General features: G+C 48.3%; 33 protein-coding genes across 33 annotated transcripts; 14 read left to right on the top strand and 19 right to left on the bottom strand.

Annotated features, from left to right (window-relative positions):
* On the bottom strand, positions 1–1084 carry EDB91DRAFT_1229683 (uncharacterized protein). Its single transcript, XM_041321043.1, has 6 exons — positions 1033–1084; positions 943–982; positions 835–894; positions 774–778; positions 697–716; positions 1–644 (listed from the first exon to the last, which is right to left on the bottom strand). Exons 1-6 carry the CDS (start codon positions 1068–1070, stop codon positions 448–450), a joined length of 360 nt encoding a protein of 119 aa, XP_041170844.1. The 5' UTR covers positions 1071–1084; the 3' UTR covers positions 1–447.
* Positions 1085–16332: 15248 nt separating this feature from the next.
* Positions 16333–18276, top strand: EDB91DRAFT_97344 (uncharacterized protein). The gene is made up of 9 exons (XM_041328811.1): positions 16333–16694; positions 16745–16850; positions 16906–16915; positions 16974–17023; positions 17081–17158; positions 17215–17305; positions 17355–17547; positions 17599–17717; positions 17767–18276. The coding sequence occupies exons 1-9, from the start codon at positions 16489–16491 to the stop codon at positions 18069–18071; spliced, it is 1158 nt and encodes a 385-aa protein (XP_041170843.1). The 5' UTR covers positions 16333–16488; the 3' UTR covers positions 18072–18276.
* On the bottom strand, positions 18158–18739 carry EDB91DRAFT_1239885 (uncharacterized protein; the record flags this gene model as incomplete). The annotated part of the gene is made up of 3 exons (XM_041321919.1): positions 18158–18293; positions 18345–18445; positions 18494–18739. The coding sequence occupies 3 exons, from the start codon at positions 18737–18739 to the stop codon at positions 18158–18160; spliced, it is 483 nt and encodes a 160-aa protein (XP_041170842.1).
* Positions 18740–18960: 221 nt separating this feature from the next.
* Positions 18961–19980, top strand: EDB91DRAFT_1169109 (vacuolar protein sorting-associated). Its single transcript, XM_041320132.1, has 5 exons — positions 18961–19198; positions 19258–19471; positions 19517–19659; positions 19720–19780; positions 19838–19980. Exons 1-5 carry the CDS (start codon positions 19047–19049, stop codon positions 19907–19909), a joined length of 642 nt encoding a protein of 213 aa, XP_041170841.1. The 5' UTR covers positions 18961–19046; the 3' UTR covers positions 19910–19980.
* Positions 19981–20783: 803 nt separating this feature from the next.
* EDB91DRAFT_1169107 (uncharacterized protein) lies at positions 20784–22318 on the bottom strand. The gene is made up of 6 exons (XM_041320131.1): positions 21949–22318; positions 21783–21887; positions 21643–21733; positions 21377–21607; positions 21052–21318; positions 20784–20970 (listed from the first exon to the last, which is right to left on the bottom strand). The coding sequence occupies exons 1-6, from the start codon at positions 22246–22248 to the stop codon at positions 20864–20866; spliced, it is 1101 nt and encodes a 366-aa protein (XP_041170840.1). The 5' UTR covers positions 22249–22318; the 3' UTR covers positions 20784–20863.
* Positions 22319–26658: 4340 nt separating this feature from the next.
* On the bottom strand, positions 26659–28186 carry EDB91DRAFT_97234 (uncharacterized protein). The gene is made up of 6 exons (XM_041328810.1): positions 27947–28186; positions 27635–27890; positions 27547–27583; positions 27417–27495; positions 27047–27366; positions 26659–26983 (listed from the first exon to the last, which is right to left on the bottom strand). Exons 1-6 carry the CDS (start codon positions 28026–28028, stop codon positions 26756–26758), a joined length of 1002 nt encoding a protein of 333 aa, XP_041170839.1. The 5' UTR covers positions 28029–28186; the 3' UTR covers positions 26659–26755.
* Positions 28187–29961: 1775 nt separating this feature from the next.
* EDB91DRAFT_97126 (uncharacterized protein) lies at positions 29962–31295 on the bottom strand. Its single transcript, XM_041328809.1, has 3 exons — positions 31067–31295; positions 30399–31007; positions 29962–30351 (listed from the first exon to the last, which is right to left on the bottom strand). The coding sequence occupies exons 1-3, from the start codon at positions 31110–31112 to the stop codon at positions 30134–30136; spliced, it is 873 nt and encodes a 290-aa protein (XP_041170838.1). The 5' UTR covers positions 31113–31295; the 3' UTR covers positions 29962–30133.
* A 2327-nt stretch (positions 31296–33622) lies between these two features.
* Positions 33623–37646, bottom strand: EDB91DRAFT_1062364 (Fusaric acid resistance protein-like-domain-containing protein; the record flags this gene model as incomplete). Its single annotated transcript, XM_041314519.1, has 15 exons — positions 33623–33850; positions 33911–34066; positions 34118–34301; positions 34352–34534; positions 34584–34733; positions 34790–34966; positions 35018–35055; positions 35105–35137; positions 35191–35465; positions 35554–35732; positions 35784–36055; positions 36108–36756; positions 36808–36841; positions 36890–37131; positions 37183–37646. 15 exons carry the CDS (start codon positions 37644–37646, stop codon positions 33623–33625), a joined length of 3264 nt encoding a protein of 1087 aa, XP_041170837.1.
* Positions 37647–38256: 610 nt separating this feature from the next.
* Positions 38257–39316, top strand: EDB91DRAFT_1087199 (uncharacterized protein; the record flags this gene model as incomplete). The annotated part of the gene is made up of 2 exons (XM_041316175.1): positions 38257–39045; positions 39080–39316. 2 exons carry the CDS (start codon positions 38257–38259, stop codon positions 39314–39316), a joined length of 1026 nt encoding a protein of 341 aa, XP_041170836.1.
* A 4774-nt stretch (positions 39317–44090) lies between these two features.
* Positions 44091–46606, bottom strand: EDB91DRAFT_96957 (uncharacterized protein). The gene is made up of 9 exons (XM_041328808.1): positions 46528–46606; positions 46402–46453; positions 46234–46341; positions 46155–46167; positions 45814–46099; positions 45051–45760; positions 44843–44999; positions 44499–44794; positions 44091–44434 (listed from the first exon to the last, which is right to left on the bottom strand). Exons 3-9 carry the CDS (start codon positions 46299–46301, stop codon positions 44240–44242), a joined length of 1725 nt encoding a protein of 574 aa, XP_041170835.1. The 5' UTR covers positions 46302–46341; positions 46402–46453; positions 46528–46606; the 3' UTR covers positions 44091–44239.
* Positions 46607–50031: 3425 nt separating this feature from the next.
* EDB91DRAFT_1169043 (aspartic peptidase domain-containing protein) lies at positions 50032–52256 on the bottom strand. The gene is made up of 6 exons (XM_041320130.1): positions 51822–52256; positions 51725–51768; positions 51439–51665; positions 51076–51378; positions 50850–51020; positions 50032–50797 (listed from the first exon to the last, which is right to left on the bottom strand). The coding sequence occupies exons 1-6, from the start codon at positions 52050–52052 to the stop codon at positions 50328–50330; spliced, it is 1446 nt and encodes a 481-aa protein (XP_041170834.1). The 5' UTR covers positions 52053–52256; the 3' UTR covers positions 50032–50327.
* A 1141-nt stretch (positions 52257–53397) lies between these two features.
* Positions 53398–55404, top strand: EDB91DRAFT_1062400 (uncharacterized protein; the record flags this gene model as incomplete). The annotated part of the gene is made up of 7 exons (XM_041314520.1): positions 53398–53448; positions 53504–53569; positions 53622–53919; positions 53967–54175; positions 54227–54345; positions 54401–55002; positions 55055–55404. 7 exons carry the CDS (start codon positions 53398–53400, stop codon positions 55402–55404), a joined length of 1695 nt encoding a protein of 564 aa, XP_041170833.1.
* EDB91DRAFT_96630 (uncharacterized protein) lies at positions 55265–56619 on the bottom strand. Its single transcript, XM_041328807.1, has 5 exons — positions 56244–56619; positions 56156–56187; positions 56053–56094; positions 55830–56003; positions 55265–55773 (listed from the first exon to the last, which is right to left on the bottom strand). Exons 1-5 carry the CDS (start codon positions 56327–56329, stop codon positions 55508–55510), a joined length of 600 nt encoding a protein of 199 aa, XP_041170832.1. The 5' UTR covers positions 56330–56619; the 3' UTR covers positions 55265–55507.
* On the bottom strand, positions 56386–60728 carry EDB91DRAFT_1169030 (uncharacterized protein). The gene is made up of 21 exons (XM_041320129.1): positions 60537–60728; positions 60372–60474; positions 60209–60313; positions 60114–60124; positions 59869–59916; positions 59639–59777; positions 59379–59575; positions 59245–59327; positions 59130–59188; positions 58863–59078; positions 58474–58842; positions 58130–58423; positions 58022–58095; positions 57841–57975; positions 57643–57780; positions 57440–57591; positions 57146–57384; positions 57100–57121; positions 56821–57028; positions 56694–56767; positions 56386–56645 (listed from the first exon to the last, which is right to left on the bottom strand). Exons 1-21 carry the CDS (start codon positions 60597–60599, stop codon positions 56597–56599), a joined length of 2778 nt encoding a protein of 925 aa, XP_041170831.1. The 5' UTR covers positions 60600–60728; the 3' UTR covers positions 56386–56596.
* A 2136-nt stretch (positions 60729–62864) lies between these two features.
* EDB91DRAFT_1254859 (uncharacterized protein) lies at positions 62865–63388 on the top strand (the record flags this gene model as incomplete). Its single annotated transcript, XM_041323874.1, has 2 exons — positions 62865–62893; positions 62956–63388. 2 exons carry the CDS (start codon positions 62865–62867, stop codon positions 63386–63388), a joined length of 462 nt encoding a protein of 153 aa, XP_041170830.1.
* A 2076-nt stretch (positions 63389–65464) lies between these two features.
* Positions 65465–67506, bottom strand: EDB91DRAFT_1266244 (uncharacterized protein; the record flags this gene model as incomplete). Its single annotated transcript, XM_041324503.1, has 12 exons — positions 65465–65509; positions 65586–65650; positions 65821–65955; positions 66007–66025; positions 66084–66105; positions 66163–66191; positions 66222–66293; positions 66329–66469; positions 66851–66919; positions 66990–67190; positions 67246–67272; positions 67435–67506. 12 exons carry the CDS (start codon positions 67504–67506, stop codon positions 65465–65467), a joined length of 897 nt encoding a protein of 298 aa, XP_041170829.1.
* A 430-nt stretch (positions 67507–67936) lies between these two features.
* On the top strand, positions 67937–70940 carry EDB91DRAFT_1168993 (uncharacterized protein). Its single transcript, XM_041320128.1, has 15 exons — positions 67937–68251; positions 68301–68419; positions 68513–68697; positions 68749–68795; positions 68846–68858; positions 68932–69002; positions 69042–69332; positions 69370–69658; positions 69706–69823; positions 69885–69985; positions 70042–70120; positions 70174–70263; positions 70319–70524; positions 70547–70602; positions 70652–70940. Exons 2-15 carry the CDS (start codon positions 68371–68373, stop codon positions 70815–70817), a joined length of 1761 nt encoding a protein of 586 aa, XP_041170828.1. The 5' UTR covers positions 67937–68251; positions 68301–68370; the 3' UTR covers positions 70818–70940.
* A 1396-nt stretch (positions 70941–72336) lies between these two features.
* EDB91DRAFT_96360 (uncharacterized protein) lies at positions 72337–73094 on the top strand. Its single transcript, XM_041328806.1, has one exon. It carries the CDS (start codon positions 72492–72494, stop codon positions 72963–72965), a length of 474 nt encoding a protein of 157 aa, XP_041170827.1. The 5' UTR covers positions 72337–72491; the 3' UTR covers positions 72966–73094.
* A 2939-nt stretch (positions 73095–76033) lies between these two features.
* On the bottom strand, positions 76034–78209 carry EDB91DRAFT_1239875 (PALP-domain-containing protein; the record flags this gene model as incomplete). Its single annotated transcript, XM_041321918.1, has 17 exons — positions 76034–76124; positions 76171–76175; positions 76238–76268; positions 76320–76472; positions 76523–76585; positions 76635–76664; positions 76700–76716; positions 76767–76870; positions 76937–77012; positions 77062–77274; positions 77337–77342; positions 77404–77510; positions 77696–77795; positions 77820–77822; positions 77880–77916; positions 78018–78082; positions 78111–78209. The coding sequence occupies 17 exons, from the start codon at positions 78207–78209 to the stop codon at positions 76034–76036; spliced, it is 1200 nt and encodes a 399-aa protein (XP_041170826.1).
* Positions 78210–80298: 2089 nt separating this feature from the next.
* Positions 80299–81140, top strand: EDB91DRAFT_1168958 (CoA binding domain-containing protein). Its single transcript, XM_041320127.1, has 3 exons — positions 80299–80642; positions 80692–80838; positions 80894–81140. Exons 1-3 carry the CDS (start codon positions 80523–80525, stop codon positions 81074–81076), a joined length of 450 nt encoding a protein of 149 aa, XP_041170825.1. The 5' UTR covers positions 80299–80522; the 3' UTR covers positions 81077–81140.
* Positions 81141–81351: 211 nt separating this feature from the next.
* On the top strand, positions 81352–82829 carry EDB91DRAFT_1229653 (glycoside hydrolase family 18 protein; the record flags this gene model as incomplete). The annotated part of the gene is made up of 5 exons (XM_041321042.1): positions 81352–81530; positions 81586–81673; positions 81727–81872; positions 81936–82581; positions 82635–82829. The coding sequence occupies 5 exons, from the start codon at positions 81352–81354 to the stop codon at positions 82809–82811; spliced, it is 1236 nt and encodes a 411-aa protein (XP_041170824.1). The 3' UTR covers positions 82812–82829.
* EDB91DRAFT_1266219 (NUDIX hydrolase domain-like protein) lies at positions 82648–84622 on the bottom strand (the record flags this gene model as incomplete). The annotated part of the gene is made up of 7 exons (XM_041324502.1): positions 82648–83255; positions 83314–83401; positions 83453–83596; positions 83655–83751; positions 83799–83911; positions 83990–84560; positions 84612–84622. The coding sequence occupies 7 exons, from the start codon at positions 84620–84622 to the stop codon at positions 82966–82968; spliced, it is 1314 nt and encodes a 437-aa protein (XP_041170823.1). The 3' UTR covers positions 82648–82965.
* Positions 84623–85757: 1135 nt separating this feature from the next.
* Positions 85758–86325, top strand: EDB91DRAFT_95984 (uncharacterized protein). Its single transcript, XM_041328804.1, has 2 exons — positions 85758–86196; positions 86243–86325. Exon 1 carries the CDS (start codon positions 85974–85976, stop codon positions 86169–86171), a length of 198 nt encoding a protein of 65 aa, XP_041170822.1. The 5' UTR covers positions 85758–85973; the 3' UTR covers positions 86172–86196; positions 86243–86325.
* A 9-nt stretch (positions 86326–86334) lies between these two features.
* EDB91DRAFT_96006 (uncharacterized protein) lies at positions 86335–88676 on the bottom strand. The gene has a single exon (XM_041328805.1). The coding sequence runs from the start codon at positions 88464–88466 to the stop codon at positions 86433–86435; it is 2034 nt and encodes a 677-aa protein (XP_041170821.1). The 5' UTR covers positions 88467–88676; the 3' UTR covers positions 86335–86432.
* Positions 88677–88697: 21 nt separating this feature from the next.
* Positions 88698–90349, top strand: EDB91DRAFT_1168936 (mitochondrial carrier domain-containing protein). The gene is made up of 8 exons (XM_041320126.1): positions 88698–88863; positions 88918–88953; positions 89015–89107; positions 89154–89370; positions 89420–89676; positions 89732–89901; positions 89952–90208; positions 90327–90349. The coding sequence occupies exons 1-7, from the start codon at positions 88810–88812 to the stop codon at positions 90016–90018; spliced, it is 894 nt and encodes a 297-aa protein (XP_041170820.1). The 5' UTR covers positions 88698–88809; the 3' UTR covers positions 90019–90208; positions 90327–90349.
* Positions 90350–92092: 1743 nt separating this feature from the next.
* On the bottom strand, positions 92093–92908 carry EDB91DRAFT_1087182 (uncharacterized protein; the record flags this gene model as incomplete). The annotated part of the gene is made up of 5 exons (XM_041316174.1): positions 92093–92158; positions 92193–92326; positions 92372–92438; positions 92494–92620; positions 92673–92908. 5 exons carry the CDS (start codon positions 92906–92908, stop codon positions 92093–92095), a joined length of 630 nt encoding a protein of 209 aa, XP_041170819.1.
* A 260-nt stretch (positions 92909–93168) lies between these two features.
* Positions 93169–94838, top strand: EDB91DRAFT_1168927 (uncharacterized protein). The gene is made up of 5 exons (XM_041320125.1): positions 93169–93537; positions 93589–93873; positions 93925–93962; positions 94012–94333; positions 94385–94838. Exons 1-5 carry the CDS (start codon positions 93238–93240, stop codon positions 94643–94645), a joined length of 1206 nt encoding a protein of 401 aa, XP_041170818.1. The 5' UTR covers positions 93169–93237; the 3' UTR covers positions 94646–94838.
* A 1166-nt stretch (positions 94839–96004) lies between these two features.
* EDB91DRAFT_1168925 (uncharacterized protein) lies at positions 96005–97570 on the bottom strand. Its single transcript, XM_041320124.1, has 4 exons — positions 97270–97570; positions 97110–97215; positions 96763–97054; positions 96005–96716 (listed from the first exon to the last, which is right to left on the bottom strand). The coding sequence occupies exons 1-4, from the start codon at positions 97416–97418 to the stop codon at positions 96193–96195; spliced, it is 1071 nt and encodes a 356-aa protein (XP_041170817.1). The 5' UTR covers positions 97419–97570; the 3' UTR covers positions 96005–96192.
* On the bottom strand, positions 97384–98545 carry EDB91DRAFT_95844 (uncharacterized protein). Its single transcript, XM_041328803.1, has 3 exons — positions 98148–98545; positions 97895–98091; positions 97384–97838 (listed from the first exon to the last, which is right to left on the bottom strand). The coding sequence occupies exons 1-3, from the start codon at positions 98387–98389 to the stop codon at positions 97627–97629; spliced, it is 651 nt and encodes a 216-aa protein (XP_041170816.1). The 5' UTR covers positions 98390–98545; the 3' UTR covers positions 97384–97626.
* A 1222-nt stretch (positions 98546–99767) lies between these two features.
* On the bottom strand, positions 99768–100512 carry EDB91DRAFT_1087179 (uncharacterized protein; the record flags this gene model as incomplete). The annotated part of the gene is made up of 4 exons (XM_041316173.1): positions 99768–99820; positions 99881–100088; positions 100131–100267; positions 100320–100512. The coding sequence occupies 4 exons, from the start codon at positions 100510–100512 to the stop codon at positions 99768–99770; spliced, it is 591 nt and encodes a 196-aa protein (XP_041170815.1).
* Positions 100513–103551: 3039 nt separating this feature from the next.
* On the top strand, positions 103552–105880 carry EDB91DRAFT_1168896 (uncharacterized protein). The gene is made up of 10 exons (XM_041320123.1): positions 103552–103766; positions 103815–103934; positions 103997–104013; positions 104077–104221; positions 104278–104420; positions 104466–104636; positions 104688–105127; positions 105183–105199; positions 105255–105417; positions 105466–105880. The coding sequence occupies exons 2-10, from the start codon at positions 103900–103902 to the stop codon at positions 105778–105780; spliced, it is 1446 nt and encodes a 481-aa protein (XP_041170814.1). The 5' UTR covers positions 103552–103766; positions 103815–103899; the 3' UTR covers positions 105781–105880.
* Positions 105881–107008: 1128 nt separating this feature from the next.
* Positions 107009–109826, bottom strand: EDB91DRAFT_1239868 (uncharacterized protein; the record flags this gene model as incomplete). The annotated part of the gene is made up of 13 exons (XM_041321917.1): positions 107009–107253; positions 107305–107443; positions 107496–107903; positions 107958–108005; positions 108054–108260; positions 108310–108690; positions 108748–108912; positions 108941–109240; positions 109372–109402; positions 109453–109583; positions 109634–109660; positions 109719–109749; positions 109804–109826. The coding sequence occupies 13 exons, from the start codon at positions 109824–109826 to the stop codon at positions 107009–107011; spliced, it is 2136 nt and encodes a 711-aa protein (XP_041170813.1).
* Positions 109827–110729: 903 nt separating this feature from the next.
* On the top strand, positions 110730–111373 carry EDB91DRAFT_1254845 (uncharacterized protein; the record flags this gene model as incomplete). The annotated part of the gene is made up of 2 exons (XM_041323873.1): positions 110730–110929; positions 110983–111373. The coding sequence occupies 2 exons, from the start codon at positions 110730–110732 to the stop codon at positions 111371–111373; spliced, it is 591 nt and encodes a 196-aa protein (XP_041170812.1).
* Between the last annotated feature and the right edge of the window lie 4288 nt (positions 111374–115661).

The following is a 115661-nucleotide window of genomic DNA, read 5'->3' as shown; positions in this document are numbered from 1 at the left end:
GGTTCTGGCTGTTCATGCCTCCTCGAACATATGTCATTGTCATTCTCGACTGCATGCCATGCCAAACGCTGCCGGTCGAAGCCAATGTCCCAGCACATTACTTTCCTGCCTATCAATCTAACTTTTCTGCTTTCCTGTTTACGCTCGCATGGTTTTGTTACTTTTATTCGTTGGCTGTCCCGCCACTTAGTAGATACTCCGTACGGCTACGCGGATACTTTCGTCGTCCTACATGAACGCTGGTCCTCACTGTGCGTGAAGGATCAGTTGCAGATTACCGCGCTATAGGGTCACTGTTGCGATATATGTCTATCGCGTCAAGTATGAAATCACGTCACATAATGTCGCCATGCCTATGTTGTACAGATGATGCGAAAGCATGAAGCCGAAGCCAAAACAAATCATACACGATTACCTGCCTAAATAAACTGATCAAGCAACACGGACTCATCGTGCAGTTGCTCTGTCTCTTGCTAGGATCTCTTCTACACGTCTCACCTTGTGGTCGTTGCCATCACCTGCGAGAGTGTCACGATCTACGCGTGTACCAATGCGGATGTCGGTGGCAACTCGAGGGGCACCTTTGGCGTGTACTGCAGCATGGCAATCATGTATGGCTTTAGACACTTCGCTCCAAGGCCCCTCTGATGAGCGTTGTCAGCAAAAAGCAAAGGTCGACCACCAGTTGCTACTGACCAAGATTAGTACCATATCCGCTGAGACATGTATCGTCATCAGAAGTTCAACATATAAATAAATGACTCGGATCTTACTGCATCTAAAAGCAAGATTGGTGAGACCTAGACGAAACAGCTCGCACATACTCATTCTCACCTTAAATGTTAGGCCTGGTTTTTCCAGGACTCTGTGGCACTCTGCAATATATTCTGCGACCTAGAACGTGTTATTTTGGAAGACATCCCCTATTTCTTGTGAACGTACAGAAGATTGTCCTGTTCCGATCGGGATGAGGCAGAAATCTAGACTAATGGTGAGCTCTTGAATGATGATAATTTTACTAGAACTCAACTTGCGACAGCATAAAGATCGTTTGGCATGTTGGTCGTCATTATCGAAGTGAAATACCCCCTTTTTTGAGCTTTTATAGCTACTCCGACGGAGAGTGCCAGAAGGGGGCCGAGGGAACGGAATAAATAACGTTTATGGGTTGCGCTGCTGCTGCATAGTGTAGGAGGCAGAAATATTTTGGGGCGAGTTCTGCCAAAAAAAACGGCAGAACGGCAATTGGCAAAACGGCAAAAACTGGCAAAACTAAGTCCCCACCATTATCTCCATCATCAGTAAAGAAGAGCAGGCAAGCTGCTGGGTGGAGAGGACTTTCAGTTGACCTCATCACCAACCCGGAGAATCATCCTACACTGTCCTTGAAAGAGGCAGATAGCGATGACGACGACGACGATGCAGATTAAGTCCCAGTTGGACTGAAAGAAAGATTAGGTGCTCGAATAGTGAGGCTCGTCGGACGCAAACTACTCATACTCACGCAGTATTTCCCATTACCGCAGTGGTTGCAGTCTCTCTTATGCAAAAAAAAGATAGGGCAATGCTCAATGTCAGCATCACTGGCAGATACTGATGCTGTCAAAGCAGCAGCAGCAACGCTAAGGTTGCGGCTGAGTCAACAAGCCTATCTACTTTTACCATGAATTCGTGTCAATAGAAGCGATTGAGGGATTACTTACGAGAGGTCCTGATGCACGGACGACTTCGAGACAATGTATGCAAGAGTTCCTCACTGCAGCGTTCTTCAAATTTCGCAGGGAGGATCCCCGGCACTGTTCAGTGAGTGGTCCTGGCTGTTCATTGCTTTAGCTTGTTCTGCCAGACGTGTCCAGAGTATCACTCACGGCAAGCCCGACTTAGAAGAAATATACACAGATGCGCTCCACCAATCAAACAAACACTCTGAGCCGAGACAGTAGACGTTTGATTTGGAGTGGATGGATACGAAGATGGACGATCGTTCGTATATCAAGGCGCTTATACCGTGGGTTATTCTGGGACATGTCCTCTTCACAGATTCATGATGCTGCGCATACTAAGCTCTCTGTGATTGGCATCATGTGCGTCTTCCAACATCATTGATGGTCGCGATCTGGAGCGATACGGTTAGTTGACTTCAATGAATGCCGGTAGTCTTCTGGTGCCATGAGTCATTACCGCTCGCTGCTGTGCAAAAAAAGAAACCCGACTGACTTAGCTTGCGCTATATCCAATCGCTGGGTCTTCGTCACTACTTACTTTGAGATAGCGAGCGCTCGCGTTGCAATGGTGTACATCATAATATTATCGGCTCCGAACCCATCATCAGTACCGCGTCCAATGGCATATATGATGCTTATCATCCAACTGGTCTCTTTGAGTGAGGTACAAAGCACCTAGTCGCAGTATTTCACATGTGCACACCATGGTACCACTTGAAGTCTCAGCACTGCTGGAATTGGATTTCCAGATAAGCGATCATGCTATTAGGTTGATCGCGTATGGACGACTGTGTCGAGTGTTATAAAACCGAGGGAAATAAGAAGTAAAGCAGAGATTTATGTACAGAAACTGGATGACATACGGTCATTGCGGTAGAACCATCGTTATCTCTTGTCGGCAGTCGGTGTATGTCATAACAGGTGTGCAAAGCATGGGTATCCATTGGCAATCGAATTGGTATAGGATGCAAAAATAAACATTATCAGACACAGCGGATATCTACAACAAGATCAACAAGATTAATAGATGCCGAGATGAAAACGGCTACCTATGTGCTAGTATGACCATCGTCGGTACCAGGAGATACACAGCAGAGAAAAAACACCACGAGCCCATGGTTTGAGGTTCTTGGTGTGTCCGGCCCTCTCACTGGCTGTTTCCGGCCGCTGAGCAACGTACAATGCCTGCAAGAATCATCAGAACGCCAGCAATTGACACAGTCAAGAAAGACATACCTGTGTGTCCCGCATTACAGCAACCTCGACAACATGAGGACTGCAATGAGAGGATGTAGTTCGCTTTGTGCATTGCTAGTGATCGATTTCGGCGTTGGGCAGAGAACGAAAGAGTGAGGACAGGTGACCCACGAGTGCATGTGGACGTGACCCCGAAGGTGTATGGAGTTGTTCAGGTTCAGTTGCTTCTTCAGTGTTCGGTGGAGAGCGAAGGAGTGAGGCCAGGCGACCGATGAGCGCATTCGGACGTAACCCCGAAGGCCTTGGGGATTGCTGAAGTTCAGTTGCTTCATCAGTGTTGGGGCGAGAGCGAAGGAGTGGCGTCAGGCAACCGAGGAATGCATGTGAACGTGACTCCAACGGCACTTGGGGCTGCTGAGGGTCATCCCATTCATCGTTGTTGTGTCGAGAGCGACGGAGCAGCGAGGAAAGGCGAGAAGTGCAGAGGGATCAGGATGAGCACCCGGAGGACTGAGAGCAGAAGTTTGGACATTGGATGAGACCAATATATAAAAATGTTGATGATGCACATAAACATCGTTTTCTGGGTCGTCAAAAAACCCTTCATCGACATCCTCCAACTGGTCTGAACATCGCGTAGCATCAGCCTGGAGTGACGATGTTATAATCATTGATGAAGTGTAGAAACACGTAACATACATCCAAAAACAACTCGTAATCTATGTCCTGCGACGAGCGGGAGACGTACTCGATTCATGAAATGATGCATATACCTTCTGTTTGAGTTTGCCATTTGACGCCTAACAATGGACACTGTCAGTGATATAGAATGGGCAATTATTGACACTTACATCAGTTATGGACAGGAGGACTTCGATGCCAGCTTCTTGGAGGATGACGCCAATGTCCCATAGGTACATATTTTTGTCCCTACAACCTGTAGCTAGCAGCTTTCCGTCAGTGGAAAAGGCTACACAATCCATCTGATGTCTGTCGTGCTGAAGGGGCAGACCGACTGGGAGATTCGTGTCGAGGTTCCAAAGACGCACTGTTCTATCCCATGATGAGCTTGCAAGGAGGCGGTCATTCCGAGGTAAAGTGATGGCTTTGACAACGTCCGTGTGGCCCTCCAGAATGGTGATCCGCTGCCATGTGGCGGTGTCGACTATCCCGATTTGGCCATTTCCCATCCCGAAGATTAGCTTCTTTTCATCCGACGTCCATGCCAAGCTCCAAGCTGCCCAGCCGTCTTCGATTGTGGTCCTGGAGAGCAGCTTGCCCGTCTTCGCATCCCAGATTTTTATTGCACTCTCGTTGTATCCGCCTGTCGCAATTTTTGTTGAGCCGGGTGAGTAGCTGACCGCGTTCACGTGCTGGTGCCCCGTCTTGATTGGATTCAGACCTGGGACGAGTTCACCGCTCTCGATATCCCAAACTCTTGCCGTGCCGTCCCAGGATCCGCTCACAACTCGCTCACCATCTGGACTCCAGCATACTGATCCCACGCTATCAGTGTGCCGCATCCATTTGGCAATGACCTTCCCCGTCTCAATGTCCCACAACCTCACTGTTCCATCAATGCTTCCGCTCGCAATCGTGTTGCCTTTTGTAGACAATTCTATTGTCTTCACTCCCACTTTTTCCCCCTCATCCCGCCAGTCGTCGCCTATCTGCGTGCCGCTCTCCAGGTCCCATGTTTTGAGTGAACCGTCATACGAACATGTGATGATGCGCTGCCCACCAAGCAAGTGCACAACACTACTTATGGAGCTGGTATGACCTCGCATGATCTTGCAGGGTGTTATCACTGACGTCTCCGGCATGACAATGGTGGGGGGAGATATCAACATGGTCGGTGTTTTGGGATCTCTGCTAAGGAATATTTTGGAGCAGCTCCCTGGATCTTCTTTGAATGTTCCGGTCAGTTAACAGGTCTATCTGCTTTTGCATCAACTTTTATCAATAGACGCGCACGAGGCATTGCTCACGAGAGAGTTTGTTTAGAGTTATTCGATCCTGACGGCTTTTGGATGATGTATGAAGGGAGAGCTTGTTACTGCGTTCTTCCAAATTTCGCAGGAGGTCTCTGAAGATACAGGATGCTGTTCAGCCGGCGTTCCTATCTTTTTCCCACCTCCGCCGTAGAAGCGCCCATAATATTACTCACGGCAGGTAAGTACCAGTTGATGAACTCAGCTGGTGAATGAGACGAGCGGGCGGACGTTTGGTTTGGAGTCGAGGGAGTTGAGCAAATATTTGTTGAGATCGTCTACTGAGGTGTGTATTTCATGCATTAACCCGGCGTTTGCTGTGCAGAGAAGCGCCCAGGCTGGCGCCATGTGCATCTTCCTACATCGTTGTCTGCCTTGATCGTCATACCAACATTTTATAGAGTGCCACACATCATTTCCGTTTCTCGAACCCGATTTGTAGGACAGTGCCATACATTCATCACGCTGACTTCATGATGTTCCTGATTCGTGATTAGCAGTCCCATCTTTCGCATTGCCACATACTTGAAATTACCGTGCCACAGAATGGATGGGTTGAGTTTTTTGGCCCTGCCGTGGTGGTCTCGTCGGCAGCAGAAGCTTCGTCTTCGTGGTACACATCTGCCCATTGCTCCGCTAGCGATGTTATGCTTTTCGATTGCACTACCAAGGTGGTGCTCCTCTTGGAGAAGACAATAGACGATGCTTATCGTCCGATATGTTGAGCTACGCCCACGATCAAGGTTTGCCTTTCCTGATTTCCCCAAGTACATTTACCCTTGACGTCTCTGCTGACAGGAACTACCCATCCCGTCCATTGCGCATGAAGATGTGGTCAATCATAAAAGCATCTCAATCAGTCGAGCAAGATTGGCGGTGATCGGGACCGACGCTCCTGTGACAGCCATCATCAAGAATACGAAGCAGGGTCCAGGCGCGAATATTCTGACCGCAAGTCTCCAACATACGAGGTCCGTATATTTAATAGTGTAGGTCTTCAGCGTTACAGAGTTAATCTTATCCCCTCCCAGGACATGATGAGTGGGAGACATTTCGTTGTCTTAAGTGACCAAGCCTACCAGATCGAAACATCGTCCCGCTAGGTGAAGTAGTGTTGACGTTATCTCTCTTTTCAGCATTCAGTGTGTCATGATCAGTAGGAGCACAAAGCACGGGTTTCATTGACGGACGAGTTAGTGTGTGATACAGAGATGAACATTGATGTAGTAGCGAAAGATGTCCACGACGAGATAAACTACGATTAAATGAAAGAACTAGACTAGATAAAATGGTTGTCTATGTGCCGCGATGACCCTCGTCGGTACCAGGAGACACGCAGCAGAGAAACAACACCACACGAACCCACGGTTTGGGGTTCTTGATGCGTCTGGCCTTTTCGCTAGTTGTTTCCGGCCGCCAAGCAACATACAACGCCTGTTCAAAAGTGATCAGACCTCAGCAATTGACGCACACTACACGGACATACCTGTTTGTCTCAGATTGCAGCAACTTCGACAACACGACGACTGCAATGGGTGGTTCGCTGGGGTTCGATTGGTTCATTGGTTTCGAGTGGAGAACGGAAGCGTGAGAACAGGGAACCGACGACTGCATCTGGTGACCCCGACGGCCTCGGGTGTTGCTGAATTTTGGTCGCTTCATTGGTGTTCGGTGGGGAGCGAAGGAGTGAGGTTAGGCGACCGATGAGTGCGTCTCGAGGTGAACCCGAAGGTGTTGGAGGTTCCTCAGGTTTGGTTAATTTGTCAGTGTTGAGTGGAGAGCGAGGGAGGAAGGGCAGACGACCGAGGAGTGCACGTGCACGCGACTCCAAAGGCACCGGGGGTTGCTGACGTTCTGTTGCTTCATCATTGTTGGGTCGAGTGCGGTGGAGGAGCAAGAAAAGGCGACTAAGTGCAGAGGAAGATGGCCGGTGGGCTGAGGAATGAGGATGGGCACCATGTGTTGCGGGGGACTGAGAGCACACGTCTGGACAAGATTTTAATAGAAATATTGATGACGCACATGGATGTGGTCTTGTGTGTTGTCAAAAAACCCTGGCGGAAGTTCATCGGCATCCCCGAGCTGGTTGGGATATCGCGTAGCATCAGCCTGAAATGGTTGATGTTATAATCATTTAATCCAAAAGCTCACAAAAATGACACGTACTTCCAAAAATGATAAGTCACTTGTGTCCTGCGACGAATGTGAGATGTGCTCTATGCTTGAAGAGCCATGAGATGATGCATGTATGCTATTTTGTTTGAGTTCGTCATTTGGTGCCTAACAGTGGACATTGTCAGTGAGATGGAATGGGCAATATGTTGACACTCACACCAGGTATGCACAGGAGGTCTTCGAGGCCAGCTTCCTTTAGGATGGCGTGAATGTTCCACGAGTACTCTTTGTTGTTATTACAAGATGTGGCTAGCAGCTTTCCATCAGCGGAAAAGGCCGCACAGCTCACAAAATTGTTGTGCTTGAGGGGTGGTCCGATTGGGAGCTCCGTGTTGAGATTCCACAGACGCACTGTTTGATCCCATCCTGTACTTGCAAGGAGGCGGTTGTTCGGAGACAAAGTAATGGCAATGGCAGCAAGACGATGACCCTTTAGAACGGCAATCTGTTGCCATGATGCGGTGCCGAATATTCTAATCGAGCCATTCCCTGTCGCAGAGATAAGCTTTGTTTCATCCGACGTCCACACCAAGCTGCAAGACGCATTGGATTCGTCTTTGATTGTGAAGAGCAGGCCGCCCATCTTGGCATCCCAGATTTTGATTCCATTCTGATTCCATCCGCCTGTAGCAATCATCGTTGCATTGGGCGAGTAGCTCGCCGCGTGCACCGACTTGTGCCCTGTCTCGATACCTAGGACGGGTTCGCTGTTATTGACATCCCACACCCTTGCTGTCCCATCTCGAGATCCGCTCGCCACTCGCTCACCATCCGGACTCCAGCACACTGATTGCACCCAACTAGCGTGTCCTTTCCATCTGTTGATGACCTTCCCCGTTTCGACATCCCACAACCTCACTGTCCCATCACTGCTTCCGCTTGCAACAGTGTTACCCTTTGGAGACAATTCTATGGTGGCCGCTACTGCATAATCCCCCTCATCTCGCCAGTCTCCGCCTATCTGTGCATCGCTGTCCAGATTCCATAATCTGAGCGAACCGTCGTTCGAACATGTGATAATGCGCCGCGGCTGTCTGTCAGGCAGGTGCACAATACCATGTACCTGCGCTGTATGGCCTCGCATAATTTGGCGGGGTTTTATCGCCAATGTCTTCTTAATCTTCACAGCAGGATAAGACATGGTCGGTACTCGGGAATTTTCACCAAGGACAGCTGTGGGCTATCACCGCAAAAGCACTCGGCAGCTTCAAGTTGCTGTGGTCTTTAAGTTGAAGCGGGTTGTCGTTATCTTGCAGGGGCAAGATTTCAGGTGGCCAACAAGCCTGATCGTTTTCATCTGAGTTTGTGTCAAAAGATGCGCATGAGGGATTGCTCACAAGAGGTCCTGTTTAGGGGAATTCAATCCTGACGCATAGGACGGCTTTGAGAAGGAGTTTCTCTCTGATGTGTTCCTTAAAATTCGCAGGAGACATACTTATACGAGGATCCCTGACACGGCCCAGCATCTAAAAAGCCGACTTAGTCGAAGTCCCCCCCCCCCCCCAAAGTGCTTTTGAGCAGTTCGCTTTTGGTTTAGTTCAGGTTTGCATTCGTAAGCACACATTTTTGGTTATATGTTAGCATCTCCACCAATCGCATGGGTGCGCTACTGAAGTCGTAAGCGTTCATTGAATTCAGTGGTTTTGCAGATCTGGCAGGGAGTTAGAAAGGGGTCTTATCTTTTCGGAAGCACCCGCCACCCCCACCACATCCATTTTGGATTGTCTTCTCCCTTGAGTGGCACTCTAATTGGTCTCACTTAGCCTCGCGGAAGCACAGGCTGCGAGGATTAGCCAGCAAGAGGGTCCCTCGTGCGAGGGCAGCGAAGGACCCTATGAAAAATTGAACGAAGTAAATAAGTACAAAGCAGCAACCGACGGGAGACTCGGAATATGAGAAAATCGGGAAGACCCTTTTATACGAAATTTACATACTAATGTCACAAAATTTGTGTAATTCTACTTAGTACTCTTTGAGAAGCGCCAACTACCGTCTGCAGAAACCTTGCTTGCCACACAACTTGAAGTTATCTTCGACACATTTGTCTTTTTTCTCTGTCACTTTTGTGTTACACCTTCACCTGCACATTGCACAAGAAGTCGCACCGTCTGACTGAGACTGCTCAGTCACATGAACCCAAAATAGGGCTTCAATTAAACATAGGGTCGGAGAACCCTTGGTAATTTACCCTGAGGAGAACGTCTCAGATCTCAGATCTCAGGCTCGGCTTTTTCGTCATACTGTAAGTAGTACTAGTACTAGTTTGCCTCCCAACATAATCCGTGCGCTCATCGGAAAACAAGACTTAGAAGCCGTTCTCGATGATCGTCGACGCATGATTCATTTCTAACATCAGCTCCATCTTGCTTCAAACCGCCACCATCTGCTTTTTTCCACGGTTCAACAGAACATGGGCGACGAGCCAGGAGGCAGTATAAGCATAGCTAGAAACCTTGACAAACGTATATCAGCAAGAACATATTCACAAGCAGCATCCCTTAGTAACACCAGACAACATATGAAGGAGTTCCAGCAACGTCGGGTGTGGGATGAATCAGAGCCCAACGATCCCCTCCCACCCCCAGAATTCCCATACAGACCAACCAATGCCAGCTACACGCCAATCACACCCACACGTAGAGGGTTAGGATACAAACGTAGACTGGAAACAACCACTTCTCCATCGGCCTCACCAAACACCGCGAGACAGACCAAACACCGTCCTACAGAACACGTGGCTATGGTAAACGATGTAGCCCAACGCGAATACGACTCGGAAATGGAGACGGACATCTACAGTGAAACCCGTTCAGAGCAAGGATGGATCGCTGACTTAAACCATCATCTTATCAAAGCCGCAGAGGCATTAGACAACATATCAATCCATGCTAAGTTCCCAGATAACATACTTACCGCTGCTCAAAGAATTACACAGGCCATCCTACCCCCTAAACCGGTTGAAACACCAAGAAACAATCCTGACGACATAATGCCGATCCTCAACCAACTCGTCAAAGACGTCCAGGAACTACGACAAGGCAATAAACCGGAAACCAGTCAAAACCCCCATACTCAAATCGCAAATGGCCCCACCATAACTCCTACTCCGAAGACCAAGACAAACTCAACTAAGATAACAGAACAAGAGAACTGACGCCGAAACAACCCGTTAACCCGACACCACCCCTCTAGACTCATTCTCCACATCGAAACTCCTCCGGACCCTACACAACGCCAAAAGGACCGAGGATTAGTAGAAGCGATCAATGAAAGACTCAAGGAGGTCACGAAAGTTACGGTCAACGGCATAAAATGGAACACCAAAGGTAACTGTATCGTTATTACACATCCGGATTACACAGCAGATGACTTGCTTCCATTCAAAGACTGCCTTCGCAGACTTAATTGTCGGAAACTCCAACTACGCAGCCACACCAGACAAGGAATGGTTCCGTGTTCTTCTCAACAGTGTAGACACAGGGAAGTCCGATGCCGAAGACATGATGGAATTCAAACCACGATCCGGAGCAGAAGTAATCTATGAGATGAAAACTAACAACCCCAGTGTACGCAACATCAACTTCACGGCAGAACCCTCGTGGATGGCGAAGCCGGAAACCCTTGAACACAAATACCACTCAACCATGCTGTTAACGGTCTCATCACAGGAAGAAATCGACTACCTTCTCAAACACGTCGGTGGAGTCTTCTTATATGGACGGTACACCTCTTTCTCGCGCTTCCAAGATTTGAAACCTGTTCGTCAGTGCAACCGATGCTGGTCCTTCGACCATCATACGTCCAAATGTATTAACCCCCCCAAGTGTCGAGTATGTGCAGGCGACCACACTGAATCATTCCATACCTGCGATTTGTGCCCTAACACGGCCAAAGCACAAAAAGGATGTGATCACTCACCGATTAAATGCGCAAACTGTGGAGAAGCGCACACGGCAGACTCAACCAAATGCCCCATTCATATACTAACCAAAGGATCTGCAAGAGACCCACGACCAAGTATCCAAGGGGGACGGCGCGCACGTCGACCTCAAACTGCTAACGATCCAATAGCACCTCCAGAGACCCGGACTCCAACCCCACCATCAACATCCCAGAACCATATCGTAATGCCACAACCAATGAACGACAACAATATGGATGGATGGCAATGATAGTCCATACTAAACCCATAAAAATGATTCAACTCAACACTAACCGTTCAAATATAGTCTGCCACGCATTACTCAACAACGCCAGTCCGTGATTATGACATCCTGCTCATAACGGAACCATGGTATGGTGACATCGGAAATAACACAAAGGGCCCAGCGTCGTTAACCGGATGGCAACCAATCCTACCATTACCGTCTGTTCCCCCGAATGTCATTCCTCGAGTCATGGCATACATCAAAAACAGACCTGACTTCACGGTTACCCTTCGTTCTGATCTCGCAATGGATGCTGACATACAAATTTTACAGATCAACCAAGGAACACATCCGCCTACAATACTTGTAAATATGTACAACCAGAAAGCAGGCGAGGATCCATTGAACTGGTCAGCAGACCGTCTTTTCAACATCGAACTACCAAACGGAATACCGGTCATCATCTTGGGAGATATGAACCTACACCACCCAATGTGGTCAAACACAGCTGAGAACCCCAATCCTCGTGCAGAAGCTTTCGTTGACTGGCTAACTGACCAGGGATTTCATCATGCTAAACGAACGTGGGGCAACAACATACTTCGCACACGACGGTGAATCCTCGTCGGTCTTGGACCTAACATTCATCAACGACAGAGCATACGAACTCGACACGATCAAGGACTGGTCAATCGACTACGGTAAAGCCTACGGATCAGACCACAGCAGTGCTCACATGGACACTAGACCATGAACGTGTCCCCATCGAGAATATCACGGCTCAACGATTCAATTGGAAAGATATCGATGAAGACACGATCAAAGCATGGAAAGGAGCGTTCATGAGAGAATTGACGGATAGAGAAGACGCATGGATACCGCTACGTGTTTCAACTCTTCCTAATATTGATGATATTGAAAGAGCTACCACAGCGCTACAAGATGCACTGGTGCAAGCAACAGAAAGCTCGGTCCCCATCCGCAAATCTAGTGCACATGCGAAACCATGGTGGACTCCCGACCTCACGCAATCACTCAACCGCATTGCAGAAACTCGTGAAAGGGCTAGACAACATCTCATCGATACAGGTTTTGCTGACCACGACCTTATCCAACAGATCCGCCAACTACGCAATCAGTTCAAACGGAAGACACGCCTTGCTAAACGACAGTGGGCAAACGAGACTCTGGGAAAAGCCACTCCCGATGACGTCTGGAATTTCACTCGATGGCCCAAAGGGATAAGAAACTACCCCACGCCACCACTCAGACGAAACAACGGTCAAAACATGGCAATAACACATGAGGAAAAGTGTGCTACACTACGAGGTGAACTGTTCCAACCGCCCCCGAATCTAGACTTAGCTGCACCAGATTTAGAACAGGACCTCCCGGATGACATCCCATGGGAACCCATAACATATGCCGAAGTGAAGAATGGTATATACCGACCAAATCGCAAAAAAGCTCCTGGACCCAGCCAAATCAACTACATGGCTCTCCGATGGGCCTGGGAGGTTGCATCGGAATATATCTACTTACTAATCTCACGCTGCGCAAATGTAGGCTACCATCCCATCGCCTGGCGACGCACAATCGCAGTAGCCCTGCGCAAGCCCCGAAAACCAGACTATTCGAACCCGAGAGCCTATAGACTAATCCAGCTAGAGGAATGTCTTGGAAAAGTCCTCGAAAGCGTACAGGCAAGTAGATTAGCATATCTCACAGCAAAATATCTGCTGGTACCTTCTTCACAGTTCGGAGGTCGCCCAGGAAGCTCCACAGTCGACGCAGCCCTATCATTCGTTCATGATATCGAAGCAGCCCGTAATCACGGACTTGTCACGTCGTGCATCACATTCGACATCAAAGGATACTTCGACTTCGTCAATCATACACGGCTACTCCGAATACTTCGGGACAAAGCACCTACCGCTCCCTATGGTAAAGTGGGTGAAATCCTTCCTCAGCGAACGACAAGCAGCAATCTGCCTGGACGGAGTACTGTCACCATCGGAACCAGTCGAAAACGGTATACCTCAAGGATCCCCAATATCACCGGCCCTTTCGATTATCTGCACAAGCCCACTAAACGAAGCCTACAATGCGAAAACTCGAGCTCGTGAATTACGCCCGGACAAAGCCACACCGACCACATTAGCATGCTACATCGACGACGGAAACTTATATGTCTCCTCTCCATCCTTGGAGAACAATGTCGCAATACTCCGGGAGGAGTTCATTTTTGTGAACAATTGGCTTCGCGAAGCTGGACTGATGGCGGAAATTGACAAATCTGAGCTCATCCATTTCACATGGCGTCGCGCACCGGATCGACCACCTATCCTGCTGCCTAGTGACGAAGGACAGGTGACAATTAACCCCCGTGACTGTATCAAATGGCTTGGTATATATTTCGACTCTAAACTCTCTTTTCGCAGGAATGTATGTGAACTGGCAGGCAAAGCGGAAAATATCGCCCAAGGACTACAAATGCTTGCAAATACGGTAAGAGGTCTCTCGCAATCACTATTGAGAACTGTATACTCGGCTTGTGTCCGCAGTGTAATGACATACGCAAGCCCCGTTTGGTGGACGGGCGTGAAAACCCATGCAAACATGCTTACCCGCGTCCAAAACAAATCCCTTAGACATATCTGTGCCACTTTCCGAACCACCCCAATAAAGGCCCTAGAAATAGAGACATCAATCCCCCCCATCAACCTCTTCCTCGAACACGCAAACGATAACGCCGCCACTCGACTACTCAAACTCCCCTCGTTCAACCCAATCCTACAGAGACTTGATCAACCCTGGCGACAATTTAACCTCGCTGACCCCCCACCCGCTCTTCCCACCGACAAATACCGTCCTCGCAGCCGCAAACCACCAAAATCGACCAGACTCACCCGTCTGTCAAAACGAGCATCCCCGAACGCGGAACGCATCAACATATTTGTGCTGCCACCTTGGGCAAACACGAAGGAAACGTACCGCGGCCGCCTAACGATCTCGGACAAGCAAAGAGGAGGCAAGAAAGAAGCCGCCAAAGCGCACATACAAACCGCTCGTAATCTACGAACGGAGGACACGCACCTTCTCGTTTACTCAGACGGATCGAAACAATCAGTCAGAGAGGAGGAAAGAGCTGGAGCAGGATGGGCCGGCTATCACAGAGGAAGAGAAGTCTTCTGGGGTCAGGAAGGAATGGGTCCCAAAGCAGAGGTGTATGATGCAGAGATGGTAGCGCTCCTTCGAGCAATATCGCAAGCTATCAGCTTCGCGCAAAATTCCCAGGTGACCCATTTACATTTCTACGTCGATAACAACTCTGTGGTGCAGGCTGCATATGCAGCTGCACCCGGACCCTCACAATACATTGCATTACAGATCAGACGCTCGATCGAAGACTACCTAACCACATCCCCCCTCCATCATGTCCAAATTGCATGGATCCCAGGACATCACAACATCATCGGCAACGAATGTGCCGACGAGCTTGCAAAAGAAGCCACCGGACGTAACGACTCGTACCACTCGACCTATGCAAATGCGCGCCGAAGAAACAAGGAAGGGATCTTGCAGAAATGGACAGAGAGTTGGAATAGAGACGTGGCAGCACAGACTGGACGCTTCGCTCTCGCAAATCGACTCCCACCAACGCTCAAACCCCGCCAACATTTCACTCACACTCCTCGAGAAGTATACGGCCGTCTTATACAATGCCGCACAGGACACGGATTCATGGGAGAATACTACGCTGCATTCGTTCCAACCGAACCCACCCTCTGCCCATGTGGAGAACCACGTCAAACACGAGAACATATCATACGTGACTGCCCACTATTTGCGCGACAACGCATCCATCTGCGTGAGGTATCACACAACATCATACTCAACGAAATTTTGGGTACGGAGAAGGGCATAAAGGCACTAGCGAAGTTTATTCAAGAATCCAGCGCATTCAAGAAGGTCGCACTGGAACGAGAAGGAGACTGGGAAGAAAGGAGAGGGACAGAAGCCTGAGTAAGGGCAAAGAAGGAAGTGACGAGGGAAGGAGGAGACGAGGAGAGATCAGAAGGAGGAGGAAGGAGAGAAAGTGTATCATATTATACTAAGCCTGGACACCAAACGAGCCCACACGCACACCAAAACTCATCAAACGCGGACCGCTTGGCTATTCGTACTATACCTACATCCCTCACCCTGTTACAACACTCCCCAGCACAGCCCTAACAGGGCACCGCGTCTTAACAGCTCACTTTGTTTGTTGCGGTATATAAATATAGAATTTCTCTCTCTCTCTCTCTCTCATTTCTAACATCATGCACAGATAAAGGCCCTCACAACGCACAACGTAATTCATCTGGGTCACAGAGATCACGCGCACGGCCCACATCAACATTGTTCCAGTGCTTTTGGTTACAAACACCTCGAAAGGCATCTGGCTAAAATTCACAACACGAGGAGCGATCAATCTGTCGCAGAAACGTCTGAGTCAGAAGGCGACATGACCACTGATACTGACGGCCCCGACAACGATTCGTCAGACTCAGCAGCGCACTTCCCAGCATTGACCACATGACCGAACATGCTTACTCCCTCCACAGTCGCATGTCAACGTCAAAAACCATACAGTATCCATACCCCAACGTCGAGCATTTGCTGCTATCACCTATGGATACTCTGCTCTCCAGCTCTTCAGTGCGCTGCGAGCACATTTTGACTCGCGTATGATCTTCGTCGGCACATCATTAGACCCTCGCGATTGGACACATTCACAAGAAAGACATACCTGCTTGTCCCGTATTGCAGCAACGTTGACGACATGAGGACTGGAATGAGAGGTGGTGGTTCGCCCTTAGTATTGCTGGAGTTCGATTTCTTCATTGGTGTTGGGTTTAAAGCGGAAGGGTGAGGACAGGCGACTACGAAGTGCATCCGGACGTGAACCCGAAGGTATTGGGGATTATTGAAGTTCAGTTACTTCGTCAGTACCAGTGTCGAGGCGAGAGCGGTGCAATAGTGAGGGTAACCCCGAAGGCTTTCCAGACTCCGGGCCGCATTATATATACCTTGGTTGTTCCACCCAGTGACTTATGGCGCTTAGCAGATACGTTCTAAACGGATCTGCAGCTGAACGCCATGGTAACTGGTCTCTAGCCATAAAAGAAGGAAGACAGTTGCTCCTTACTCAGGTTCAACTACTTGAGATCTACTTTCTAACGCACTACATCGACAGATACTGCTCTGATGGCTTCCAAATTCACCAAGCTCCTGGAACCCCTCACCATAGGACCGCTCACATTGCGCAATAGAGTCGCAATGGCAGCGCTAACGCGCTCTCGCTCTGTACCTACCAACGTTCCAAACGACATCAACCTCGAATACTACGTCCAACGTGCTCGCGGCGGTGCAGGGCTGATTACAACAGAGGGAACATTGATCTGCCAACAAGGGCACGTTGTTCAATTTGTAACGAGCGCCCAAATCTGATTCAATTATGCAGGACTGAGTGGCAGAATGCACCTGGAATATGGAATCAGGACCAGGTTTCTGCCTGGAAAAGGATAACCGATGCCGTGCACGCAGAAGGAGGCGTGATATTTAATCAGGTACGATCTCTTCCCTAGCCTTCTTCACGAGCTAATACAAGACCATACACTATAGATATGGCATCGTGAGTTTACACTTTCGTTGCGTAGAGTAACTCATCACACTCTTCTTCCGCCGTACAGTGGGCCGCGCCAGTCATCCAGATGCCCCTGAACAAAAGGCTTCGGGAATGGTAGGCTGTCGGCGCTTGTTGGTGCCTGCCGCGAGTCGTACTGATCTGTAACCGAAGCCGGTTTACGCGCCCTCTGACATCGCAGCCCGCGGGGGAAAGTTCAGGTTTTTGCCTGGTCATCCTGGATATGTGACGGTAAGTAGCATGCTGCACTGCAGCTCTGTTCTTATATTTACCAAAATCACTTTTAGCCCGTCGCGATCGAAGATCCTCGTATTCTCATCGACTTGTACAAACAAGCTGCTATAAATGCTAAGGAGGCAGGCTTTGATGGCGTCGAACGTGAGCAGCTCACGTCCTCCCAGAAACTATCTTCATTGTACTTCTGCAGTCCATGGCGCAAATGGGTACCTCGTCCATCAGTTCTTGGACTCTACGTCGAACAAGCGGACTGACGCATACGGCGGTTCCATCGAGAATCGTGCCCGCTTTGGCCTCGAAATTTTAAAGGAGCTCGTGTCCATCTGGGGCAGTAAGAGAGTCGCAGTTCGCTTGAGCCCAGCCGGTGGATATAACGACATGGGGTAGGTTTAACGACAGTATTTTCCATTATACTAGGCGCTTATTTCGAGCAGGATGCCCTTGCAGGAGAATATTGACACTTTCCGATACTTCATCAGCCAAGCCGATCTTCTCGACCTTGGGTATATTTCCCTAATACGCCATATTCCAGCAATGGACCCAGAATTCGATGGTATGATGGTGCACGTCGTACATCTTTCTCCAATTATTTTGTTCCGCAGGAAATCACCGTGCTACGAAGCATGACGTGCTGAAGACATATCGCCCATGCATCAAGAAATCAGCTCTATTACTCAATGGCGATCTCACCCCTGAAGAAGCCAATCAACTCATTGTTGCAAAGGAGATAGACGCTGCAGTATTCGGAACCCTCTGGATTGGCCACCCCGATCTTGCAAAGAGAATCGAGCAAGATATCCCATTAGATACAAAGCTAGATCTGAAAACCCTTTACGGAGGCGGCGCACAAATCCCTTATGAACAGCAGAAGAAAGGATACACCGACTATCCTGCGGCTCGGCTTTAAATTTGCTATATGACAAGTTTCGCAAGTCATTGTACTACTATTACACGATATGATAGGGCTCGTTACAATGCGTGTTGTCATGAAATTCACTCCCGCTCTTGGTTAACTGGATGAGGCCTTGCAAAGTGAATCGGCGGCGTCTTGTCTACTGAAGTATGATAGAGAGAGGTTATGCGGCGATTGTCATCTTCATTCGCTTGAACACTAGAATCTTGTTCCACCCTGGGATTGAAATTTGAGGGAGAACGGCATTACAAGAGATCCATATCATACCTTGCACTGAAGTGGATCTGAGTCAGACGTTGAGCGGGAGCAGCGCGAATGCGGAACATCATACTACGAGTAATGATCAACGTTCCGGCAACCACTGAGGGCTGTCAATAGGTGAATGGCTATGCATATGGTTGGGCATGGGGCCTCACTTCGTCTGGACTGTCACCTGTGGTGATCACATTCTCCCAAGAGAGTGTGACTCCTCTACTGGCAGCTCTACGCGACGAGACGCTGTCTTTGAAAGCATCAAGAGTGGAAGGTATATGGTTCACGCGAACCTCGCAAGAGGATGCGAAAACAGCATCGAAGGCACTGGCAAATGCATCGTCCTCATGCGCTTCGTAGAGGGCGCCAAGGCGAGATTGCGTCCAAGATATCAGGTCAGGCTTAGACATGGATAGTGATGTTTTGGAACTCAAGCTCAATACTACGTTTTTATGGTGGAAAGCGCGACTGCGGAAGAGATTGGTTGCGGCTGCGGCAGCCTGAGGAGTCGAGCGTGTGGAACTGCGAAGAACTTGCCCCAAGAGGATGATGCCGCACCAGGTGCAACGTCCAAATGTGACCATGGCGAAGGCTTAAATTTATAAAGTAAGTACTGCCTAGCTAACCTGCACGGTCCGGCCCCCTGAAGGTTTCTGTTTTTCAAAATAGTGCCAAACAACCCAATCTCAAGCTTAGCTTCGACCAGCAACTGGCAGGATGGCCACTCTTTCGCTTGACGAAGAGGTTCGACTATACACAAACAATGCCGAGCGAGAGAAATATAATCTTCTTGGTACCTTGTATGGGATCATCGTCGCACTCGACTATCTTGAGCGCGCTTACGTTCGTGATGCCATTACCGCAGCACAGTACGTTGAATCCACTTTGAATTCACCGCATAGACTTAGGAATCTTTATACTGGAAGAGATACTCTCCCGCATGCACGCGTCTTCTCTCGCAATATATGACCATGCTCAAGCTCGTCAAGGACTCCGTTCCTTCCATCGACCAATTCATGGCGCGATATCGGATGGATAATCCTGCAGCGTTACATCGCATACGAGTTGGCGTACCCGCGACTGTTGAACACTCTAGTGAGGCGGGACCTGAGACTGGGAAGTGGATCGCGGAGACGACACAGGTATGTATTTTATTGGAGTTTTTCAACGTCTAACCAGCAACACAGAATTTCATTACCTTTATGGATGCGCTGAAGCTCCGGCTACGTGCAAAGGACCAGCTGCACCCGATCTTGCAGGAGCTTGTGACAGGATACGCTAGATTTAAGGGGAGCAAGGACTGGGAGGGACGGGGGAAGATGGTCAGCTGGTGCGTCCATTCTTGCTAACTGCTTCATTTAGTGTCTCGTGCTCACATTGGATGCCTCAGGCTCATTACTTTGAACAGCATGAAGGCATCTGAAGAAATTACTGAAGAACAATCCCGGCAGGTAAGCTCGTTTACGATACTTGCCGAATACATGCGCTTCATGCTGGTATTGTTGTAGCTCTTATTTGATGTAGACCATGCCTATGCCGAGTTCTTCAGAAGTCTAAGCAGCGGTAAGGAGGGATCGTAGTGAAGTTGTTTATACACCAGAATCCTTGTATTTACTACATGCTCCCTATTATTTCATTTTAGGTGGATACTTGCGCGTCTTGATGACCTCAGTGGCGAACGTTGGGTGCATGACGTCTTGCAAGTTGTAGTCCAGAACGTCGAGTTATGCAGAAAGTGCCATCCGCTAATCCGCTAGCAAACCGGCTGTGTCATATCAGCATGCCAATAGTGTCCTGATGCACAAACTTAAGCAGTGGGAAACCCCAGCATCAAACCCCAATCCATCCCATGGTAAGTATGACGCGACTATGACGCGCCACTATGCTGCGTGCACAGCTGTAAAGTTGAACCCATCGTGGCCCAGCCTATTCTCTTTTTCCCGTTGTAGTAAATAACCCTCTACCCTAAGAACGCGTCCAGACGATCCCCTTACACAGTTTACCTATTGCGCGTTATTCTTGAGTCACCTCTCCTTCGCTAGATTTGATGTCTAAAACGCGCAGCGGGAACGGCGGACTGGTGGAGGAAAGCCTCACATCTTACCAGCAGCCCTCGTCATAGGTTGTACTACATTATATGCATGGTGATATAGCTGGCGGCAACGACCACCTCGACGACTGCGAGGAATTAAACGGTTTCTTGAGCGATGCATGTGTCATTTCGTGTCGTGCAATTATCTGAATCGATTTTCAGAGCGCAGGAAAGGGAATGCCTGCCGTACTTCAAGCTACATGGGAGAGAGGTCGACGCCAGAAGCTGAACGTAAACGAGCTCACAAACAGGTTGACATTCTCAAGAAAGGCGGTAAAAGAGGCGCAAGGCGATGCGAGCAGCTGAACAACTGGATCCGAGCATGCTCGCCCAGATTCCGAATGTCATTGTGGATATTTTTTGGAGGCAGATCCTAATCTTATTCATAGGGTAGCGAAAGATACCTACAACGTGATAAAGATACCGAGCTGAAAATAATAGTCTATGAGCTGGGACGAGCGTCGTCTGTACCAGGAGATGCACAGCACAAAAACAACACCACACGAACCCGTGGTTTAGGGTTCTTGATGCGTCTAGCCTTTTCACTAGCTGTTTCCGGTCGCCGAGCAACATAGCAATGCCTGTACAAAAGTGATCAGACCTCAGCAATTAATGCACACTAGGCAGGACATACCTGCTTGTCTCGTATTGCAGCAACTTCAACAACATGACGACTGCAACGGGCGGTCTGCTTCGAACATTGCTGGAATTCGACTACTTCATTGGTGTCGGGTGGAGAACGAAAGGGTGAGAACAAGCGACCGACAACTGCATCTGGTGACCTCGACGGCCTCGAGTGTTGCTGAATTTCGGTTGTTTCATCAGTGGTCGGTTGAGAGCGAGGGAGTACAAACAGGTGACCGAAGAGGAGTGTGTCTGGAACATGACTCCGGCGGCCTCGGTGGTTGCGCTTCATTGGTATTCGGAGACGAGCGAAGGAGTGAAGACAGGTGACCGATGATTGCATCTCGACGTGAACCCGAAGGCGTTGGGATTTGTTGAGGTGAGGTTGCTTCGTCAGTGTCGAGTCGAGAGCAAAGGAGGGAGGACAAGCGACCGAGGAGGGTATGTGAACGTGTCTCTGAAGGCACTGGGGGTTGCTGAAGTTCAGTTGCTTCATTGTTGATGGGTAGAGAGCGGTTGAGGACGGGCACCATGTGTGGCAGAGTACTGAGAGCACAGAGGTCTTGACAAGAGTTGATTAATAGAAAAATTGATGACGCACATGAACGTGGTCTTGCGTGCTGTCAAAAAAGCCTGGTGGGAGTTCATCGGCATCCCCGAGCTCGTTGAGATCTCTTGTAGCATCAGCCTGAAATGTTAACGTGGTATGTAATCATTCAATGAAAAGGTTCACGTACGTCCAAAAATGACTGGTCAGCTACATCCTGCGATAATTGTGATATGTGGTCTATGCTTGAAGAGCCATGAGGTGAGGTGCATACATTCTGTTGGTCTTTTGGTGCCTAATAGTAACAGAGGTCATTGTTAGCGAGATGGAACGGGTATTAATATGTTGACACTGACATGCACATCAGGTGTGGGCAGGAGGTCTTCGAGACCAGCCCCTTTGAGGAGGGCGTGAATGTACCACACGTATGCGTTGTTGTTATCGCAAGCTGTGGCTAGCAGCTTTCCATGAGCGGAAAAGGCTGCACTGGACAAGTAATCTTTGTGCTTGAGGGGTGGTCCGACTGGGAGTTCCGTGTCCAAATTCCACAGACGTGCTGTTTGATCCCATCCTATACTCGCAAGGAGGCATTCCGAGACAAAGTGATGGCAATAGCAGCAAGACGATGACCCTGCAGAACAGTGATCTGCTGCCATGTGGCAGTGTCGAATATCCCAATCAAGCCATCCCCTGACGCCGAGATAAGCTTCTTTTCATCAGACGTCCAGATCAAGCTGCAAAACGCATTGAATTCGTCTTTGATCAATGATCATAGAGAGTAGGTCGCCCGTATTTGCATCCCAGATTTTGATTCCATTATCGTTGTATCCACCTGTAGCAATAATTGTTGCGTTGGGCGAGTAGCTCACCGCGTGCACCGACTTGTGCCCTGTCTTGATACCCAAGACGAGTTTGCCGCTCATCGACATCCCACACTCTTACCGTCCCGTCTCGGGATCCACTCGCCACTCGCTCACCATCCGGACTCCAGCACACTTAATTGCACCCAACCAGTGTGTCCTATCTATTTGGAGATGACCTTCCCGGTTTCGACGTCCCACAACCTCACTGTCCCGTCACTGCTTCCGCTTGCAACAGTGTTGCCCTTCAGATTCACTCCACGCAATAGGCAAGAGCGTGAGGGGCAGGTGATATCTGAGACAGCGGATGTTTGATTTGGAGTCGACGGGGGGTTTGTATAAGTCATCTGTTAAGGCGGTTATTCCATGCGATATCTATGTGTCCTGTTCACAGTACTTGCTGTGCAGATGATGAATGCCGAGGACGGCGATTGGCGTCACGTGCGTCTTTTTATATCATGTTCTATCTTGAGAGTTGTGACTTGTTGGACGAGCCATCTCCGTTGCAAGTCTTCACGTTTTCCCTCCAGCCTGTCTATTTCGAACCCGACTCACAGGAAGTGTTGCACGTTGCTGTGTTACACCGACTACACGAGATTCTGGTGAGCAGCTGCATCTTCTGCAGTGTTTGCTAAGGTGAAACGTGCCACAATGCGTCTCGTGTGCATCCGCAGTGCGCAAACGTGTATCAAAGGCACTTACATCTTGGACTGGGCATGGGGTGATGTCAAATTACAATTACTTACGTTATCAAACTTGCTAGTACGGAAGACACAGGTAGTATACGTGTCCTTCCGCACCGACATTGGTGGCACTGACCGAGTCGAGGTTTTCCAGCCCATCGAGACATGACTGTGTCTGGTTCGAGGTGAATCAGCCAAATATCATGTACTTAAGAGACGAACAGATTCTGGTCCTGAAGCGAACAAATAAATAAGTCAGATGGCGTGGGCTTGTTGGTTGAATGTGTATGGAATACCGTGCATGAAGCTGGGGGAATACAAGTACATGAAGCATGACATATCATAAATTGACGGAAATTTATCAATTGAATATGATCATGGCGGTAAGAACGTGGGATTGAACAATAGCAAAAGACACTACAACGGGAGGGAAAAACACGGAGAAGCTAGATACCGGGATGGAAATGGTTATTCACGTGCTGCGTCATCGTAAATGACTGCCGTCATTGGGGAGAAGCACAGCAGGTAAACGACACAACACGAGCCCACCATATGAGGTTATTGATTCTTTTCGCCTTGTCGCGAGGTACCTGCTGGTAGTGATGTAGCAGGAACGTCGACAACACGAGAACTGCGATGAGAGGTTTTTTCGCCTTGGACGTTGCTAGAGTTCAGTCGCTTCATCGACGTTGGGTTGGGGGCGGCGGAAGAGTAGGGGAAGGCGACTGAGGAGTGTGCGTGCACCTGACGCCAAGGAGGATGTAAGAGCACCGCGTCGGCGGCGATGTGCAGAAGGATCAGGATGGGGACAATTCGTAGCGGATGACTGTGAACATAGATATCAGAACAAGAACCGGCCCATTGAAGTGGCGGGGACATACATGAACACCATTTTGCGCGTCATCGACAAAGCCTGATGGCAGTTGATGGGGGGCTGGAGACTGCATAGCATCAGCCTAGAATGACAATGTTACAACCGTTGCAAAGGTGAAGAAAGGCATGACGTACATCTAACAAGGACTTGCGCGAATTGGGATATTAGCACGTTCTATTTATGAAGAGCCACAAGATGATGCATACCTTATTGCATTCATCTTTTGGTGCCTGAGATCGAACACTGTCAGTGAGATAGAGTGGGTGATATGTTGAGACTTACATCAGGTATAAACAGGAGGTCTTCGAGGCCAGCTGTCTTGAGGACGGTGTGTATGTCCCACGCGCACACATTTTTGTCGTCACAGCCTGTTGCTAGCAGCTTTCCATCAGCGGAAAAGGCTGCACCAAATACGGTAGCGTCGTGGTGTACACCAACCGGGAGATTGGTGTCCAGATTCCACAGATGTACTGTTCTATGCGATGCACTCGCAAGAAGGCGATCATTCTGAGATAAAGTGACGGCGGAGACAGTTTCTGTGTGACCCTTCAGAACGGCGATCTGCTGCCATGTGGCAGTATCGAATATCCTAATCAAGGCATCCCCGGTCCCGCAGATGAGCTTCTTTTCGTCTGATGTCCATGCCAAGCTCCAAACTGAACTGGGGACTTCAATTGTGGAGAGCAACTGGCCCGTCTTGACATCCCAGATTTCGATCGTGCTCTCAGTGAATCCGCCTGTAGCAATTTTCGTTGCGTTGGGTGAGTAGCTCACCGCGTGCACCAACCGGTGCCCCGTTTTAATCGGATTCAGACCCGGGACTGGTTCGCCACTCTTGACATCCCATACTCTTGCCGTCCCATCGTCGGATCCGCTCACGAATCGCGCACCATCTGGACTCCAGCACACTGAACCCACAGGTGCAGTGTGTCCTTTCCATTTGGCAGTGACCTTCCCCGACTCAATATCCCATAACATCACTGTCCCATGTAAGGTTCCGGTTGCAACAGTCTTGCCGTTCGGAGATAACGCTATGCTGTGCACATCCGGTTTATCTCGCCAGCCATTCCCTATCTGCTTGCCGCTCTCCAGGTTCCATAGTCTGAGTGACCCGTCATCCGAGCATGTTATGATGCGCTGTCCGCTGGCTAGGTGCACAGCCCTTCGTGCCGCCCGCTTTCTGTGGTTTCGCTGGGGGTATACCGTGACTACTACCTTCTTAGCAGTGGAGAAAAACATATAGGGTCTCAACTATGTATGCGAGAGCCGCTCGTTTCTTATCTGCTTTCACTTGAATTTGTGTCAATTAAAGTGCGTGAGGGATTGCTCACACCGGGGCCTAGTCACAGGAATTCGTTCTTGATCCACAAGACGGTGTATGCAGGAATTGCTCGCTGCTACGTTTTTTGCAGAGGGTTCTAGATGAAGAGTTGTCTTATCTTTCCCTCGCTTCAGCTTTTCCTACGAGAAGCACCCAGAGTATCACTGACCGCAAGTCCCGTTTGCAAGAACTGAACACGAATGCGCTCCACCAACAATGAGAGCTAGAGTCTGAGTTGAGAGTGTTTCACAAGTAGTCGTTTAAGGCGTCTGCTAACGTGCGCATTCCATGAGGCACTTATCAGGTATCCTTTTCACAGGATCACGGTGCTGTGCATACGAAGCGCCCAGGGCCGCAACTGCTGTCATGTGCCATTTTATAAGTCCTTGACGGTCGCAAACCGTCCCCTACTTACCTGTGCACCATTTTCCATGACAGATGGTCAAGTATACCGTCAAAAGAACATGCGATAACGCGGCAAGTGTTCGTTCAAGTTGACTGCTGAGCGCTAAGGTACGTTTTCGTGTATCATCCTGTGCGTGCTTCGCAGGTTTGCAGTTCATCCCCGGTTCATCCCCGGTTTCTACAGCTTGTATATTTCGGGCTCTGTGCGGGACAGTGTCGCACGCCGTTGTCTTTTTTGTTGACCTTATGGTGTCCCCAATTGGTGGTTAGCAATTGCCTTCTCTGCGTTCATTTGTCTCGCAGATGACTTGGCAGTGGCCGCAATGGTGGGAGCGGATGAGATGACTTCGGTGCGAGGAGACGTTTCACCAAGTACGATTGGAGTCCGGTAAGGCATAATCAACACATCCAATTTCCGAGTGCAGAATTCAAGGAACGTGGGTGAACTCCGGTGAGTTATGTATATGAACGTGTGCGCCTGCCGGACAATGGATATTTCTCATCAACCGCCTTGCCTATTCTTAGCCGTTCACAGGCAGGGTCAATAGGGCTGGCCTCCAAGTCGGAGGACTCTCGTCTTGTATCACGTGCATGAAGCTAAATCTCGAACTGGACACAATATATGTGCGTCTGATATTCATGATGGAATTGTTGGTTTGTCTGCATAACCGAGTTTGAAAGATAGGGGTTGTCCGGCGCGATGATGAAATCAATGCGATGGCTCGTAATTAACAATCGCATGTGCAAAGATTCTCTTTCGAGGACAGATGCGCCCGTGGACAGTACTTTATGTACCGCATATTATGGCTGTTCAACACTGACCGCACATGATTAGGAAAAGCTACCTAGTTGACTCTCAACTTTGAAGGCAGTGGAGGCGTAGTTCGCGGCTTGATAGTGCTCATCATGACACGTAAGTTCCCCTGCATTTTCTCCTGAAGTAGCGGTGAGCTGAAACTGAAACGATTTCCGTGACATTATACATAGAAGACAATTTGATAAAGGGATAAACCAAGCATGTCATGCCATACACACTTCTACCTCCGCAACCTTTGCCGAAACAGAATACAACTTAACACTGCCCTGCTCTAGCCTAGCTACTCGTGCAACGTTGGTTCCTTCCGGTGCGTCCGGTACAGTCCTTGCTAATGCTAAAGCCGTAGGTGCCGTAGTCACTCGGTTCGACCACTGCTGTGTGACCGCCCTCCCCTGTGCTACACGTATTATAATGAACAACTGGGAAATTCCCTGTATATATATTGAAAAAAGCCAACATCAGAGACGCAGATAAATCAAGTTGTTGCTGCTTACCTGGAATTCGTTGAGAGACAGGAAGCATAGAGTGGAAATAGAGTCTGAATGCAGAGCGAATCCAACTATAAAGATAATGACGACGACAGTGTATGACATGGCAGACTCGACGACCATGAGGATGATGGTATCGTAGGTGCTAGAATCATATCCAGCTATGGCTTGCTTCATCTTGCCTCGGATGGCGAGTAAACGACTCGCCACGAGAATGGTATAACCCACAGTAAAAACGACTTGGAGGGAGAGGTATGCAAGTGAGGGGTTGATGTTGTAAAATATGACACCGGTACCCGCCTGGATCAATAGGAGAATAGCTGCTACTGCTCGAGATGTCAGTGACTATTGTCACTTGGTAAATGATGGACTGTACCGATCATGGCAATATATATGATGACCATGAGGATCATCACACGTCTATCCCGATCCCATATTATAAGACATCGATAAAGCTGGGTATTGCAAATATAAGGCTTGCACATAAGTATGGTAAATGAGCTCACAAGCAGAGCTTCCATGATCAACTTCATGAGGTAACAACTAGATGAGTCCGTCAACACTGTCTGGAGATGGATAGGCAATGATGCTTACCAGGATATCGCCAAAACGTTGATACGGTAATTCATTACGTTTCTGATCAGCGCGACGGGACCACCAGGCGCACCACGAAGGTCTATCCAGATCATCTCCGTATATTTCGCATTGCAAGCAAAGTTTATGCTCCCCAATACGAACGTGATGAATATGTAACAAAGAAGCGCGCGACGATGATCGGCAATTTTCTTCCCATTTCGAGGGCGTTGCATGAGAATAGTCATGGCTTGTACCGTAAGGAGAAGGAATACCCCTATTGTGGTACATAAGTCAAACCACCGAATCGTCGTAATTTGACCGAAAACACACCGTAGGATACACCCCCCAACACCATTCCAATGAGACGAGACCGTTCAAGCGATAAATCCTCCTGTGGGGTATATGATGACATGGCCCAAAATTTGAGGAGATGAGGGGGCGTCGAGGAGAGTATCTCACAGTGGTAAGTGATGAAGATAACCAACAGGATAGTTCAGAGACGACTGGAGAAGAAGCAGCGGTCATATAAGTATAAACTCGGAATAGAGTCTTCACCTGAGAGAATGTGTCTGTGATAACGTTAAGTCGAGACCCTTTTACGTGAGTGATAAAGATGAGGGCGACAGAGGGTTGACATACCGATGCAATCATCCAGTGTAACATGCGATGGAATATTTTGACGTGGGATCGAGGGAGATAATAAGCTGACTTCAACCTTACCTTCAAGCGCTGAAGCATGAAAACTTCTTGATTTGTGGAGAATCGAAATGTTGAAGGTCGACCTTTGCTGAATTCGCCGTTGGTTATTCTGCAGCCCAACGACATCCGCATGCATACCATTCATCAGATTCTTTCAGACTTACCCCATGTATATCATATCCTGCAGGGCATTCAAGCAAATGATTAGATATTCACTCACCCTGGTAGGTACACATTCATTTACCATTGGTCGTAACAGGAACGAATGAATTCATATTTCGTCTATTTTGTCTGCTTATCAGATAGAAAAATGAAGGTCGTTCGGTAATGTAGGTGTAAGTGAAATGTTCTTGGCCTGTCTTTATAGGATGTGTGATGACAGGTGACGAGAATGCAATGTGACTCACCGGTCCCCATATCCCCGAGAGATAACAAGTCGGGTTCTGTAAGAAGGTTAAAATCATACAGAGTACGAATCCCCGTCATGCCCGGCAGGTACTAATATATGGTCTGCTTGCTGATGTCATTGTCGAGACTAGGACACCATTCGCGCCACTCAGATCAACACATGTGGAACATGCCAGACAATTAATTCGTTCCGAATTCGAGATATGCAGAAGGTCTGGACGGAAAACTGGAGCGAGAGCGCCAGGGAGAGTGAAGACGGTGCTGTTGACGTAATAGTGGTCTGACAGTGACATGGTCATTCGGGATGGTCCCTAGTAGCTTCCGTTACAGGTGCGCATATATGGGGCGTTCTGTAAGGTCCATCATAATCAAACATTGGCATGCGTGGGGGAAAAGTCTACAACCTTCTGATTCGAGCTCAGGAAACGGTCTGAATTCAGGACGACAAGAGCAGGGTTGGAAAATTCTTTTCTGACAAGCTGTAAGTCTGACATGAAACACTTGAATTCCCTGAGTCCTGACAGCATACAAAGCTCCAGCGACTCAGCGAGGATTGCAAACAACGCCGCTGAGTGGCCGCCCTGACCCTTTATTAGAAGGAACGACGATCTTCCTTCTTCTATAAGTCTGGTCTGGCTATATAGCTCTGACCCTTCTCAACGTCATGGTGGCCGAGACATTAATTCATACCAACTTAGAGAAAAACGCCTTGGCTGTGAAAAGGTTGCATACCCCCGGTGCCAGGAAACGGCACCCGTTACGACCCGTATAAGTTGTCATCATATAATAACAGAAACCTTCAACACTTAACTTCGAAATGAGTAATTTATCCCGGAAGCTGCCGAGGCGCGCACGCTGTTAAGAGACGCGTAGTGATGGATGAAGCAGTCCTCGGGATTGTGGGTGGCAATGGGCATCAACTGACTTGGCCAAGTCACCTAATATTCGACACCCTATCAACTGCTTTACCTCAGTTGGCGGAAGCTGCCAGGTTGTTCCGCAAGAGGACAAACAACGCTTCAAAGAACAGGCCCACCCAAGGGGATGAAGAAGTTGTAGATATGTGATATGGACATCTAAATATTAGTAATATCGCAAACTTATGACAACTCCAAACCCGAGCCTGCTGACCGTTTCAAAAAATGGGTTTGCAGGATATTCGGTGCAATAGTATATATGTTTGTTTGATACGAGCACCAGGCAACAGAAATACAACATCTGCACAAAAGAGTGTGAGAATCCGTCCAACCAATATGCACGGACACGAGGCATTTCCAAACCAAACAACCAGCTATGTATCAAGCGAAGAGAGAAACAGAAGTGAATCTGGGTGTAAATATATAGGGATCACAGTACGCGAGCCATACCAAGATATTCATATGTATGCGGGGAAAATTGGTGTCAGTCACTTTATGCACGAGTCTCGATCTCTTGAGCCTCAACCTCGGCTAACTTCACCTTCTCATCGGTGTATTCAGGAGGAGGCACAAAGTTGTTCTCTGCATCATGTTCGAACATGATGTAGCCGTGGTCGAGGGTGACCTCCTCCGCCCTCTCACCTCTGACGGTGCGATAAGTGAGGACAGACATCACCCAGAACATGCGAAGCAAAACGCCGATGCCACAACCTTCCAAGGAAATCAGAGGAATTTTGAAATATACAAGCTTCACTCACCAAGGACGAACGCAACGGCACGACCCTCCCATAGGCTGAGGGCCATGATGGCGCGGTGAACACGCCTGAAGAAGGATTTTGCTTTTTTGTCCTTGTGCTTCATGTCATGATGGTGATGGTGGTGTGATTCAGCTTCATGGTGGCGATAGATCCGCACGACAGATCCGTCGGCAAGTACCTCCTTGACATCACCTGAGTTTTCCTTCTCAGAGGAACTGGCAGGAATGTCGAGAGTGATGGGAGCCCCGATGAAGGGCATGGGAAGGATATGAACTTCTCCAGTAACCGGACCGGGGTTGCTGGCGACCTCACCCTTGAATGCGTCGTGATCACCCATCTCGATGAGAGGAAGGCCAAGAGCATGACGGAACGCATTTGACATGCGGAGTGCCTTCGCTTTCAGAGACGCACCGCAGAAGTGATGCTTGCCCTTGACTTCGGTGGAGGTCGTCATTACGACGCTCGGGCGGACCAAGCGGACGACATTGTCTGAGTCATCGTTGCCGTTCACGTTGGCGTTGGCGAGGGCATGGCCAAAGCGGATGTTTGCATTGGCATTCGATGGGCTCTCGGCTATGACACGGATGGGCTCCGCACTGACTTGACTGACTGTAATGACGTCTCAACGTCAGTAAGACGTCACATGCTATCCCTCAAGCGAAACGTACCAATACCAGCCCCTGCAACAAGGACGGGAAGGATTGAGAGGCGCATCCTGTATGGATCAGAAGGGTGTTTAAGGATCTAAACTGGGGACTCTCAGGTTAAAAACGATTGCTACAAATTGAGATTTCTTTGAAAGTATAAGGGAGATGATGATTCAGGCGTGGTGGTGGTTGTGTGCTGTCATGTGGAGGTCGGTGGCTCTTGCCGTTGGTCATAATTGAAACTCCGCCCTGAGCCAAGCTGTGCTACTTCTTTCGTTTCCTAAACATCTAAACATCACAGCCAGACTGCGCCGCAGTAAGTAGTATCATTAATGTTCCTTAGCATAAAAGATCGACTTGCCCAAATTCACTAACATTTCAACTTATTGTGATAGCCATTTCCAGGCAGTATTGCCCTCCGTGCTTTTTTTGGTTTGTGCAGGTACAATTGATGTGATATCGTCTCAACACTAGCAGGAACGGTTCTTGATAACTGTCTTTGCCCTGGGCGTTCTATCTCGGAACCGTCTCAGTGCAAAAATAGTTTGACTGCGGATAAGAAAAGATACTAGCTGCCTACATGCTATTTATTCTTGATCTCCAGCGTACTATGTAATGATGGGAACTTTTCATAGCCATCTACCTCAAGCTCGGTTGTAGGATATCGTCCGTGAGTGTACTATCTACGATATCTGGCCGCTGATCCACGCGTTAACAGCTGCAGAAGTATCTCTTCAATCGTGCATATGTGCTACTTATTTATACTGTATGTAAAAGTCCTGACCTCACAACAATATTGATCATAGCTAACTATGTACATCCACCGCATAACTGCATATGTGAGGTATGTCTCCTACGCATCCCCTTTGGACGTGGCGCCACTGCTCTTGGAAATGTGGAACGTCACTCTACCCGCAGGTTCGCCATTCCCAAGCAACTCAAGTTCGACCGCTGTTAATGTTTGTCAGTCGAATATTTCTCATCTGGGTGGCGAGGCGCTCTGACTGACCTGAATTAGCGTTCTCGAGGAGGTCACCAAGACTTTGGTTGCTCTCTGTCTTCTTGACGACCTTGTAGCTGAAGAAGCAGCGGCGAGCGAAGACCTCGATTTCAAACGTGGAGGACTCCATGGCATTACTAACGCCCCGTCAGCCTCAGCCTACAAGACATTTGCGGGGCATACAAGGTTATACTATCCTTCCAAGCGGCAACATACTCGCCGTCTTTGACGTACTTCGTAGTCTTCGACTGCTTCGTAAATTTGTCTCCCTTTATGCGGATGTAAAATTGTCCACTGAATAGCCCGATTTTCTCTGGCAGCCCGCTTGCTTTGATGTCTACGATCACGCTCATCGACAGCAGCCCAAAAATTCCTGAGGCCAAAACTAAGCGCACCAGTGATTTCAACCGACAATTGGGACGGATGAACGGAGTCATCATCCACTGACGATGACATTTCAGGTGCTTCAATGGTTGGAGAAACGTCCGGGGGTGAAGCTTTGTTCGACATGGCGTGGCAGTATCACAACTAGCTTGGATTGCAGTGGCAGGCTGTGGGGGTTAGCGGGCACGACCTTTTCTCGCTGATCTTTATATACTCGCGGCCCAGTCTGCTTTGGCGCAACATGCCTATTCATTATCCATTCGGCGACCTCCAGTATGGTATAGCGGCGTATCATAACCGACAAATTGGAAGAGAAGGGCGTTTTGATTGTGAACGATCACCTCCTGAGGAGTCTATTGTTCGTTCGAACGACGATGGCCGCGAAGGGAATAGGACCCTTTGAGGATGTGCCATGTCCTCAGTTGCGCAATCACTGGTAGGATTTCTACTTAAGGTATAAACAGCGCTGATCGCAGAAGACGGATGCGGAGGTAGTTCGCCCAACTTGTGAGGCGATACTGCTTGAAGCACGGGCCTTGAGGCTTCGTCGCTTCTTGCGCCTGCTTGCCATATACATACATGCATGGTGACTGGATACAATGTCACTGATCGCCGAGAGGATAAGCAAGTTACGACATGACGAACGCTCATGTTTGCTGGTGCGGTTGTGCAATTGGTATGATCGTGTCTGAATTCCGCCTGCACATGCATAACGCCCCCAAGTAATTCGAAGATTCTTGGCGGCTTGGTGTAGACTTGGAATTCTCTGGGATGCTTCTAGTCTCGGGATGCATAATGAACGTGCATGGCTCTGAGTCGAACGGCGGAGTCTTCGTAGTGCTCCCTTTGAACAGGTGGATATGTCATCGAGGTTCAACGGCCAGGTCGATTTCACAAGGGTACCTCGTGTCGTGACGGCAGAGACCTCAGTGCGACCGACCCACCTATGCGCCACCGGAAGCACCGTATCCCGCATCAAAGATGCATGGTGTATAACAGTCGATGGAAAGCAGTCTGCACAGCACCTGCAAGTCAGGGTATATTTTCCATTATTATTAAGAAGGGACGACTGTCTTCCTTCTAATGGTCAGACTAGGGGAGACCAATAGTTATTTATCGTGGAGACTCATAAAAACTCGGATCATCATTATTCGGATGTCCTTGAAGTAAACCTAGTACAGTGACAACAGGCGTCAAACAACATGCGCAGCATCCATTCTCTCACCCGGCTCCAGAAACAACGCCTCAAACTCCTCTGGACTCTGTCCAATCACACCAAAAACGGTCTGTAGGGTACGCCCAAGATACTCCAGCTCCTGAGTGACGCCCTTCATAGTGAGAGCATACGCGAAGAAGAGAAGCTGTCGGGACGCTTTCACATCTCTGTTCCTGACTACATCAAGTTTCCGGATTGCGTTGACCTGTTAAAGGATATAGGTTATCTATCAGAGTGATTGTGAGGGATAAATTTGGAGACGTACCAGGTGTTCCCTCGATGCCTCAGCTGGCGGAAGGTAAGGCGGTAATGGCGCTTTCAGACGAAAAGCGGATGCAAGAATCGAGAAATAAAGAACGATGTTGCCGACCATCTCTCTTCGCTCCTTGTTCACGGGTAGAATAAAATCCTTCCTTACGGACTTGACAATCATACGTGAAAACATGTAACATCATCAAGGAGTATAACCTACCGCGACCCACTCCTCTCGGGTAGTGACGCAACGTATGCTGTGCATCCTATCCAGGATAGTCTGAAGGCTCGTTAATATAGCCCGGTAGAGGAGTATAGGGAAGGGTCCCTTCAGCCGGGGCTCATGCTGCGTCTCAGCCAAGAGGCCTTGCAACTCAATGAGTTTTCTCTGGAGATGCAATTCCCTGCAGGGTCCCAATAAGCGACGATCGATAAATAGGAAACCAACACCAACATAGCCATGAATTCCTGAATGGATTTGCTAAGTCTGGCTTTGGCAGACTTTGGCAAAAGCGACGTGTCCTCGTCTGGAGTCTGCGTTTCAGGCTCGTCTTCGTCCGTGTCGTCTGTTACGTGGTGCGCGCCTGAGTTGGCTGCTACTAAGTGGGTGTATAGCCATCCGATGTTCAAGCAAAAGCTAGGTGCAACAGGTCAATACCTGTCATGCCCAAGAATGACGTACGTACTCTCCCAGCTCTCTACTCAGTTCCCTTCGCGCTTCTGAAGGCCACCAGAAACGAGACACTATTGCAGCCCAGATGACACCAGCAATAACTGCAGTCGAGCGGTGAAACGCAATGTCGAGCACAGATACGTCGCCTTTTCGAAGATTGTACCTGCAAGTGATAAATAAACAAAATCTGCGTGGGAAGCAAAACTTTTGCCAACATACGAGTACAGGCACGTCAGATTATATGTCAGAAGAGCAAATCTCCCCGTCGTCGCATACACTGGAGTTGCGATGATGTAGTAGAAACAAGGTATCGAGAAAAAGAAGCCGAAGATCGACAGTACGATTGCATTCTCGGGGAAAAGACTGTAAATTCCAGCTGCTGCCCCAGCTCCAAAACTTCGATTAGTCAGAAACGAAGCGGCAAAATTACAAAACAGGACAACGCACAGAGTACCGAGTACACGGTGGATGCTGAGGAAATTAGTCTAGCAAATAAATCAGCAAGGACACAAAACCGATGACAAATTATCATACTGCTCCAATCGTGGGCGACATGACAGAGAAAAACTGGAGGGAAAATATATCAGTTAAGCGTAAATATAGAATCCGTGTGCACGCACAGAAATCAATGCCCATTCGCCCCTGTACTCCGTGTAGATCGGTCTCGTAGCTTCAAGAAACGCAGGTGCAGCCAACATAGCGGTAGACATTCCCACTTTGAAGGCATACTTCAACTTGCGCTCTTTCAAAATAGCACTAAAGTCCCAAAGTGCACGCTTCATGCGACCAATAAAAGGGAGGTTCGCAGGAAGGGGCGTTTGTATTGTGTTCGGGGCATGAGGTTGGACTTTCGGGAAAAAAACTTTGTCGCGATGAGGAGAAGTGAAATATGTCGCTTGATGCAAAAATGTCAGCAGACTGTTGGATTCTCAAATGTGATCACTGACAGATTCGGCGAATTCCAGGCCGATTAGATTTTTCACGAGTGAACGCACGTCGACGCGATCGCACCGCAGAGAACACTCGTGATGGGCCGTGAATAATATATTGTTTAAACCAACTCGGGGTATCCGCCCTAACTTGTTCGACGGCATATATCCTGCGCATAGCGTCCGTGAGAGAAATGAGCTCCCCAGCAAACTCCTGCAGCGTGAAAATGAAACTGAAACACGGTGAGTTGAGCATGCAACCTTTTGAGTAAAATGAAGCTCACAAATAGACAACAAATATGTGTTCATGCTCGCTGTTCATAAGGAGCGTATTGTCCTGCGGGACCGAAGAGTCTGTAGACGGGGAATAATATTCGCTCTTTCTGTATAAACGCAGAACAGCGTGATTCGAGGTGGACTCGAACGCAAACAGCGCGCGCTGGATCTCGTCAACTAAAATGTGAAAATCTTGAGGTTGAAAAGGGGTTTCGCGTTGAACACGTTTGCTTTGCGCAAATGCCTCGCGTAGCCGTTCGAGACTTGCAGTACAAGTTCTCTTGCAGCAATTTATGAGTATCTTCCGCAGTAAAATATGAAGTTCGACTCACCGTCAACACCTTCAGCGGTGGACCCAGCTCGTCGATTAGGTCGCCGAACATATCCGCTGCAGCCTGTAGTAGGACTTCATCTGCGTCATCCTTTATGTCTACACCCCCATTGGACATCCTCCTCTTCCCGGTTGGATAACCGCTTGGAGCACGCTCTTTTCCATTCGTTTGGATGTGTCGCTTCAATGTCAAGCGTCCCTCACTGTGAGCCTTGGTGAGTTCGTATTGCAACCGAGTACCGCTCCTTAGGCCATTCAGATGTTGAGCAAGGCGCGTAAGGCTGTCGACTGCGTCCTCGTAGGCTTGTCTGGACGCCTTGCCCCCTTGTCCGCGCAGACCACTGAACCATTCCGACTTGGCTTCCCCCATGTTCCTTTTGAGGCTCGTAAAACTTGCCTGATGGTTCTCGACCGCTTGGTGTATTTTATCCTGGCTAGGCTGGCGAATGGGCTCCTCAAGGAGGAAGGTGTTTGTGAGCATGCCGAGCAGGGTGGAAAACGAATCCAAAGTCTTTGTCATGTTCGACTGGAGGTTTTCTGTGGCGCTTTGGGGCCATAGCGTAAAACACACGAGGTTTGATAGTATCATGCCGAGAAGCACGATCGAGGTAACTTCCAGGAGGGTTTCCCAGCCTCCCTCCTTGACAATTCTAGGGAAATATTTGAGTCGGATACTTCAAATGCGATACACGATAGCCTACACAATGGATAGTATTATCACAGTCATGCTACACGCTGATAAAGGGTTAGTATGCTACGAATTGAAATCTTTGATTGACATACCTGAATTGAAGGTGGGTTTGGCCATCCAAACTTTCATCCAAGTGAGACCCCACATGCCAACTCCGACCCATAAAATGACGAGAGCATCAGCAAGCCACTCCCATCCTGGTATGGCCTCGAGGGACCAGAACGTCGACATGCTTCCCAAACAAACGAAGGCTGCATATAGAAACGCACACGCGCAGTATGAGTCAGCCTCCATCATTCCTCCCATGGTTTTGGCCGGGTTATAGTAGACAGCACTGCGAATGATTAACATCAAATCTAGAAAAGTGGTGAAGGAAGACGCATACATCGAGGCCACCATGTGACCAGTGGGATTCTTTGTTCCCGGAGCGGAAGTGTCATTGAAAAATCCAGAAAGATGTGGCGAAAAGGTAAAAAGAGAGGCAAGAAAATACGCCACTGCGCATTTGAGAACGTTCTTCAACAAAACTGATATCGTGGGTACTTGCAAGCGACGACGTGATGACGATGGAGTGGCTGTGGTGGCTGAAGAGTAGGCTTGGGACTCGTCTTCTGATTCAGTGGTATGTCCATTGGTTTGCTCGAACTCAACTGGTGACTCTCGGGTGTTGTGTTCCCATTGCGCATGCGATTGCACAACGTTATCGAATGGATCGTGGTTAGTGGAGGCAGCTTCTGAAGTCGAAAGCCTTGCTGAAGAGAATTCGGAATGGTAAGAGGCGTTCAGGGAAATACGTCTGTCATGTATTCTGGGGCTCCTAGGGCTCCTAAGCTGGCCCTCATTCTCCATCATTTGTTCGAAAAGCGACCATTGTGTGTCTGGGGGTGGGGGCCTGACGCGAGATAAACGGCTAAGGGACTGCCTAAGGCTTTGAGCGCTGGTCGTATTAACTTCCTGCGGAGACGTATGGGCGACAATAAGGGAGACACTTCGATGGTCAAGCTTGTCAAGATTTGGGCGCAAACTGGACGGTGTGGGAGAACTAAGAGAAGGCATCGGGCGACCACGTGGAGTACTGGGCTCTCCTAAGGGGATTTGGCCAGGAGATCCAACGAAATGGGCGTCAGGATAGACTGGCGCGTCACTGTGGAAAGACTGGTACATAAGTTCTTCCTGTGAGTTGTTCTCGTGCCACGACATCCTGTCACATATGGGTCTTGAACCCCAGCGCTCGAATCAGAAACCTGCTAGGTCTTCAAACAGTCTGGAGCGGTTCGACTCTGGACAAGGTGTGGTAGTGGTCGAGTGGAACGTCAGCGTCCCGCGCTGGCATGCTGCAGGCTTGCTTATAAGTTGTTCGGCTTACGTTTTGCCGCACACCCGATTCATACAGCTCGGATCCTTTGCAGTGTTATATATACTCACAACATCAACCTAGCATCATAGATCGGTAAGAACAATGATTCATGGCTCAGCGCTCAGCGTTAAAGATTGTTTTCGCAAGCATGAGGCAAGGCGGGATTATATCTCCGGCGCACCCCCTTGGCAGCCTGAAGAGCTTCCAAATTGGCCAAATCGAACCTCCTATCCCACGGCGAGACTCCATCTCAAGTTCGTTCATCGCATCACCTCTATGGCTCACAAAAGAAACTACTCAAACTCATCGACATCCGCCGCTCAGCCCTGCACGGTTACAACTATCTTCGGGAATGCGCATGACGGTTCCCTTCAGTCAGTCGACCAGGTCCCCTTGAGCTTCGCGGGCGAGTGGAATAGCATCGTCGAGCGGTTCAAACAAGGGAAACTTGAAAAGTATGCAACACACTTTCGCCTTGCACGAGCGGCGATCTGCGACTCTCCGGGGGGCACAGAAGAAACAAGTGCCAAACTAGGCCCTTTTCAGCGGATGGTCGATCACATTGATAACGAGTGGCTCAGCGTTCGCACTCCGCCTAGATTTTTTATTCAAAGAGTTGTTCGAGGACCTGAGAAATCCAATAGGAGTCGGACAACTGGTCTGCAGATTCATAACAAAGCACCCCCGGTCATTAGACGAGGGGTTCACCAGCTTGAAGAAGACACCCCTGAACAGCCAGCAAAGAAACGACGGGCTGAACCCGATCTTTCCAATCTTGACCATAAAAATGGTCTATCCCGCAACATTTCCCCTAATTTGCGATGCACCTTCAATGTTCTCGCTTCTTGGGCCTCTAACGTCCAGGAGGTCAAGCAGCGGTTCATTAATCCCGTACAATGAGTGGGACAACATCATCACTGGTCAGCCCGTCAACCTTGATGTTGTCCTCTCCAACCGCTCCTCTCGTTCACGACCAGCTGTAACCGTCACTACTATATCGGAATGGACCGTCACATGGATCAGCCTTGCGCGAGCGTATCGCTTCGCGTTCCCTCATCGAGAAGATGAGCATGATGCTTACGGAGATTACATCAACAATAAGTTCTGCTCAACTGTCGCCGCCGCTCACTTCAAAGTTATCGACTTCGACAAGGCAGTCTGAAAACGGGTGGGCTCACGCCGCGACTTGGAATTAACCGACTTCAAAGAATTCACGGATATTTACAATTCCTACTTCCTCTTCTGTGGTTCGGGCTACGAGGAAATAAACTCTAGCTCGACGGCTGCATCCACGTCCTCTAAAGACAAGACTTCCGACAGGAAGGAGTTATATTGACGCTAGAACGCCGGCATTTGCACGTCATCCTCACCATCATGCGGTTACATTCACGCCTGCAATTTCCGAGGATGCAGTTCTAGCAGTCACGCTACTTGCGAGCACATGACACTCGGAAAAGGCGAAATCGGGGTTCCTGCGAAGGCGAGACTCGGGGTAGGAGGGAGTTCTGCACACGTTGGAACAACGGCGCTTGCATCACATCCTCACCATGCCACCGCATTCATGCCTGCAGTATCCGAGGATGCAACTTTAACGAACACCCGGCGTGCAAGCACGAGTAGAGTGGTTGTGACTGTCGCCCCACGTCCATCGTCAGCTTGTCCGGACTAACCGACAAGATTGTCACACTGCGGGCTTCATTCTTCGCCAAGTCACGCCCATCCCTTTTGTCATCTGATCATCGACATCCCGAATCGACCTCTTCAAAATATAGGCATACCAAATCGAATCAAATCTAATGTTTCAGCCTCCTTTCACCCCATGCGTCATTTCCCACTTATAGCAAACCAAGCACATGTTCTCCATCCGTCGTCAACGACACGTTGAATCCGTCCGTCGACTTTGGTAACTTTGGGTCTCCCAACATTTGGGTTCCTTTCATGTGCCTGGTCGTTTTCAAGCACATACTGCATTTCCAAATTGACAATGTCTGTATTCCATTTCCTTGAAGAACCCACTCATGTAACGGTCGTTGTGACTCGTTTTGGCTGGGCAGTTGCGCAGCCGACGCTTATTATACTTCATGTGTGATCGCATGAAGACTCAAAAGTAGAATACTGAAACTTGTTGTTATACTAAATAACAGAGATACGGTACGACGATAACCTACTTCGAAAAAAGGCGAAACAGAAACCGACTATTCAACTAGACTCGTAACCAGTCTGGGCTACGTCTTTCAAGTTGAAATGTTAAGAGGTTGACGTAGTCAGACTGGTCGATGATTTGGCAGGCGAAGCGCGGAGTTTCGGTCGAACCTTTGTATTCGTGATTCTTTGCAGGCTCCTTCACAGCTGGAGAGAGGTGGCCTGCGATAACTTAGTGTAGTGATAATCTTAGTGTTCCTGCCGTTTTCCTGCTGTTGTGGCTGAGTAGGTCTCCAGCAGCGGCTGGAACAAAACTGTCATAATTGCTCATCCAACTCTCACGAAATAATAAGAATACAGGCATGTCATCTTGTGGTTTGTACATATATTCTAATGCTCCGGCTTGCGCAGAATGATGATCCTGGGTAGATATAGTATCTCTGCCCACAGCGCTCGTGCGCTCAATAAACTCCTTGGCTTCGACGACAGCCATAAGCGTGCGCTCTCATTGGTGGAGAGGTACTTGGGCGACGCTACAGGCTTCTGTTAAAAAACTTGTTTTGACTGGTTTGACTTTTTTAGATGCAGTTCCGCGCTTCTCCTGTTCACCCAATCACATGAGCCGAACAAATATTTAGAACTGCCGCAGCAGTAGAAAGGGGAGGATCTGTAGGTGAAGAGGTGGCTAGAGGGCAATACTTTTAGCATCGTGGAATGGGTGAGTTTGGAGGATTCACTGCCATGGGCCCGCACTGGCAACCCCAGAAAGTGTACCAGAAAAGGGCACTTACATTCGATGAATTCCTCGCCATCCCGACCACGCACGAAAGTGGTGCAAAAGGCTATCTACAAGAAATGCGTCTCAAGCAGAAGGAGAGCAAACGTCAGTACTCAGAGGGGCGAAGGTTCAGATGCTGGTTCAGAATCAGAAGGCAACTACGTCAGTGCATGCTGTATGTACCTTACGGCATACAAACCATATACCGTTCCTTGCCTGTGAATTTTGAATAAACGTCATACTGAACGTTTTTGAGGATGTCGGGATGGCACGAACTAACCATCAATAGTATTAGTAATGGTTAATGAGTTTCTGCAGTACTTACTTACTAGTGGAACTACGTAGCCGGCCAGATCTCCGCAGGCTATCCACTACAAAACTGAAAAAAGGTTGGAATCACCGGCCGCGCAGGTGAATTGCCCGACTCACCTAGTAAACCGGTGATTCTGCATCACCGCCTAACAAGCTAGGTGAAAACCACCTGTTCTGACAGTTCCATTCACCTGGAACAAACTGCCAAATCTATCAACGGGCGGTATTTTCTTTCATGGTGTACCATATTTCAAACTGCAGCACTGCAGCTGTAAGTTGCTAGCGAGCGCTATTGCATCCTTCTTTGAACCTGATTTCCTTCCGCTCTCACAATATCATACATTATGACCGCCGACTCTAATAGCCCTGCCTACCCCCCACGCCAGCCTCTGCCAATAAACGGTAAGCCAGTGTTTCTCCTATCTCTCACCGCTGACGCTGTCTCTTATGGTGTATAGTGAGTCGCGGGCCTTCGGGGACGCTATGAAAACAGAGTATAATTTGAAAGAACCTCTACTAACGAGCCATGAACCTATCAAAACAGAGTATACTACGGACTCGTCATTTTCTTCTAGCGGATACGACGACACTATTAACTCACATCTCAGTCTCTTGAAAGAACCTGAGATGCGTTCGTGCTACTGCTGGCGACTTTATAGTGAGTTGTATGGAAACGAAAATATATCAATCGAAAAGGTAACATATTGCAGGACACGAGCCGACGTCACAACGTCGCTCGTCAATGTCCATTTTGGCTTGAGCTCGGACCTATCATTCTCCCCTCACAGCTATCTCGGATTGTTCGGAGTCTAACATCTCTGACTCTCGAGCTCGATCACAAGCGCGCATTTTGAGTCACCTCCACCTGATAGTCCAGACACAAAAACATCTTCTCTCACCGGCAGGGAGACTGTGAACCTCAAACTGATCAAAAACCGTGAGTCATTATTATCATTTCCCTTCGACTTAACCACCGACATCGTAACCTGACTTCAGCATTCATAACTAAGGCGAAGTTCACCGCCATCGCGCAAACCCTCTTCTGCACCCTCCCGCGCTGTCGGCCGCCCCCGTCGCGCCATCCACCCCTGTCATTAATGTCCCAGTACTTGCTGAACACTTGCTGAATACCTACGCTGTCACCCTTGAAAATGGCCAGGCGGGCGCCCCCTGGTCGTATATAATCAAGAAGGAACGACTGTCTTCCTTTTTTATGGTCTGGTCAGGGGAGACTAGTGGTCGCAGGCCATTCTGTACTTCAGCCCAAAGCCCTGCACTATTTACAGTCTCAAATACCTGCACTACTGGATGGTCTGGCCTGGGGTCGGGGTATCTTACTTCCTCCCTTTTGGCCGGAACTACAAGGAAATAAAAGTCTATCTCAAAGGCGGCATCTACATTTACTAAGCGACAGGAAGAAGGAGCTGTGCCAACGTTGGAATGCCGACATTTGCACGTCGTCCTCATCATCATGCAGTTACATTCACGCCTGCAGTTTCCGAGGATGCAGCTCAAGCAGCCACGCTGCTTGCGAGCACATGACATTCGGACAAGGCGACACTCGGGGTGCCGGTAAAGGCAACACTCGGAAGAAGGAAGAAGGAGTTCTACATACGTTAGAACTTCACGTTATCCTCTTCATCATTCACGCCTACAGCATCCAAGGATATAACTCCAGCGAACACTCATCGTGCGAGCACGAGTGGAGTGGTTGTAAACCACGACTCTTGTTATGACGGTCGTCCCACGTCACCATGACCAGCTCGTCCAGTAACCGACAAGATGGCCACACCATGCAGGCTTCATTCTTCGCCAAGCCATTCCCATTCCCATTCCCATCTGATCATCGACATCCCGAATCGACTTCAAAATACAAGCACATCAAATCCAATGGTTTCGCCGCATCTCCTACTTTTAGCAAACCAAGCACATGTTCTCCATCCGTCGTCAGCGACATGTTGATCCGTCCGTCGACTTTGGTAATTGTGGGTCTCCCGACATTTGGGTTTCCTTCATGTGCCTGGTCGTATTCAAGCATGTACTGCATTTCCAAATTGTTAAATGTCCGTATTTCCATTTCCTTGTCTTAACGAATCTATGTAGCCGTCATGACGAGTCATGCGGACTCTCGGCTGGGAGTAGTTGCGCAGCCTAACCATAACATATTTGTCTCAATAAATCTATGTAGTCGTCCGACGTAGATGCGGGCTCTCCTGAATTTTGGCTGGGAGCGGTCGCGCAGCCGACGATCATCATGCATCATGTCCGATCATCCGCACTTATAAGCATTGAACTTCAAATCAAAAACTTCGAAAATCAGTAAGACGACGTCCACTATTTTTCTTCCTTGATCATACTAAGTAATGGTACAACAAACAAGAGCTAGATACGGCGCGACGATAGCCTAAACAGAAAAACGACATTCAACAAGGGTCTATCAAAACAAAGCAAAAGGGATATGGCACGACATAAAAATATAACAACTAGAGTAACAATTACGAGGCGTGACGAGTGAGGAATGTCCAACTTTGTGGGGTAATGTGCAAGTCCATACATATTCTAGTCCTGCGCTGCTGTCCGTGGCGATATAAATGTCCAACTAGATCACAACGTCCGAGGTACAAAGAGTTCGTGAATGTCGTAACGAACGTGAACGTAAGAGGCTGTCCGTAAGAGATTGAAGTCCAGGAAAAGAACATCAGAAGAAAAGTCCAGGCGGCGAAAACATTCGATATACTAGTGCGTCCAAGTCATAAGGGGCCAAGAGTCCGTAGGTCGATTAGGATCTTTTTTTCGGAAAAAAGTCTGCACGCAGATGACGGTCATCAGGCAGAGTCGCTGTCGCTAAGTGGGTTATAGACCAGATAGTCGCTTTTGTACCTTGGCCACGGAATATCCGAGCAGCGGGAAGCGCGCGCTAAGGTTGTTCATGGCGTACAGCATGGTCCCGATTTCATTGCGGATATCCGAGCTGCTCACGAGCGGCCACGAAGACTCGATGATGTTGAGTTCTCGAATCAACGTGTCCACAGCGCACGTCCAGCAGGGCTGTGTCGAGAAGAAGAAGGATTATCATTAACTAATCTGTCGAGTGCACTAAAAAGTTACTCACGCCGATAATGGGATCGAGGAACTCGTAATCTGAGTCAGCGATATGTTTGACGATGGATACGACACATCGTGCAGCTCGAAGACACTTTTCGTACGAGACAGGGTCTTCAGCGCCGAATGGGTAATACAGATGTATCATCGCAGCATGAGCTAGCGTGTGTGTCGCAACGTAGGCGTGTTTCTCGTCAGGCACAGTAGCATCCAGTTGGTGGACTGGAATGAGGGTAGGGATAAAGCGTGCGATCGTGTGTTCTAAAGTCTGAAAGTCGTCGGTAAACGCGCTTGACATGGCTAAAGCTACATGTTGATCAAAAAGTGGTTGACGTTTGAAGGGAATATGCCTACGCTGGTCCCATGTTGAAGCGAGGTGGTGCGCACGTTCGAAGAGAGCGGATGCTTTGACACGAAGGGCTACTGAGGAGAACCCTCCGCGGACGTTTGTGACTTGACGTTCAAAGAAACTCCGAACAGTGTGGAAGCTGTGCAAGTCATCGATCTGACCCTGAGAAGGTTTAATCAGTCACCATTCCATGCACGTGAAAATAGAACGTACTGCTGCATACTCTTCCATATCTTGCGGCCACGGGATCATGATGGAGGCGTATCCATCTGAACCATGTGGAATGGTTACTGGCTTCTGAAGTACCACCGACCAGCACCGATCCAGGATGAATACTTGCCAAAACGTCAATATCCGTTCGCCCTGTTCGATGGCATCTTTGGGGGGGTCAAGCTTAAACGGTGAAATGGAGGCTGTGGTTTCAAATGATGAATGGTTCATCATCGCCCCATGAAGGCCGCATTGGATAGCCAGTGATGCGGCAGCGTTGGCATGGTAACTGCCTTCTAGTGCCCTTCCATTTGAGAGGAAGTACACAGACAGAAGACATGATGCCTGAATCACATCGAGCAATCTGTTTTGGTATTGGAGGGCATCGCTGAGGGAGTCGAGGGTTCGATTCAAGTAATGAGACTCGTGCTGGCTAAGAGGACCAGGCCTGGAGATATAACATGCCCATAAAAAGATGGCATTCGTGAGGACAGGGTGATGCTGCTCCATGAGAGGGCGGGTGAAAGATTCTCGTAGTCGACCCATATGGAGACCCAGGAGGGACTGACGACAGTGTGTAGAAAAGATGTCTACGAGCGTCTGAGCGAGCTCTATTGTTGGTTGTGGTTCCTCATGGTAGATGATATCCGTAAATGGTGTGGGCGAGGGGGAAGGGATGCCCTGTATCCAAGAGGTCTGAGGGGAATTACTTGCTGTAAAATAATTGAATTACAGTGGGAGAATGGTGACGGACGAATGAACGAACCAGAAGGGAAAGAAGACTGAGAAATCGAAAACCCTGTGCTTGCAGGTGAACCAGTGAGGGAAGAAGAAGAACTTTCAGAACGGCGATGATGATGGGGATCATGTAGAGTTACGGATGGGGAGGTGTACTCAGGATCCTCGAGCTCTCGTATACGCTGTTCTAAGCGCTCGATGTGTTCACGGAGAAGTTGAGTTCTGGTCTTTCCCTTTCCATCATCGTACTGACAGCCATCAGGCTGCTTTGCACGAACACATTGTTGACAGGCTGGCTTGCTCCCGTCACATCTCTGATGAGTTGTGAGCGACTGACTTTGGCTCAGAATGATAAGAGATGGAACTTACCATTTTACGTTTTCTGGACAAGGCGCGTTTGAGCATGATTAGCAAGTTTTTTTGAACGACGAGGGAGTAGAGAAAATACCTGCAACGCAAGCATGCTTTCCCCCTCTGGAGAGTGGGCGGAGGCGTGTTGGACTGATTACTGGCCATTATGGGAATGGATACTAAATATACACGAATGAGAGTGAAACTAATGGGTGGAACGATGTCATCGACTGCGGAGTAGAAGTAGAGTAGTAAGGAGACATACCTTGAAGCCGACGGGGGTGACCTAGGATACGGTAAAAGTGAGATGGAGAAGACTGACTATAAGTTTTCGATAGGCATGGAGTGAACAAGGGTGGCCTTCTGTGACAGAACTTTAGAAATAATTTACTGGGAACATGGATGAGCGTGCTCAAATAGTTTCCTTCAGCCGTGTCAGCTTGCCGCACTTGAAGGATATTGTCTTGATGTCAGATAGCAGAGCCGCGTTGTCGGACTCCCCTTTCAGGTATAAGTTCCGCCGGAGATCTCTGGAAAATTCCGAGGTTTACAATCCCGACAAAGGTCATCACATGAGCGGTCCTTTGGTGGCTGTTTCATTAGGATCGTCTGCTGGCCTCTCACAACGGTCTTCCTATCCCGTGTCCGTCCTTCTTTCTTTCCCCAGATACATTCATGACGAGCCTCGGATTGATCTCTTAATCATCGAACATCAAGATACTCTAAAATTCGACGACTCGAGGTCATACATTCTTTGAAGAAGTTACGTCCGATCCCCATAATGCTGTGTTGACCCACAAGGTCAAATGCACAGCCATTTTTAGTTTTATGCGGTATCCATATACAACTCGGTCTTGAATAAAAACCGATAATATTTGTCAGCAGGTACGTACAGAAATTGGCTATGTAGTTTAACACTAAACTTCCACTCTGCGTGTCAAGTAAATTGAGTTGTCTCTCCTCAGATGATGATTGCTTTTCATCATCCGACGGAAAGCCAAATGTCTTCGCCACGTGTCCAATCTTTTGGTCATGTCCGCGGAATCGGTAACGAACTACGGTTTTTGGACGCTTCAGAGAACTTGACCCTGCAGCAATGATCCCAAACCAATCCTGAAAAACATTCGAACTCCTTCTGAGGAGACGCTAAAACCTCTGTGCAGACAACATCTCTTCTCTAGTACAGATCTCTCGTCATCCTCGTTAATATCCCGTTCATCGTATCGCGGTCCAGTGCGGCCCGCCACGGGGCGTTAGTATTGTAATTTGCTATTGAAAGTTTAGATGGCAAACTGCGCCTTGGTCGTTTTGGTTCGCCCTTTAATTCAACCTACCTGCTAAGGCTAGTACTACTTGATGTCATTTGATCGGTGACTGCGCCAATGTATCTGCGTGCCGCCACAATAATCGATCGTTCAACGTTTTACTGAAGATTCTCAGCTGTGCTTCTCTGCACACTCCCAAAGAAAGCAGAACCCATACCATCAATATTAGTCGAACATGAAACCCGCCCTATCAGTATGTTCAACTTCTACATAACTTATCTTGCGCCTTTCACATCAAACGCCTACTGATTGGTAACGCGTGGCTCACATCTGCATTTGCTCTACCTCGATCACGTTAAACTGATCACTGAGTGCATGGTTCACACAGCTCTTGATCAATTAACCATCAGTATTGAATTGCACCGGCTTGCAGATAATGAACGGTCAGGACCTACTGCTAGAGCTGCTGATGAGATACGCGCCACATTCCAGTGCCAGATGTTATTCAATCGGCTTGTACACACGTTGGCGTTCAAACTCGCGCTCAAGCTAAGGTTTGATGGTGTGTAAACTCCTCCGAGCTCGCCCCTACACGACCTGCATTCTAGAGGCTGCGCTACTCCGGCGTCGGTTCTCACATTTATCCTGGCCTTCATAATCAACTCGGTTGACCGATATCTTATATCCCGGGCCCTTGATCACATCAACAGATATTAAAGTCCCGTTGTCCCCCACATGGTGTCACACAGCTCCTGATCACAATTGACATGTACTGACTTGAGTATAAATTACGGCCGGGACCTGAAACCAGATTGTACTACAACGACATCTGCTAACGAGGTGAGCATCATCTTCCAGTGCAAGGTCTTAGGTTCCACGACATCAGCTCAGCCCGGGCCAAGGGGGAGCTGAGCACTCAGGGTTTGATGACGTTTAGACTCCATCCCCATACTACATGGCTTGTGCCCTTTGATGCAAGGTTATATTTCTGTCCCCCATCACCCACAGAGCGTATCGGGGTTTACACTGCCTCAAAGTTTTCCATCTCGAAATTCCCGATACTCACCCTGGCCGTTACCTTCTTTGCCAATGATTGTTTCGAGTGCACAGGTGCAATACTTTTGCCACCCCGAGGACGTCCCATATCTCGTACGTCAGTGCTTTCATATACAATATCCCACTCCAATACAACCTGAATGGCTTCATTTCTTGAGCGTTTAGTCCACTTACTACGTTATCCTCGGTTTCTCATATCTCGGACCCGATAATCTCGGCGTAAGTATTGCTTCCTTGCCTTCGCGTTCTACCTGCGCTACATTTTGACACACAAGTACTTTCAAACCAAGGTCAACTGATTCACGCCGCAATCATAACCATCACCTTGCTGTCTAGCTCGCACGACGGGCAGTGCCTTTATCATCAGCAGCCATGCTGCACCTACCGCGTACTCAGTAGTACTTCCCATCGTTCTCGCTACGCACGGCTCCGATAACACTGATCGGCGACTGCCTCACCGTCACAAATACCCAAAAGCCGTCACAGCAATCGTTCTCTCCCATAGAACCAGCAATAGATATGTGAGATTGAACCTCGGGTTTTGCCTCGTAGAAATCCCTGCTCAGCATTTACCCTGACATAACCTCTGACAGCAACTCTCACAGTGGCAATTATATTCCGAGGCCTCGAAAGGTTCGGTGCCGCCCATCATTAATCTTGTGCGTTAGGCTGTTTTGATCTCGCTCGGAAATACTTACAATGACTCGGAGAGGAGCTTCGAATTCTTCGGTGACTGGACATTCTGCCAGCATGCCATTACTTTGTTGGGGCTTTTGTTTGTATGTTCGCGATTGGGACAGTAGTATTTTATCGTGGGCATACTACTTAAAAGGCGTCTGGACGATCCCCGCTTCCTTCTCAGGGGAATTTTACTTCCTATAACATCGGAAATCTCGTCATGTAATCCTCGAACTTCTTGCGTTGAACGGTGCAGATTACTGAATTACGTGAAAAAATACACAGGAATTACATAAATCCTACCAGATCCATCATCCCAAACCCAAGTCCTATCTCAACACTCACGTCCGTTCCTGGCAGACTATAGCTATCACCGTAGCCGACGGCGTAAAGTTTCAAGAAAATTCAAGATACGAACGCCGCTTCGAAGCGAAGGTCGTTTTGTCTTACTGGATTCGAAATTCAAACTGGAAGGGGACTCGGACGGGGGCGAAAATGATGGGGCTTCTTTTACACCCCTGAGCTCGATTAGAACACTTTAAAGGATCATACCGCCGGAACTTGTGACATTGTAATACGCACGATCACGCACGGACGCGGTTGGACTTTCGAATCTGATGCCAGTTGACTTGAGCCAACTGTAAAAGTGCGAGATAGGCCATCTAGCTGCAAAGATAGGTGCCTTCCAGGGCCAACAGCTTGAAGAGATAGTGTCACCAATAGACAGCGTTAATAGACAGTCAGTGCAAAACATGCCAGATCAATCAGGAATCAAGATCAACCCCGTTGTCGTCACTTCGGGGTATGTATAGAGCTTCGTACGCTTTCATACTCCAGCACTATTTATAGAGGAACGAACTGCCTTCTGAGCTTCTGGAGACCAATTTCAACAAACACCTCAATATCCATTGATCCTAAGGGATGATCAGCGACTGCAAATCAACTGCAAATGCATTGCAATATACATGCAAGGAAGTTACCTACGTACTGCACACCTCCCTATGAACCATAATACAACTGTCCAAACCAAACATATAAAACGTAAATGAAAGAATGGACGGGGAGTCTTAAATATAAGGTCAGTAACTAGTCAACGAGTGATGTTAGACAGAATATCCGAGTTGGATGCGAACCAAGACTCCGAATCCGTGTATGGTATCACAATAATAGTAATATGGTATATATAGTCTCTTTAGAGCAACAAGGTGAAGCAGGCCGCCACAGATGCGAGAAGAGTAAGAGATACAGCGATGTTTTTGTTAGTAGAGGCAGCTCCAACAAGGGGGTTTGCACCACTGCCGCTTGAGCTTGTACTCGAGCTAGTAGGCGACACGGAAGTCGCCTTCGCCGGGGAGTTCGCAGAAGCAGTTCCGGTTGAAGTGCTCAAGCCACTAGCAAGCTGCGCAAAGCCAACAGCAGGGGGGTTGGCACGGAAAACGGAGTACACGTTCTTCAAGAAGGTATCACCGATAATCCAAGTAGGTGAGCTAGAACCACCGCCAATGCTGGTGCCGATATCGAAGATACCACCAGCGCACATCTGAGTCTGAGTCGTGGAAGTCAAGGCGGAAGCGGGGACGGAGCCGATGTTCATGTCCAGAGAGTTAATCGCCCAGTTGGTACCGCCAAAAGACATAGTAACGACGACGTTAGTGGTACAGGCTAGAAATAGATGAGTCTCCTGCTTATCCTGCAATGTACAAATGATACTGACGGAATGCATACAAGCCTTGGTATTGTCCTGTAAGCACCACGGAGCCTGGAATTTGGGCATAAATACTTGCGGTAATGGAGGTGGGTGCGGCGATAAGGGTAGTGCCTGTGTCGATGGCAGCAAGAGCACTGGACGATGGGACGCTGATTGTCTTTCCTTGCACAGAGACCGCTGCACATTGTGATCAATCAATAGACTGACGACATAAAAGAGTGATGAGGCTAACAGGTAACATCGAGCAGCCAATACGATTCCGGACCAGTTAGGCTCAAGTACTCGATAGAGCCCTGGTACAAAGTTGAGTCTGTTCCACCGAGAGTGAGCGTGCCGCCCGGAGCAGTGTCCACAGCAGATTGGTCGATATAGCGCTCAAGGTAGAAAGAGAACAAGGGTTCTGAGAGCTGGCTGGAATTATACAAGGCTTGCCAAAATGGGGTAGTCCCGAGGGCAGAAATTGAGGCAAACCCAAGACCCATGATACCTGAGAGTGAACCGTCGATCAAGCCGGACGTAGTTTGAGTAACAGCCACTATGATAATAAAAAATAAGGCTGGATCTAAAGTGACTCAAATCAGGGGGATAGACGTACAGAGTTCTTGCTTAGTGATTGTGAAGCCACCGAAAGTGACGGTATCTTGGGAGGTGGTTCCTCTCACCGATCCTGAACCATAATTAATCGTCATGGCGGAGCCTGTTGACTGGTATGTCGACGATTTTGAGGTGGTAAACTCAGTTGTTGCGCACGAAGGACATGCGGATGTTGCAACCCAAAGGTCAGAAGAACCAGTGTCGAGAATAAGATTGAAGTTCTGCGCTCTTCGCAAAAAGAAATAAGTGTTTGCGGATATTGCTACGTTTCGACCTTTGTAACTTACGGTGTCCCAATGCTCACGACACCCGAGTAACTGAGATCATTTTGCTAATGACATCATGATTAATTCTACAAACTACATGGAAGCTCAAGCTGCATACCTCGTCAGTGATGGGAATTGCAGCAGTGTTTCCTCGCTTCGAATTCGTCACATTGTTTGACTGATAACCGTACTTTGCCCGGATTGCTTCGACGGCTTTTGGTAAATTTGCAACTCGGTTGGGTTGTGTACGTCGCACGATTGGAACATGAATAACACCTGTAGCCGGTTGGGGAGCAGCAAGGGCAAATAATGGAAGAAGTGCGATAGCTACAAGGGGGAGGGAAATCATCGTGGATTCAGAACAGGTCGATATAGAGAGAAATATAAAGAAAGCAAAGAAAGAGCTCACGCCCGCGCAAGACTAGCTCGCGTGAGTCGTTTTGTAAAGGGAAACGGAAAACTGTCTAATTACTCGCGACACAGTGTCTACCTGTGCAGGGCTGCGCACCAAGTCTGCTTGGCAATTAGCACACGTATGACTTATCATAGACCTTATTATTCCCACCCTGGGGCCTTAATTCGTTGACACCCATTGTGTTCTCAAAGCCCCAAGCTCAACTCAAGCAACTAGCTTCACTCATTCTCGATTCCTTGAGTGTGAAGCTATTTCACCTTCTGCTGCAGATTTGATTCCAGAGAAAACTTCGGATGCCTGGAGACCTCTCGAGGTACCTAACCGGTTACAATACGCTAAACAAAGCACAAGGCGCAGGTGAGTGTGGCAGAATAGTGGTCCGTGCAGATAAATTGCGAAATGTGGCCTGACGGCTCGTGCCCAATGTTGCGATCAAGGACGTACACGTGCTGAGCTTACCGACGACCGCGTTGCTTGGCCGTGGTCACTGATTTTTTTTCCTTTTTACTCAAAGGTACGTCTTCCGTGATTTTGGTCGGTTTAGCTATGACGCTAGGTCCGTATTCGTCAGCGTTTCGTGAGTGCCTTCAACGTTTCCGTCGTTTTCTCATGAATTTCTCTTCGGCGTGACGCCGTACCCCAATTCTATATTGCAAATTTAGTGTTGTTCTCAAAACAATAATAACGAATTCAAAGCCCCGCATAACTCTCACTTATCTGCTTGGCCTGTCTCGCATTTTCTTGTTACTTTCGAGTAGTGTTTCGCTGTTCCAGATCTTTTATCTAAAGTCGGACCCCACGGCATAACTTAGGGGTCATTTCGTATTTATGGCAAAATGAAGACCATATAAGGATTCACGACCCTCTTTTTATTATCAATATGGAAGGCGTTTTGCTTGAGGTCCTTGCCATCAAACGCGTGCTCGACGACCGTCAAACCCATCCATCCATATCCTTGGCTCATGAATCGTGCACTCTGCGTGGATCACTAGTGTACAATGAAAAGATCTCAAGACTCCGTATCTTCTCCTCCCAGGTCGTCCAAGCACAAAAAGGCCAAAGTAGCACCTAACCAGGTAGTTCATCACGCGAGCACAACAGGCGAGGGTGATGCTGCTGAAGGGGAATGGACCCGCGTGGAAAAGCGAAAAACCAAAAAGAACAAGAAGGTTGAGGCCAAACACGATGTGTGTCTTATTAGTGCTTCCCTTTGTCGTCCACAACTTTTTTGAATGAGATATATGTTTCTCCTTGGTTTTAGGCACTGATGCCCAGATTCATGTATGTGAATGGTGAGATCGTAAAGAGAAAGGACGCGGTACATATAAATGTGGGTCGCTTCTGCTTAGGAGGTTGGATCACATTTACGCTGCGCGTCGTTGTAGGATGTTCGAGACTTGATTTTGCACATAGTCGCAGATGCACCTCCGCCTAACTGGGTCAAGGTCGAGGTATGTCTTGACGAGTTTCATCTCTGAGTCGTATTTTTGACCATCTGTGCAGCACGCCCGATCGATCGAAAAGGTCGTAGCACTCCTCATACCTGGGATTCTTCCTTCCACCTTGGCTCTTCCACCTCTACCAACCTCAGCAACCGTTAATCCAAATGTCCCGCTCTCAATTCCTCTTCCTGCAGAGTCCCACACCCCCATTCCCTTCATCGCATCCACTTACAGTCACGCGTGTCCAACTCGCGCACCAGGCGACCAAACCCGGATGTACTCCGTTCTCAGCGAGTTCTTCCAATGCCAGGTCACACCACAAGAGAAAGCTAAGAGGCAGGCACAGCGGGCTTGTATGTGTGCTATCCGTAACTTTCTTGTCAACCCTGACGATGTCCTAATGTAGCACAACGTGCCTTTGATAACACGCCAGCGCTGTATATTCTATCGTTGAAGGAGATGATAGAGAACGAATATCCAGTTCCCTCATACATGGCTGACGTATTCGAAAAGGGACCTGGTTGGGTCGAGACTCCACAGGCATCGGAAGAGTCAGTGCTATTGCTTCCAGCAGAGAAACGGCAATCAAAAATATATGCTATCGACTGTGAAATGGTGCGTGACTGCAGCTGGGGTGACGAGTCACTAACTCAAACGCGAACATAGTGCTTAACAGAGGACGGCAAGGAACTTACCCGAGTTTGCATGATCGATTACGAGAGCGGAATAGTCGTGTACGACAAACTTGTCAAACCTCCGAAGCCAGTTATCGACTACATGACCAAGTAAGCGAAATGTCACATCATGATCAAACGCCGATTTTGAAATATGTGCCATCAGATGGTCAGGCATCACAGAATCCTTGCTCGCATCGGCTACAACAACGGTCGCTGAGGTTCAGGCACAACTCATGCCCATCCTCGCACCAGAAGGCGGACCGACCTCCATCCTCGTCGGACACTCCCTTGAATCCGACCTCCGAGCACTCCGGATCTGCCACCCTAGGTGCATCGACACTGCTGTCATATACCATCACCCACGCGGGAGGCCGCTGAAGCCGGGACTTGCGTGGCTCACCAAAAAATGGGTGAATCGCGAAATCCAGACACGTGGTGATAGTGGGCACGATCCGGAGGAGGATGCGCGGGCATGTATCGACCTCCTGAAGTCGAAATTGAGGTATGGCCCTACCTATGGGGAGTACAAGACCGATTTTGAGAGCATATATGAACGTATGGGGAGGGCAAGCGGGAGAGGAGGACCAGGGTCTGTACGGAGTGTAGTGGTGGACCATGGGAACCCTGGTGTAATGCATGGAGCAAAAGCCAACTCGAATGTGCCTTGTACTAGCGACGACGAAGTGCTCGATGGGCTGCTGCAGGCTATTCCAGGACACGAGTTCGCATTTGCACGGTTCACCGGCATTGCAGACGCAATGGGATGTGAGTACACATACACTTGATCTCTCTATTATTATATACTTACGATTTGTAGGGCTAACACCAAAGACGACGGCTGCAGAGACCCAAGCTGCCCCAGTCACCCCCGCTGAACCATCGCCTAGCGTTATCGCCAACGCCCAGGCAACTCTTAACAACCAGCTTGTCACCCTCTACGCATCCCTCCCTCCAAGGACGGCACTCATCATTTTCACCGGCCACTCAGATCCCCGACGCATGGCCAGCCTGAATGCCAGAAAATCGGCATTCGAGTCTGCTATTAGGAGTGGCAAAAAGGTCGAAGATATCGACAAGGCAGATTGGTGGACAGCTAGTGATGGGCGCGAACTAGAGGAGGAGGTTGAAAAGGCGAAGAGGGGACTGTTGTTTTTAGGGGTCAAGTGAAGTGCAAGGGATGGGTTTGTTAGACTTGCATTGCTATCTTGTCAGTGTCTTGGAGGTTTTTTCCTGTGCATGCATTTCTGCTCTGGCATTTTGATTCCGTTGCTTATTCGTCCCAGTCAAGACCTAGCACCCCTTCCTTTCCCCCTCGCGCAGCAGCTTCCACAGCTTCTGCGAGCTGTCTCAGTGCCCTAGTGTCTTCATCTAACTCTTGAGGACGCAATAAATCATTCTTGAGCTGCCTAGAGTCAACTCCAAGAGCGCGATTTAAAGCATCCTCTCTATCTGCACCTCTTAGCTTGTCTATGGAAGTAAGAAGCCCTGGCAGACGAGGATTTGACTCCAGCGCACGACGCACAGCAGCGGAAGTAGCTAACGATCGGAGATAGGATTGAACGCACGAAACGGTAGTTGATGAACGGACATACCGATGGCTTCGTACTGGTGGACTTGCAATGGCCTTGGGTCATCACGTTTCAATGGGTCGGGATATGCTGATTCTTCAGGCACGTAAGGCCAATTGAGAGAAGTGAGAGAGCGGGGTGGCTTTGGATCATCGAGCGTCACTCCATCTTCTGCGATTTCTGCAGATGATGGTGGTGCTGATTCTCTTTGAGGAAAACTCTGGGATAACTCAAGGAAGGAATTTACCTTCGCGGGTCACAGCTGGGGTTTCAGCAGAGCCGCAAGATTCTGTGGGGCGGCTTTCGATGAGATCCATCTTTGGCTTGTTTCTATGTTTGAAATATCATACCTTTATGGAGTTTGTAGCATCCTACGGAGCAGCTGGGACGTCGGGCATGGATATTAGTATCGAGCAAGCGCAATGCGGGTGAACCTACTAGACGGTTGTTCTGCATTTTGCGCAAGTATACTTTGATTCAGTTTCGTGACAGACTTGGCATAAGTTGCGGGACCGAGGGGGCATCCTCGAGATCGGCGACCGTTACTCGGTAAGTTGGAGATATAATTGAAGCCGGGGTCACGACGGCAATAAGAAAGTACTACATCTACATTAAGCGACTTCTTGGTACTCCTTTCTAGCTGGCAGCTGAGCTACATAATAATAATCGCTTCGGAATAGTATGGTACAAGATATATATATTTACATGAAGCGATCCCGAGCTCCAAGTACCGCGGGTTCGATAGATGCCAATTTAAACGAAAGCAACAGTGATAATACAAGGACTCTGCATCATGACATATCCTCATCGTCAGTATCAGATATAATCTCCTTGCTTTTACTGGCGAGGAATGAGCAAAGGTCAAGAATGTCTAGATGCCACACGTACTATTGCTTTTTGCGTGGTCCTCCGACAGCTTCCTGGTCGTCATCATCTCGGACGACTCGTTTTTTCGGGACGCGCTGATTTAAGGAATTCAAAACTGTCTCAGTCAAGTTAAATCGAAATGCCATACCTTCTTCGCTGGTTTACTGTCGACCTCCTCATCGCTGAAGAGCTGCTCGTTGTCGACATCCTGATCAATGGTTTTTTTGAGTTTGCCTCCGCCCCTCTTCTTCTTCTTAGGTTCGGCCCCTTCATCTCCACTCTCTCCTTCAACCTTGACCTTTTTAGCGGCTCGCTTGGATTTACGTTCGCGCTCTTCGTCACTCTCCATTTGAAACCTCCCTTGTCCATTCCTGAGCTTGTTCCCTCGCCTTCCGACGTTCTTCTGCAAGCTTTTCCGCTTGATGACGGAGTTCTTCGATTTTTTCTCGCTGAGAAAGTAGCTCAGACAGAACTTGAACGAAAAAGAACGAATGCACTTACCTCGAGAGCCTCCTGCTTCTCCCTCTCCAATTGTCTCCGTTGTCTAGCAGCGTCAAGTTTCGCCTGCGCTTCAGCTTCGAACTCTTTCTGTGTCGCCAGATGCTCGTCCCCTCTTCTCAGCATACTTTCACCGTATTTCCTACGTTGATCGGCGATATCGCGACTGTACGGCACGACTGAGGCAGAGTCTGCGGCAAGAGAAGCAAACAATCTGGAGATGCTCATTTAATCCAAGCCACGACATTATCGATGAGATGAGAGCTCACCGTTGTGCATGCCCAGCCTGTAGGATCGCCCACTCCAGATCTTTAAGTGTACGCTTCGACGGGCTCAGGCCGAAGAGTAGCTCTGCAGCTTTTTGCTGAACCATGGCGATATTGTATAAGATGGCCTTGTCGCTTGGTTGTAAGTGGAGGGCCTATCAAAGACCGTAAATTCCAACGAAAGTCAGAGAAGGGGAATGTCATGCCTTTTGTGCATATTTCAGCGCCGTGCTCATAGCAACAAACGATTGGTCCTTGCTGGCCTTTGCATACCACGTTCGACACAGACACAAGAGCACAGAAACATTATGGCCACTGTAAAATCGTACAGATGCTGTCTCATACTATGCCATGCACATGTCAATCCGCGTGAATAGCGTGAGATAGACTCATGGAAGGCTCACACTTTCAATAGCACGATCAAACTCGTCCCGAGCATAATAGCAATGTCCCATGTTCAGGTATACGCTGCCGTCGGCGAGGGACTCCCTTATCTTCGCAAAAATGTCGAGGGCGTCTCGTGCGTTCCTCATTCGTTTCTGTGGATCGTCTGCATTAGAAGTAGCTGGACCACCTCCAAAGGACCCGAGTGGCATCTTCCGCGGTTACGATGGCAAGTCCTTGAGCGGCAACAGCACAGAGCGGGTCTAATAGCAGAGCTTTATCATAGAACTCAGCAGAGCGCTGAAAAACCACGTCTCCGCTCTTCTAAGCCTTTCGGGGTTGAGTCTCGACTTTCCCTGCTTTGATGATATTGAATCCAACCGGCGGCGCATAATGAATAGACATCATGCTTGTCGTGATCCTTGAGAGTAGCAAACACGAAATCTTTGGCTGGTTTCGGGAAATTGCTTTGGATGAGGAAGTAAGTATAGAACGCGCGGAGATTGAGGTTGCTGTTTTGCGATGCCATGGCTTGTTTCAGGAGCTCGTGAGCTTCGTTTGACTGATTGAGATCAGCTAGCATCTGCGCTTGTCGAACCTTGGCTAAAGGGCAGCGTTAGACAGGGATACAAGCTCTGTTTAGCTGCACTCACCGTCGACATATTCCGGATGTCTTGCTAGGAGCTTATCATATGCTTCCTTCGCCATTGCGACGTCCCCACTGTCTTCGTACACCCGAGCTAGATTGTATAACATCGTTATTGACATCGATTCTGCAACATCCTGGCCCAAGCTAGCTGCTTTGGTGAGTGCGTCTTCGTAGAATGCCCGTGCCTCTGCTACATTGCCTTCCAAGTGCTGGAGGGCACCCATATTATTGAGCAACCGTGGGTCGATCCTTTCGTTTGCTTCACTGAGCCTCAGCGCCTCCTTCAGGGCTCGTGTTGTCCGGTCAAGACTCTCCTCTTGCCAAAGCCGTGCAATTTCGACATGCATATCCAAGTCGTCGTTGATATAACTGACTGTGTGATGTGAATATGACCATTGGACGCACGAGAGTCGTCCTGCTCGAGAGCTTTGATAGCGCGGTCGAATAGTTCACGGGCTTTGGCTTTTTCTTGAGCGAAGTCCGAGCTAGACACTCCTGGACGGGGGTGAGCGCGGAGGGAAGCGAGCATAACCATCGCTTCAACAGAACGCTGAGGATTTGGAGGTTGCAGAAGAAGATCGAGGGTGTGGATCGCTGCAGCTGTCTCATCTGGGAATGAGATGAGTTACCTTTTCTGCTCTTCTGTTCACGTCGGCCTACCGTTCTGTATCTGCATTTGCGCCATGCCGATGGCACCTAAATATGTTTTGGCTGGCCATCTGTGGCTGTCGTGTAATATTTGGTAGCTTCTTTGAGAGAGCCTTCTGCATGCAACACCCGAGCAGCTCTGAGGTTTCCCTCTGTTAGCAGTGTGAGGGTGTCAGCGAACTGAATGGTGCGCTCTGCAAGCTTGAGAGCCTAGTGACGTGGCGTGAAGTGCGTTCTAAAAGGGAATGAAATACCACATACTCGTTTGTAGCTGCCCTTCCTGAGGAAGAGTTCACATAGCGCATTGGCGGCGGCAGCACTCTTCTGATTGGCATTGAAAGCCTTCTCTATGAATTTTGTGCCAGCAAGGAACGCCTGCGCGCGATCTTTCTCACTGAGATTTTCGGTCTTACTTGCGTTAATGGACTCCAGTCCAAGCAGAAGCTGTGCCGACCATTCTGACGGATTCTACGAAATTCGTTTAGCCATCTGACGGCGCCCCACTCGGTACCAGTACTTACTACTTCTAAGCTTCGCTGCCATTGCCGCTTTCGCTTTCGATTTATGGTCCATTGCCCATAGACACAGTCCGATACCAATCCGTGGGTCAGGGATGCACTGCGGGTTGAGCTGAAGAATTTGTTGGAATAGTTTTGAGTGCTGGGAGGATAACTCCTTCGAGCATAGAGAATTCGAGCCTGATACCTGGGTGGTCACCAACTACTTAGAATCGCAGGCTAATAGAACGTACTTTGCCGAGAAGTGCCACGACATTAGTAGGTTTTTCAGCCAGTACACCCTCAAAGGAGCGGCATGGCAATCATCCATGACCTTGTGGCCAGTTGTTGTATCCCTGGATAAAGTGGTAAGTTAGTCAGAGACTGGATGGGATGAGAGCAGTACCTCGAGTCAAGACATGCCAAGGTTCCGCCCACACCCTCACCACCTTCGGCAGCAGCCCCTCTCGCCAGGTGTTAAGATACTGAGCAGCTTCACACGGTAATATTCTTCCTTTGGACGGCAACACCAGTCAGTTTATCCTCCCCTGAGACCTATTAGTCGTGGCTAAAAGCTTAAATTGATGGAGCTACGAGCTTCTGAAAGCACCACTTTGGGGGCTTTTTGAGCATGAGCTATCTGGATATTCGCAAGAAGCGCGTATATTGGAGGGGAGGAAGCTGTCGCTCCCATTTGCCCTGTAATGCTGCAGACACACTCAAGTAAATTACACGATAGCTTGAGCTATAAACGCACATTCAATAGCAGAATGTGCTATTCTTTCAGCAGCTGCCAGTATCCCCCTTCGCCAATACTCGCCAGCTAACTTCGTCCACACAGAAACTTTGCATTGACCTTCCTTCAAAAGATCCAATACATCTTCCGGTTCGGATCAAGGTTGTCAAGATCGATTGTAATGACTTCTTGTCCTCCAAGCTCGATGTCGATTGACCTCCCGCTGCCGGCATATGTCACGTCGTCCATCCTTAGAACCGGAATTCTGAGTAGGTTCAGTGATATGGAGGAAGAAAAGTGTAGTCGAAACAGAAAACGAGAGTTCGGCCACAGCTACAGCTGCAGCTATATAGTTATTCGAAGTGGAGAACAAGCTCGGGCTCCGAATTCCGATGCCAAAACTGACGGTGTAGTAAAACCTCCGACGGCAACTGACAGGAAGTCACGTGGTGGTCCATCCATCTATTCAACATTGAACTTGAACCTGAGGCACCTAAACTATCACTCCGCATTAATATTGTCTTTCGGTGTGACCACCTACGGCGGATAACGAATCCTCGTAGGGTGTCGGCTTACTCTCTTCGTAAAAGTTTCGCCATCGTTATCCGTTCTGCCAAACCGACCGCCGAGTTCTGCGTAGCAATACTACCGCAATGCCTACAGCTTGAACTCAAAGAATAAGACTCCCTGGTACGAGAATTACTTGAATCAGAGCAGTAGTTTGCAACATTAGACTATTATTCGTCCACTTCGCAAGGCATGCGCTGGCAGTCGTTCAAATTGGACATCTTCCTATGTTCCGGCTGACTTGGTTCTAGAAACACGGTCGGCTTCGTCTCCCTCTGCCTACGAGAATATTGTTCTCGATGTCGCGATGACAACTGGAAGTCAGACACTAGCTCGCTGTTGACAGGTCTTGCTGAAGTCGACCTTCGCTGGAGGTCTGTACTAGATTGATATAATGCTATAAGAGTTTACCAGATAATATCAGAGCTGGCGCTACCAACATCACGGATTCGTTCTTTCTACTTCGCGAAAGGATATCGTGGAGCTTGCTGAAATAGAGAGCATCCTGGAAGCTACTCCCGATCTCTGCGCAGAGATGGCATCAACAACTAGGACTTACTGCCGCGTGAGCTTCTTCATGGATGAATATTCCATTTGATGATCGAGCATAGATTCTCTCATCTTATGTGCTACGTTTCACTCACTGGTACTCTCGTAATTATTCGTATTTGAACGAATGCGGGAAGTGGAACAAATGTACAATCAAGGTTCAGAACTGCCGCACTGGCTCGATGAACCCGCTCGAAAGATCATATGTCTGTTCCTATCAACCAGATGTCTCTTTCATTCGTCTTTCATCATCCTTCGTACGCACCCTGCTTTGCCACGAGACCAAGATCGCCCAGAATGATCGCTAGATACTCCTTACACTTTCGGTACTGGGCACGTTAAATGTTGCCCGCATGGTAACGATCTGTACTACCCGGCAAGTTTTCCATGATCCACGCCACCATCATCCGCGCTATCACTAGATTTCGTGTTGACAGTTGCCCCTCCCCGTGTCCCGAGGAGAGGCTCGGTTGACTTCCAGAACCACTATCAGCGAATGCATTTGATAAAAATATTTCAGGCATCTCAAGGGACCTGTAGACAATGCCGCCATCCCTCTTGACGGTTCTGTGCTCTGTCATAAGTAGGAGTCTGGTTTATTCGCATCAGATGATATTGTATACATTGCATTCCTTTGTTATCTTGGAATTCTGGTTATGTTTGTCGTGTGCGTGTGCCCTATACTAGCGCGTCTTGGAATCGACTCCACATTATTAATTACCATTCCACAGATCTATCATGATCCCAGTCGTCCTCCGTTGACTATGCAAGTCGAACTCTCTCCGTCGACGTATTCCATGCCATTTCTTCCCTCTGAATGTCAAGTTTTGGAACGGTGCTGCAGTCCCTGCATCTCATACAACAAAAATGAGTAACGCAGATTGTGAAGCCATCGTGACGACGAGGGAGAATCTTCACCCCGCGTGCATGTACTACACTTCACCTTATTTGGTCCTTTCACTAGGTATTACCAGACGTGCGGCGGGTTAAGATAGGTGACGTGGACAAACGCGCCAAAGTCTTGGGGCTACACACTGTTTGTTTTGGACTTTCTAGGCCGCAAAAGACGGTAATTATCATTCCTGCGATCCCGAAGCGCAGACGCATTGAACGGAAATATCTCATTTTGCCAGCAGTCGTTTTCAAATATTGTCCGGAGAACCTTTACTTCTTCCGCAGTTCCACCAAACGTATCGAAATTTATTCTGATCGCACGTATCAGGCTCAATTTTTACTTGTGTTCCCTGGCTAATTCCCGATTGACAGCTTAGCGGCACTGATACTTTGCATCGTCGTACTCAGAAAATGCAGTCCCTCTTCTGAGAATATACCACCGTTCATATCTATATTGATCATGTGTATACCTCCAACGAACACCATTACCAATCTGGATATGCGATGTCGCATACGTGTTCCCCAATCCAGCTGTGCTTAGCACTATCGCAATTCGACTGTCGCGGAACATTGTACTGTACGAATTACACTAAAGTGTAGGAGGGTGCAGTTTACCCCGACCCAACCCACGCTGTGTTCATTCCTCTGACGCCACATATTATACTGATATCGAGCTCGACCCCCGGCTTCTGAAGAAGACAATCGTTCCTGTGAAGTCGAGCGACATCTGGGTCCCCAGCCCCAATAGCATATCTACCGCATGCTTCCTTCATCCCAAATACGAGTCCAGTGCTTCCACCTCCAAAGCAAATGGCCTATCTAGTATTTATGGCCCTGTTTCCATGGAGGGCTCCTCTGCTAATACGTTTGTCCCACCTTTGCCTTCGCCAACTATGAACGCTCCAACCGTTATTAATGTGTGGACGAAGCCCTACGGCACATCGCATACAATGTTCCCTCCATCACTCAGGCTGTATTTGTCTATCCGTGACCATGCCTACACTCTCGCCGCTATCCCCCAGGCCTAACCATTCTGCCCAAGAAACCCCGACTTCTGTCCGCGGCGCTATTCGCAGGACATAAAAGCAAGTCGTCTTCCTACCGTGCCTCCCTCACCATTCGAGATCCCCTTTAGCAGATCCCATATCACTTCACAAATAATGCGTTTCTCCTTCCTCCTCGCTGTTTCTGCTGCTTTGACAGCATCCATGTCTGTCAGTGCAACCAAGGCATGTGGTGGGATATACGATGATTGCAAAACCTACAAGGATTGCTGTTATGGCCTTTTTTGTTACTCTGTAAGTATGACCGATTTCCTTTGCATCCAGATTCCAATCCTATGACTCACCATTTGCGCCTTGCAACACTAAAAGGATGAACTCGCTTCATTCTGCGATGTTTGATGATTCTTGATGAGCTGGAAGCCTGAGTCACAGGTCGCGATGTGAGTCATGTTTCTGCTTTCGCTTTGGTGCTGTGCTTGATGATACGATACGTAGGCCATCGTCCAATTACTCAATATGATCAACTTGTTTCAAGATACGGTCGAAGATATATGATTGGTCTACGCCCCGTTAGCTGAATACCAAGTAATCAACACGCCAAATGACCACAGTGCAGAACTTGAACATCTAACATATGTAAGGATGACTCGGAAACGTTTGATCCTACGGAACCAATGCGCGTGACTCTCCTGTTTGTGCTCCACCTAAGCTCCACATGCTGTCCGATTTGCTTGGTGATTCGCTTATCTCCGTGTCTCTACTCCTTTTACAATTGCACGCCACCGAGCTCCACATGCGATCGCACGTTTCTCTCCTAACTGTGTGCCTCTGCTTTTACCACCATGGCCTCTGCATGCTCATTTCACGGCGTCGTCGGTATTCAAAATGCTACTCGTTATGCTTTGGAGCCGAAAAAACCGTTTTGGAAGATGGATGGCTTTGTACCCGTGTCTTTTGAGCCAGAAGACGGCGTTGGAGATCTTCCTGTCTCGAGCAGACTCTAGACTATCTCGCGATGTTGACTCATCCGGACACACCCAGGCCTCATCGATTAGATCTCAAAGTGAATGCTGTGTGCGCAATATAACGTAACATGTCCGTCGAAATGCACAAGCCTGCATCACCGCTCTTCATTTGTCGAAGTTCTCATACCGGAGAGATACTCAAGCTGGACTGTAAATCGCAAACAGTTTCCTCTGCGACCTGCCTATGCGACGACATTCAACGGATGTCAAGGGCTGACGCTAGAGAAAGTCGTGCTTGACTTGCGCACAGATTCGTTCGCACACGGACAGCTATACACCATACTATTGAGAGTGCGATGTCGACGAGACATTTGATCGCTATTCGGAAGGGAGAAAGAGGAAAATACAACGGTAAACGTAGGTGTACAGACATCTCTTATTGTGATTGACGGTGGAAAACATCCGAAGGTGTAAGGAGCGCTTGTTAAATATATGATCTACTATTTTTTATTCGAAATCTCGGAGGCTGCCTACCTGTGCTAGCGACAGCAAGTGCAAGCGATATTGTCCGCAGGATTTCTGGCCTGGCACTCTGCACGCTCTCAGACGATACCACGTCGTGGACTACTCGATCAACCATTAACCGCCGCTGATTTTCTCATCGCAAACTTCAAGTACAAAGTACCTTGAGAAAGACATGAAGGCTTTTGGGGACGACCAGGAGATGCAGAGGTGGTGGAGGCTCATTGATAACGTGCAGGAGAGTTATAATGACGGTGCGTCTGGGTTTGGGGAGGAGATCCCTTGGCGGACGTGAGTTTGCTTTGTTGACTGGTGATTTTTGCTTGAATAATCTGATCAACAGGACGTCGAGGAAGCCTTCCGTTTCTAGTAGGCCAGCTCTTTAGCATGACATGTTGACACCCGGTTAAACGTTTATTAGTACCGATGGTGATGTGGCGTGTCTATTCTTACTTACTTGATACTCTGAGTCTGACTGGAGAACAACTTGGGCGCAGTTCGGTCACTGTGCCTCTCAGCATCAACATATTTTCCAATGATTTTCATTAGCGGGTTCAGAACCCATGATATTAGGCAATCAGACAAAATACATGCATCTGCACAAATTCGATGGCTACCCCTCAGGTGTCATTGCAGCAGATCCAGCAGCCAGTCCTAGCTTGATAGAGGGGATAGTAAGTTGGATCGCATTGAAGGTCATCGGAGTAGCAAAAATCCACGCAGGATTCACTGACAGCCTTCACCCCGGCGGTGGCGGCAGCAAGGATAGCGAGGTAGGTGAACTGGATCTTCATGGTATCTAGTATATGCGTCAGTGATGACCCTCGATGCCAGGAAACTACTACCCACGATCAAATTTTGTGATTGTGTGGTGTACGCGATGGTGTTATGGCACGTCCAGGAAGAGCTAAATTCGAAATGGATGTAATGGTCAAGTTGCACAAGTCTTTAGGTCTCAGGATTACTCACTGCAATGAGTCGATTGTCTCTGAGGATTTTGGGACTCGACAACATTCAATTTATATGATAACGGATTACGAGGCGCCAGCACTATGAAATGACGCAGATTTGAAAGACTTCGCTCGGCTCCAAAATATGGGCACCCTGTGACATGCCATCATAACCAAAAACCTTTTCAAGGTGAGGATCAATGACCTGGCGCCTGGCGCCAGCGCTATGAAACAATGCAGATGGGTTATAGTAATAGAGCGTATTTGCAACGACAAGTTTACATGCAGGTGTGGAGCCTGTAACCTGCAAACAACGTCGGGATGTGAAATTTTTACTTGCATATGCCGTATGTTGACGTACGTTGACGCTAGGTAAACATGAGACGAAACCTTGAATTAGTACATCGAATCCGTACTGACCTTAAGGGAAAGAGGGGTGTCTACGATGCAATGAACCATATGTGTAGGCGTACGTAAGCCACCAGGCTTACACTGATACATTGTACTATCAGGACTACTAGTCATACTATATAACTCCAAAGTTCAGAATTCCATAGACTCTCCCTATCGCCCTTCTTGACAGACAACTTGAATAGCACTAGACTAGTAAATTTGAACGAAAGTCTGTCAAGCCAAGCCAAGTACTTGCTGTTGATCATGTTGTCGACCTGTAGATGCTATAGATTTCTGAAGTTAAAGTGGGAGGGTGGAAGCGCACAACTACTAGCACAACGAAGTGCTCGGGTCTTCGATTCTTAACATGAGTACAGCTTGCGCGTTATCATATTACGGATTGGCGGTGCATGCCATCATGTTCCTGCAGGCTGCAGTACTATGAGCACTTTTAAGGAGGTTGCTCATGCCCAATTTGGCGATGGGATACTCCGCGAGATCGCTGACAAGATGCCCAGCGCGCAGGACATGAATTTTCCTGGTCCTCGATCAGGTTCAACGAGGAGTCGCCGTAAACTCAAATAAATTAGTCTCTTGCTTGGCCGTCTCGACGGACGCCGTCCATACAACCGAGCACGTCGCGAGCGGCGACGAACCAACTCCGACCGAACGAGATGAGGCAAGCCATGATCAAACCGATATAGGAAGGTGTCTGATTTGAGTAACTGCATGTTTTGTCAAGTGTTCAACAAAACAAGCCCTTGTTCAGTTTCGACTGCAATCCTTGCAGCTGACATGCATTGTGTCCAACATATGAGATTTTTGGTGTTCAGGCTTCAAGTTACACCAAGCCTGAAACGCATGTAGTACTTCATTCGCCCATATGTCGCGCATTTGAGTCAGTATCGTATCAAGTGCCTGATATGTTCCTCTATTCAACGGTCCGCGATGTTCAAGCAGCTGTCCAGAAGCCATATTTATCGACTCGGCAGTGAACTACGTATCGTGCCATCAACCACAGCACCAATGTGAAAGCAGAAACATGACTCACTGCCGCGACATGCCATTCGGCTGCCAGCTAATTACCTGGACCGGCATAATCACAGTATAAATCGAAACCATATTAGTATCACAAGGCATGAATGGTTAGTCATGAGATTCAATCCTGGATGTAAAGGAAGAACACAGGTAAGGTGAAAGCAGCAATCACTGCCAGTGGTGCAAGCCGCGTATTACTAACCGCACTGTCACCACTGACAGACATAGATGTTGTCAAAGCAGCAACAACGGCGAGGAGGAAGGAGAGGCGCATTATTTGTGAGGTGATATGGGATCTGCCAAGGGGGATCAGATCTCGAATCATAACTCTGATGTGGGGAGGCACGGTAGGAAGACGACTTGCTTTTATATCCTCATCATAGTACCGAGGGCAAACTTAGGTACATACACGGTTGCACAAATTCACATCGATACCATTCATGCCAGATCGGAAACGAAAACACGATGTCCTCAACGAGCCTGAAACAAAACGTGACGAGTCAGCTCGCTGCGGAGGAAGGGAACAAAGCGAAAAACTTGAGAGATATGATGGATGGCGGATCACGTGGGTAAAACCTCAAAACTTGAAAGTCAGCGCTCCAGCACACTCATATACATTCAGATTGGTGCCGGTGAGGCCTGGGGGGATGCTTTTAAATTCGCAAACTTTGGCGCACGCCGTAAACTTATAAGTTAGACCACAAGTCTTTCACGTGCATTCCGCTTTTGGTCAAGGGCGGCGGGGCCAAACATATGTAAATACTCTCCTCCTCGTCTCTGGCATTGGCGCCAGTCAGCTGTACGTTGTCGAGGCCTTGTTCGTCTTTCGATTCCTAAGGCCTGAGAGAGATCTAGCAACATCGCCAATACTTGATCTTACCCCGCTGGTGTTTCCTCGCGACGTTACAGGACTCCGGCAGTTGCTCCGCATCGCCAGCAACTAGCGCGTTCTTCCACTTCTGTCACCCACGACACGTGTCTCCTTCGTTTGTCGCAGAGAGCTGAAATACAACTTTTCTGTACGTTTTCTCATAATCATACGATCGTCTTTCTGTAAACCTGTTTCAGCTTGCGAGCTCAAAGCTCTATTACCTTTCGAGCCCCAGCACCTTGGGCTTCTCCGTCCATTTCTTCTGGGATGACTGTCTCCCATCGAAAGCGACAACACCAACCTGATGAAATACAAAGTACGTGGTTTCTTCCACCTCTTCCAGCCGTATTTTCTGCTTCAATGATCAAAAGCCGTTCTCACGCTTAATTTACGTAAACGCACTGTCCAGCTGTAAACGAGCCGGGCTTGCAGATTCAATGTGATTGCTGCCAATGCGACTTGACGCATTCCGCTCGTATCAAGTGCGCTGATCCTGTCTGTGAGCCGGGAGATGGTGTGGATATCTGCCCCGCTTGCTTTTGCGCTGGCAAAGAGTTCGCCAAGCATAAACCAGGTCACGCATACCGCGTTATCGTACGACATATTCACGTTCGGTGCACGTTCCGGTGTTGACTGGCATGTTAGGAACTTCACTCATATCCAATTTTCTCTGCTGACTGGGGGGCAGATGAGTAAGTTACCAATGCCTTCGTCATTGCTTTCGTCTGAATCGTATCTACAGGGAGCTCTTACTTGTTGAGGGAATATCTCAGGAAGGCCTTGGAAACTGGCAGATGATCGCAGAACATATTGGAACTCGCACCAAAGGAAGATGTTGAAGAACATTACAACAGCATATATGTTGATTCCCCCGATTGGCCACTTCCTGTACGTCTATGGTTCAAGTTTGCACCTTCAAAAAATGACACGTGTTACAGCGAATGGACTGTCGAATTCAATATTGAGCCAGAGGCATTCCAGGCTCGCAAACGCAGACGAATGTCAACCATGACCACTTCTTTGCCTCCCCCGCCCAAGGTAGCCCCAACCTCCGCCCCTGGGGTACATGAAATTGCCACTTTCCTCCCTGGTAGGCTCGAGTTCGAACACGAGCTCGACAATGAAGCGGAGGATCTTGTGAAAGACCTCGAATTTGGAATTTGTCATGCATGGGGCGGTGACCAAATAGTGGAAGATGAAAACGACTGCGGATGTTCGCGCAAGGGCACGTATGCATGAGGAGCGCAAAACCGCTGATGGTTCCAGGAACAGCAGTCAGCCACCCATCAATGGTGTCAATGGTATCCTGAATGGCAACGGACATCTCCCAATGAACGGTGATTCGCGCGTCAAGTCCGAAGAACCGTCTGGCGAGCAGCAGGGTTCAACGGAGGACGACGCAAATGCAGAAGAAGCAACGCTACCTCCTCCATATGAGACGGAAGATTCACTCGCCTTCAAGCTATCTCTGATGGAGATGTACAATCAGCGCGTTGATAAGCGACGGGAATCCAAAGCTATCATGTATGAACGAGGTCTCTTGGAATACAAGAAGGTATGTCGTCGCATATGTACGCACTATAGACTGACTTCTTTTTGAAGATGCAAGCCGCCGAAAAGAAGCGCCCGAAGGAAGAGAAGGACATCGTTCAGCGGCTTCGACCATTTGCTCGACTTCAGACTGCCGAGGATTTCGAAGTTTTTGCCGCTGATATTCTCTGTAAGGACTTCTTGCATTTGTGGTGGATAGACGCTAATGATGTTGCTGCAATAGACTGAAGCCATGTTAAGGAAGAGAATAAAAGAATTGCAGGATTATCGACGAATGGGACTTACTACTCCTGCGGACATTGATAAATTTGAACTCGACTCCATTCGGCGGGTAAGAAATGCACCGCAACTGGTTTGTCAAGTATGTACAACTCACCTGTACGGTAGACTCAAGCAAAAGCAAATTTGTCTCGCGATTATTATTCTTCGGAACGTCTGGCGCAGCTCCGTGCTGGAGGCAGCGCGAGTATGTCATTTCTTCATACCTTCAATGTATCTCCTTTACCGACATTGTTTTAGGAGAATCGGAAGGTCGCAAAAGTCACGAGAGAGACTCGACTCCAAAAATCGGGACACCCGGTGGAACAGGTCCTCCAAACCGCAGACCACGTTCGTTTTTATTTCTATTCAAGTTTATCGCACAATAGCTCACCTTGCCATCCAGCCGCCCCTCTCAATCTTGCTAATAGTCCATCTTTGCACTTGCTTACTCCAGCCGAGCAGACCCTCTGCTCGCAGCTCCGAATCTTACCCAAACCATATCTTGTCATCAAGGAAACCCTTGTCCGAGAGTACGCTCGTCGTGGAGGCAAGCTTCGTCGCAGGGAAGCGCGGGATCTCGTCAAGATTGACGTAAACAAGACGAGTCGAGTTTGGGATTTTTTGGTGCAAGCCGGTTTCCTCAAAATTACACCCTGACCCGCCGCTTGCTACTCCTCATGATACCTCGTATGTCTATGTCTGTTCTCCTTAGCTAGACACTGACACATTTTCCTAGCATGAACGGCATCTCCCATACAGCACTAAGCGTATCTCCATCCAAGGAGACATCACGTATTTCACCACATCCTCCTGCAACAGGGGCTCCTTCCATCAGTCAAAACGGATTTGGTCACAGACCAATACCCACGCCACCCAGTCTATCTGCCCCGCTGTGGCCTTGAAGTTGATGTCCATGCTATCTCCATCCCGTTGTTTGCTTCATCAAGTGTACCATAGCACTCGCATACATTGTTTACCTTCATGCAACTTATGGATTCATTTATTGAGGCGAAAACCCTCCAGAACAAGGTTGTGCGATCAGGTCATCAATTAGACTGCCGCCGGCCAAGGGATCATATTGTTTCTCCATGTCAACAAATCTCCAGACAAAAGAAGTTTTCCTTACCAAAACAAGAGACCAGATCCAACAAGCAGCAAGGAACCATCCAGTATAAAGTCAAAGAAATTTGAATTCATAGTAACTAGACAATATCATGATTCATGTACAAGTAGAAATCCATCAGACAGACGCTCAGCTCGCTGGCTCCGCTTCACTAAACTGCAAGCAGTCGCGCAAAGGACAAAACCAAACGTCCTCGAAACCCCGCATAAAAGCGAAGGCCATGTTCTCTGTCGAACGAGAGAGCGCAATTGTCATCCAGTGGATTTGAAGGATGTGGCATGTGTAAACATGCGAGACTCGAGTTAGTTTCTATAAAATAGATCCTAGCTGAGTATGTTCTAAGGATTCATTATCTTGGCTGTCAGCTTTATATAACTTTTCCACCTGGCCCGTGCGCGACTCTCTCACGGCTCGCTTATCGATTCAATTCAGTTCATTGTTTTGCAAGTTATATTCGTTTCAATGCTTCGCGCTAGGCTATGACCAGGCCGTTCACAGATGGCCTGATTATGGACGATCAACGCCGCTCACTTGAATATCCCTAGAATCTAAGACTCTGCGGCAATCCGTAATCATCATTTTTCTTTTACTGTTACCATTTTCGGTCCCGCCATTCTTCTGGTCTGACGAGGGTGGCACCGTGAGACTGCTCGCGACAGAGAACTCGAATGGTACTAATGGATTGAACGAAAGTTTGTCGAGCCAAGTCGTACTTACTGTCGATCTCGTTGTCGAAGCTGGCGAATGGCTATAGATTTTCAAGTTAAAGTGGGCGATGCAAGCGCGCGCCTACTAGCACAACCAATTTTTCGGGTCTCCAATTGTCAATGTGAGTACAGCCCGCGCGTTATCATATCATTGATTGGCAATGCATGCCATCATGTCCCTACAGTACTATGAGCACCTTTCTTAAAGAAACCACGGCAGAGTCTCCCCTAGCCAGACCAATCGATGGAAGACAGTCGTTCCTTTGTATTAAGACGGCGGAGTGTCTTTCGATCCTCGCAAAGGAGTTCAATACTCGTGCTCAATTTGGCGATGAGATACTTCACGCTGGCAAGACGTACGTTCAATGCGCAGGACACGAAGGGCCTGGTTCTTGGTCGCTCAAATTGAAATCAGTCTCTTGTTTGGCCAGATTCTCGATGGATGCTGGGCAAACAACCGAGGAATCACAAGCGGCAGCGAGAGGAGGCAAGCCACGGTCAAACCGAGGAAGGTGTCTGATTTGATTGACCGCATGTTTTGTCGAGACAAATCAAAAAGTTGCTGGTCTGAACCTTGAAGACCAAAAACCTCATAGGTCGGACATAATGTATGCAGTCAGCTGAAAGAATTGCAGTCGAACCTGAGCAACTGCTTGATTTGTTGATCACTTGACAAGATACGGATTCGTTCAAATCGGTTCAAATCAGACGCCTTCCTGTATCAGTTTGACTACAGTGGAGTGCAGATGGAGCAAGCGCACAACTACTGGCACAACCACTGGCAAGTGCTCGGGTCTTATCACCTTTACGAACCTACCACGCCAGAGTGTGTTTCTATCCTCGCAAAGGAATTTGGACATGCCCAATTTGGCGATGAGATACTCCGCGAGATCGCTGAGGAGACACGCACACGAAAGGCCCAAAGTTTCTCCGAGTTCTCGGTCAGGTTCAGCGAGAAGTCGCCGCGAACAGTTCTAAAAATCAGACTTTTGCCGGGCCATCTCGACGAACGCTGTGCACGGCGACGAACTAACTCAGACACCCCACTTTCACTTGAGAAATCTGTGGCATCTGCAAGTCGACGACGTGATCGACAGTGCTTGACTTGGCTCAACAGATTTTCGTTCGGTCCATCGACATTTATTGGTACTATTCAAGTTGTCCGTCACAAAGGGCGGACGAGAGGTCTACTATGGAATCCCGAACTTTGGGTTATTTGATGTTCAAGTTTTGCGCCGGTCATTTAGCATGTTGATTGCTTGATATTCAGCTAACGGAGCGTAGATCAATCATATATCTTGGACCATATCATGAAACGAGTTGATTATATTGGGTAATTTGACGATGAACTACGTATTACTTCATCAAGCACGGTACCAAAGCAAAAGCAGAAACATGACTCACATCACGACCTGTCACTCAAGCTTCCAGCTCATCAAGAATCATGCAGGTTGGCAGGATGGATAGTAAGGCTTTTAGCGTTGCAAGGCGCAAATGGTGAATCATGAGACTGGATCCTGGATGCAAAGCTACTCATACTCACAGTTAATGCACAGCTAAGGCCGTGACAGCAATCACTGTCCTTGGTGCAAGTCCAGTACTGCTCCTCGCATGCAGTGACAGACACAGACGCTATCAAAGCAGTAGCAACAGCGAGGAAGGAGAAACGCATTATTTGTGCGAGGTGATATGAGATCGGAATAATGACTCTGAGGGTGGGGGACACGGTAGGAAGACAACTTGCTTTTATGTCCTATCAATTAATTCGGCAGAATGGTCAGGCCTATGGATAGGGGGGGATGGAGTATCGGGTCGCTGGCTGTCGACGGATAAACAAATACCATTTTGAAATACAGCCTAAGTGATGAAGGTATCATTGATGTATGCGACGTACCGTAGGTCTTCGCTTCTTGGTCCGGGTGGCCTTTGTACTCAAGAAGCACTATCGGAAGCTGCCACTGCTCAACTGTCAGAAAGTCTTACCACCGGCGGGGATAGTCAATAATGTATTTGCTGCGATTGCTCCTCAAGTAGCGATGATCTTTACTGCCTCCGAATCGCTGGCGGCAACTCTCGATTGGATATGACGCTGTAAACTCCACTTTAATAAAGTTGCGCGATATGACGGTCGAGTGTGGGATACAACTGCCGAGTGCGCGACACAACCTGAGAGTGCCTGGGTAATATTACGAGTGTGTGTGTCCCGAAAAGTATCATCCTGTATGTGAGATACAATGTGTAAAGCTAAAAATAATATTAGGGTAGGGTATCCGTATGGTAGGAGTGATGTTGGCGTTGTATCTGCTACGCGGTGTGACGATCGGCAGCAGCAATTGTTATAGTTCATCGCACAAAGCTTCGATGATGCGCTAATGATATCGCAGTGGTGGTCCAGGAGCGTGGCGGTAGCCAGCAAGCGACAGAGAATGTAGCAGCTTTGTGATCAGTGGCGACGGCGAAAGTAAGATGTGCGGGTGAGGAAATCATCAATAGGAGAAAATGTGGAAACATCCTGGCTAAAGGAGCACAGACCTCTCGAGTTGTGATGGGGTAATATGATCTCGCACGACATTGGAACCGCTTGCTACTGCCGCTGACGGTGAAGTCACAGTGCGTCCCCTAAGTGAAAAGCAACTGAACCATCGGTTCGGTTCATAGGTTGACGACCCATAGGAATGGCTGAAAAGTAAAATTACAATGGGAGTTGGTGCCAGAGTGGAAATGTTCCGAAGGGGAAAGCCGCCTCGGAGCGTTTGTTTGGATCTAACGCTTTTGCCAAACAAACCGGCGAGGACTGAACTGCACGTGACCATAAATATTTATTGATAGTCATTGTCAGGACTGAGGAGTCAGACTGATATCACATCCTTTCTGCCTGGTACAATATTAATCACCTAGGTAATTTGCTTGCTCTCTTTCGGACTCAGGACGCGGAGTACTTATCTCATCGCCAAATAGGGCATGACCAAACTCCTTTACGAGGATAGAAACATACTCTGCCATGGGTTCATAAAGGTGCTCCGAGTCATAGCAATGCAGGGACATGATGTTGATTTTCTTGTGCCCTAGATGACAACGTGCAAGCTGTACTCGTATTAATAGTGGAAGAATTGAGCACTTGGTTGTGTCAGTATTTGTGCGCTTGCTCCGTCTGCACTGCACTCCCCACTTTCACTTGAGAATTCTGTATATCTGCAAGTCGACGACGTGATCGACAGTACTTAACAGACTTTCTTTTGGTTCATCGACATTTATTAGTACTATTCAAGTTGTCTGTCACAAAGGGCAACCGGGAGGGTCTAAATTCTGAACTCTGGATTAAGTATTTGATGTTCAAGTTCTGCACTGGTCATTTGGCGTGTTGATTGCTTGGTATTCAGCTAACGGGGCGTGGATCAATCATATATCTTGGAGCATATCAAATTGATCATATTGGGTAAATTGACGACGAACTACGTATTACTTCATCAAGCACGACACCAAAGAGAAAGCAGAAACATGACTCACATCACGACCTGTCACTCAAGCTTTCAGCTCATCAAGAATCATTTATAATCACAGGATGAATAGTAAGACTTTTAGCGTTGCAAGGCGTAAATGGTGAATCATGAGACCGGATCCTGGATGCAAAGCTACTCATACTCACAGTTGATACACAGCTAAGACCGTGGCAGCAATCACTGTCCTTGGTGCAAGTCCAGTACCGCTTCTCGCATGCAGTGACAGACATAGATGCTATCAAAGCAGTAACGACAGCGAGGAAGGAGAAACGCATTATTTGTGCGAGGTGATATGAGATCGGAATAATGACTCTGAGTGTGGGGGACACGGTAGGAAGACAGCTTGCTTTTATGTCCTGTCAATTAATTCGGCAGAATGGTTAGGCCTGGGGATATAAGGGGATAGAGTATTGGGTCGCTGGCTGTCGACGGACAAACAAATACCATTTTGAAATACAGCCTAAGTGATGAAGATATCATTGATGTATGCGACGTACCGTAGGTCTTCGCTTCTTGTTCCGGGTGGCCTTTGCACTCAAGAAGCACTATCGTAAGCTACCGCCGCTCAATTGTCAGAAAGTCGTACCCCCCGCGGGCATAGTCAATAATGTAATTGCTGCAATTGCTCCTTAAGTAACGATGATCTTTACTGCCTCCGAATCGCTGGGGGCAGCTCTCGACCGGGCAGAACGTTTAAAAACATCTCCATCCCGTTATTTTCTTCATGAAGTAGCATTCGTACCATAGCACTCGGATACATTATTACCCGCATGCAATTTGTGGATTCATCATTGAGGTCCAGAACCAGGTTGGGCGATAAGATCCTCGATTAGACTGCGGTCGACCGGGATATCAGCTTTACGCAAGTAACCATCGTTCCTACACACACGTCAGCGAATCTCCAGACGAAAGAAGTTTTGCTCACCAGAACTGATGACGGGCCCAGATACAGAGGCGTTAGAGACGATCCTCTTAGGATATCGTGCACTCACCTTGGAGTAATGTCTATCACCAGAGTCGCACCTAGGAAAACAGTGAGTTGCAATTGTTCCACGGGTTTCTCCGGGAATCTACAGGATCGTGACAAGTATTTGACCTTCCCGACAGCCTTTTTTCTTTGCGAATTTGATGCATGCCATCAATTTGCGGACGCTGCTGGAGACCAGAAATAGGCCATCATTCTGAACGAGGTATCGAAACATGGCGACCGCTTCAACGTCAGTTATCCTTTGTCATCGATGAGCTTCCATTCAAATACAAGGTCAGACTTGACGCACCGGAATGCGTCATCTATAATCGGGAGTGCAAGGTCGATATTGTTCGTCATGCGGTTGATTCCTCTACAGAGATAAGTCAGATGGGAATTACAAATGATATTTGTATACGCACACCCCTTCGACTACTATGTCAACTTGATGCCTTCGTTTGGTGCCTTCAGTTCCCTGCGGTCGTACATTACGCCGTGCTTGACCTGAAGGTGCATGAAATATTGTCAGGCAGCCAGCAAAGACAGGCTTCGACCTTGTTATAGAGACCACTGCCTTCTGGGTCCGCTAGGACAACCTGGACCTCGTCATCCATCGATTTGAGAAATCGCCCAGTGCCTGCGATCGTTCCACCGGTCCCTGCAATCATAGTATTGGAAAAGCAAGACAGCTAAAATGTAACCGGTGGGCACCTGCTCCAGATACCATCGACGTGACCATTGGTTTGGCGCCAGATTTCTGGGCCAGTCCCGTCGTGATGGGCTTCATAATTATTACGATTCTGTGCGTTTTTAAGTCTTAGTCTCCCGTTCATCTATCAAAGTAAACACCTCAAATTTATCGGCAAAGAAGCCCCTCGGCTTGCTCAGCAGGTCCTCATCCAGCGGGTCGTCGACGGTGCCTTCTGTGTGGATATGCGAGGAAGTAGTTGTCCCCACCACAAATGGAGAACCTGTTTGAAGCTCGTGGCTGATATGGGCGTCGTCCAAGCTTTTCACTATATCTGACCATCCAAATTTGATGGCTGCTCGCCTAGCGATATTCTGTTCGCGAAGTTTATAAGTGAATATCATTTCGTCATTTTACTCAAAAAGAGATTGCTCACCACATACTGCGATTATCGTGACGAACATGGTAAATAAAAATTGAGTGACCACGATATGAGATCGCACCTGTTCTTTCTCGACGATGCTCGCGGGACGAATACGCTGGACATCAGCTCCAAGGGCTTGCAGCGCATTCACCTTCTCCTGGGCCACATCGTCCGGCATGATATTTGCTAAGAAATGTGAGATGGGTCAGAAAGCTCGATGAAATTGCCCACTTGTATCATATCCCCTGCAACATCATGCTATGGACACATTCTGGCACTAGAACTAGGATCGCTTACCTTGCTTTTGCTATCGTTGCTATCGAGATACCAACAGTGCCTTCAAAGATGCGGGAGCAGTGTGATGGTGCAACAAACCTTGCCGCTCTGCATCCTCGATGATTTCATGTCACAAAACAATGAGATCCAGGTCGATTGCTGCGCAAAGAACTTGCTACGCAGGGCAACTCGGTCCTTGACACTCCCTTAGGGATTCACAAACTACAGATGGCCAAATGTTGGAGACCTTGAAGGGGAAGGTTCTGGCTCGAAACTCACCTCCGCTTTTCCAAGAATCTCGACTCCCAAAGCATCACTCAACGAACCAAAGGGGTATGTATTTCCTGGACGCGAGTCGTTCAAACTTTCATTTTCTATCCAAAGAACGCTCAAATGATCGAATCACACACCTATCACAGTCCAGCGACTCCATGCAGAACCTCATCACTTGTCAGCTCAATCGGCCGAAACTCGAACTGCTCCTGCGAGAGGCTTTGACATCGATGTTACAAACAAGGTAAATCCTATAAGAATGCCGCAGGTGATACTATCTTTGGCCCAGAGTTGCAAAATGGCCCAGAGTTGCAAAATGCGATGTAGCACACTCATCTTTCGCTCATTTTCTTTGCACAATGATTCTGAAGGATGATCGATGCATAGCTCACTGTCTGTATTTTTTATTTCACAAAAAATGGACGGGAAGTGCTTGCGGGAGTAAAACACTGCTCAGAAAGTGTACTTTCCACGCCAATCCGTCACAGGGAAGCCATCGCATCGACCAAAAAAAATCAAGAATTTTACGCATGACTCCTCATTACCTTCTAACACTGCTCTAATTTTTTCCGACACAAAAACCGAGCTGTGTTGTGCGACACAAATGTTGTACTGTCGAGACACAGGGCGTGACAGGGGGAGTGATTTGGTGGTCGGAGTCATCAAGCTCCGCTCGGCATCCAACGCCCTACTCCATTCGATCAACACTTGACGGCGTCGGAGAGTAAAAACGGCAGTGTGACACAGTGTGACCTGATCAATTCTGTGCAGGTGAGAAATTTTGCAACTCTGTGCTCAAACACCGTTCACGCCGGCTTCTCTCTGGCAACGTAGCCTCAACAAAATTTGCAAATGTGTTTTACATAACGCTGAAGCCTGAACTGAATCCTACGTCCCCCTGTTGTCGCCGTTTTTAAATGTTGTGTTGTTGTTGAGCTATCACGCGAACATCGAAAAGTTTTGCAACTCTGGGCCAGAGATAGTATGACAAACAGTCGTATTGGAAAACCAGGAATGTAAAGCCGACTCAAAAAGTTTCATGGAATGAGTAAAGTATGAATTGAACAAGGTTAAGTGACTGGCATCAATGTGCCGATCATGATGCTAGACCACGGACATGTATCATTATGTTCCCTTGAGCAGCACTGGAATCCAATCAGCAGCAAACGACATCAAGACACAGGCGTAACTAGCCTTCACAAGTTTGCATAAAGTCAAAGGAACTTATATTCATCACAACTAGATAAAATAGTGTACAAATAGAAATCCATCAGACAGACGCTCAACTCGCTGGCTCCGCTTCACTAAACTGCAAGCAGTCGCGCAAAGGACAAAACCAAACGTCCTCGAAACCTCGCATAAACGCGAAGGCCATGTTCTCTGTCGAACGAGAGAGCGCAATTGTCATCCAGTGGATTTGAAGGATGTGGCATGTGTAAACATGCGAGACTCGAGTTAGTTTCTATAAAATAGATCCTAGCTGAGTATGTTCTAAGGATTCATTATCTTGGCTGTCAGCTTTATATAACTTTTCGACTTGGCCCGTGCGCGACTCTCTCACGGCTCGCTTATTGATTCAATTCTGTTCACTATTTTGCAAGCTATATTCCTCAACGCTTCGCGCTAGGCTATGGCCAAGCCATTCGAATTCACAGATGGCCCCATCGATGAACGAATCATAATATTGTCAGTACGTACTGTACACTCGTGTGCATACCCCGCTCACTTGAATGTCCCTAGACTCTGCGGCAATTCGTAATCATTTTTTCTTTTGCTATCCCAGTGATTTTCCGTAGCCCGTCTCGCCATCCTTATTCAATTATTGTCTGACGAGGGTAGCACCGTGATCTGGCTAATTATGTGGCAGATGAGCAGCCGATCGGAGCCACCGGGTGACTGACCACCAATATTTCGTTCGTGGGCGCACCTCATTTTTAGAGCATCTTCATAACGGGAAGAATAACCTTATGATGGGGGTTTTCTATCAAATGAAACCGAATTATGAGGTTATTCTTTTCATAACGCATCTCTACATAATCTGTTTCAGCCTTGCCTGAGTTCACCCGACAGAAATAGAAACAGGGACGTATTTCCCTTGCCATCGTCCCGTCCCCCCTTTGGTTAGTATGTAATGTTTTGCTCCGGCCAAGTATCACCTCCCCTCTAATGACCGTCGTGTGATCTTTCCTTCTGTTCCATGTCTTCAGCTACCGTTAGATGTTACCATTACTTTCGGCGGCGGATCGTTCTGTTTGCGTGGCACGGTTTAACAAAATGCGGCCATCGATATGATACGCACGACCTTCGGTATTTCCTCGAGTCGGGGACCTATCTCCGCTGTGGCAGAGATCATCGGTAAATTTCATCGGGGTAAGATCTTTATTTCTACGCACACCGGCTGTACTCTAATATTTTCGGTGGAGCTTGCAGGGATCAGTGTTTTTAAAAATTTTGTGATCAAGGTTTTTGACTGAGATTTGCCACGTCCCACAGCTGTGAATATTCAGCTCATCACAAACGTTTATGAGCGCGGAATAAAGGTTCAAGTCAGTCAGTCAGTCAAGAATCAAGATCTGCATGCAACTGCCGCTGGGAGTATTTCCTTGTTGAGCGTGTCATACAAGTTCCTTTCACACGTGGTTGTACGATATGCGTCTCAGGTTCCCTTCTTCCATGGCCAACACTATTCAACAGCAAAAGCACTTTCTGTCGTTTCCATACTACGCTGTGGTCGGCGCTTCCACAGACCAGTCAAAGTTCGGCACGAAGGTAGTCCTGGTTTTAAGTTCTGTCATAGAGATTACAATATAGTCCATAGGTTCTGCAATGGTACATCCAGCGGAACAAACCAGTAACCCCAGTCCACCCATCGAATGACGAGTTGGAGGGCATAAAGACCATACGGTCCCTGATTGACCTTCCGAAGCCAACCGAGACGTCGGTGAGTATAATAACGTCCGCTAAGGTCAGTAGTATGTTGCCACGGTTGCAAGTTCGCAACTGAATATGTGCCCGATAAGATCACTATCGATCTGCTCAAGCAAATCAAGGAACTTTCGATTCCCGCTGTCTGGTGCCAGCCAGGAGCAACTGATGTTGCTTGCGTGCAGTACATCAAAGACAACGGGATGTCTGACCGTGTACTTTTCGAAGGAGAGTGTATACTAAGAGATGGTGACGGGGTCTTGCAGGCAATGTTGTAAGATGGACTGATCCGCTGATAATTCTGCAGAGTATGGTGATGAATAAATATTGTTTTATCCTCCCATCATGTTGTGGCTCTCTCGAAACACTGGGAGATGCGATGATCGGCAAATTTGCAACCGCGAATGTATATTGCTACTGCTCCGAACTTCGCGATTCGCGATTCGCGACAGGTTTCGATTTTGATTTGTCCAGGATGGCGGAAAAGCTATAAGAAGTCGTCATCACTATTACAATCCCCCAGAATCTCCCTCAGCATCCCGAGTTCCTCGTCATGCTATCCATCTTCGTTGTGCCTCTTCTCGCCCTATCCGCGGTAAGCGCGAGCACACCCGCCGCTCGCTCCACTACACCCATCGTAGCAACTTGGTATGCCGGCTGGCACGCCACCGAAGGATTCCCGCTCTCTTCAGTTAGCTGGGAGAAGTACAACACGATCTACTACTCATTTGCGTAAGTTGTCTGTATAAATTTTGATGGGGTTGGTTGACGCGATGATGTCTCTTAGAGAGACCACTCCAAACGTCACCGGTCTGACCCTCAACGGCTCTAATGGCGATTTGCTCCCTCAGTTCGTCTCTGAAGCCCATGCACATGTGAGCAATGGAAATTTTATCGCTTCTACAATTGATGTCTAAGGCATGCGCAGGGTGTTGAGGCCCACGTCGCTGTCGGAGGATGGACTGGGGGTCTTTGGTTCTCCTCTAACCTTGCCACCGCTGAAAACCGGACAGCATTTGTTCAGACCGTGGCGGAGTTTGCTTTCAATTACGACCTCGACGGCATCCAGTTCGAGTAGGTTGATTCTTGGAACTTCGATCTCATGCGCTGATCTCAGTTGTCCTTGATTTCCAACAGCTGGGAGTACCCAAACCATCAGGGAATCGGTTGCAACATCGTCAGCGAGAATGACACGGCAAATCTCCTCGCATTCCTCGAGGAGCTCCGCCTGAACCCAGTGGGGGCAAATCTCACCCTCTCGGCCGCCGTAGCTCTATCACCATTCTATGACGCTACCGGAAGTCCCTCTACTGACGTCACTGGGTTTGCCAAGGTCCTCGATTACATCTCTGTGATGAATTATGACGTTTGGGGTTCTTGGTCCTCGACTGTCGGGGCCAACGCGCCATTGAACGACACATGCGCTTCGTTCGCGAACCAACAGGGCTCTGCCGTTTCTGCAGTCAAGGCTTGGACAGATGCAGGGATGCCTACCAACCAGATCGTGCTCGGTGTTCCTTCCTACAGTCACTCGTTTAGCGTCCCTCCCTCTGATGCCTTCGTGTCCGGCAAGAAGACGCTCGCAGCATACCCCGCTTTCAACGGCTCGAATCAGCCCTTGGGTGATGCATGGGATGCCACAGGTGGTTTAGATGTCTGTGGCGTGTACGAGGGCTCGGGTGGCACTTTCAACTTCTGGGGCCTCATTGACGGCGGTTTCCTCACCGAAAAAGGCAAGCCTGCTGAGGGCATTTACTACAGATATGACGAGTGCAGTCAGACGGTAAATAGAGTTTTACACCCCGAAGGAGGAGTGCTTATTTTATTGCTTTACAGCCGTATGTGTACAATGAAACCTCACAAGTTATGGTTTCCTTCGACAACACCAAGTCATTTGCTGCCAAGGGCGAATTCATTAAAGAAGCCGGGCTGCGCGGTTTCTCGATGTGGGAGGCGGGTGGTGATTACAACGATATGCTCCTTGACTCTATCATCGATGCCATGGGGCGTTAGATAGGTCGTCATTGATACACTCATTCCAGCTGCTTTGATACACTCCTTGATTTTACACACTCGTTCCAGGTGTTTTGACACACTCCTTCCACTGTTTATATACACTCCTTCCAGCTTCTAAAATGTCGTACTTCTATAGAATTTACCTATCTAATCATAGATTACCCTTCGCTGTAAACCCGTTGACATCCGCTCCTACTAGTATCTTTCCTTCTGCCCAATGCTGAATGAGAACACCCGCGATTGCAGTCGACGAAGGGATCCTGAAGGGCAGCTCGTTGTTGCTATTAACTTCTGCGCCCGACTGGGTGTTGTTGGTCGCGGGCTTGTTGTCAGGACCATCTTGAATCTCCGCGAGCTTCTTGTAGTCACGGCGAGAGAAGTTAGTCCCACTAGGATGTCTCAAGACAGCAAGAACTTCCTCTCTGGTGTACCACCGAGCATCTAAGGCAGATCCGTAAATCCTACTACACGATTAACGTTTCAAAAGAAGACAACTGACCTTCAAGTTCGTTATCCAAATCAGTACGGATCGGGGCAGAAGAATCAGCAGTCGCATAAAAGCCGACCATTAAGTTGGCTGGATACGGCTAAGATTTTGGAGTTGAGATGTTGGGGTTCTGCGACGTGGAGACACGTACCCAAGGCTGTCCAGAGTGATATCGGATATTCCAGACCTTCACTCCAGCCTCCTCCCACATCTCCCGCTTTACGGCGTCCTCGAAGGACTCGCCTGGCTCAATGAAGCCAGCAAGCGCAGAGTAGAACTTTACAGGGAATTTTTTCTGGTGCAGGTCACGTCAGATAAGACAGTTTGTATTGAAGATGTACGCGAACACGAACATTTCTCCCGAGAAGGATTTTCTCCCCTGATTCATCAATGGCGGCCATGATTACGACGGGATCCGTCCGAGGATGAGCAAAATTATGCAGCCCTTGCCTTCATGTCCTATTAGTGATTGTTTCCGACGCAGTATTTGAACGAACCCAGAGGGACAAGGTTTCTTGTCCGCGTTGTCGGCCCAGGGAAGTAGAGACGTACAAGCGAGCTTCCAGCCGGCCCACAAGGAATATACGGGTGAACCGCACGCAGGACAGAACTGGATCATTGTATTTCAGCACATGGCTCCCATTCCGCATATACTAATACATGCCTTGTTCCTTTGGTTCCAATCTACCATGCTCCGAGCCTCCGCAAAGATCCCTGCGGTATATACATCAAGGCTTGACATCGCCGCACGTGGCTCCAAAAAAGCAAGCGTCGAGCCATCCTTTGCAAGCTCGGTGTTCTCTATGACTTCATTAATCTTATTCTCATCAAGGTCCACAACATCCACAGAGAAGTAAGGAGTTCCTTTAAGTTTCTCGACAGCAGCATGGGGATCTTTGAAGTCGGAAGACGGAAGAGCACTGCCTGAAGCTTCCGCCTCTTCCAAGCCCAGGAAGACTATTGGTGGCCCTCGAACTCGGGCAGCCTCAAGAACGGGTACATCGGGTGCGCAGTGCTCTCCTTCCTGCTCGCATTGCCCAAAGAACGGCTCTGCGCCGAGCAAGGGCTTAACGTCGTCGGTGCTCAATAACGCTAGACTTCGTGTCTGTGTGCCAGGATGAGAAGCGATAAGCGGCTGACCCCCATTGAATAAGATCCACCTCGTCGTAGGTGAAACAACGACTGCATTGAGGAATGAATGAGATGTCCTCAGCCATGATAGACGATTGAGTGGTGATCCCCCAAGGAAATTGGTAAATCTGGGAAACAGAGTTGATCAGAGCGGCCCGTATGTAGATCATTACACTGACGCTTCGCCCATCCTGAAGTTAATGGTGCGTAGTGCTTGGAAGGCTATGATTGCAAATAGAAAAATGGCTCCTTCTAGAGTCTATGCACGAGTTCTGCCAGCGTGCTCACTGATTAGCGCAGTGAGGTGGGACAGTCAGACGGGTTTGACGCGGGCCGTTGATCTATTTTTGCTTCCGGCGGGTGCTACGGAATCGGAGACACCTCAAGGACACAACGCTGTGACTCGGACCAAAATTTCGACAGACCATAATATCAATACCTTGTCATTTTTGTGGTACTAGCGTCAGTTTACCCCGCATTTCATCACTCCATTCCTCGGAACTAAGCTAGTGGCCGCCCATAACAATCATATGGAGCCTTTCGTAGGTTCTATTCGGGCTTTTGCAACTGCGAGCACGTGGATTAACTTGTAGTCCTTTGTGTCTATATACTGGAACATTTGAAGGTGCTTGGCGATCACATCTTCTTTCTTCACAGCTCACGCATATGTTCCGGCGAAGAAGATGCATCGATGAAGTTTCGCAATGTCCATTGATCTTCCCATACTTGGGTCACAATGGATGAGAGTGACTTACCACCGGATTGGAGGTGATTTTCGAAGTAGAGTGCTTCTTCTCCGCGCTTCCCGTGCCTCCTATGAACCGGTTTATCATAGCCCAATGACTTCACAAAGCTTCGTGGCTGACACTCCAATCAGAACGAAGAAACAGTGCCTTGTTGGCTGGGCAATGTCCCTGACACGCCCAAGTCATTCCTCGCTACTCCGCGTTTGCCACACTCGTGGGTCTGGTTGCCTCGCTGACTCACTTTCCTCCAATGTGATTTGTTCGGAAACTCATATCGAACATGAGGCAAGTCATTCTACCACGGCCATTTCGCCCTGTGAACTGCAGACAATGGACGCATCTCAGAGCTATGACATGTCTTGATGCCATTTGCACGAGGCGTTCTAACACAGCGCTCTGATCCATGAAAGTTACGTGCGCCGTCCGCCTTGAAACTGCCTTTTACGGCAATTCGTTTGTTCATTACCCATTTTCGGCTACTACGCGAAGCCCTGCGCTCATCGCAGAAGGCCTAGATATACCGTCCGGTGGTCTATCCGCCCGCTTTGACCCTTCCATTTAAGGCGAACAACAATGAAGAGTCTGCCCTGGTCTGTCTCGAGAATCGACGTGCTCCCGCAGATGGAAAGAAACGAGATTTGGTAGCAACCAAACCTTGTATAAAGTCCAATCCCCCGGTCCCTGCCCATGTCCCACCTGTTTGAACCTTGAGCTGCCGTACGCCAATTTTGCTACATCGGTTTCTCTGGTATTTCGGATTCCTGAACTCTTACATTTTCTGAACTCTAGAATGCGATGACGTCCGACCCTCACCCCAAACAAGATGGGAAGAAAGGGTCGATATATTGCGCAAACCTATCGCCTGCTCAAGTCATTGCGGAAGCGTGGCGACGTGAATCTCCGCAAAGCCAAGAATTTTGGCGACAAGCAGAGGCAAAACGCAAAGAACTTTATGCAGTCTCCAGATCACCTAAACCACGGGGAAAGATGTAGGGTCCGCATTTTGATGACATGACCGGTAAGCGATGACACCCACGAATTCAGTTCATTACTGAAGTTGCTAGCATATCATTGCCATTTAGGTCCTTCGCATTCCATGTACATATATTCATTACTTGGACGATATCACCAATTGTACGATTAGTTGCATTACAGATGCTGGAAGGCTGCTGGGCATGCCTGGGAGGTGGCAGAAAGCTATAGTACTAATTGTCAGAGATTGATACTTGGCGCGCTCGCAATACATAGACAAAATTACGATCCCAACGTTGAGGAGACTTCGGTCCCGACCGTTGAGCAGATCCCCACGTCACCTTCGTCTAGTTCGTCGTAATCCTCTTCATAATCCTCTTCCTGTTCTTCCAACGCTGCCTCTGCTTCTGCCTGTGCTTGAGCTGCAGATGCAGCATTTGCAATGGCCTGCTCCAAAAGTCGCGCTTGTTCTTCTGAAAGACCATATAGTGAGAGCGGCGGTGCAGAAACAGTTGCACTTTCCGCGGTTGGAGCAAGATAATCATTATTCGGATCGTAACTTCCGTCGTCCGGTGGTAAAAACGGCGATTCGTCCATGGTAGGATGGGCAGCGTCCATCGCTGAATTATCTTGTTGAGTTTGTGAAGACGGCATATTTTGCAGCTGAGCCTTGGCGATGACGCTAGCCAGGGTCGCTTGGCCTCCGGTCGGATCAACATGCATTGGGGGAATATTATGATCCGCTGTTGTTCCTAACGCGCTGGACACATGAGCTTGCAACGTCTTGTGGAGACTGAGCACAGCCCTTTGTGCATGGCTGATGACGTCGCCTTCCATTTCGCCTTCCTCTGGACCCCAATCATCTCCGAATGTTCCGTAATTTGCTGTAGATGCCACAGAATTGGTTACAATATCAGCCCACATCCGTGTCCGTCGACCTTCCCGCAGAGCCTCTTCCCCGCCCTCCTTGTCCAGTTCAACCTCTTTGATCGCTGCGTTGACACATGCCTCCCCTTTGCCACCACGGGCTGCGCTGCTGTTTTTATGCCTTTTGATTGCGTCACGCCGCGAGAACAGCTTGTAGCAACCGGCACACTGGTATCCCGTCTTGTCGTGTAGTTTGGCATGGCGTTTTAGGTCATGATTTCGGGCAAACGAGGCGGGACATGCAACGCAACGATATGGCCTATGCACTGCGTGCACTTGTTGGTGCGCTCGTAGGTTAAAAAGCCGCGCGAAAATCTTGCGGCAACCTAACACTAGGCAGGGGTATACTGCAGTGCCAATGTCGCTAAAAGGGACGGGATGAGGGCCTGTTCCTGGAGGTATCCATGGGCGGGGAGGATACATCGATCCGCCAGTGGGTTGAATATTTGGCATCGGGGCATTCGGTGGGACCGCGGTGGGGCCAATAGGACTGCCACTCAGGACTCCAACCACCTGAATGAGTCCACTGATCTCTTGTAAAGCGTTCGTCTCAGGTCCTCCTCTTGCAGAAGAGGTGACCGCAAAAAGAAATATTTGATGTAACTGTAGCTGGATTGAGGATATGATCGAAGGATCTGGTGGGCCGTTGGAAGGTGGATGGGAGGCAAGAGTTTCTGATACGACGCGAACTGCGTCTGTTATCTGGCTCTGCAAATGTCCATGTGCAAAAGTTGGCCGTTTAAAGGCTCGTGACTCGTTCCTCTGCCGTTCTTCTTCGGTCTCGTCGCGTTTCCTCTTGCCCTTGTCTAGCTGCAGTGCAGGCGCATTAGAATGACGCAGTGCGGCAAAGAGAGCGTCGGAGCGAGCCAGAGATACAAGAGTCAGGCTGAGCGATTTTGCAAGGTCTTTGGAAATTGTCCCGGCGGCAACGGTGCGACTTAGGATTTCCAGAACGCTAGTGCCTGCACCAGGAACAATTGCAGATGCCAGAGTTGAGTGAACTAGAGGATCCTTTCCTGCAATGTTCAGCACGTTCGTCATTGTCTTTAATGCGGCTTCTTCCTTCTTGGATGACACAGACGATTGGGGACGCGGGTGTGTGATCGGAACTGGAGAAGGAACCGCAGACGGAGCACCCTCATGTAGGGGTGCAAGAGTTGATGACGTCGCGGTGACATTGACGCGGTCTGCCTGCGCTTTGCTAATGTCCGCCCATAGTTGTTCCTTCAACCGACGCGCAATTTCCTCTGCTTCTTCCTCTCCGTCTTCGTAGTCATCGTCGTCATAATTTTCGTCCTCTTCAACCCATTCATCCGCCTCCTTATCTTCAATGTGCTGAGTGGTCGAGTTTTCTGTCGCGTCGATATTGTTAGATTTAGGTTCAGCCATGAGTACTTGAGTACTAGTACTCAGACGAGATGGTTAGTGGGAGCTGCGGTCACAGTTATTATAAGATTATGATGATCCAGTTGGTCGGTACGGACCGGTACTTGGCCGATACTGAACCTCTTCAACGTTGCCAACCGTCCGTCTTGTATGACTTATTGAGACTACGTATCATAGTCGTGGCAATGAGCCAGCGAGGTGCAAATCGAGTTACATACATCCGTTAGTAGTCAGCAAGTATTCTTTTGCTCGGTGAAACTCCGCAATTGTAACTGCCAGCTGGTTGTTTTAAGCTCAAGCTTAAATTCCGCCTTCTCAATCTCACAAATTTACCAGCCAAACGCAAATGTCGAACGCGATCAAGGACCTGGCGGCCGGAACGGCTGGAGGGATAGCTCAGGTGTGTATGAAATAGGCTCACTGGTGCAACGTGTTGACTCAGTTCGCGTGTTAGGTCCTTGTCGGGCAACCTTTCGATATCGTGAAAGTGGTGAGAGTGGCTATAAGATCTAAGCAAGGATACTTGCTTACCCACAATGACTCTCCCTCAGCGCATGCAAACCTCAGCCAAGGGCACTTACAACGGCATGCTGCATTGCGCTGGCGGTATCTTGAAGAACGAAGGGCCTCTGGCGTTCTATAAGGTTTTGCTCTTGTCACTCTACGCTGCGCTAGCTCACATTCTGTTAGGGCACATTGACACCATTGCTGGGAATTGGTGTCTGCGTATCAATACAATTCGGAGTACTCGAATATGCAAAGCGGGTGTTTACAGCTCAGAATTTAGCTAGAGGTGAAGGCGGGGAAGAAGGAAAGATGCTTGGTGGAGGGCAGTTGGTCATTGCTGGAGTAGCGGCAGGGCTTGCTAACGGTATAGTATCTGGTCCAGTGGAACATATTCGCATTCGTGAGTCACTTTTTTATGACTAGCATTCAGCACATCACCTCTTCTTTAGGTCTGCAAACGCAGTCAAATACGAACCCGACATACAAAGGTCCATTTAACGCAATGAAGAAAATTGCCTCACAATATGGCATCGCCGGACTGTTCAAAGGACAGTGTGTCACCTTCCTACGTGAAGCGACAGGCTACGGTGTCTACTTCTTGGTGTACGAAAAACTTATACAGCGGGAAATGACCCAGAAGGGCATACGCCGGGACCAGATTAACTTTTTGAACCCCATTCTCTACGGTGCAACCGCTGGATACGCCGTAAGTTGAATCTCGTCTTCCTAGGAGAATGGACATTGAGCTAATTCCGCGACAGCTTTGGGCAGTCATATACCCTATAGACATGATCAAATCTAGAATGCAGACTGACGGATTTAGCCCTTCTACTGGACAAAAATATGCTTCAGCACGAGATTGCGTGCGCAAGGTTTGGAGGACCGAGGGAATTAGTGCATTTACACGTGGTCTGGGGCCCACTTTAATTCGGTACGTTTTTCGGCCCTCATAAATGTTTTCACCAGCTCACTTCTCACCAGTTCACCATTCGCGAATGGGGCAACGTTCCTCGGATTTGAGATGGCTAGTCGGATGCTGTATTCATAGTTCCCAAGGATGTACTCCCTCTCCTTCTCCGGATATCAATGCGAAACGATCCGTCGAAGTCCCGGTGGTGGATCAGTCCACTTATATCCTCGCTTCTTAGATCGCAATAGATCAGTAACGCGTGGTTTCCCCGTGTCCGTATCTATAGTTGGCACACATATATAAATTGACTTACGATCAAAACGGCCGACGTTACCATCCATGGCTACCTTCAGGAGGCCAGATTTAGGCGGCGAGACAGAATATACGTGAGTGTCGTGAGTAAACAAGGTAAAGGTTGTGCCTACCTGCAGAAGAGACCGGCAGCTCGAAGAGGTCAGTCTAAACCTCCCAAAAACTCCAATACTGAGCGGATACGGTATTCAGCAACTGCCAACTCGTTACTGTGATACCTGCGATACACCCGACCAGACCACGAAGTCCCCATCGAGGTCGTCCAGCAGCTCGAACGCTCGAACGGAAGATGACGATCGATCATGCTCGCAACAGAATCGTCACTGTCCGTCAGTTGCCTTGACGTATGTTCTTCATGATATGTACAGGGGCCAGGCTGTAGCATAGCTTCACGCCCTTGAAACGAGGATGTAGTCTTCTGCATGATCCTCCACTCATCAACAACCACAGAAGAATGGAGATATCACTACTACTGGATCGTGACCGCATGCCTCGACTCGATGTGTCCAGGCTAGATTGCCGCTCAGAAGAACCACTGGCATGTATGATCCCTGGTCAACATCCAAGATGACTTGTTGTCGTGGGTAAGCGTAATGTCATCCCAGCTTTTATGATCTGTTCATACCTCGAAACTCGATCACTAGCATACGCATATCTGAGCCACTGGATGCTTGCTCATTTTACTGCCTTTCATTCAACCGCCCGATGACTCATTTTGACATGTTTGAGGTTGTTGTGCATATTCGCTAGATCGTGGAGGCCAGTGACTCCAGGTTTCTCCCTCTCCGTCACGAAGGCCTACAATTCATGCATCGACGTCACGCTGTCCACAGATCAGCCGTTTACTTTATCGCGTGTGAGTCATCACTTAAAGTCGTTTTACTGCAGGGATGTCTGTCTCTTGACATCATAATGTATGTTCCTACAGATGGCCACCGCCCCTGCGATTTAATAAGAGGCGCAATCTTCGTAGCGATGCAAAGTATCTGCCAGGATGAGAACTTAGTGTGTGCTAGATCTCACGCCGCTCTACCTACAAATCACGGTCCTTCTCTCTATTCCGGCAAAGGACGTGTGCGGACTCTTGAAGGAAAATACTGCTTGCGTAGGGAAGTTTCCCCCTCCGCCGTGACAATGCAGCCCCAAGCACTCTGGGTGCTTATTTCTTGAATTGTTGATTGGAGATGTAATTCTGACAAAACTTGACAAGCGTCCCACTATCATTTAATTATTATGCTTCAATGGATGCCAAATATTTGGTCTTCACAGACGCTAGGTCCTTCAGTTAATAACCACACTGATCCATCGGGCAGTCTAAGTGCTGCCAACCTCGCGTCACAAAAACATTGTGTCCCTTTCCTTTGTAGGGCCCGGCTCTGTAAAGGTAAAGTGACGCGGAGAGATTTTGGATGTCGCGGAGCATGAAAAAGCACTGCATAATCCATATCAAATATTTCGCGGAAGTGATTCTGAAACTTGAGTTCATCGACTACTGGTGCTGTTCGACACCATCGGAATCATTACGGACAAATCGCGTATGGCGTGTCATAAAATGTGTAGTATATCATGTCCCCGACGAAAGTTCAATCGTGATTTGGGCCACTTGTTGTATGTAAACAACACTCAACAATTGCCAGTGTCAACGGCGGGTAGCTAAGGTGTGTGATGAGACAAAATCATATTATGATAGAGGTAAAAGAATGAATATAATCATTGATTGTGTGACCCGCCGTGGTTTAGAGTTGGCGCTTGAATGGCAGAATTCAAAGCAACACAACTATTTTGGAATAAAAAAAAGTTGTTGCCAGGTGCCCCAGAAAGACGAGAACTAGCTGATGACGCGACTCCAACGTCGCTAGTCGAACTGCTTTTGTCACCTGCACTAGTTTGAGCTGATCGTCTACGTGAGTATGCAGACAGCTAGCAGATATGATGTTGTTCCTACAATCTTCCACTTGATGTTCATCTGAAAAAGGATTCGCCTCGCCGAGTAAGCTTACTTGGGAGGCAATGAAGCTTGCCGCTTCGGTGAAGAATGAAGCCGTGGATTCGTCTAGTTGAGAATCGGAGTCTGGCAGAGAAACAGCGATCCCCCCAATGGTGGCGTCAGATGGTAGATCATTGTCTATATGGACTGTAAGTCCTAAGTGTCCATAATGCGAGCATGACTTAAACAGACAATCCACTGGCTGTACATCCTCTGTGTTGACAGAGAGTAACTGCCTCCTCATCTTCTCGGATGCACTCTAGAGTGATTTATCTTGAGTAATGGCAAGCATCAAGATTCGGACATTATCACACCCTTGCTTCCGTGTATAAAACTCTCCCTGCTTCAAAAAGCAACCGAATTGAACGATATGTAGAGAATATTTTCATAGGGTTCAAGGATTTGGGCTGTGTGTCCAATTTTTCTTTCTCCCTCATCAGCCTTCGAATGCTAGTCAGTAAGATGGCATGAATGCGGGTATATCCAGACGCACTCATCGTACTGTGCCTTCGCATTACGAATGAGCCGTTGAGATTTTTCCGCATCCCCTACCATTTTGCGTATCTTGACGAGCTCATCTAGCGTGGCCTCGAGGACAAAGTCTACTTCATTGAGGGAGATTTTGCCCTGTGGCACTCGACTGAGGGGGAATAAATTTTTGTCATATTGAGAAGGTGAGCCAAGTTTAAAAGGAAAAAGCAGGGTTTGACGTTTCGGTCGTGAGGCCATAGTAGGTTGCGGTGAGATGATATCAAGCCAAGATCTAGTAGTATCAGTGTATTATATATTCCGAAGGGAACCGTGACACATGGCCAATTGCAAGTTGACGAGTGTTTGAAATTTCGTTGTTATCAATCTTGACATGGTTTCAGGGGGTCGACTGTAGCTTGCATAAAACTCGTGCAATAATGAAACCTTGATAATCAGCTGGGCATTGAGAACATTGTACTTACTAATTACTAAGTTCGGCCATATGGATCCATGTGTACGTTTGTTTATGCAACGTTGAGTCTGTGTCCTCCTTCAGATCTGACATTCGCCCGTCTCAACTGTGACGCATGAACAAGACCAAGGCCTCAAAGGGCAAGAGTGACGCAAAGACCAAGGCTGAATCCAAGGCCGAAGAAAGGGCAGCACGCGAGAGACGCAGAGCCCAAAAGGAGCTCACAGTTTTCGGGGAAGAACGCGAACGAAGACCCGGGGCTTTGTCTGTTGATGAAATTTGGTGGCGCGAACAGTATTCATGGTTGAAAGTTCGAGGGTACCTACTCCGTCCTCGGTACGCTCCGGACTGGGTTCCATCTTGGGAGGGTTCCAAGCGCGATGCGTTGGCTTGTGAAGATGGATATGTTCTACATGTAAGACGACAACTTTTGGACTGTATGGTCGACTAGCTGACGGCTCCATAGTTTGGTCAAGTCATGGATGCAACTCGCGTGTCTGACGGCTTGTATTTATCTCTCAAAATGGTGAAGAAGTCGGAGCACCCCCACGAAGTAGAGATCGGGCAATATCTCACGTCGGAACAACTTGCGTCCGATCCCAAGAACCACTGCGTTCCGTTTCTCGATGTTCTGTCAGTTCCGAACGACGATGATACTCAAATTATCGTGATGCCATTATTGCTTCCATTCGCCAAGATTCGATTCGATACCTTCGGCGAAGTGGTGGAATGCCTTCGACAACTTTTTGAAGTACGCGCGACTGCCCTTAAGCCTGTGTAGCATCTTAGCAATTCACTATAGGGTCTGTGGTTTATGCACAACAATCATGTTGCTCACCGGTGAGTTCATAACTGTCAGGTCACGTGTCTTCAACTAACTCGAGGACAGCGATTGCATGTGGATGAACATAATGATGGATGCCAAAGACCTCTACGCCGAACCATATCACCCCGTAAAGCCTTACATGAAGCGCGACTTCAGCGGTCATGTGAGCCATTATACTCGCACTCGGCGGCCACCGAAGTATTATTTCATCGACTTTGGCTTATCGCGCCAATACGATGCCGGTGAAGAAAATCCACTAGAATATCCGATATTTGGGGGCGACAAGTCAGTGCCGGAATTCAAGCATAATCTAGATATTCCACTGAACCCCTTCCCCACCGACGTCTACTATCTTGGAAACGTCGTCAGAGAACAGTTCCTGGACGTAAGCGCTTCCCTAGTTACCCTCTGTTTATTGCTTATGACCATAACCAAGACCAAAATGGGATTCAAGTTCTTAAAGTCCCTCGTTGATGATATGGTCCACGATGATCCACAAAAGAGACCTACAATGGAGGAGGTACTCGAACGTTTTGGATCCATTCGACAACAACTCAGCAATTGGAAGCTGCGCTCTCGTGTCACATCCAAGGACGAAGGTTCCTTTGAGAATATCTATCATGGGGTTACCCACTGGAGTCGACGGATAGGTTTCATTGTCAAGCGTGTATCAGCCACACCTCTCCTTCCGAAATGATAAGTACGGTACCGCTGCTACTTCAAATTTTCTCTCGAAATTCAGGACTATTGAAAATCGAATTCAGACTTCTGATTGTGCTACACTCTCTTCTCGTCGTTTTACTGAATGTCCTTATAATATACATCCGGGCGCGGAGAGGGAGCTGAGATCATTTTGCCGAAAATTTAACAGCGATCATGGTTACTGCCGACCGCGGAGTTTTAAGAACGAGGGTGTTGGGCTGCACAAGTTGGTGTGTTGGCTTCAACAATAAATTGTAAATTTCTAACTAAAATCGCCCAAAAAAAGACTCGACACCCATGATATGCGTTCAACATGAGGCTATGGGTTCTTGTTCTTTGTTGGTCCATATGAAGGGTGTCCGAGGTGCTCGCCTTCAGCGCTTCAGCGAGCCCGGAAAATTCCATGTACCTTAGGAGAAAATAAGTCTCCACCTTGTGGTTAAGACCTACGCAAGATTAATCTCGCAAGCAGTGTATGTACAAAGGCAGATGATCGATCTGACGGCGGACTTTGTTTTGATCGGCGAGCATAGTATTATCGTCTACTTATGATCAACAAGGGTCGGTCCTTTGATTTAATCAGCTTGCGAATGGTGTTACTGGCAATGTTGCGCAGATGCATAGTTAGGAAATATGCACCAGAATTCAAAATGCTTATATTTCACTTCACCAGCGTAGCCGGGATATAAATCAAGTACCTAAGTACTTACCTTTTGCGTAGGGACCTTCGCATCACTAGTACTGGCATATCAAGGAGAACAATGAGATTGACAACACGATGTCACGGATAATCACAGGCACATGGGAATGGATGGTGATCTTGTCCTTCGTGTCAATTGCCAAGTACTTACGCGGATATATGCCGTTCTAGCTAAACACGTAATTTTTGACCACTAGATGGACGTTATTATCTTTAACCCCAAGGTGATCTTTTGGAAGTCAATCCTAGAGAAAACCGACCTGAAAGAGCCGACATTGACGACTAGGAACGGGACCCCAGCGCAGCCCCAATGGGGGCGTCACGGTATGATGGTGTACAAGGCGCGCGAGGCGCGAGGGCGAGGAGCAGCGGATACCCTACTACTTACTATAGTACCATACTAACACCAGCAATTCACAGCGATATCCACCTATTATTCATTCAATAGCAGTAAATCTGTATCGGTACCATTTTCCAGGCCAAACGGAATGATTTGCAACGCATAACATTGGACGATAAAGCTATCTAATGACCTAAACTTTCTTTCGACTTCTATCATTTTCCATGTCGAAAAGTGCCGCTTTTCGAAAGACGTCTAAACACAACTATAAAATCGACGTGGTTTGATCTATTCGACGCCTATCGACATATATCTGTCTCTTTTTGGTCGGTTCTCACTGAGAGTCAACGTTCAACTAGGACCTCTTACACAATAAGTTAAGCTTTTCTCGCTAGCAGTGTACACCAAATATCAATTCTATCATATACCGACGGGAATGCCCTAATTACAGGATAGAGACAATGTCTTGGTGCCCCCTATATCGATTAATTCATCCCTATCCTTATTCACCAGCATTTATCAAGCTCTCGTGGGATGAGTACCACAATGAAACACTGCCATTTGTGCAATGTGAAACCAGATTCGACATTTGGCTGGACAGAAAGTACTCACCAGTCCCAGAGGAGTTTCTGGTGTTAACATTCAATGTAGCACCCATCACGCTGGAATTTTGGCATATGATAGAACCATGGCTCGCATACGCTCCATTCACGAAGCCCATGAAGTTACCGGGTTGCTGTCGTGCACGCCTACCAGTAGCTCGCCGAGGGCGAGCGGGCTGAGGTGCCTGCTGAACAACCTGGGGCCCGTGCGAGATGATCGCTGTGGTTGAGGTTGTCAATGCTTTCAAAGAGAAATGATCGAAATCCGTACTAGCACCGGTGCTATCTGGGGAGTCGATATTCAGAGTCGGGCACCTCACACTTGCGCCCACCATGACCATTGAGTCCACTTCATACGAGATTCCCGACGTTACTTGGGAAAATGCTTGCCTCAAGTTAACTTGCACGGGAATACGATGTCCTACTTAGAAATGGTTAGGATTTAACTTTTGGAACGCCAGGTCCCGCACTTTTAGGAAGGCCATCACGAGGATTGGTCGATGCCAGGACGCTTGGCTGAGGTTCGAGACAAGCCTTAGCAGTGGTCAACGTCTTTGCAGATATTGTGGGAAGTGATGTTTTGGTTTCGACTTTTGGTGGTTGATTTGAGTTGCTAGGTTTTATATGTGATGCATCTCTGGCTGGTGCTAAAGGTGATGGTGTTTTCGATTCTTGTGGTGCGATCCGATGGGCATCACCTGCGCCTGTGGGAGCTGAAATTTCTGCTCTCACAGCAGCCGCTGTTCGATCATCAATCGTCTTCTGCAAATCGATAGTATCAGCACAGATCTGCAAGAAAGAGAAGCAGGATCGTAACTTTAACTTTGCATTTGAGGGCTCTGCAGTCATTCAAAATTATATCCGCGTTCCTTGGGTTTGCTGTTGAGCCCCCTGCTTTGTACAAACACATTTCGCGCTGCAGTCTGCAGAAGCCATTATCATCGATGAAAAGGGATAACCCGACATAAAAGACGTGCCTGTCATATTCACTCTTGAACTCGCTCTTGTCGATCTCTGCAAGACACCGAGGGTATTTGGAGAGAAGGTCTATGACTTCAGCGAGTTCCTTCTCTGCGTCTCCATGACCGTGGGGCTTGGTGGTGAATCCAAGGAGTGACCGAAGCATGCTGAACCGAACCGTGCGGAGCCATTGGTATTGTTGAACATAGCATATTTATGTTGGAATGGGCCCACAGGAATATCTCATCTGTTGCCTTCGTGACTGTGGACAACAAAGCTGTACGAGAAGTTCGCCAGATCTGAGCACAATCTGAGCATGTGGTACCGTGGAATATTATTCCGAAGACAGTTCTCATATGGAAACACATTTGTCTCTACCATGTAATATGCACGCAGTTGCCTGTCGGCTGTGGCGCTCCCCTAAAACAACGTCGAGAAAACAAGGGGATTCTGAAAACTAGTACTCCACTCGCATCTAATATCATATGCAGAACTGCCCGATGCGTAGTGATCGCTAATGCTACCATAATATACAGTCCACGCTGGCATTCCCGGGCGCAAGGGTTATAAGCTCGGATTGAACGACCTATCTCACTGGTATAGATTATGCGGAGACCGGATGTTAAAGGTGGGGCTACCCACTACCGTGCTGGGGCCGAATTACATTTGCTAGAGGACTGATCCGAGTCAGTGTGAAGTACCAGCATGATGTTCTGAAATATGGCTCGCTCCAGTCGCCTGCTCTGAGTCGATGTTCGATATAGGGAACAAAACGTAGGTCATTCTTTCGAATGTCATGCAGTCTGCGTGAGCCCGTTGTGTATATGGACGAGCCTGGGCTGTGGATATTACTGTGAGGTTGTTGGACTTGCAAGTCAAAATGAGATACACATACCTGCGAAACCTGCGATGCAGTTCGCTGGGCTGCAAGAGTACTACTAGCGGAGATCGCAAGCCCATCCTGGAGTACTCATCCGCGAAAGACGATCGCTCCTGGTAAGTCAATGAATCTACGTTGGCAGTCAAAACGCTCTCCGTGTCGGCGGTAACCTGTTCTTGTGAAGGAGAAAAGGTTTCCGCAATGAAGGCATGATCGGTAGCCCTGGTAGTTTTTAATGATCTGTTATTCCAGTACATCTATGGGCAGCTAGTACGCACCTCTAACTTCTCAATGCCACATATTTCTAAATCTGCGAGGAATGCCAGGAAGGTAGCGCAAGTGCCTGGCGTTGAGTTTCCCTCGCGGCGAAATTGAGGAACTGAACAATACCGCAGCCTTCAGAACAAGAGGACTGAAGAAAACAGTATTTGGCGGTTCTAGAAGGTGTCGCAAGTGCGGCAACACCCACAAACGCCCACAAATCGAAAAATTCCCTACTGATACAATTGGACTGCTACCAAGTAAAGCGTATACTTCTCCTTTTTCAAATATAGAACTGTTACCATTAGTTCACCTAACCTCACGTTCCCTCAGTGCTCACCGTTACTTATTCCAATGTTCGATAATGGACATCATAAATATTGGGTTTACAGCCCTCGCGGAGTATTATGGCCGTGCCTGGCAGCGCCGAAGCCGCTGAGTTCAAATGATGCGCTGAGTTTGTCAAATCCTGAGAACTGGGTGCGTTAAAAATTAAAATTCAACGGAATCACAAAGTAAATTTCTACCACGAGTTCAACGTCATTGGGCCTGATTCAGAGGTTCTTGTGTTCATTGAACACCATAACTTGCGCGAAAATAGGCCTTAGCCTTGTGGTGACTCCTGCAGGATCACATTGCAAGCGGCGGTGTGGGTACAAGCTTGGGTTCTGATAAAGGTAGTTTTATCGTGTTTCTCGTTCATGCTCCACCATCTGTTCCCATGTCAATTGCGCTGCCTCGCGTGATGGGTTGGTAGACTTGGCTTTATTTCAAACAAATGTTAGTGATTTATTTTGGTGATTTTTACACAGAAGATGCCAGGGTTGGCGAACACCAGATTGAGTTGAGCAGCTGGCATATACACGTTTCATGCACAGATCCCCCATGATGCATGATGCCGCATCAATGTATCAATCAAAAAGAGAACAAGGAGATTGACGTCACAATCTCAAATAACTGCTCTGAGATGCTCAGTACTCGAAGTCATGAATTACATGACAATGAGAGGATAGTTCTAGTATAAGGACGTCGCTTTGATTATCTAGTAGATTGGCGGCATCGTGCGATATACCATCATAACCCTGTGCAGCATTGTCTTGTGCTAAAGGAACTGCTTCAGTACATATGAGGGCGGTAAGTTGTCGACCACGAGTATACTAATTATGTACAGCTCTTGGAGTCTTTGCATATTCGTTGACTTGAACCAAATTTGAACCACGACTTTGAAGGAAAGGTCCGAATTCGATATTATATATGGATCTGTTATGATACAGTGGTCGCTAATGCATACCCAGCTACTATAAATTTGAAGAATGGAATCTCCATACTGGCATTCCCAAGTATTAGGCTTGTGGGCCATTAGAAACAACTTGTTCAACTGAAGGATTCGGTCAACGCTTCTGAGCGATGAGGGATGACTTGTTCGACTGAATAATTCAGTCAATGGCGAGTTCGTGTCAGACGATCGCATATACGAGTGGACTCACTGGTACCAGAAGCACGCGGAGACCGGATATTGAAGGTCGGACTACCCGCTGTCGTGCCAGGGCCGAAATACATGACACGCTCACGCTTCACGGCGTAAGCTGTGTGCGGCTGGTAAGCTGCTTGTTGTGGATGGCTGATAAACGCCTGTGAACGGCTCTCTCCTTGCTGGGAGTCCGAGAGATGGACCATTGCCAGAGAATGTATGTGCTAAAGGATTGATCAGTATGCAGAACAAGCAAGCTCGGAAACATGTAGCCTACTTGCTCCAGTTGCCTCTTCTGAGTCAATGTTGAATGTGGGCGACGCAACGGACGAGTCTGGGTCGAACATCATGCAGTCTGTGTTGGTGGCGGGCGGTGCATATGAACTTTCCTCCGTGGGTAGTACTTTAATATGGTGTCACTATCAAACTTATAGGTTGGGACGTCGTGCACGTACATGTGGAAGTCTGCGAGGTAGTTTGCTGGTCTCCAAAAATAGTGGCTGAGACTGCAAGACCACCTGTACCGGTTGAAGGGTCAGAAGGGCGCGGGCTTTTCCCACTTGTCATGGCAGGATAAGACTGCCGGTGAGCCGAATCAGGACCTTCAGACGGTGGGATCCGGTTCGATGGGTCGGGATCAGCTGGCATAATAGATGATTCGCAAGATTCAGTGGCGGCTGAAATACGGCACTCAGTCTTTAGCAACAGCGACGCTGTCTGTGTAACACCTACCTGAATTTGTTGGAGATACTGGCCCGCCTCTCCTGATCTTATCTTCCTTGTGTTTTCGGAATGCTCTCTGTAAACTGTTAAACAAAACTCATTGTTGAAAAATAAGAAACTGAACCTCAATCCTCAGCTTCAACTTCTCGCACTCGCCGAGTGCCCCAGTCAATGTGTTATAATCTGTGCGCTTGTTCAGCCGAAGACGGGTATCTGCGAGACTACCAGCCAGTGAGATGTAGTGTATGATACGATAGAATGTATGCACGATACCTGGAGTATTCATCCATAAAAGACGATCGCTCCTCGTGGGTCAGTAGGCCTAAGTTGGTGGTACAGAGTTCAAGAATGGCTTCCAGGACGCTCTCTATATTGGTGATGACCTGCTCTCGTGAAGTCCAAAGGTTTTTCCAGAAGGAAACCATGATGTGGCGCTGGTAGAATCTGGCGATATGGTGAGTGTATAGAATTTGTGGATGGGGACCTAGCACATACCTTGAACTCATCTCGTATTTCTACTTCTGCGAGACTCGGACCTGGCAAGAAACGCCAGTATTTGGCGCCGAGTTTCCCTCGCGACCGCGACATTGAAAACAATAACACTGATAGGGAGAACAAGAAGACTGAAGCAGATCGTGATCCTGGTTCCAAGTTAGTGGGAAAATATATTGTTGCGACGCCCACATACGCCCACAAATTGCAGTGCTCAACACTGTCACACAATTATATGTAGGCTGCTGGGCACATGCCAACGTTTCAAATCTATTAGACTGTCGTCATTAGGTGCAGGACCCTTACTTGAGAGTTAAGCTAGGCTGCTCAACCAGTCATTTAGACCACCAATGTTCAATATGTTCATATGGCGTTTACAGCCCTCGCGGGAGTAGAATGAAAATTCTTATGTAATTCGCGGAGTTTAAACCAGATTGGGGGTTGCGTTGTAAAGTAAAGCCCTGTAGTATACAGAGCAGGCACCGGTATGGAAGTACCGCGTCACAATAGCATCATGTCATGGGTGTGACATCGATAAGGCCTCGAGGCTTCTCAAATCTGAGAAGACGTCTCCCAGAGACCGGTATTGTCGCATCATGGAGAAAACGTTGATTGTTAATTTATGGGATTGGTTCCGCATCTGATACATATGTATTTCTGGTTGATCCTGAAATACCACAAGAATCTTAGCTGATCCGAATGATTCGGATGTGTTCCATTATATACTACTTCATAATGTATTTTACTTGTTGAATTATAAAGAAGACACGCCTAGCTGGGTGTTCTTAAGTTCTCCATCTTCAACGGTTTGACCATGGCAGACTATGTAGGGAGAGTCTCGATAGCTCACAAGTATCATCACAAAAATTGCTCAACCGTGAGATTACCCGATATGGACGGTAGGGTGGCTCAACATATGACAAAACCATTCCGCGTGATGTCATCAATACCCCGACACGACATTGGAACCCAGGCAGACTATCACAAAGACATCAAGTAGACACTTCTTGTATCTACATGATATATCATAGACACTACTTGAATATATAGATATGTATGTCATAACAAAAAAGACTTAGTGAGATTTACAATACTGCAACTCTTCTTTGAACTCCAACTCCTTGCCCCTAACGTCAGATCGCATGTCCGAGCTATCACCGCCTGTGTGGTCTGTGAATTGTACTACCGTAGGCGGTGTACGATGATTCAGAAGTTCAAGTTTTTGACTTAGACATAAAATGGGAATCGAGTCACTGTGGTTGATTATCTGAGATATGTTGATCACATTTCTGGGGTGCAAATCTATCTTATACCACCACCGTCACATCGTAATTATGGTGCACAAACAATCCAGATCCCTCTTCCCTAAGTAATATATGTCGAGCAGTTATCGGCCAATTCAGGTCCTTGACCTGAGGTGATTAGAGCCAGTGCTGACTTAGTCGGTGCGTTCCTCTTTTTCTTTCTTTCTTTATATCTTGTGTCTGCAGCAGTTGTACTATCTTACTCTTTTTCATTTGTATGTACTACCTAGACTATGCGCATACCTCCCACCTCATGTTCACATGGTGATCTCGTCTTTGTTCTGCTCCCCTCACCTTCTTTTACCCCCACCTCGCTAATGCCCACGCTCTCCTCAGCTTATATGCTGCATATATGCACTGTCATTGTCAAGGAAAGGTTTGACTTTGGTTCGGACGGGTCCCGAAGACGATACCCGCCAATGCCCTGTCTTGGCCTGGTTGCCCAACCAGCCTTGGGTCCAGTTGGGCTTATTTGATGCTCTCGGACGAAACGATTCAAAGTGTTGAAGCGGTCTGTTCATTCGTTGTCGGTGTCTTTTCTAAGTGGGGTATCATTGTCCTTCAGAGTGCGGACGAGAGCAATTCAAAGCTCAAAGCAAGTCATCTGCGTTTCCCTTTCACGCTGTATCTCACTTCTTTACCAGGGACGTCCACTTTGATCGAGAGATGCTGTATGCCAATCATTTGTGAACACCCTTATTCTTTGCTTATTTTTCATTAGATCTTGCACGCTAGTCAGGTTTCCGAGCAGCAGCCCAACCACAGACCCGGAGGCTTGGCAAAATATGATAGTATAATCTTCCGTTTCTTCTCTCGCAATTCAAAGTTCTAACATTTTTGAATGGTAAGGACTTCTGGGACGCTGATACCAACACCGCACACCAGCATGGATACTGCCCAAGCCCTCTACGCCATCGGGCATACGGCCATACGACACGTCAGCAAATGAGTGGAGTTGAGGATAGACACACAGGTGCGGGTACAGGTCCGAACTTGTCATACCCGCCAAAAACCTGTACCCGTCAGTGCAGGTACGGGTATGGGCTCTGGTATGCGGGGGTTTACCTGTGCGGATCCCTAGCACCAGGTTCTTTACATTGCAATGTTTTAGATTACCGTGTACTCTCTTTATGATACTCAATATCAGACATGAACTGGCTATCTCTGTGTGATTTACAATGTCTGAATAATCTAATTGAGATAATAATCTATTTAGCCGGAATACGTCGTACTCGGTCCGTCCATTGGACTTATCAGGTTCCAAGTCTGCTCAGACATACCTAACCTTAACCCTGACATTGCTGACAGTTTCGACAGCGCAGACATACCTATATATGGCAATGTCACGCTCATGCAATTTTTGTGATGATGGGGAAGCCTCGACTGCGGTGATCATTATGAGAGCGCATTATTAATATTGCCATAACTTACGTGAAGAAAGGTAGCACTGCCACGTATTTGTTTACCTCTCATCCCACCACTCCGCTCACAGAGCACGCAGATAGTACTTCCACATATGCAATGTACGGGAGATCTAGAAGTGGAATCATGGTGCGCATATCAGCCAATTGTTGAAGTGTCAAAGAGGCTCACTACAATACTTGCTGGCTAAGTCCTTGGGTAATCACCGGCAAGTATACACCACCGTATACAGTTCGGAACCTTGCATTACTCACCATTTATGCAACTGCAGTTATTCGTGCCCAAGGGTATCGGCCTTTGCGCCCTGAAAACTCTTGGAGACCAATCGTTTCTGTGGTGGTAGACGAGCACCAGCATTATGAAGTGAACCTCGGATGTGATGGACAGAACCCAAACCTCAAGGAATGTTTTATAATGTTTGTCAGCTTTTTGCTATTCCAGTGTCCTTCCATTGACCGAGACCTTTGACCAGGCGGGGTACAGACGACCGTTCTCCAGTGGACATCAAACTGTATCATCAAGCGTCGAGCAAGAAGAAACACAAGAAGCGGTGTCTAGTTGCTATGACTTCCCTGTCGCTTCAGGCTCTGTCCAAGTTAAAAGGCACTGAGAAATGTGAGTGTGACAATTGCACATTATGGTGTGCTTGACGTATTCTAGCTTTCAAAATACCGCTGAGTTCTGTGTCACGGCCCTCTATTCGTGGGTCGGCTCGCGGAAGAACAGTATCAGTCCACCTTGTCGCTAAGCTTGAAGTGCCCAAAGCTCAGGCAAGACTCCATGAATTACACGATTCATCAACATCAGAAGACTACTACGACAACATTATGTGTAAGAGTGGTCTTGTCAGTCGTATTCATCGGCTGAAAACTGTAATTTCAGCATCCGGGCGCTCTTCACCCACGTCTGAATCTGAATCAGACAGGACAAGTAACTTCCCTTGTTCGAGTCGCGCTATAACACCCCCAGTCTCACCTGAATCTTCCGGGATACGCATCCGTCGAGGATACATCTCAGACACAGACGATGACCGCCCGCTGGACGAGCACGTGAAACTCATTAACGACAGCTATGAAAGCTCTACATTTATGGACAATGTCGACCTAAGTGCTGTGGTCCTTACAAGCGATGATGTTCCCATTGCGCTTTCCCTGTTACCCAGATACACGGAGCGTATATCTGTCGACAATTCATTATCTTTTATCGATGCTCTTGTTGACTCTTTCTCGTCTTATCGCGAGCTTCGAGAGGCTTGCAGCGACTCTGAGTACGAGCGTGTTTTGGAAAAACTCACGTCTGAATGGTACTTCGTGGGTGCATCAGTACGTGTTGCCGCTACCGTTCCACTTGTTCTTATTCACCCTTCATGGTTTGTAGCTGGTCGCTCTTTCCGGGTATGTCCATCATGACAGATTAGCTTCTTTCCGCAACGATGAATCTATTTCGTAGGCTTGACGCGGCCGTCTTTGGTTTTTCGTCCAGCTCGTTGTTCTCCATCAACAGCTTCGCCCAAAGCTCAATAGCTCTCGGAAGCGTCGCTTCAGGCATCGGTCTCGCAATCGATGGGTGGTTCCTCTTGATATACAGCGGAGCAAACGCTAAAAAATTTCAGGTAATTCTCACTCGCGCATATTAGATCATAATGCTCAAAACAGCTCAGAAACTTGCTCGCGATATATACGGCAAATATCTGTTCTTTTGCATATCATCGCGTCTTCCGGCTGTATGCATGTTTATCTCAGCATGCGCTTTGATGGCGTTTCTACTCGCAGTGGCATGGTCTGCCTGGCCCACTGCCGTTCTGACCATGTGTTTTATCTCTGGTATCTTGATCAGTCTTCAATTTATCATCTACGGGCTACACTGCGTGGTGGTTTGCATGGCTGATATCATTAGGAGGGTATGCAGAGGACTGATGTGGTGTGCAAGGAAACCACCGGACAATATCTCGGAGCATAATGTTCTTGAAAAGTAATGGTGTATTTTGGACGATTCCCGCTATTCCCATATGCATGTAATACACGTTGATCACAATACCTAATTATTATTCCACTTGATTAAACACGGTTCAAAACTGCAGTGTGATATTGAAAGATGTCAGTGATGTATATTCCGTGAGCTGATAGCTATCGCGATATCTGGGGGGCTAGGGGACAGATCCGTCGGAATGCCATGTTAGACGCAACTCAAGGTTATTTAGACATATCAAGTGTCCTCCATTGTCCAGGATCACAGATCTCCAAAGACAGGTGAGGCGAGGAAGCCTCCAGCAACAAGGCCCTAGAAGTCAAGATACTGAGCACGCAACATTCTTATGCACCTTTAAGCCATGTAGTTCCGAGGCAGTGGGCTGTTCGCGGCGATCAACCGTCAAGCACCGTCCAATAAAAACAACAACCGCAACGATATCTTTCTCCGATTCAGAATATGCCACAGCTATCCCTCGATCGTTCGAGGGTGAAATAGTTTCAGGCAGACGCGCACGCAATGGGGCATTGATCGTGGGTCCGAAGAAGTGCGCATCTGGAACACCCTCGACAAGCATATATTTGATCACCAACATGCAGCTTCAAGTCAATGAGCACCGCTGTCAAACGGACCCACCCGGCTGGTCTCTTCCTGATCATCAACATGCATCTTCAAGTCAATCAGCATCGCTGTCAAATAGCTCCGCCAGCTGGCCTCGTTATTTTCGAGAATAGAATAACTTGCACGTATCAGTGGAAGCATTATATTGGACCTACGACAGCAAACTCACCAACGCGTACCGGGTTGCCCTTCTAGAGCATTGTCGCATTGTCGCCCCATTTTTTGCCGGTGATGTACCAGACTGGAACCATTGTGCTGGGTACGCTTTGCCAGTGCAAGTTCTATGATAGCTGTCCAGTTCCTCATGGGGCAGTGGACCTACACATAGCGGCGTCTTGGAATTGGGGTTTGACCGTCTTACCCATTTGTTAATTACTATTCATATATAGTGTCCTGGAAAACACACCTGAATTATCCAGGAAAGAAATATCCACATCAAAGACGAGACCCCTTCACGTTAAACTCCGCGAACCAAAGTTTACATTCACCGCGCAACAAACCGCCATTTACCTTCACGTGCCATGTTTACAAGCATACAGCCTAGAGTCTCGCGAGCAAATGCATTCAGAAAATACAGAATACATCAAAATCTCCAGCAGATACCTGGTTCACCATTATTCGCCATCAGAGCTAGCGACATCACTATGTGAATCTTCCTGCTCTCTACGGTCCTCCATCCGTACATCATCATTCTGAGCAGACTCAAGCGTACTCGACGATGCAGGAGTGAAACCAGAAAGAATACCAGGCCCTCCGGTTTTCTTGGCCTGCGAATGTTTCCAGGCATGTGCCATCTGCAAGAACTTGAAAGATCTCGGGTTGGCTTCTCGTTCGTCGTCGGCGAATACAAGTTCCCAATCTGTGGTAGAAGCGTCAGGAAACTGTGCAACATATGGTGTAGATCGCTGACCTTCCACCACCTGTCCGGTCTCTTTGTCGACATGTTGCTTCCTGCCGACAATGGGCATCATGCCTTGTACCTTGGATACATCGTTCTCGCTGCCATTTTCTTGCTCAAATGCCTTCCATGACTCAAGTAAAGCAACCCTCTGTGATAAAAGCGGTTCAGCTCCAAGCCAACTATAAAGCTGCTGCACATACCTCGGCTTTTAGGCCCTTGATCTTCAAGTCTTTGTAACCACGTTCAAAGATTTGTCGTGCCAGTTCGGGATCACCGGCGACAACACGAGGTTCAGCATCCTCGTCTTCCTCTTCTTCTCGCAGAGCTCTGGGTAGGGGAATGCTTGACCCCTCGAACTCAGCATAAGATATCCACACCTTGTGGTGTCCACTGAGGATCACCAGGCGCTCGTAGAGTGTTCTCGTCTTCTCCCGATCGCCCTGCTCGTCGACTTCGAAGTCGATATACGCCTTCCAAAGGATTTCGGGCATCGATAATGATTGTTGAGATACCCCGAGTTCAAAGATCGCTTCGGCACGGGTGAAGTCCTCAAGAGCCGTCTCGAGTTCAGCGTATTTAATCCATGCAGCTGAATTGGTGGGATCGTACTGCGGAAAATGTTACATCACTGTTAGGGAATTAAAAGACCTTCGGCGACATACCTCAAGATACTTCTCGTATAATGTTCGCACGCGATCAAATTCTCGCAGCTAAACATGATATCAGCATGTCGACAAGAAAGAGAGTAAAGGCCATACATCCATCTCAAGTTGAATATAACCCTTGAATAAAGCCTCCTTCGGGCACATGCCAATGGCGGTCCCGAGCATTTTGCGCGCTGCCATTAAATCCAGCTGTCTGATCTCAAATCTCGCAGCCATGAGCCACAGTTTCGCGAAAGTAAACTGCTTGTGCGGCACAAGAGTCAGAGCGGTGCGATATACTTGACGTGCACGGTCATAGTCCTTTAAAATATTGTCAGGGCGGACAAGTGGTGTATGAGAATGAAAGGACCTTGGTTTCGATCTCCTCGAACAACGCATACTCAAGCCAAAGGAAGACATACCGCCTCCAATGACGCTTTTCTTGTCCAGGAGGTACATGTGCAACAGCACGCTCATAAACGTCTCGTACGCGCTCCAGGGCGGCATCCTCCTCTTCCTTGGTGCCCCCTTCTTCTCGCAAGGTTCGCAAGGCAGCTTCTTCCAACCGAACGTAGTCGAACCAGACGTCATAATTTCGACCGTCCTGCGTAACCTCGTCTTCGTACTGGATTCTTCGCTTACCGAGCACAGTGGATTCTACAATGGATCGTGTGCCGTGTTGCTTCTCGAATTTGGTATAAGCTGCGTACAAATTTGCTGATTTTGATCGTGGAAGACGTGATAGTGCGAACTATCATTTAGACTGTCAGACTAGCAGGCCCAACGGAGCATGCGCGCGATGACGTACTTTGTATATCACTCGAGCACGCTCATACTCTTTCAACCGAGTTTCCATCTTGGCAAACGCATTGAAAACTGCTTGAGCCTTCTCCACTTGCTCTTCCTCGTCCCCGAAGAATTGGAGAGCAGTTTGAAACACCTCTCTCGCCTTGTCCAACTTCCCCCGCTCCTCCTTCGAACTTTGCCCATTTAACCCATACCCTCGGGTCCGGTCTCACAGCTATCCATCGCTCATATATAACACTTGCCCTATCCGATTCGTCATACCGTTCCTCCATCTTGATGTAGGCCTGCCAAGCTTTGTCATCCGGTTCCCATTGCATCCACCGCTCAAAGACTTGTCGGGCGCCGGGCACATTTTGCAGGAGCTCTTCCAAGTAAACGTACTTGTACCAGAGCTGGTCTACTCGAGGTAATAGCGTCACGGCGCGATCGAATAGATTACGCGCATGTTGGACGTTGCGGGACTTGAGCTCCATTTCGGTATAACTGAGCCATAGCTGAATGCTTCGAGGATCCACAGTCCAAAGCACGTTCAAAGATAGAGCGAGAGCGGTCGAATTCATTTTGGCTGGCCTGTTACAAAAGTGTATCAGACCACGCCATGTACCGAAGAATTTGAACCACAAACCTCCCAGTTTGCATACTGAGTCCATTCTTTGCTGATACAACGTTCAGCAGGAGAACCGCCATCATCAAAAACCACACTCACATGCTACCTCTTGTCCTTCTGACCCGCTCTTCATACTCTTTTCGCTTGCGGCCGCGATATTCGTGGAGTTCTTCGAAATCTTCAACACGTTGTTTGGGAGCGCGGAAGGTAGATTCTTGACGCTCTTGAGCCTGGAAAATGACGTCAGAATACTGCGGGACGGGGATTCAATACGACTTGCCTCTCGTAGAAGCTGCTCTGCGGTGATCTACGAAAGTGAATATCAAGAGTCAACGAATGCGGACGCATATGTCAACGAAACAAACCTGGACAGCGGCAGGCGCCCGATTTCTGATCCTGAAAGTTGTGGCAAGTCAGTATCTGTATGATGCTAGAAGCTAATGGGGCAACCTTGGGGCTCTGCCGTCCTGCATAATTGCGACACCGATGGATATTGTCTTGAGACAGTGAGCAAAGAATAATTGGACAAGCTGTTGGGCAAGCAAAGACAAACAAATCTGTCTGTACGTAAAACTTTGATGCTGTGCGGCAACTTTGCGTTGCACTGAGATTCAGTTACTTACCGAATTTTTTTCGTGATCTACTTGCATGATCCATACACTGTATGCACGCCCCGTGACGAGGGCACATGTCCGCAAAATTCGCGTCTGTACATATTTCTGCCTGGGTTCTTATGTTTGTTGCATGCTGAATCCCCCCCAGCACCGTGACAGTGCACGGTTCCATGAATTTTCTCAAGGGCGTGAAGTGGCTCGCTTACTCTGACAGAAAATACATTCTCGGTCATAACGAGCGACGCGCGTCGTGAAATCCTAGGTCTGACCTTGACATGGGTCATCACATCCTGACCATAAAGCTTTGAAGCTTTGAAGTACTTTGTCGTTCCTTGTAGGGGCTGCTTTAATCGTTCTCCTTGCAGCATGCACGAGACGTTGGATATCGGTGAACACATCCGCTTGAATTCATTGTACATGCCATATGATACTCTTACATCTTATAGATCACGAGTAGGTCCTCGGAATATCATCAAATCTACAGCATCCGTCTTATCCAAAATACCTTCCTCCATCGCTTATCTGCATCACTTGCTTCTGGGATATCTCGCAGATATCGATAAACGCCCACCCGTAAAGTCCGTCTTCTACATGGTAATGTGTATAGCTACAACCCTCAGCGCTAGTGGCCTACGCATACATTTGTTTCCTCCTACACAACATATCAAACTAGTACATGTACTTGACATGCACCGCTGTCTTCGCCTGACTGAGATCCCCGAACTCATTCCATTTTGTATTCAGTGAACAATGGGATGACCGATGGATGACCGGCTCCTACGACGACACCGTGGTTCAAACATTGCCTATCATTCCCTACACTCGGACCGTCTCCGTACACTCAAGGCCGCTCTGTTCTACAGGTCGCACTCAATCTCCTTTATTCTCACACGATTGGCCCAAGCTCTGCCTTACACTGGCAAATGGGAACCTTCCAAACCGAAAAGTACTTGCACACATTGGTACTTCATGCTGCACGCATCTAGTTCTTCTTTAATCCCTGTGCCAACAGTAGGTTCCGTGACACTACATATGCACTCCTCCTTGCAAGTGCGCCCAAAGACGCCCTGCTCTTTCCCAGCCTGCGCCCGCTTACATGGTGCGACACACGTCTCACCTCCGTTCCGGCCCTCAGCCTCCTCCTACCCACTCTCGAGACCCTTTCTATCGACCTCGCATCCACTCCATTCCGCAAGGCAAACATCCCTGACCTTCATACTGCCGCCCCGCGCCTCAATGCTCTTGAGTTCAGCGGCTACCTCGAACCGACGAACCTTTCGGAAATCGAGTCCCTCTTGTTCAGATATCCTAGGGGTCTCACAGAGCTGTCGTTCAGATGGTGTGATATCTCAAGCAACCCGCTTCATCTCATCGTCCGGTCCCACGCCTTTGATGGCTCACCTTGAAGCTGAACTCTAGAAGCATCCCCACCGGCCCTCTCCATGTACCACGGTCCTTTCCCGCACCTACTCACCTGCATATCTCATGTGAGGATGTGCGCAAAGCTAGAGCATATCATCCTCATCGACAGTTATCGCCGGGACATATCTTCCTGTTACAAATCTTCATCCTTTGACCTCCGACTCCTCCTCGTGTACCCTACATCTCTCAAACACCTAAGGATTCTCATCATCTCTCCCGTCACGTCCATCGCGCTCCACGACGCCGACATCCTCACGCTTGCTTGCTCGTGCCCAAACTTCAATATCCTTGGTCTGCGGGCGTGCAACACGCCAGTGTCCCTATGTGCCTTAAACACTCTTGTTAGGAGCTGCCATGAACTGCGGTGGGTCTCCCTCCCCGTGGACGTGGGGCTTGATACGCTCAGAGCAACGCCTCTAAACAACAACAACTATAGTTAAGCGGGTCTGCAACCAACTCGCAGCTGATCAAACTGGATGTCGGGGACTCGCCCATCGCGTGTGTCGGCCAATTGCACTCACCGACGATACCAGACTTGATGATGTCGCTCTCACGGTTCCTGCACGCGATGGTGCCGCGCCTTGCGAGTGTCGTGACGAAGCGGTTAGAATGACGATTCCAGGGAGTGGCTAAGAGTCAGAAGTCGATGTGGAAGATGGTGTCGGACACTTTGTGAGCGAAAGGTGGTGTTATACATAGAATGTGTTCCGTTTTCTTCTGGGTCGAGACTCGGGAATAGTCTACATTTTTGGCAGGGTTTGTACCAGCGGTCAACACCTCAGTGTCAGCGGATGATTCGTCCTCAAGTGTTTTCTCACTTCTTGATGCATCCGGTGTCTGGAGGTGGAAGCAGCAGGCCTGATCGGTCATTCAAAGGTGAGCAAATATATCGCTCGTCTCCCTGATACGTTGAATACGTTTAATGCAGTATAGTGGCCTCTGGCTGTACAGCCTAGCTGGGAGGTGAGTACGCACCTTTAGGTTCCAATCCATGCTAACGTTCAATAGGCAGCACGGATCAAAGCGTTCCAGCTACATCGCTGCCACAACAACGGCACAAACGACGGCGACCGCCAAGTTCTCCCTAAGAACTGGATGTCGGTGCTGTATTTGCGCGTGACTGAGACAACATTTTACAATGCCCTGACTGCGATGTAGTAATACCCATCTCTCAGATGATCAGACCCTTGTGCCGGTACTTCTCATTCGTTATTTTCTTCGTACGCGATCAATGACACATTGTTGGCAGGTCCATCTCTAATCGCAAACACGCAGACATCTCCGCTATCGCACCGTGCTGTATTGATCAATATTTAGCTCGTTGTAATGTTGTGCCCTCCGAAAGGTTCCCACCTCTTGCAAGGGTATTCAATAACATTTCTTGATGGATGTAGGGTCTATTCTCTTAGAGGTAGAAGCAGCCGGCCCGATCGACCATTCAAAGGTGAGCCAATAGATCGCTTCTCTCCCTGGCAGGTTGAATACGTGTATCGCAGTATAGTGGCCTCTGGCTGTATTCTTCTTGGCTGCTGCCGCCTCCGGTGAGTGAAATTATCAGTTGCCAGGCTGTACCGTGACAGCCTAGGGAGTTGAGCATGCACCTCGATTCCGATCCATGCTAACGTTTAACAGGCGTCACGGACTGGTTCAGCTACACTGTCACCAAAACAACGGCACAAATGACGGCGGCTACAAATGACGGAACTACAGCTACTGTCAACGACATCTTGCTGAGTTGATGTTGATCAATATGGTTGGTTCTGAACAGATTCATTCCTTCCTGAGCAATGGGAACCTTTGAATACTTAGGACGCAACATCCGTTCACCAATCGCGGACGATGCATACCTGCTATTCCTCTGGCTGCAGGAGATCATATCATTGGTACTCACAATGCGGTCCACCTCATCAGTATGTACTACTCTCCTCCCTTGCTGTTGGATTCACAGTTCTCAGACTCCGTGAATGCTCAAGATTATGCTGAGATCGACCTGGGCTGCCTGGGCACCCCACCTCAGTCGTTCCAAGTACCCTCAGGGATTCACTCGGCCCCATGTAGGTCGAGCAAACGTCTGGGTCCCAAACAGATCCATCGCATGTTTCCGACTTCATCTAAGGTACTACGAGTCTAGCGCTTCTCCGCATACAAAGAAAATGGCTTCGAGTAGTGCAATTCCACACTGGCACACCTGAAGATATTTGCCGAGCGACGTTGCGACCAGATGAGAGGTGTCGCTTGCTTTCAGCACCAGAATCGGTTCGTTCGTGTCCTACTGGTACATGGGGTCCAGCTGATTGTCTTGAACAAGATGCCTAGTTCATCACCACAGCCAGTTTAACACCATAGTCGCTAGCTCGCCCAGTTGTGTTTTCGCAGGAATTTCTCACAATGTGTTTTGGCGTTAAGCTAGCATGTCGAGCGTGTCTGTAGGCGCATCGATATGAATGTTCTCCGTCCACTTACTGACACCATACGCCTAACAGATCCCATCATTGTTCGAAACTCGACTCTCCCTAACTCAAAACTAGCTATCCCAGTTGGATGGTAAGCATCATGTATGCTACTGGAAGATGCTGTGACGCGGTGCTGATAATGAGTTTCCAGACAATAATATGCCGCCTACCAAGCGAGCGATAGCTAATACCTCAGTAAGCCAGGCGCACTGGTTTGTCAAACAATAATCACCCACCTATGGCGGTGTTTTGGCTCTCATATCAAAGATGTACAGCCGTCAAGCATGTTGCTTGGCAAGACGTATCTATAGCGGTCACTTCATCTCAACAGAATGCTTAGTGCCTGCCAATATTTAGTAAGTGGTGTCTGCTTAACGCTCTACACTTAGCAGATCCTGATCTTCCACGAAGAGACCCAATTGAACCCAGAATTTTCTTGCGACCTCGATTGTTTTATCAACAGCGACCTTGTGATGTTTGCTTCATATAGGGAAGATGGCAAGTCTTGTACTCAATCATGTGCGTAGTCGTATTTACTCCTCGTCCGTGACTGGAGCGTGTTCAGGTATTTATTCACGAACAGGTGATCTAAACTATATGCCATGTTTTGACTGCTATCGAACAGGTCTAAATCTTGCGTCTCTGTTCATCTCCTGTGTGATATTGCTTGATATCAAAGCGAGAATATGCTATTGCTAGAGCACTCGGCAGAACAACAGTTTTTGGTAGGCTTGGTGATCTCGGGCAGAACCTGCTTACTCACTGTCAATAGTCACCCCATACCGTTCAATGCACCATTCGTCAATCGACACTGCATTGCCAAAGCTATGTTGTCAACTCGGGCCATCCGTGTTTGACCATGGCCTACGATCTCATTTTCCAGGACAATGCCTTGATTTTCCGGCAGTATGGGGATCGCTTCTGCCGGCCCCGAAGGACGGTTCATGAGCTGTTTGAGCAGTTCGAGGAACGTGCAGGCCGACAGAAGGAGACTCGGTGCTTTGTGAGAATGTGTTGAAGGTACCGAATGGGCTGGCGGGTGGTGTACACAAGTAGGTTTAGAAATTAGATATTGCGTAGCTTCTTTGGAGATCGATTTTATACAGGATAACTAGCACAATAATCTCTGGGTCTCATAGGACACAATGTTCAAGAAGCAATGATCATTTCATGGAGTTAGCTGACGTGTACAATCTGACACACATCAATCAACTCCATGTGGATGGTCAAGGAGGACAATCGTCAAAAAAAATCGAGCGTACTAGGGATATATGAGAACCCCTTGATGTCTGTAGTGCATTGCGGATGCACACAAGAATTATCGTGGCTAGACAAGCGTTGTAGCTTATTTTGCCCCAGCAGAGGTTGCTGGCTAGGGTTGGCATCCCATTCGCTCCTCTTGATAGCTGGAACTGTCATTTACCGTCATTGCCTATACTAGACCTTGGAGGAATACAGACATGGCAAGATGTTGCGCTGTTCTGAGGCTGTGAGGTCGATGCGAAATAGACAGGCTGGCAGGAAATCGTGAAGAAAATGATGGATCGTGCAGCTGCCAGCAGGTCATGACTATCAAGATATATAAATAATCAGAAGATGCACGTGGCACAAGTCACGGTCCTGGGCGCTTCGCCTGCACAGCACGTTTGCTTGAAGCTGTGAAGAGAACATGAGAATAACACACCTTAGTAGACGACCTAGCGCAACTCTCTCGACTTCAAACCAAACATCCACTTCCTCAGCTATAAGTTCATCCCTTTCGTTCTTCCGTGGAGCGAGTCTGCGTCAAAGTCTTCTGAGTAGTACCTGCAGTGAGTGA

This window comes from Suillus paluster (assembly GCF_016628075.1).
Source record: "Suillus paluster strain FC165 chromosome Unknown EDB91scaffold_119, whole genome shotgun sequence".
NCBI classification, from domain to species: Eukaryota; Fungi; Basidiomycota; class Agaricomycetes; order Boletales; family Suillaceae; genus Suillus; species Suillus paluster.
The sequence above is the reverse complement of the archived record's forward strand: the minus strand, read 5'-3'. Positions and strand labels throughout refer to the sequence as shown.

What these genes read in the sequence shown, in the direction of transcription:
- EDB91DRAFT_1229683 (XM_041321043.1), bottom strand. Translation starts at nt 1,070, where the DNA reads ATGACGACCAACATGCCAAACGATCTTTATGCTGTCGC. An exon ending in TCGGAACAGGACAATCTTCT is followed by an intron (nt 895 to 942) that starts GTACGTTCACAA and finishes AACACGTTCTAG; the next exon opens with GTCGCAGAATATATTGCAGA. An exon ending in CGGATATGGTACTAATCTTG is followed by an intron (nt 645 to 696) that starts GTCAGTAGCAAC and finishes AACGCTCATCAG; the next exon opens with AGGGGCCTTGGAGCGAAGTG.
- EDB91DRAFT_97344 (XM_041328811.1), top strand. Translation starts at nt 16,489, where the DNA reads ATGGCTTCCAAATTCACCAAGCTCCTGGAACCCCTCACCATAGGACCG. An exon ending in GTCATCCTGGATATGTGACG is followed by an intron (nt 17,159 to 17,214) that starts GTAAGTAGCATG and finishes AATCACTTTTAG; the next exon opens with CCCGTCGCGATCGAAGATCC. An exon ending in AATGGACCCAGAATTCGATG is followed by an intron (nt 17,718 to 17,766) that starts GTATGATGGTGC and finishes TTTGTTCCGCAG; the next exon opens with GAAATCACCGTGCTACGAAG.
- EDB91DRAFT_1169109 (XM_041320132.1), top strand. Translation starts at nt 19,047, where the DNA reads ATGGCCACTCTTTCGCTTGACGAAGAGGTTCGACTATACACAAACAAT. An exon ending in GGATCGCGGAGACGACACAG is followed by an intron (nt 19,472 to 19,516) that starts GTATGTATTTTA and finishes CCAGCAACACAG; the next exon opens with AATTTCATTACCTTTATGGA. An exon ending in CTGAAGAACAATCCCGGCAG is followed by an intron (nt 19,781 to 19,837) that starts GTAAGCTCGTTT and finishes GTATTGTTGTAG; the next exon opens with CTCTTATTTGATGTAGACCA.
- EDB91DRAFT_1169107 (XM_041320131.1), bottom strand. Translation starts at nt 22,248, where the DNA reads ATGGCAGCAGATCACTGTTCTGCAGGGTCATCGTCTTGCTGCTATTGC. An exon ending in CTGACCAGTCATTTTTGGAC is followed by an intron (nt 21,734 to 21,782) that starts GTACGTGAACCT and finishes TTAACATTTCAG; the next exon opens with GCTGATGCTACAAGAGATCT. An exon ending in AATACGAGACAAGCAGGTAT is followed by an intron (nt 20,971 to 21,051) that starts GTCCTGCCTAGT and finishes GACCGGAAACAG; the next exon opens with CTAGTGAAAAGGCTAGACGC.
- EDB91DRAFT_97234 (XM_041328810.1), bottom strand. Translation starts at nt 28,028, where the DNA reads ATGTCATCATATACCCCACAGGAGGATTTATCGCTTGAACGGTCTCGT. An exon ending in GTTGGGGGGTGTATCCTACG is followed by an intron (nt 27,891 to 27,946) that starts GTGTGTTTTCGG and finishes GTACCACAATAG; the next exon opens with GGGTATTCCTTCTCCTTACG. An exon ending in AACGTTTTGGCGATATCCTG is followed by an intron (nt 27,584 to 27,634) that starts GTAAGCATCATT and finishes GGACTCATCTAG; the next exon opens with TTGTTACCTCATGAAGTTGA.
- EDB91DRAFT_97126 (XM_041328809.1), bottom strand. Translation starts at nt 31,112, where the DNA reads ATGCGCCTCTCAATCCTTCCCGTCCTTGTTGCAGGGGCTGGTATTG. An exon ending in TGTTGCAGGGGCTGGTATTG is followed by an intron (nt 31,008 to 31,066) that starts GTACGTTTCGCT and finishes ACGTCATTACAG; the next exon opens with TCAGTCAAGTCAGTGCGGAG. An exon ending in TGCCGTTGCGTTCGTCCTTG is followed by an intron (nt 30,352 to 30,398) that starts GTGAGTGAAGCT and finishes TTTCCTTGGAAG; the next exon opens with GTTGTGGCATCGGCGTTTTG.
- EDB91DRAFT_96957 (XM_041328808.1), bottom strand. Translation starts at nt 46,301, where the DNA reads ATGGCCAGTAATCAGTCCAACACGCCTCCGCCCACTCTCCAGAGGGGG. An exon ending in ATATGGAAGAGTATGCAGCA is followed by an intron (nt 45,000 to 45,050) that starts GTACGTTCTATT and finishes AAACCTTCTCAG; the next exon opens with GGTCAGATCGATGACTTGCA. An exon ending in TCCTCGATCCCATTATCGGC is followed by an intron (nt 44,435 to 44,498) that starts GTGAGTAACTTT and finishes TTCTCGACACAG; the next exon opens with CCCTGCTGGACGTGCGCTGT.
- EDB91DRAFT_1169043 (XM_041320130.1), bottom strand. Translation starts at nt 52,052, where the DNA reads ATGATTTCCCTCCCCCTTGTAGCTATCGCACTTCTTCCATTATTTGCC. An exon ending in CAATTCCCATCACTGACGAG is followed by an intron (nt 51,769 to 51,821) that starts GTATGCAGCTTG and finishes TGATGTCATTAG; the next exon opens with CAAAATGATCTCAGTTACTC. An exon ending in CCAAGGCTTGTATGCATTCC is followed by an intron (nt 50,798 to 50,849) that starts GTCAGTATCATT and finishes ATCTATTTCTAG; the next exon opens with CCTGTACCACTAACGTCGTC.
- EDB91DRAFT_96630 (XM_041328807.1), bottom strand. Translation starts at nt 56,329, where the DNA reads ATGCCCCCTCGGTCCCGCAACTTATGCCAAGTCTGTCACGAAACTGAA. An exon ending in AAATGCAGAACAACCGTCTA is followed by an intron (nt 56,188 to 56,243) that starts GTAGGTTCACCC and finishes CCGACGTCCCAG; the next exon opens with CTGCTCCGTAGGATGCTACA. An exon ending in ATGCTACAAACTCCATAAAG is followed by an intron (nt 56,095 to 56,155) that starts GTATGATATTTC and finishes GCCGCCCCACAG; the next exon opens with AATCTTGCGGCTCTGCTGAA.
- EDB91DRAFT_1169030 (XM_041320129.1), bottom strand. Translation starts at nt 60,599, where the DNA reads ATGGACGACGTGACATATGCCGGCAGCGGGAGGTCAATCGACATCGAG. An exon ending in TCGAGCTTGGAGGACAAGAA is followed by an intron (nt 60,475 to 60,536) that starts GTCATTACAATC and finishes GATCTTTTGAAG; the next exon opens with GAAGGTCAATGCAAAGTTTC. An exon ending in TTGATCGTGCTATTGAAAGT is followed by an intron (nt 57,781 to 57,840) that starts GTGAGCCTTCCA and finishes TGCATGGCATAG; the next exon opens with TATGAGACAGCATCTGTACG.
- EDB91DRAFT_1168993 (XM_041320128.1), top strand. Translation starts at nt 68,371, where the DNA reads ATGACTGTCTCCCATCGAAAGCGACAACACCAACCTGATGAAATACAA. An exon ending in CCAACCTGATGAAATACAAA is followed by an intron (nt 68,420 to 68,512) that starts GTACGTGGTTTC and finishes CGCACTGTCCAG; the next exon opens with CTGTAAACGAGCCGGGCTTG. An exon ending in TCCTCCAAACCGCAGACCAC is followed by an intron (nt 70,264 to 70,318) that starts GTTCGTTTTTAT and finishes CTTGCCATCCAG; the next exon opens with CCGCCCCTCTCAATCTTGCT.
- EDB91DRAFT_96360 (XM_041328806.1), top strand. Translation starts at nt 72,492, where the DNA reads ATGGAGCAAGCGCACAACTACTGGCACAACCACTGGCAAGTGCTCGGG.
- EDB91DRAFT_1168958 (XM_041320127.1), top strand. Translation starts at nt 80,523, where the DNA reads ATGCGTCTCAGGTTCCCTTCTTCCATGGCCAACACTATTCAACAGCAA. An exon ending in AGTCAAAGTTCGGCACGAAG is followed by an intron (nt 80,643 to 80,691) that starts GTAGTCCTGGTT and finishes TATAGTCCATAG; the next exon opens with GTTCTGCAATGGTACATCCA. An exon ending in GTATAATAACGTCCGCTAAG is followed by an intron (nt 80,839 to 80,893) that starts GTCAGTAGTATG and finishes GTGCCCGATAAG; the next exon opens with ATCACTATCGATCTGCTCAA.
- EDB91DRAFT_95984 (XM_041328804.1), top strand. Translation starts at nt 85,974, where the DNA reads ATGACGTCCGACCCTCACCCCAAACAAGATGGGAAGAAAGGGTCGATA.
- EDB91DRAFT_96006 (XM_041328805.1), bottom strand. Translation starts at nt 88,466, where the DNA reads ATGGCTGAACCTAAATCTAACAATATCGACGCGACAGAAAACTCGACC.
- EDB91DRAFT_1168936 (XM_041320126.1), top strand. Translation starts at nt 88,810, where the DNA reads ATGTCGAACGCGATCAAGGACCTGGCGGCCGGAACGGCTGGAGGGATA. An exon ending in CTTTCGATATCGTGAAAGTG is followed by an intron (nt 88,954 to 89,014) that starts GTGAGAGTGGCT and finishes ACTCTCCCTCAG; the next exon opens with CGCATGCAAACCTCAGCCAA. An exon ending in CTGGGGCCCACTTTAATTCG is followed by an intron (nt 89,902 to 89,951) that starts GTACGTTTTTCG and finishes ACTTCTCACCAG; the next exon opens with TTCACCATTCGCGAATGGGG.
- EDB91DRAFT_1168927 (XM_041320125.1), top strand. Translation starts at nt 93,238, where the DNA reads ATGAACAAGACCAAGGCCTCAAAGGGCAAGAGTGACGCAAAGACCAAG. An exon ending in AAGATGGATATGTTCTACAT is followed by an intron (nt 93,538 to 93,588) that starts GTAAGACGACAA and finishes ACGGCTCCATAG; the next exon opens with TTTGGTCAAGTCATGGATGC. An exon ending in GCCTTCGACAACTTTTTGAA is followed by an intron (nt 93,874 to 93,924) that starts GTACGCGCGACT and finishes AATTCACTATAG; the next exon opens with GGTCTGTGGTTTATGCACAA.
- EDB91DRAFT_1168925 (XM_041320124.1), bottom strand. Translation starts at nt 97,418, where the DNA reads ATGCTTCGGTCACTCCTTGGATTCACCACCAAGCCCCACGGTCATGGA. An exon ending in TTCAAGAGTGAATATGACAG is followed by an intron (nt 97,216 to 97,269) that starts GCACGTCTTTTA and finishes TGGCTTCTGCAG; the next exon opens with ACTGCAGCGCGAAATGTGTT. An exon ending in TCGTGATGGCCTTCCTAAAA is followed by an intron (nt 96,717 to 96,762) that starts GTGCGGGACCTG and finishes ACCATTTCTAAG; the next exon opens with TAGGACATCGTATTCCCGTG.
- EDB91DRAFT_95844 (XM_041328803.1), bottom strand. Translation starts at nt 98,389, where the DNA reads ATGTACTGGAATAACAGATCATTAAAAACTACCAGGGCTACCGATCAT. An exon ending in CTGCATCGCAGGTTTCGCAG is followed by an intron (nt 98,092 to 98,147) that starts GTATGTGTATCT and finishes TAATATCCACAG; the next exon opens with CCCAGGCTCGTCCATATACA. An exon ending in AATTCGGCCCCAGCACGGTA is followed by an intron (nt 97,839 to 97,894) that starts GTGGGTAGCCCC and finishes CCAGTGAGATAG; the next exon opens with GTCGTTCAATCCGAGCTTAT.
- EDB91DRAFT_1168896 (XM_041320123.1), top strand. Translation starts at nt 103,900, where the DNA reads ATGCAATGTACGGGAGATCTAGAAGTGGAATCATG. An exon ending in CTCAAGGAATGTTTTATAAT is followed by an intron (nt 104,222 to 104,277) that starts GTTTGTCAGCTT and finishes ACCTTTGACCAG; the next exon opens with GCGGGGTACAGACGACCGTT. An exon ending in CAAACGCTAAAAAATTTCAG is followed by an intron (nt 105,418 to 105,465) that starts GTAATTCTCACT and finishes AAAACAGCTCAG; the next exon opens with AAACTTGCTCGCGATATATA.